At 47.7% G+C, this 144,179-nt stretch overlaps 1 long non-coding RNA gene across 2 annotated transcripts; it reads right to left on the bottom strand.

Moving 5' to 3' along the window:
- Nucleotides 1–54,663: 54,663 nt before the first annotated feature.
- Nucleotides 54,664–143,703, bottom strand: LOC149126349 (uncharacterized). 2 transcript variants are annotated; one of them, XR_016236022.1, is made up of 6 exons: nt 143,572–143,703; nt 143,226–143,375; nt 140,447–140,541; nt 137,484–137,634; nt 59,660–59,784; nt 54,664–56,990 (listed from the first exon to the last, which is right to left on the bottom strand). It is a non-coding gene; the product is annotated as an uncharacterized LOC149126349 (long non-coding RNA). The 2 variants fall into 2 exon arrangements; XR_016236023.1 differs by lacking the exons at nt 54,664–56,990; nt 59,660–59,784 and adding an exon at nt 124,933–125,067.
- Nucleotides 143,704–144,179: the final 476 nt, after the last annotated feature.

The raw sequence follows: 144,179 nt of genomic DNA, 5'->3' as shown, positions 1-144,179 counted from the left end.
TTATTGATTACTTATTTGAGAGGCTGAGACAGAGACAGAGTTTCCTTTCACTAATTCACCCTCCAAATGCCCACAAGAGCCAGGGCTTGGGCAGGCTGGAGCCAGGAGCCAGGAACTCATCCCAAGTCTCCCACATCGGTCGCAGGGACCCACGTACTTGAACCATCCCTGCTGCCTCTCAGCTGTGCATTAGCAGGAAGCTAGACTCGAAGCCTAGAGCTGGGACTTGGATTTGGCCATTCGGATATGGGATGTGCGCATCCCAACCAGCAGCTTAACCGCTAGGCTAGACACTTGCCCCTTTTGTTATTAAAAGTCAGAATGATGGCCGGCACCTCGGCTCACTAGTCTAATCCTCCGCCTTGAGGCGCCGGCACACTGGGTTCTAGTCCCGGTCGGGGCGCCGGATTCTGTCCCGGTTGCCCCTCTTCCAGGCCAGCTATCTGCTGTGGCCAGGGAGTGCAGTGGAGGATGGTCCTGGTACTTGGGCCCTGCACCCCATGGGAGACCAGGATAAGTACCTAGCTCCTGCCATCAGATCAGTGTGGTGTGCCAGCTGCAGCGCGCCAGCCGCGGTGGCCATTGGAGGGTGAACCAACAGCAAAGGAAGACCTTTCTCTCTGTCTCTCTCTCTCACTGTCCACTCTGTCTGTCAAAAAATATATAAAAAAAAAGAAAAGAAAAAAAGTCGGAATGACACTCTTCTTAGCGTCCCACATCTGCAACAGTGGGGAATTCACTGGCACAAGGATTAACTTGGGTATTTTTGCAATAGTTAAAGCTGTCCACATTTATTCATCTACTAAGAGCCATTTTATAAGTATAATTTGAGAGCCAAGTTTTATCAGTCTGTACCTGAAGAGATGAAACTGCTCCACAATGGTGAATCATGATGTCCTCCATGAGGGAGAGGGAAGGCCGTGCACCCTTCCCACAGTCACTGCCTGAAGCGCTCTAAACATGTCCACCAGGAAAGGAACACAACAGGAAATCGGGAGTCCTGCCATGCCGCTCGCTAGCTGTGTGACCTCAGGAAGGTCACTTCATTCTCTGTGGCTCAATTTCCTCATCTGGAAAATCCAGAGCCCCGGTGCAGAGGAGGGGATGGGAAGAGGGGGATGGAGAGAGGTTGGTCAACAGGGGCAGAGTTAGACAGGAGGAATGGGCTTTTATGTTGTATTGCATAGTAAGCTGATTCTACTTAATAATAACATTATGTATTTCAGAATAGCTAGAGGAGAGGATTTGAGTGCTCTCACCATAAAGAACCGATAAATGTTCTAGTGAAGAAAGTGCTAATTACCCTGACTTGGTCATTGCACAGGTATACAGGCATCGAAACATCACAAGCACAGCCTCTGTAAAGCTATGAATACACAGTTGCACAACTATCATACAAAGCAAAATTTTAAAAGATGGGAACTCGAGCATAACCCAGTCTCCACTGGACCACATAGATAGCCCCAAGGGACAATCAGAAGCAGACTGGGGCTGATGGTCAGGTCACCTGCAGGGCACTATTCTCCCAACAGGACTGGCAGCCCCTCTGCCTGAACCAAGCAGCTACCCTGGGCCACGCCTCTTCACACTGTTTCCTGAGAAGAGACCTTGAGAACACAGTCTTGCTGGATCTGCACCCAACTCAAGACGAACCTTGGATGTTGCCTCCTCTTTGGGGCACTTATTTTCTCCCCATTGGGTGAGTGAGTTTGACTAAATGAATGAAAAAGAAGTAATGGGCCATGAACACTTGTGAGCTGCTGTGGGCACAGCCCACCCAACTCTCTTCCTTGCTAATGGCCTGCCTCTGATCCAGGGTGGCTGTATGCCAGCCAAGGCTGACAACTCAGGATGACTCCCGGGGCCTTTGCCAGATGTCTGCTTTGAAAGAATTCCTAGCAGCTAGGGGCGCTGTGGAATCCAGTTCTGACCAAGGAAACGGGAGTGTCTGGGGAGGTTTTTGACTTCCTGGTGGCAGGGACAGACAGGAGAGAAAGTCTTGCTGGCTCTACTCCTTTACCCCACCTTGGCCACACTCCTGGTCTCTGGGGGGCAGCTACAGAAAACCAAAAGGCAACCAGCTTAAAGAGAAAGCTCAGGGTGGCAGGAGACAGAGAAGCAGTGGGTCCTTGGTGATAAACTCAGCTGAGCTTCCCCACAACCCTAAAAACGTCTCCCTGGGGTCTCTTTGTAAATAAACATTAAATGTCCTTTTGGCTGAAGAAACTATTAGTTAAAGATTCTGTAAAGCTACACAAACGCAAACATCTGCTCGCTTTGCTTGGGGCTGGGATTACATCCATTGATGCGGTCATGGTGATTATCTCCCGCTGATCGGAGCCTCTTATCAGTGGTTACCATGTGTCTTTGAGCAACGTGAAATGGTCAAATGCAGTTTGCTCAGTAGACAGAAATATTTCCCAATCTTGAGCTCCTGAGGGAACAGGAGAAATATTATAGAAGAATTGTCGGGGGTGAAGGAGAAAAAGGAGGCCACTATTCCCGTGCCAGGCAGTTTTTCGGTTGAACACATCCATCGTGGAGCATGAACTCTGTGCTAAGCACTTTGCAAAGCCATTGAGGCTGAGCAGGGCAGGCATGGAGTCCACAGAACGGTGCAGAAGGCTAGTGTTTTGGCACGGTGGGTTAAGCCACAGCTGGTGACGCTGGCATCCCCTACAGGCACTGACTCGGGTCCTGGCTGTTCCTCTTCTGATCCAGCTCCCTGACAATGCACCTGAGAAAGCAGCAGATGATGGCCCAAGTCCTTGTAAGCCTGCTACCCCTGTGGGAGACCTGGATGGAGCTCCAAGCTTCAACCTAGTTCCACCCTAGCTGTTGCTACCATTTAAGGAAATAAATCAGGAGATGGAAGATCTCTTTCTGTCTCTGTCTTTCAAAAAATAAATCTTTTTTAAAAAAGGAAGAAGAAATTCTGGACAAGAGAAAGTTGTGCAAGAGGAAGCATGAAAGCAGAATGCGCTAACACATGGGTAGGCAGCAGGAGCTTCTCTGAAGAAGGGACTTTCCAGCTGACACCTTGGGAGTGAGAGGAATTAGCCCAGAGTGGAAAGGAGATAGAAGGCGCCAGGAGGATGGAAGAATCACATTGGCTCTTTGGGCAATCCTATGCTCCATACATGAAGAGAGATGATCATTTCCGTTCATTGCATCAGGACTGCTTGCGCTGTGCTGTGGTAACAAACGACTCTGAATCTTTAGAGGTGGAAAGCAAAACCTGTTCCTTTCTCACTCATATTTACACATCCATCACAGGATGGCAGGAGTTCTGCCCGTTGTGATTCGGCAGGGCCTCAGGCTGATGGAAGCCTTGTCTGGACCCAGACTTCCACAACCAGAGACAGGGGACAAAATATGGCACATCATGTGCCAGTTCATTAAAGCTTTTATGTTTAAAGACTTTATGTATTTATTTGTCTGAGTTACAGACAGAGGGAGGGAGAGACAGAGAGAGAGGTCTTCATTCGCTGGTTCACTCCCCAAATGGCCACAACAGCCAGAGCTTGGCCCATACGAAGCCAGGAGCTTCTTCCAGGTCTCCCCAGAAGTGCAGGGGCCCAAGCACTTGGGCTATCTTCTGCTCCTTTCCCAGGCCATAGCAGAGAGCTGGATCAGAAGAGGGGTAGCCAGGACTAGAACCTGTACCCATATGGGATGTCAGTGCCGCAGGCAGAGGGTTAGCCTACTGCACCACAGCACAGGCTCCTCATTAAAACTTTGAAACATTTTATGAGTCAAAGCAAATCACAAGTTCACAAGCCTAGGAGGCAAGCATGAGAGATGAGGATGTGTGATCCGTGATGTCTTCTACCACCCCATTGTGCGGATGAAGAGGTAGAGGTTCAAAGAGGTTATATGACTTGTATGAGGTCACCCAGCCAGAAAGCAGCAGGGCAGAGGGTTGAAGTCAGGATTTCGAACCCTAAGGCTAGGGCACTTTTCACGCTCACCCAAGAAGAACCGAAGTGGCCCCTTGCCTTGGAAATGGATAGCACACACCCAAGAAGCCCTCACTTCCTGGGTGGGCTCACTGGCTCTGTGTGCTGGCGCTGGCCACCCAGGGCAACACAATGTCCACAGTACCCGTTCAGAGATATTTCCCTGGAGCAGCTTGGCTGCCTCTCCTGTCCTGCTCTGTGCTCTGAGCTGTGCAACCCTTCTCAAATCTGCTGCTATGAAACTTAAGGACATCTGTGGTCTGTACTGCCAGGACCACAGCCCCCACCTCCTCCAAAGAACCTTCTTAGAACAGCGGGTGCCTGGTGTTCCCACCACGGAGGCTGCTACCACCATGGAGGCTGCCCCCAGCACGGGTTCTGGCTTCTCCGCTCCCCAGACCTGAGCAGCCGCCTCAGCTCCTTGGACTGCAGCAGCATCTTCTTGGTCCCTGTAGCCGATCCACGTCCAAGACCGGCTAATAGCCACATTCATTTTAGACACTGGTGGGGATTAGCCAAGACCTCGGCTGGTCTCACAGTTGTAGCAAATTCGTTCTTCACTGCTGTAATTCCACTGTCCAAAGAACAGTGCCAGGCTCACGGTAGGGGCTCCACAGTACTTACAGAATGAAGGATTTCTACAGCATCTAAAGGCAGCTGCCCTCGCCATGAACCTCCCTGAAACAACAGGGAAGCACACACTTTGGGGGAAAACAGAGTTGGATTCCAATCCTGGCTCTGCCCCCTACTGGCTGCAACATTACAGGACGGTTCTTGACACCTCTGAGCTTGGTTTTTCCGCAAAATGACACCCTTAGCATTTCAGCTCCGGCCCAGTATGCTTGTTTAAGGACCAGCTGCAGCTGTCTGTAATTACTCCGTGAGACTGTGTGAATGCCACACAGCCCAGGGAAGCAGCGGCAGGGCTGCCTGAGGCCACCAGAGCTCAGTGCTCGCTCTGGTAAGGCAGGTTGCTCACACAGCCCTTGCAACTCCAGCTTTGCCTCGACCAACTTAGAAATTATCATAGGGCGTGGGTCTTCCAAGATGCCCTCAAACAGAATCACAAGGTTAAGCCTCCGACATCAAGGTTTCCAGATATATTCATTAACGCTGGAATGAGAAGTAACGCTGTGAGAAGTGGCGAGGAACACTTGGAGAAGACTCCTCGCATGTTGTACAGACGCCCGCAATAGCTTTCCACCGAGTGAGGTCCGCACGGGACACGACCCTCACCCAGAGCCCCTCCTCAAATTTGTAAGACAGTGCTTCAAAAAACTCAGGGAAAATGAAATTAAAGGATATGTTTATGTTGATGCAAAAATATTGTGAATCCCAAGTCTGACTTGTTCATAAAATGAATTTTTCATGAAGTGTGTGAAGACCCCTTGAGGGCGTGAATTGCAAAAACTTTTGCATCAAAAATAAACTTATCCTTTAGTTCTATTTTACATGAACTTTTTAAAGTGGTCTCATACACAGTGGACTCCTTCCTTGCTGCAGGCCCTGGCTTGCAGTGCAGAAGTGAAGACTCCCCTGTGGGAGAACAGAAGGCATGGGCACCCCTCTCATGAGCCCCTGTGTGACAGGTAAAGCAGAGGGGCTTTCTCGAACCTCTCTCTTCTCTTTCTTATGCTTAAGCCCACACTACTCTTTGAGCACAAGAACCCCAGATGCTACTCTGGCTCGTGGGGGCACATCTGAATTTGCAGTGGCCATTCTATTTGCCATTGTCCACTTTGCAAAACCTGCCCTGGACCAGGGCAGATGGCAAACCAAGACCTTCAGCCTGAGCGGCCACCTTGAACTGTATCCCTGCCCTGTCTCCCTCAACAGTAGCCACACGTGGCCATTGCAGCGTGCCCCAAGCCCTTCTTTGAGGTGGCCCAGCACCCTTACGGCCAAGCTGGTGCATTCTGTCTCCACCGCGTCAGGGGGTCTTCAGAGGTACTTGTGTGACCATCAGCTCTGTGTCTCGGGCAAGCGTGAATTCACAGAAGGTTCATGGACTTTGGGGCCAGACATCCTGGGTCAGTCCCTGGAAAGGCAAAGATTATTTTGCAGTCAAATTATTTTATTACGGAGTCAGTCTCGACAGACCTGCCTTATATATCTTCGTGTTTGGATGGTTGTCAAAGTTCATAAGGTATGCTTTAGCTTACTTTGGAAAGTTGTAAAATATGGCTAAGTTAAGAAATAAGGATAGTTCATAAATTCTACTTATTCTTGCTCATTTCGGGCACAGCTGAACTCAAACTTGCCAGTTTAAAATAAATTCTTATTCTTTCTCTCTAGGTGTTTGCTGTCCAACTACTGTAAAAGCCGTTAGTTTCTGAGATGAACAGCCCAATTCAATGTCTTCTTCCTGCAGAAGTTTGCAGCAAGCTTGAATCAAATCAAAATGCTTTTGACCATTTCTGAGCCCAAAGCCACAAGGAGCCCAGTATACATCTCAACATGTGGGAACTGTGAAGAGAGTTACACAGGTGCCCCTGCATGGAGAGGCAAACTGTGCCCCAGAGCGGAATTCGACAGGAATTTTTTGGGACCTAGGATTTTAGTAAAATCCCCAAGTTCCTCCCAGGCAACTGCACACAGATCACACGCTGGAACAGTGGAGAGGCTGGGGAGAGCAGTCCAGGCTGGGGTGTGCAGCATGAACAAAATCCAGGGGATGGGTTGCTCGTCAAAGAATTGCCAGCTGTTCGGAACAGGGTGATGATGGATCAGGGGAGTCCAGCCTTCAGGGCCTGGACCAGTCCACGTGTCTGCTATAAATGACCTCCCCGGGAAGGGCCAGACAGATACTTCTGAACTTGACACTGGCCGATGCTGGTTAAACAGCACGTGAAAACCATGCCCTCTGGTCTCCTACAGGCCCGTATTTAAAAGCCTAAGTATGTATTCATGTACTTATTTCACTGCCTCTGATCCTGATTCCTCACCCTCCATTGTTCGCCAGTAGTGAAGGCTGAGATTTCCCTTGTGTTTTGTGCCTTTTGTCCTAAGAAGAAAGCAATGCTCTTCCTGCTGTATCGCAGCTGCCCAGGGTGGTGCCCAGGGTGCCCTCCCCTGCAGCCCCCACCCCAGATTCAGAGCCGTGCCTGCTCGCTCCTCCATGGCCACATTGTGACAGAAATGCACTTGGCTTTCTCTGCCCCTTCCAGCCTTCCACATTCTCTTTCCCGGGATCGATGGCATTAGAGATGGCTGATTTAATTAGTCCAGTTGCAGCCTGGCTTTATTACTTTCCCATTTACAATGAAATAATGGGGAGCAAACCAAAGGGATTTGTCATTATCTAAGGACTCGATGAGGCTGGGGAGGATGCCAGTTTCTGCACTCAGTGGCAGCCCTTACCTCAAGGCAGAAAAGAGAAATCGCTGCCTTTCCAAGAAAATCAGGATCTGTAGCAGCTGAGTCCAGCAGGCAGCTTCACTGTGCAGAAAGGCTGGGCCAGCAGCCCTGGACCTCAGTGAGCCTAATAACCCCCCAGGGGACCTGGGTGGGCCACCTGCTTCTTCTGCTCGCTGTGTAGCCATGGAAGTCCAGGCCTGGGTCCACATTGAATCATCTCCAGAGGTGTACTTCCTAGTGGCACGCAGGTGCCTCGCAGGGCACTGTGGCTCCCCAGGTCCAGCCGGGGCCCTGGAGTCTGCCTGCTCACACGTGTCCAGCTGATTCTGATGCGTGCTGCCCCTGGGAAGCCCTGACCTGGACAGGCATAGCCCTTGATCACAACAAACCACACTGGTTTCCCCTCTTCCCACGCAGTCACACACAGCCTAAGAGAAAAATCCTACGAGGTCCAAATGCCGCTGTGTCCCTACCCCTCCAGACTGCACGCCTGCTCCTAAGCTGTCTCTTTCCACCCCCGCCTCACTACTCCTTTCTCCAACTGGCAAGCTCCTCCTCATCAGAAAGCTCCATGAATGGCACCCCTTCCATAGGCTCAACCTGATTCTTAGGGCAGAAGACGTCACTCTGCATGCTCTGACCACTTCTTACAACCCTGTCACAGAACACATTTGATTAGGTTTTTCTAGTCTCTCTCCCAAGGAACAAACAGGATCTTTGAACACGTATCCTGTTCATCTCGGTATCCCCAAAACCCAGAATAACGTCTGGCATATTAGTGAGCTTTCAAAATGTATATATTGAATGAGAGTGAACAAATCAATCATCAATCAATCAGTCGATTTTGAACCAATCTCATTGTCTTATGCCTCAGCTTTCAGCTTGGGAATGATAAAATGTATGGTTGTCTGAGTGATGTGATTTCAGAGAGATCAATAGCTTTCTCTACACCCCAAAATAGCTTCCCTCAAATCTCATTATAGTGCATGAAATTCTCACCAGTAGTTTACTCATTTAATTCAACAAATATTGATTGTGACAAGAACTCCACAAGATAAACTTGAAATTGTGGTTGGACCCAGTCTGCTATGGCTGTCTGAGCACAGCATGGGGAGGGGCTGTGCTTCTTAGGGAGGGAAACACTTAATCATGGGAGGTTTCCAAGAGCAGTTTCTGGTGCCTGGGGAATTGGTGGCCCATTCTCTGAGGAAGTGGGTTGGAGGAGATCATCGGTTCTTTCAGGGGTATGTTGGGTTGAGGGCCTATGGTGCATCCCACAGGGGTAGCCAGTGTCTGACCGGGACAAGCAGAGATGCTCAGAGAAGTGTCCTGGAAGATGATGGTAAGGAAGCCATCCAACCAGATCCCGACCATGCGACGGAGGAAAAGAAACCACAGGATGAAAGGGTGCAGCACACGATGGAGAAACAGCCAAGACCAAATCTGGAGACGTTAAGGCGCCTGACAAATAGGTGAGCCCTTCATCATAATCCTCCCAACACACCAAGCAATGTGCTCACCAACTCATCTTGTTTAATTAAAATTTCTCAAGTGAATTGAATAAATGCACTAAGTATTGAAATTACCATTACCATCATTACTTTTTTTTTTTTTTTGTAAGGTAGCCTGAGCTTAGAGAGCAAAATGGCTTAACCAAGATTACAATCAGAAGTAAAACCAAAATTCATACTTAGGGTCGTCTGAGTTAGGTCTTACTTTGCTATCCTTTTGCTTTTGTCGCTTGGGGCGAGAGTTGCTGGCATCCATACTAGCCCCTGGCCGCTCCAGGAAGAAACTGGATGTGCTGGTGGTCCTCCTATCAGCTCTAGAAGCGACTGTGCACAGCTCCTCCCAGGACTGCCATCAGGCGACTTCCGGCTGGGAGCCCGAACTGAGGTGCTGTTAGAAATAGTCATGTCCCGGAAACTGGCAAATGCCGCAAATTAGATTTTCTGCACTTTCTTCTTAGCTGGTTTTTATTTTTTACAGTGTTTTTTTTAAGATAGGTAATTTAATTAGTAATAATGCATCAATATTGGCACATTATTTGCAATTACCATAACATGGTAAAGTAAAATAACAGAGAAACTGGAGCAGCGTGTATGGACTGTCTCTACAATCTTTACAACTTTCTATAAACCTTATATTGTTCTCAAAAAGGAAGACCACAAACAACTCAAAGAAACTGAATTACACTCCTGCATCTCCTGAATCAAAGCTCCATTCCCCTCCCTAACTACCTCGTAGGTTCTGCAAGTTCTTCATTTGGAAACACATCCAGGTGTTTATCTCCTACAGCTTCCTTCGTTAGCTTTGGGTCCTTGGCCATTGAATTTTCTGCCTTCCACAGTGGGTCTTCTACCTTACTGTGGAAAATTGGTCCTGTTTTCCTGACATCTCTTTCTCACATACTGAGTTCAGCCTTCCCATAAGTACTTTAAAACTGACATTTTACTGACCTGAGCTGCTCATTATTCTTTAAGAAATTATTGATAAGTAGCTGAAGTTTCACTGCTTTCTTAACTTGGGATACAGAAAAAAACACTAGCCTATCACTTGTATTGATTCCTTACCATTCATCTTCCTCAATGCTCAGGCTTGAGGATTAACTTCTTCACTCTTGTACCTCATGCTCTCCTCTAAAAGCTACATAGCTCAATGACGAAACTCTTAGTTTGGTCATTTCACCATATTAAAATGAGCAAAACTGTAAAATATTGTATTTAAACAATATCAACCTAGAAAAATTATAACAGGACTTCTTTTAAAATTTAAAATTTGTTTAAAACTAAACAAATTTGCTTCCTATAATCATGTGATCTCCTATTTCCTTGTATTTGTTATCTTTCTTATGAGTCTTCCTACCAACTTTTTAATTAGTTTTAACAGATTCCACGTGCTCTGTGGATGCAATTCTAAGAACATAATGCTTCCTTCCTCCTTCCTTCCCTCCTCTTCTCCCTCCCATGCTCCTTCATCCTCCCTTTCTTTTTTTTCAAGTCTTTGAGATGACATACTTTAAATTCACATTACAGAAAAAAAAGGCTTAATACTTCACCAAATACTTAGCCGGCTTTTAAATATCTACTGGGACACCAGTGGAGGAAGCCAGGCCACATCAATCCCATGTTACAGAGACAGACTCAGATAGTTAAAAGGCTAACTTATGAAAGTGATTGCGATACCCATTTGTTCTTCATGTGAGGGGAATGAAGCTCCCAAACTTAAATGACTCAGACAAGATAAAACAGCTAGTGAGTGAGTGGCATGTTGCACATGGCTGGTGTTCATTTATTTTCCTTACCATGAAATACCAAGGTAGGAGAGACAGAGGGGGCGGGACTAGTCATCCTGTTGCAAGTGATAAGGGGTGCATTACATACAGAGAATTTAAAACCAACCGTAGAGTGTTCAGAAGGTTTGCCTACTGTTCTTCATCACCACGTGCTGGCTGTGCTGAGCAATGTCCACAGAAGAAGTCTTCTCCCCATGAAGTGGTTACATCCACGAACCTCTCTTTGCATACTCCTAAGCTGGGATTTTTAAAATCAATGTGTCTGTTTAACATAGTTTTCAGACATGTTAGCCTAAATTGTTCATAATAACTTTATTTTACCTTGTAATGTCAGCTATATATTTCTTGACTAATATGCATTTGTAAATCTCTTTTTCTTTCTTGGCCCACCTATGCCAAAAGTTTGTGAATTTTGTTCATCTTTGCCAAGAACCAGCTTTGGAATTTGCTGATACTTACTGGTTTTTCTTTATTGTCAGTGTCATCAATTTCTGTTTCTATTATTACTATCTTATGCTTTTGCTTCTCTGGTTTATTCTATTGCTCATTCTCTAACTTCTTAATTTAGAAGCTTTGCTAATTTCTGGCCTTTATCTTTTTCTAATACAATTAAAGCTAGAATTTACATATATGTACCCATTTGATGAATCCCACATGTTTTCAATGAACTATTTTTATTTCATTTCATACTAAATATTTCTTCTTTGACCCATGAGGTATAAAAAATCAGAGGCTTATTTTTAAACACACAAAGGATTTTGCTATTTTTTTGTTAATGATTTCTAGTTAATTCCATGGAAGTCAGAGAATATGGCCTCCTTGATATCCAGTCCCTGAATGCTTTGTGGTCCAGTTTCAGAAGTGTTTCTCGTCAGGTTGAAAATTGCTGTTTTCTACAATGGTTGGTTAAATTCTCTACACACCTCTTTTAGCTTGGTTTAATCTCTGAATTGTGAAAATCTTCCTTAGCTAATTATTTGGTCATTTACACTAAGAACTATTGAGAGACAGTGTTCAAAAAAACTCCAGTGGGGTTGGAATTATCCATTCCCCCTTCTAGCTCTGTCAATCTTTGCCTTGTATATATTGAGGTTATATAATTGGATGCTTTCCTAGACCATTAGCAGGGAGCTGGATCGGAAGTGGAGCAGCTGGGATTCCAACAGGTGCTGTAGGCAGAGGCTTAACCTAACATGCCTCAGTGCCAGCCTCTGTTATTTCTTTCTAACTCAATTCTGTTGTGGTCAGAAAACATATTTTGTATAATTTTAATTTCCTTAAATTTATTGAGAATCATTTTATAGCCTAGCATGTGGTAGTGGATAATACTCCAGAAAAACTTTTAAAAAATGGATAGTTTTCCTATACTTAGGTGGAGTGTTCCACAGAGTTCACTCAGGTCAACTTATATGATGGTGTTCTTCATATCTTATTTTTATTATAGTTTCTATTAGTGAGAGTCACTACTGAAGTCTTCAATGATTATTGATTTATCTATGTCCCCTTTCAATCCTTTCGGTATTGCCACTTTATTGTTAGATATATATATAAATATATATATATGTCTATAATTTTTTTTTATTTTATCTTTTATTTAATGAATATAAATTTCCAAAGTACGACTCATGGGTTACAATGGCTTTCCCCCCCATACCGTCCCTCCCACCCACAACCCTCACCTTTCCCACTCCCTCTCCCCTTCCATTCACATCAAGATTCATTTTCGATTATCTTAATATACAGAAGATCAGCTTAGTATACCTTAAGTAAGGATTTCAACAGTTTGTTCCCACACAGAAACATAAAGTGAAAAATAATAGATGATTTTTTTTTAAATCATGATGAAATCAGATCAGACCTACTGTCATGTTTAATCCCAGTGAGAGTCAAGTTGGGAATTGATAATTTCTTTTTTTTTTTTTTTTTTTTTTTTTACAGAAGATCAGTTTAGTGTACATTAAGTAAAGATTTCAATCGTTTGCACCCCCATAGAAACACAAAGTGAAATATACTGTTTGAGTACTCGTTATAGCATTAAGCCTCAGTGTACAGCACATTAAGGACAGAGATCCTACATGAGGAGTAAGTGCACAGTGACTCCTGTTGTTGACTTTACAAATTGACACTCCTGTTTATGGCATCAATAATCTCCCTATGCACCAGTCATGAGTTTCCAAGGCTATGGAAGCCCCTTGAGTTCTCCGACTCTTATCTTGTTTAGACAAGGTCATAGTCAAAGTGGAGGTTCTCTCCTCCCTTCAGAGAAAGGCACCTCCCTCTTTGAAGACCTGTTCTTTCCACTGGGATCTCACTCACAGAGATCTTTTTGCCAGAGTGCCTTGGCTTTCCATGCCTGAAATACTCTCATGGGCTTTTCAGCCAGATCCGAGTGCCTTTAGGGCTGATTCTGAGGCCAGAGTGCTATTTAGGACATCCGCCATTCTATGAGTCTGCTGAGTATCTCACTTCCCATGTTGGATCACTCTCCCCTTTATTTATTCTATCGGTTAGTGTTAGCAGATACTAGACTTGTTTATGTGCTCCCTTTGACTCTTAGTCCTTTCATTATGATCAATTGTGAACTGAAATTGATCACTTGGAATAGTGAGATGGCATTGGCACATGCCACCTTGATGGGATTGAATTGGAATCCCCTGGTATGTTTCCAACTCTACCAATTGGGGCAAGTCAGCCCGAGCATGCCCCAAATTATACATCTCTTCCCTCTCTTATTCCCACTCTTATGTTTAACAGGGATCACATTTCAGTTAATTTTCAACACTTAAGAATAACTGTGTGATAATTACAGAATTAAACCAGTCATATTAAGTAGAACAGACAAAAAAAAATACTATGAGAGATAATATATTAAGTTGTCCATTAGCAATCAGGGCTATGCTGATCAAGTCACCATTTCCCATAGTGTCCATTTCACTTCAGGAGGTTTCCTTTTTGGTGTTCAGTCAGTTGTCACCGATCAGGGAGAACATATGGTATTTGTCCCTTTGGGACTGGCTTACTTCACTCAGCATGATGTGTTCCAGATTCCTCCATTTTGTTGCAAATGACTGGATTTCGTTGTTTCTTACTGCGGTATAGTATTCTAAAGAGTACATATCCCATAATTTCTTTATCCAGTCTACTGTTGATGGGCATTTAGGTTGGTTCCAGGTCTTAGCTATTGTGAATTGAGCTGCAATAAACATTAGGGTGCAGACCGCTTGTTTGTTTGCCAATTTAAACTCCTTTGGGTAAATTCCAAGGAGTGGGATGGCTGGGTCGAATGGTAGGGTTATATTCAGGTTTCTGAGGAATCTCCAGACTGATTTCCATAGTGGCTTGACCAGTTTGCATTCCCACCAACAGTGGGTTAGTGTCCCTTTTTCCCCACATCCTCGCCAGCATCTGTTGTTGGTAGATTTCTGTATGTGAGCCATTCTAACCGGGGTGAGGTGAAACCTCATTGTGCTTTTGATTTGCATTTCCCTGATTGCTAGTGACCTTGAACATTTTTTCATGTGCCTGTTGGCCATTTGGATTTCCTCTTTTGAAAAATGTCTATTGAAGTCCTTGGCCCATCTCTTCAGTGGGTTGTTGGTTTTGTTTTTGTGGAGTTTCTTGATCTCTTTGTAGATTCTGGTTATTAACCCTTTATCTGTTGCATAGTTTGCAAATATTTTTTCCCATTCTGTTGGTTGTCTCTTCACTCTCCTGACTGTTTCTTTTGCAGTACAGAAACTTCTCAATTTGATGCAATCCCAATAGTTGATTTTGGTTTTGACTGTCTGTGCTTCCCGGGTCTTTTCCAGAAATTCTTTGCCTGTGCCAATATCTTGAAGGGTTTCTCCAATGTTCTCTAATAACTTAATGGTGTCAGGACGTAGATTTAGGTCTTTAATCCATGTTGAGTGGATTTTTGTGTAAGGTGTAAGGTAGGGGTCTTGCTTCATGCTTCTGCACGTGGAAATCCAGTTTTCCCAGCACCATTTATTGAATAGACTGTCCTTGCTCAAGGAATTAGTTTTAGATCCTTGATCAAATATAAGTTGGCTGTAGATGTTTGGATTGATTTCTGGTGTTTCAATTCTGTTCCATTGGTCTATCCATCTGTTTCTGTACCAGTACCATGCTGTTTTGATTACAACTGCCCTGTAGTATGTCCTGAAGTCTGGTATTGTGATGCCTCCGGCTTTGTTTTTGTTGTACAAGATTGCTTTAGCTATTCGAGGTCTCTTGTGCCTCCATATGAATTTCAGCATCATTTTTTCTAGATCTGCGAAGACTGTCTTTGGTATCTTGATTGGGATTGCATTGAATCTATAAATTGCTTTTGGGAGAATGGACATTTTGATGATGTTGATTCTTCCAATCCATGAGCATGGAAGATTTTTCCATTTTTTGGTATCCTCTTCTATTTCTTTCTTTAAGGTTTTGTAATTTTCATCGTAGAGATCTTTAATGTCCTTGGTTAAGTTTATTCCAAGGTATTTGATTGTTTTTGTAGCTGTTGTGAATGGGATTGATCTTAGCAGTTCTTTCTCAGTCATGGCATTGCTTGTGTATACAAAGGCTGTTGATTTTTGTGCATTGATTTTATATCCTGCCACTTTGCCAAACTCCTCTATGAGTTCCAATAGTCTCTTAGCAGAGTTCTTTGGATCCTCTAAGTACAGAATCATATCGTCTGCAAAGAGGGATAGTTTGACTTCTTCCTTCTTGATTTGTATTCCTTTGATTTCTTTTTCTTGTCTGATGGCTCTGGCTAAAACTTCCAGAACTATGTTAAATAGCAGTGGTGAGAGTGGGCATCCCTGCCTGGTGCCAGATTTCAGTGGAAATGCTTCCAACTTTTCCCCATTCAATAGGATGCTGGCTGTGGGTTTTTTATAAATTGCTTTGATTATATTGAGGAATGTTCCTTCTATACCCAATTTGCTTAGAGTTTTCATCATGAAAGGGTGTTGAATTTTATCAAATGCTTTCTCTGCATCAATTGAGATAACCATATGGTTTTTCTTCTGCAGTCTGTTAATGTGGTGAATCACATTGATTGATTTGCGAATGTTGAACCATCCCTGCATACCAGGGATGAATCCCACTTGGTCTGGGAGGATGATTTTCCTGATGTGTTGTTGTATTCTATTGGCCAGAATTTTATTGAGGATTTTTGCATCTATGTTCATCAGGGATATTGGTCTGTAATTTTCTTTCAGTGCTGCATCTTTCTCTGGCTTAGGGATTAAGGTGATGCTGGCTTCATAGAAAGAATTTGGGAGGATTCCCTCTTCTTCGATTGTTCTGAATAGTTTGAGAAGAAATGGGATTAGTTCTTCTTTAAATGTCTGGTAGAATTCAGCAGTGAATCCATCTGGTCCTGGGCTTTTCTTTGTTGGGAGGGCCTTTATTACTGTTTCAATTTCTGTTTCAGTTATGGGTCTATTTAGGTTTTCGATGTCTTCCTGGTTCAATTTAGGTAGGTTGCATGTGTCCAGGAATCTATCCATTTCTGATAGGTTTTCCTGTTTGCTGGCATACAGGTCCTTGTAGTAATTTCTGATGATTCTTTTTATTTCTGTGGTGTCTGTTGTTACGTTTCCTTTTTCATCTCTGATTTTATTGATTTGGGTCTTTTCTCTTCTTTTTTTAGTTAGTTGGGCCAATGGGGTGTCAATTTTGTTTATTTTTTCAAAAAACCAGCTTCTCGCTTGGCTGATTTTTTGTAATGTTTTTTTGGATTCAATCCTGTTAATTTCTTCTCTGGTTTTAATTATTTCTCTTCTCCTACTAGATTTGGGTTTGGTTTGCTGCAGTTTTTCTAGGTCCTTGAGGTGCGCTGAAAGCTCATTTATTTGGTACCTTTCCAATTTCTTGATATAGGCACCTATTGCTATAAATTTGCCTCTCAATACTGCTTTTGCTGTATCCCATAAGTTTTGATATGTTGTGTTGTTGTCTTCATTTACTTCCAGAAAGTTTTTGATTTCTCTTTTGATTTCTTGAATGACCCAGTGTTCATTCAGGAGCATGTTGTTCAGTCTCCATGTGTTTGCATACTTTCTGGGGTTTCCTGAGTTGCTAATTTCCAGCTTCATCCCGCTGTGGTCTGAGAAGCTGCATGGTATGATTCTAATTCTTTTAAATTTGCTGAGACTTGCTTTATGGCCTAGTATGTGATCAATCCTAGAGAAGGTTCCATGCGCTGCTGAGAAGAATGTGAAGTCTGTAGATGTAGGGTTGAAAGTTCTGTAGATATCTGTTAGATCCATTTGGGCAATAGTGTCAATTAAATCTGCTGTTTCCTTGTTGATCTTCTGTCCGGATGATCTGTCTATTTCTGAGAGTGGAGTATTGAAGTCCCCCAGTACTATTGTATTGGAATCTAAATCTCCCTTTAAGTCCCTTAACATATCTTTTAAATAGACCGGTGCCCTGTAATTAGGTGCATATACATTTATAATAGTTACATCTTCCTGTTGAATTGAACCCTTAATCATTATATAGTGTCCCTCTTTGTCTCTCTTAACAGTTTTTGTATTAAAGTTTATTTTGTCTGATATTAATATGGCTATACCTGCTTTTTTTTTGGTTTCTGTTGGCATGGAATATCTTTTTCCAACCTTTCACTTTCAGTCTGCATGCCTCTTTGTTAGAGAGATGTGTTTCTTGTAGGCAACAAATAGTTGGGTTGTGTTCTGTGAGCCAGTCAGCCAAACGGTGTCTTTTAACTGAAGAATTCAGACCATTAATGTTCAATGTGACAATTGATACGTAGTGTCTTTGCCCTGCCATTTTCCCGGAAATATTTTCTAGTATATGCTTTGAGCTTCCCATGCTCTTTTACTGGTAGGTGTTCTTCCTTTCCCTTCTTTCATATTGATGGCCATGTTTCTGTGTTTCTGAGTGTAGCACATCTTTAAGTATCTTTTGCAGGGCCGGACGAGTGGCCACAAAGTCCTTCAATTTCTGTTTGCTATGAAAGGTCTTTATTTCACCTTCATTCACAAATGAGAGCTTGGCAGGATATAATATTCTGGGCTGGCAATTTTTCTCTCTTAGCACCTGTGCTATGTCTCGCCATTCCCTCCTGGCTTGTAGGGTTTCTGATGAGAAGTCAGCTGATTGGAGATCCTCTGAGAGTAATCTGACGTTTCTCTCTTGCACATTTTAGGATCTTTTCTTTATGTTTCACTGTGGTAAGTTTAATTACCACGTGTCGTGGTGAGGATCTCTTTTGGTCATGTTTATTGGGGGTTCTATGAGCTTCCTGTACTAGGATATCTCTGTCCTTCTCCAAACCTGGAAAGTTCTCTGCTAGTATCTCACTAAAAAGGCCTTCCAATCCTTTCTCTCTCTCCATGCCTTCAGGAACTCCTAGAACTCGAATGTTGGTTTTTTTAATAGTATCCTGTAGATTCCCAACAATATTTTTTAGGTTTCTAATTTCCTCTTCTTTTCTTTGGTTTGACTGTATGTTTTCCTGTGCTCTATCTTCTAAGTCCGATATTCTCTCTTCTGCTTCACCCATTCTGTTTTTAAGGCTTTCTAATGTGTTTGTCATTTGATCTATTGAGCTCTTCATTTCATTTTGATTTCTCTTGACTATTACACTTTCCTGTTCTACTAGTTTCTGAGTTTCATTTTGACTCTTCCTTAAAATTTCATTTTCACGAGAGAGATTTTCAATCTTGTCCATTAAGGATTTCTGTAGTTCAAGGATTTGCTTTTGAAAACTTCTAAATGTTCTTATCATAAATTTTTTGAAATCCGTATCTTGCATTTCTTCTATCTCATCATCTTCATACTCTTGGCTTGGGGTGTTTTGCTTATTTGGAGGCATCATAGTGTCATCGTTGATCTTGCTCCCTCTATTTCTGTGTTTGTTACTCGGCATAGTTAATTCTTCTTGCGTCACTGTGCGGTTTTTTTTTTTTTCTTTTTTTTTTTTTTTATACTGTGTCCATGTTAAGTGGACTGCCTGCTGTTGGAGGAGCCTTGGAGGCTTGAGATGGGTGCGGCCTGAGAGCTCTGCCTGGTTCTTCCTGGTTAAGGGTGTGCAAAGGTGACACCCTCAGGTTATGCGTGGTAAATCTCTCTCTTTTTATTTATTTATTTATTTTATTTATTCAGGGGGTAAGTAACACCGCAGGGCAGGGCTGTGCAGCATTGATGGTATTTAGCTTCCAGTCTTTGGCTCCTCTGGACTCCCACTGGGTTGCCTAGGCTACTGAATTGTGGTGACTCAGTTCCTTAACTCTCCCCCATTGATATGTAAATCCAAAGAGGAGGCCTGCTCTTTGTCTCTTGGGAATTCTTCAAGTGTTACAGCCTTTGCAAGGTTAGGGGGAAGAGAAACCCTGAAGCTTTTTTTTTTCCTTCTTTCCGGTAGTGAGTTTGCTGCACTTTCCGGCCCCCCTCTAGATTCTGACCCCCGTTTCCCCACCAATGTCTCGGGTTATTGAGCTCACCTCCCCTTCCAGCGCCGATGTGTGGACTCGGAGCCCTGAGCGTCCCAAGTCTCCCCGCTGTTGTCTGTGTGGCATGCACTCCCCTTGGAGCACTGTCGCGTAGACCCTGGGGCTTCTGCGGCTGGGTCCCGCAACTTGGCTTCTGCGCGGTGGGCGACCTTGTTCTCCCAGTAGGTCCTCCAATTCACGCCTGCTCCATCCAGAAGGGTTTCCCCTGCAATTTTTTGGTTCTATTTTCTGCGGCTACCGTAACTCCCCTTTTATTAAACTAAATTTTCCCGGACTATCGGTGCGCGCCCTCACTATTCCGCCATCTTGGCTCCTATATATGTCTATAATTTTTAAAGGTTCTTGATAAATTGACTCGTTATAGTACCAACCATCTCTCTTTGTTTCTAATAACATTTTTTTCCACCTATTTCATCTGATATCAGTGGAACTATTCTAGCTCTCTTAAGGTTTCTGCTTGATAGTATATTTCTCCATTTTTACTTTCAATCTATCCCTGTTTTTAATCTAGAGTGGTTCTTTCAGAGACCAGACAGTTGGATCCTTTTTTTATTTTAATCCAGCCTTATAAACTCTGCCTTCTAATTCCAGTGTTTAAGGTAATAATTGATGTGTTTGGATTTGTGCCTGTCATTCTGGTCTTTATTTACTATATCCCTGGTCATTTTTGTTCCTCTGTTTCTCCTTTACTGCCTTCAATAATTCCTAACCTAATATTCTTTAAAACTCAGTTGCAGTTACCTCCGCCTGGAAGCGTTCCCTGACACCACCCTCCATCAAGCACATGCCTATGATTAGACTGGCATCCTTTCTGGTTTCTGTGGTTAAAGCAGAAAGACCACTAAGCCATGAGCTCCTCCAGGGCAGTAGCCATTCTTTGCCATCACTACATCTGCAGGAGGGGCCTGAGACATGGATGCATTCAGGAAACACTTGCTTAGGAGCTCCAACAATAAGTAAGTGGGTAATAACAACTTCGTGTGCTGAGTCTGAGAAGAAAACAGCACAAGGTGCTCTAAAGACCCCAAGGAAGGCAATATCTAACACAGCCTTATGGTCAGGACAGCCTTCCTGGCACTTAAAAGATGACTAAAGTTAGATTATCAGAAAAGAGGGGATAACACACAAGGAAGATGGGACAAGTACAGTGTTTCCCAAAAGGGAGAGTATGTGTCACCATGGAAGACAATTTTAGGTAGTGTAAGGAAAGCCTCTATTTTTATTTCAATTATTATGTTTATTTTTGTGTGAATTTCAAAGATTATGAAAATATACATCATCATATACACATACGTCCATTCTACAAACCCATGCTCTCATAGTCATTGCTACAAAGTTAAAATCTACTTTTTAAGTAACAACTAATCATAAAAACATATTAACTGCCGGCGCCGTGGCTCAATAGGCTAATCCTCTGCCTTGCAGCACCTGCACCCCGGGTTCTAGTCCCGGTCGGGGCGCCGGATTCTGTCCCGGTTGCTCCTCTTCCAGTCCAGCTCTCTGCTGTGGCCCAGGAGGCAGTGGAGGATGGCCCAAGTTCTTGGGCCCTGCACCCGCATGGGAGATCAGGAGAAGCACCTGGCTCCTGGCTTTGGATCAACGAAGTGCTCCGGCCACAGCACGCCGGCCGCAGCGGCCATTGAGGGATGAACCAACGGAAAAGGAAGACCTTTCTCTCTTTCTCTTTCTCTCTCACTGTCCACTCCGCCTGTTAAAAATATATATATATATATATATATATATATATATATAAAAACAAACTGTGGGCCGGCGCAGCACAGAGACACTGTGGCACATAGGATTAATGCCCTGTCCTGAAGCGCCAGCATCCCATAAGGGCGCCTGTTCGAGACCCGGCTGCTCCACTTCCGATCCAGCTCTGTGCTATGGCCTGGGAAGGCAGTGGAAGATGGCACAAGTCCTTGGGCCCTTGCACCCACATGGGGGACCCAGAGGAAGCTCCTGGCTCCTGGCTTTGGATCAGCACAGCTTTGGCCATTGCAGTCATCTGGGGAGTGAACCATTGGATGGAAGATCTCTCTCTTTCTCTCTCTCTCTCTCTCTCTCTTTCCTCTCTCTCCCTCTCTCTCTCTCCTCTCTCTGTGTAATTCCAACTTTCAAATAAATAAATAAATCTTTAAAAAACATATTAACTGAATAATCATAAGGTCATTCATGAAAGCAGAAAAACTGTGAAGGCAAATTTGAGTATCTGGAGCTTTGCAAACACAAAGGTAAGTCAGGGAGGATGGAGCAAATTGATTGCCAGAGGCGTTTTAAACTGGTGGGACTGTAAATGAGGGGTGGGGGCCCTTCAGGGAAGAATCCATAAGACTTAGGAGGACCACCATGCAAAGCTGTCAACCCTCCCCAAGTCGCATGGAGCTTCTGCCCAGGGCAAGAGCATAAGGGGTGAAAACAGAGGAGTTGTCAGGGCGTGGGTTTGAGCAAGTGAGACGCTTAGCCCCGTATTTCAGCATCTTGAGAAACGCCTGCCAACCCAAAGAGAGATGTGAGTCCAGACAAATGTACATGAATATTGCTGGTAGCAGGAAAAGCTACAAGCAAGCTAAACGTGGAACGGAAGACGAGAGCATTGCCACAGCTCCGTGCATGAAGGATGCAGTCCTCAAAGTCGTCTGTAAGATATAAAGGAGATGGAAGAAACGCTCACACAGGGATTTCAGTAAAAAACCTGAATGCAAATCTGTGTATTCAGCAGAATACGTAGATTCATTATGTAAAAGATAAACTGGATGGGACTGTGCACGTACGCATATTTATATACTAAGTAGATCCAGCAATATGATATAAGTATATTTATATACTAAGTAGATCCAGCAATATGATAACAATTCTTCTTCAAAAACTTCCAGTACTCTCGAAATTTCTACCACAAATAATACTCTTTTTATTTCTTTCCATAGGAGAAAAGGTTATTCTTTAAAAGAAAATGATATTTTCATGCAGATCAAAGACAACAGGTTCATGTTGACTGTGGGCGTCACAACCAGTAAGAACCAGATCAAACAAGCTGCTCTGGAGCTCTGTGACCTTGACCGGCCAAGGTCAACACCTTGATCAGGGCTGATGGAGTGAAGAATAGATTTGATTGGCCCCACTAAGATGCTTTGGATATTGTCACCAAAATTGGGATCATCCAAACTGAGTCCAATTGGCTAATGCTAAAAATAATAAATTTTTTCACCACCAAAACAAAGAAAAGGAAGTCACTGAGGACCCTTCATTGCTGCAATAATCTCCCCAGGAAAGAGAAGAAAGAACGGATCTTGTGACTAATGTTAAAAATCAGAGATGTTCAAATTCCTTTTATACTCACTGCCCTTTTGTCTCCTGCCAGCTGAGTGCTCAGACAAGTAGCTGGGCCTTTGTTCCTGCAACCCAGGCTGATCTTCATCAATGATGGTTTGTCGGATCTATTTTCTGAATCCAAACTGAGGCCATGGAACAGGAAGAGGATTTTTGATCAGACCCCAGCATTTGCCCCTGAACAAGTGAACTCTCAAAGGGGAACAGAGAGAGAAAACAAAAATTAAATGTAAGAAAAAAATGATTTTCTTTATACTCATGCTCATTAGTTTAATTATCTGATCTTTTTTAAAGTAATGCAGATAAATTTTAAGCTTGGAATGTTTCAATATTATTCTTTTCCTCTTTGTTCATTGGTTAAATCATAGATTCTCAGGGTTGGGAGAGGCCTACAAGCTCATCTGTTCCAAAACCTTCCTTTCACAGAAGGGAAACTGAGGGTCCATTCTGATTGCATTCTAAATTTTGTAAAGGAAACAACACAGAGATGAAAATTTAGAGGGACAAGTGGGGCGTGGTTTAAAATTATATGGTTTGACTCTGGCCTCAGAATCAGCCCTTAAGGCATTCGGATCCAGCTGAAAAGCCCATGAGAGTATTTCAGGCATGGAAAGCCCAGACATTCTGGCAAAAAAAAAATCTCTGCTAGTGAGATCCCAGTAGAAAGAATGGGCCATCAAAGAAGGAGGTACCTTTCTCTGAAGGGAGGAGAGAACTTCCACTTTGACTATGACCTTGTCAGAATAAGATCGAAGTTGGCAAACTCAAAAGGCTTCCATAGCCTTGGCAACTCATGACAAGAGCCTAGGGAGATTACTGATGCCATGAACAAGAGTGTCAATTTGTTAAGTCAACAACAGGAGTCACTGTGCACTTACTCCTCACATGTAGGATCTCTGTCCTTAATATGCTGTACATCGTGATTTAATGCTATAACTAGAACTCAAACAGTATTTTACACTTTATGTTCTGTGTGGGTGCAAACTGTTGAAATCTTTACTTAATATATACTAAATTGATCTTCTGTATATAAATATAATTGAAAATGAATCTTGATATGAATGGAAGGGGAGAGGGAGCAGGAGTTGGGAGGGTTGAGGGTGGGAGGGAAGTTATGGGGGGGAGCCATTGTAATACATAAGCTGTACTTTGGAAATTTATATTTACTAAATAAAAGTTAATAAAAATTGCATGGCTTGAAATGATACTATTTCTTATACCCATAATCTTAAATAAATGTCTTATTAGCTTGGAGGTTCAACCATACAAAAGTAAATGGAAAGAATACTACACACTGAGCACATGTCTAGACAAACAGTGAGTGAGCACTGTGCACACAGTCAGGTCTCTGCACCAGCTAGATGCTTGCCGACCTGTGACACACACGTAGGACATGATGGCACGTTGGGGGCTCACACCAAACCCAGGAGACAAAGCCAACATTCACACACAATCCAGAAACCCCAGAACTGGAGCTGTTAAACGCTGGCCCCCTCAGCAAGTCTGACCTCTTGTTCTTTTAAAACCAGCAGTAAAAGCACCACGAAAATCATCAAGTGCTCCACATTTAAGGGTTTATCATTTTTTCTAAGAATCCGAAGCAGCTGGATTTCTTCCTTGGATTCGACCCCGATCTGAATCATCCATCCCAGCTCCACAATGCTTTGCTAAGTGATAACTTGGGCTCGTTCCAAGAGGGTTATAAAGGTCATTTGATTTAGATCTGCACAGTCAGATCTGATTGCCTTGGTGTGGGCACACAGGACTAATGAGGTCTGTGTATAAAGAGAAAGTAAAACTCTTAGCAGGGAAGCCTGCCTGGGAGACGGGAGCCCCACAGCCCTATCTCCGGCTCTGCCTCTTAACAACCCTCACAACCACTGACACGGACACTGAGCTTGCTGAATCTCTCTGCATCCATAAAGAGGGAACCAATAGCAAATCAGGACAAAAAAAATAAAAATAAAAATAAATTAAAAAAAGAAAAAGAAAAAAGAAAAAATAGGCCGGCGCTGTAGCTCAATAGGCTAATCCTCCGCCTTGTGGCACCGACACACCGGGTTCTAGTCCCGGTCGGGGCGCTGGATTCTGTCCCGGTTGCCCCTCTTCCAGGCCAGCTCTCTGCTGTGGCCCGAGAGTGCAGTGGAGACGGCCCAAGTGCTTGGGCCCTGCACCCCATGGGAGACCAGGAGAAGCACCTGGCTCCTGCCTTCGGATCAGCGCGATGTGCCGGCTGCAACGCGCAAGCCACGGCGACCACTGGAGGGTGAACCAACGGAAAAGGAAGACCTTTCTCTCTGTCTCTCTCTCTCTCACTGTCCACTCTGCCTGTCAAAAAAAAAAAAAAAAAAAAAAAAGAAAGAAAGAGAGAGAAAGAAAATCAGGACAAAATAGTATCACCTCTGAGTGTCTCCATCAGATACTGACAAATGTACAAGGGAACTTCAAGATCCCTCCGTCCTGGGATCACAAATTGAACGCTGAATGTCTGTAGGGACAAGGGAGTTGACATGGATGAGGGAAACAAATTCCGTGTACAGCAATAGGGATTGGTGGAGATTATGGCAGACAAGGGAGACTCCACAAAAAAGCACTAAGTTCCATCTCTGTGCAGAAACGTAAGCTCAGGACTTCCGTATTTCTGCCATTCCCAACAGAAAGCAGACACGCGATGTTTTATTAAACCTGTTCTGAATTTTAAATGTGGACAACTCAATTAGGAGTGGGAGACTCTGTTGGCCAGACAAGTCTGAGGGCTTAGTTAGGCCCTTGGGCCAAGGTTTCCACCCTCTGATTCTGAGGGTGGAATCTCTTCACTGAGATTCAGTGAAGGGACTGGGGTGGCCTCTCTGCCAGGCCTGGAACCCTGAGTCCCATCCCCTGGGCATTTCCATGGCATGTTGCCACCTGTTCTTTGAGACTCTGGACAGGACTGGAAATAGGGAGATTATGAATTCAACACAGCAAGCAGCAAAGCTCAGCCTGGCAGTGTCATTTGGCCAGGGGCAAGGCACGGAGGAAACCACCGGCTTCCTCACCGCATGGCATACCCAGAGGTAACCAGTGGGCGGGAAGAGGCACCGGGCTCTCAGTGTCACCATGGCAGGGAACTGTCTTTCCGTTCCAGACACTGGTGCTTCTGCGTATCCATGCAAGTCTCCATCACTGTTCCCTTAATGCCCACAAGTTCCTGTCTGTTTTCTCAGCGGTCACCTCCTTTCTTTCCGCTGCGCAAACAATACCCCAGCGGCTGCACTCCTTTTTCCCCCTGAGACACAGGCTGTGGCCAACAGAACCTGCATCAGAAGCCAGGAACGGTGGCGATGAAAAGACATCAGGTTATGCAGGGACAATTATGCCCAAGACCCTTGTTGGATTATCAGGCCCCCAATCCAGCTTTAGGCAATTATCTATTCTAAGCCCATGAAAACATAGAGCACAAGTTGTCCTTCCCAGCAAAGGGGAGGGAAAGGCTTCTCTTGCGATGTGTGGGAGAGTTTGTATTAATGAGGCAGAAAACAAATTCTGGAAGGAAACAAGTCTATACAGCCACACAATCCCGCTGGTGGGTTTTCTTCCATTGTTAAAAGGTTTTTTTAAAAACTGAAGAAAGCCAGTAATTTAAATCTCTATTCATAGCTCAGTTATATTTCTGGACTGAAGCCTGCAACAGACAGGTAATTCTTTTCAAACTTTAAGCATTATTTCTTGTCTCCTGTGACTCATCAGATTTCCAGTTCAAGGCAGCATGGAGTGTAGACCTCCTGGGTGTTAACCCCTGTGCTGGGTACGGAGTTGAGTGGGATTAACATGAGACCCCCAAGAGCCCAAAGTCTTCTGAGTCTGCAGCCAACTGGATGGAGAAGCCAGCACCATACAGATCATTACGGAACAACACAACTCATGTGAGCCTGGGTGTCTACACCAGAGGACAGAACAAGCAGTAGTGCCAGGGGAAGTCAGGGAAGGCTACACGGTGGAAGTGATACTAATGGACAGTGAAGGATGAGTAGGAGCTTGCTGGGCCAGCAATGTAGTAGATTGTCACTACATTGAAGTGACTGTGAGAAGACAAGGTGGAAAATCCCAGCTGATCCAGGGACGCTGTGTATTTGAGAAGTGGATCCTTCGATGCTCAGGGTGACAGGCAGCTCCTTTGGTTTTGGGTCAGCTTTTCCCACCCTCATTATCTCGTGAGCCCTCGAGGCTCAAACTGAGCTCCCGCCATTTGTCTGGGAAGGGGGCAGGTGCTTTGCATTCATCACTGCAGGTACTCTTCCCATCAGGCCTTGCAGGAGATTTCCTTCCTGTCCCCACCTTGCAAACCAGGAGCCTAAAGCAGCCTGGTCCTGGCTCACTTGGCTAATCCTCCACCTGCGGCGCCGGCACCCCGGGTTCTAGTCCCAGTTGGGGCACCAGGTACTAGTCCCAGTTACTCTTCTTCAGTCCAGCGCTCTGCTGTGGCCCAGGAAGGCAGCGGAGGATGGCCCAAGTGCTTGGGTCCCTGTACCCGCATGGGAGACCAGGAGGAAGTACCCGACTCCTGGCTTTGGATCGGCACAGCGCCGGCCATAGCGGCCATTAGGGGAGTGAACCAATGGAAGGAAGACCTTTCTCTCTGTCTCTCGCTCTCACTGTCTAACTCTGTCTGTCAAAAAAGAAGAAGAAGAAGAAGAAGAAGAAGAAGAAGAAGAAGAAGAAGAAGAAGAAGAAGAAGAAGCCGCCCCTGGGAAGACCAGCCGGCTCCAGGGACCATCCCTGACACAAAGCAAAGCATGCGGTGAATTCCCACTGTGAGGAAGACTGAACCTCCGGGAGGCAAGGAGAGCCTGAGGCCCCAGCTAGCACACAGACTGTCCCGACCCCCGCCTCTCAGGAAAAGCTTGCTAACCCACACATCTTCTGTGCATCCTGGGCAGGACCAGCACCAGAGGCTGCAGCCAGGATGTCCTGGGAAGAGTTCCTGTCTAGAGAGCTCAAGTGTCCTGGCTGTGAGGCCCCGAGCGTGTGGCTTCCAGAGAGACCCAGGCAGCTGGAAACCTCTGCAGAGAGCAGCAGTTTAAGCAAATGGGTCTCAGACAGCACCAGACCCCGTGACGCGTCAGACCAGAGGCCGCCTCCTCCAGACACACCAGCACCAAGCGCCATCACAGGCTCTCCCTGTCAGCTCTCAGAGCCACCCACAGAGGCCTCCCCAGGACACTCACGTCTGTCTAATTCTCCCCATCTGTGCCTCTTCCTTCCTCTCTACAAACTCTGCCACCACCATCCCACCAGTCCCCAAGCCTTGTAGAGCGGGAACTGGGCCGCTGTGAGGCCGAGAGTAACTCTGAATCCTGGCTCCATGTTTTATTAACGTCTCGGGATTAGTGGTCCCTCAGCTCTGAAATGGGATTTATTCGGGCAGCACATATTTCTGGAGCACCCGTAATGTGCCAGAAACATAAAATTCATGGCCAGCAACACAAACCGCGTCTCTGCCTCACAGAACCTGCAGCGTAGCAGGAAAGGAAAGCAAGGGCACCCACCATGACAGTCCACTCGACAGGGTCTGGCAGGGGAAGCCCAGTTCCCAGCCAGGAGGGCGGTATTGCCAGTCTTATCCAGGCTGTTGGAGGCACATCTTCTCCATCCAATGCCTGGGAACATTTGGAAGGAAGCATGGGTGGAATCAAGAGGCCATGCATGGGCAGAGGAGGGGCTCAGGATTCAGACAACCCCAGATACCACCACTTCCCAGACACTGAGCCTCCTCTGCAAAATGGGTACAATAGCAAAACCCATCTTCAGGATTAGTTGGTTGCTTTCTGAGCAAAAAATGGAGCAACATCGGTTCTGTACCTGGCACTTAGCACATCTTCAATCCTCTGTGCCCACAAATGCACATGACAGCCCACTGCAACCACCGAGCTTCCCTTCACCCGGCTGGATGCCAGAGGTCCCACGAGCGCCCACAGCCAAGCCTTTCCTGGCCTGGATATCCCTAAAGCTCTGCCCATCCCTGCCTCCCACAGCAGCACCAGCAGGCTCCCTCCTCTCTCCGTCCACATGCCCTGTTGTCTTTGTGGGGAGCAACTGGGAGCAACTCGGACTAGACTAAGTTACTGGAATTAAGACTTATTCTATGCATCTGCTCTCCCACAATATGGCGCTGGGAGAGGAGCGTACAGCTTCTACTCAGCTGCCTCTTGCCAACTTGAGTGATGACCTCCAGGAGCTGATCCTGCTCCTGATTGGAGGAGAGCAGCGTACTCGGCGTGTGGGTAGCAGAGTTGGGATTGGAGGAGGAGGACTATAAAGGAGGAGAGAGACAACATGCACCAGGAACATCTAAGGGGAACATCTACCTGAAGGAACACCTGTGCAGCCCCCGAGAGAGCCGGCCGGCGGTATGCCGCTCCCCCGCAGAAGTGGGGAATGTGGCAGGGGGAACCGCCCTTCCACGGAGGTGGAAGTGTCGGTAGCCAATCCGGGAAGAACCAGCAGCAAACCCGGGAAGGGCCGAGCAGACAAAAGAACAGCGCAGGGTCCTGTGTCGTTCCTCCACGAAGATGGGGAGCGACAGTCTTCAGCTCCCTTTCCCATCTCATACAGGAGCGTCGGTCCCACTGCTGTCTGAGACCAGCCCCTGGGCCCACACCTGCTGTCCTCTCTGGCCCCCTCCTCAATATCCCCGTGAGGCTGCAAGCACCCTCTCGGTGCCCCTCCTCCACTAACAAGCCTCAGATGCTCTCCTTCCCCACCCCCTTCCCACACTCCCCATCAAAGCTGAAGACAGAAAGAACCCACTTCCTGCCTCTCCACTAATTCCTTTGGATGCATAACTCCAGGTTCTTCTACATCTCGATCCTTCACCCTGACCTTGACGTTCAAGTTCCCTTGCTCCAGGAAGCAGTGGTCCTGGCGACTGACCAGTGTACAACCAGCAGAGCTGTCCCCCAGTATCCCTAGCAGGACAGTTCCCACTCTGCTGCCTCACGGTGTCTCCAAGAGTGTTGAACATGGTACTGCTGATTCCTTGTCATCTGGTAAGTGAGCCGGAAGTCACCCAAACTGCCCTCCTGGGGGTCATCGGTGATGTCCATGGGAAGCCTGGAGCAAGCTGCTGTCCTGACCTTGGAAGACCCCAGAAGCTGGAAGGCTGGCAGAGAAGCAGGGACTCTGGCCAGAGCTGCAGGCAGCACTGAGTCAAGGAGGAAATTCAGAGCCAAACAGGAGGGAGTAGCTGAGGGCTGGGAGCCCAAGGAGACACCGATGGCCTGTCCAGCTGAGGGGAGGGCTGGTAAAAACATAAGGATCAGGTGAGGCAAGGGAGTCCTGGAGCCCAGTAGTCACCTACAGAGTGTGTTAGACCAAGCTGCTGAGTGTCGGGTGGACCCAATTGGTCTTGCTGCCCATATGCCTTCCCTGGCATGGTGCTGGAGAACAGAGATGGATATGGCCCACCTCCTCCCGCTCAAGCCCAGTGGTCACTTCTCAGGGTTCTTCCTCCTCACTGACCACCCTGCTGGATCCTCTAGACAACCCTTCCTACCTGAAACTCTCCACTCTCACATCCTCCCAGTTCTCTTCTCTGGATCCAACCTTCCCTCCATTCTCTCCTCTTCTCCCTCCACGATGCCCCATGGCCAATAAGCTCATCATGCTAGTAGACGTAAGGACTGGGACTGGATACTCCTAATTCCCATTTCTCTTGGAGAACATACAGTAAACAGTCAGTGGATGAAGGCATTCAGTGTTGCATGTGGTGGGCTTTTGTCATCAAACACTTTGTATTACACAGGAACTGCAGCAGGTGCAGTGGAGAGTTCTGACATGAGTGGCTTCCAAGGAGCTTTAGATTAGAGGGTGGGCATTTTCACTGCCAGAGACCAGGCCTCCTTTGCATGCAACCCAGAGTCTTTTTTTAGGAACAGAAGAGGGCCCTTCTCTAGGGTTCTGATGAGCGTGTGCACCCACAGTCATTCCCACATGCATTTGTACTCAAATTGGACTCCACTACAGCGGCTGCTGCATGCTGTATTTGCAAAACTATCAGCTTCACCATCAATCCCCAAGCTTGTATGGTCTCTGAATTATTTAATGCTACATTCCAAGAGGCTGTGAATAATGGAATGGGCTGTAAATAATCTTATCTCTGTCTCTACATGCGGAGATGGCAAAGGGGCACCTAAAGTGCCTCAGAGCTGCCAGAGTCTTACAGCACCTGTGCATGATTAAAAGCCAAGCCGAATGCCCCCTAGATAACTGCTATTCCCTAGCGGGTGAAAGAAACGAGCAAGTGCCTCATCATATTCCCCACGGGGAGAGAAGCAATTAGATATCAGGTTTCAGGTTCAAATGCCTCCTGGATAATTACAGTGCTTTAGAGTCCTACAGAGCCGGAGACTCCAGATCTTTCTCTGGCCTCTGAGGAGGGTAGGCTGCCTCTCCTAACTGACAGGCAAGGATGCAGAGCCCCAGAGAGATTACCTGGCTTAAACAAACACTAGAGTGGGCAAGAGTCGGGGCTGGGGCCCAGGCCTTCTGACCACTCTGGCAGTGTGCTTTCCTCCCCTGCCAGGGCTGCTCCGCCATCATGGCCGCCCAGTCATCATGCACAGTGGACATGAACTTGTGCAGACTACACGGCACAGTGGGTCCATCCTGGTTTCAGGCAGATGGTTGTGTGGACGTGGGGAAGGGAATCCTGCGTTCTTTGATTCCCATACCCAGAGTGTCAAATGCTTGGCCTCTATGGTAAAGAGAGGCCATTAGCAAAGGAAAGAAAGAAATGGGATCAAAATGGCATTGAGTGCTTTATAAAGGGCAGACTTTGGTGCACTCTGGTGTGGCATAAGCAAGTGGCGGGCAAGAGCCAAGAAACCTCAGAACAAGTTCAGATGCTGCCAGTGTCTGCTGTGTGACCTTGGAGAAGCCTCGCATGGCTCTGAGTGTGCAGTTGCTCAATCAATAAAGCAAGGCAAATTCCAGTTTGCCCCACAGCGTTACTGTGTCACTGAGGTAAGAACCACAAGTATCTGTAGACGCATCATCGCCTGCTTGTTATCTTATGGCCCTAGGCTTGCAGGATGATGCACAGACAAATGCTCACCAGCCTGTAGTTATTTGAGAGACTTCTCAATCCTCACAGAGGCAAGGGGACACGCAGCAGCAGAAACATGTCATCTCCAGCATGAGCCATGTGTTCCCAGCTTAGCTGTTACGAGTCCCTTCCTAACGTCAAAATCCCCTTCCTGATGAAGAGGGAGGAGAACATAGTCAGAAACGATGGGAAGAACAAAGTCCACCTGTGGGGAGCAACTGGGAGCAACTCGGACTAGACTAAGTTACTGGAATTAAGACTTATTCTATGCATCTGCTCTCCCACAATATGGCGCTGGGAGAGGAGGAAACAGCTACTACACAGCTGCCTCCAGTTCAACCAATAAACAGCAGGACCTGCTCCTGATTGGAGGAGAGCAGCGTACTCGGCGTGTGGGTAGCAGAGTTGGGATTGGCGGAAGAGGACTATAAAGGAGGAGAGAGACAACATGCACCAGGAACATCTAAGGGGAACATCTGAGGGAACACCTGTGCAGCCCCCGAGAGAGCCGGCCGGCGGTGTGCCACTCCCCCACGGAAGTGGGGAAAGTGGCCAGGGGGAACTGCCCTTCCACGGAGGTGGAAGGGACGGTAGCCAACCCGGGAAGAACCAGCAGCAAACCCGGGGAGGGCCGAGCAGACGAAAGAACAGCGCAGGGTCCTGTGTCGTTCCTCCACGAAGAGGGGGAGCGACATCCACCCACTGCCATCCTCAACCTCCTTGCTGAAGCATTTATCCTCAAAGGTCTTCTTTTTTGGGATGACTGCTGCTACCCATGTGCCCTTCAAGGGATCCATTTGGGTCTGTAGTTCAGTGGGCACCCTGACTCCTCGCTCACATCCACCTCAACTGGACAGTGGATCAGTATACTCACTTAGACTTCACCTGGCAGGTGTGGGGGCAGCATTGTAAGCTAATTAAGAAAAGCAGGCTATGATTGGAAGGCTCTATTTTTTAAAAATGAAACCCAGTATGAGGAAGAGATGAGATGTCTTCTGACTGGGAGAACACTTGGGAAGAACTGCTCGCCAGAACAGATTCCATGCCAAACACCTCCACCGTTTAAGTGTCCAGGCCTGAGTCTCTCCTCCAAGTCTGATCAAGGGTCCTGCTTCCTCATAAGCCCTGCGAAACAGCCTCAGTCTGGGTGAGGAAGCATTGCATGCACAGGAGGCTCCTGCCTCTCAGGCTTGCCTTTTCTCCTCTTCTCTTCCCAGGTTTATTGCACCACTGAATTGTGGTCGCATCCCTGAGACTCCCATGCGCATCCTGAAGAGAGAAAACGCACCTCATTCTTCTTTATTAGCTCAGTCATGTGCTGACCACCTCTAGGCCATACCAGTGGTCCACAGACATCTTGAAAACAAAATCTCTAAAAGTGAGTTCCTTCCCTGCCTCTCAGATCTGCCCTCCCTCCCAACAACCCCATCTCTGCACCACAGAAATCCTAGCCACCAAGAAAGGAGGCAAAGGGTTCCTTTGACCCCTCCATCTCCCGTACACCCTGTGTCCTTCAGCCCTAAAGCTTATCAGTGTTTGTCCTAGTATTCAATTAATCCCTTGATACATGTTGAGTTTTTTGCTATGTGACATATGCATCTTTCCAGTTTCAGGGAAATCTTGATGAACATAACACCTGGTCATGGGTTCAAATCCTGCTTTGTCCCTTACTAACACAGGCAAATTACTTATCCCCTGTGTGGCTCTTAGTTACCATCTGAAAAGTGGGCATAAAAATAGTACCTACCTCATAGGATTGCTATGAAGATTAAATATGTGAACTCATACGTATAAAGCACTTAGAATGCAGTAAGTGCCCATGTAAATGCTCTATGTTTCTCTATGATAATATTAATCCCAATGGTAATAAGAGGTAATGAAGAAGGTTGACTTCCCCATGGTGCCCTGGTGACCTTACACACAGCCACTTAAACCAAGCAGATAAAGCCTCAAATCACAGCTTGGCAGACGCTTTACAGCTCTCTACTGAGTCCTGGCAGAACCCTTTACGATTCTTCTGCAACATAAAGGAATGGGTGGCTCACAAGGAACTACTTCACATCCATCTCCGCTCACCTCCATCTCTGCCCCGAGAGGCTGTTGTGAAACTGTGTTCATGACCACTCAGGTTCGGAGAGGAACATGGCTTTGCACCCCTCCCCTGAGCATGGAGCAGACGGTGAAGCCACACAGCTGCATTCAGCAGTGGGTGTCGCACAGTTTGTGTCATGTTGTTGTCCAGTTCCTACGAATGGGAGTTCTCCTTATCAGTGTGAACGAGGACCAAGGAACTGGTGCCTTTGGCTGCTCTCCCTTTCACTGTCCATGAAAGTAGTAAACTACTTCATCTAAACACAGCTTGCTGACCTTTACCAGATAAATCTGTCTGGCCTTGGCCTTGTGCATAACGAAGTGTTTTGTGCAATTAAGAGAATAAAAGAAGGACTAGAAAGGCTCTCCATCGACCAGCCCCACATTTAATTCATTGACAAATACTGTCATTTCTCCTCTAAAACACACCATCCGGTCTCTCTGTCTCCCTCTTGTTTACATCCTGTCTAGCTTCCACAGACAAAACAGGACCATATTTTGAAAACACAAAGAAAATCAGGCCATTGCCCTGCTTCTCCAGGTCTTCTTCGAAGATTTCCACTGACCCCAAATAAATGCAATTTGTAACTATGGCCTACAGGGCTTCACGGCTAGCTTCTGCAAGAAGGACTCAGCAGTGAGATCAGAGCTCACAGAAGATGAGGTCTCCCAAGTAGTCAACCGTCCCCCGTGGTGTGAGGTCAAGGTGGCCTCATGAAGACCACATGAGGTGTCTCTCCTCCATCTGGGGGCCAGTGACAGGGCACAGCAGGTTAAGTGGCTCCTCCGCATGCCAGCATCCCATATGAAAGCGCTGATTCAAGTCCCAGCTGTCACACTTCTAATCCAGCTCCCCACTAATGCTGCTGGGGAAACAGCAGAAGACGCCCCAAATAGTTGGGTCCAGCCACCCACATGGGAGACTCAGAAGGAAATATGGGTTCCTGGCTTAGGCCTGGGTGAGCCCTCATCATTGTGGCCATTTGGGCGGTGAACCAGTGAATCTCAATCTCTCTCTCTCTCTCTCTCTCTCTCTCTCATCCCTCCCTCCTCTCTTTGTTACTCTGCCTTTAAAACAAATATTTTTTAAAAAAAGACTAGTTCTGACAAAATGAGGAGCGCGAGGAGTAGGAAATGTGAAAGCCAGCCCAAGATGGGTCAAAGTGAATCCAAAAAACTTAGTGTGAGAGGCAGGCTGAAGATGCAGGAGATAAAGGGGAAACCAAGAGCGGGATCGAGAGAGGGCAGGAGAGGGTAGATTTGGGAACACAAAGAAGTGACCTTCAAGATCTCCAGAAACCAGGGTGAAAGAGAGAAGACAAAGTGTTTTAGACGCCTTACTGGCCATTTATCTTTGTCTTGGTGCTAGATTGCTCGAACACATCACTGGCAGTCTCTCCTGCAGCCTTTTGCCCTGGTTCTCTGTGAGGAATAGCTTTTCTACCCACCTTTGCCTGCCAACTCCTGGTGGCTCTCAGCACACACCTGGAAGACAGCCCTTCACCACCTGAGTGCTGTGTTTCTCCATTACCAAAGCCTACTCTGCATAATTTTGTCACTGCACTTGCCAGTCAGTTTTACAGTCTCAGTCTCAGCTGTCTATTTCCATCACGAGGGCATGAACTCCAAGTGGATGAGAAGCAATCCTATGTGGGTCTGTATCCCCCGGGATTTCTACCATAGCATTGGAACTCTGCAGACATTTTGTGAATGATTGGAGTCAGAAGCACTGGGCTGAGTCATAACTTCCCGACTTTTTTCCTCTGGGCAGTTTTAAGCACATAATTTCTTTTATCTGAGCATCAGCTGCTTAAACGATGCATAAGGAGACCAAACCCATTTGAGAGACTTAGATGGGTACTAAATATAATAGGGCTTTAGGAAATAGAAAACACAGTAATTAAAATGTTACACATTATCATCATTGCCATTTTGTCTTCTGTGGAGCTGATCACTTAAATCTAATTGGTTCCAGCAAGAGTATCCACAATGGGGACTGGAGTTGTGGCGTAGCTGGTGAAGCCACCACCTGCAGTACAGGTACCCGATATGGGCCCTGGTTTGAGTCCTGGTTGCTTCACTTCCAATGCACCTCCCTGATGGGCCTGGGAAAGCAGCAGAAGATGGCCCAAGTCCCTGGGCCCCTGCGACCCATGTGGGAGACCCAGAAGAGGCTCCTGGCTCCTGGCTTCAGACCAGCCCAGCCCTGGTAATTGAGGCCATCTGTGGAGTGAAACAGAGGATGGATGATCTCTCTGTCTCCCTCTGTAACTCTGCCTTTCAAATAAATAATAAATCTTTAAAAAAAAAAAAAAGGGGAGTATCCACAAGGATAGTGGGTTTTGAGCTTTTGAGAAGTTGGAGAGGTGGCAGTAGGGTAGAATAAGGCCTAGAATTGAGATCAGGTTTCTAATTCGACTTGGGACTTGAGCGGATCATTTAATTCATCAATTTCATCAGCCATAAATATTTACTGAGCACCTGCCATGCTTCAGGCAGTGAGAGTCTGCCATCCTGGGAGGGGAAGGGGGAGAAAGACACACACATGGGTGTTAACAGTCCAAGGGCTCATGGCCACCGCAGCTTTGAAGGTAGGGGAGGGAAAGAAAGACCTCAGCCCTACAAACAAGTGGCTGTTGAGGAGGCTTCTGAAGCCGGGCACAGCTGAGAAGAAGTGTGGAGGAGGGTGGGAGCTGGCTACAGAAAAGCAGGGAGAGAGCAGCATGGGAAGGGGGTAGGAGGGGGTGGCAATTTCAGGTGGCCCCCTGACCCTCACCCACTGGGAAGCAGGCTTCTGTGTCTCTCCTGTCCTGAGTGTAGACAGGGCTTCCTCCCCCCAGGGGAACACGGCCAGGGGGATGAGCTGTCACGCCTGGAGTTGCATTACATCACACACGACCCTTTCTTACAGTCTGCCCTCTCCAGGGTCTTGCTCTGCAGCTGCCTTCGAAGGAGAAAGCCACCACGATTCCTGCAGCTGTGAGAGACTGAACTCTGCCAACAGCTGAGGCAGCTTGGAAGGAGCTCCTTCTCCACTTGAACCTTTTGAAGAGAATGCAGCCAGGAAAACCCCTGACTGTATCCAGGCAACACACTGAAGCACACCCCCCAGCTAGGCTGGACTCCTGCTCCTGACTCTCAGAAACCGGGAGACAAGTGTGTGTGGCCGACAGCACTGTGCTGTGTTCATCTGTTATGCAGCAACAGAGAACCAGTAGAGAGTAGGGGTCCCATGGGACCCAGAAGGGGCACAGCTGTCTCCTCTGCCTTGGTTTTCCCAAGAAGCCAGGAGCTTCTTCCGGGTCTCCCACATGGGTGCAGGGGCCCAAATACTCGGGCCATCCCCTCTGCTGCTTTCCCAGATGCATTAACAGGAGGCTGAATCAGAACAGCTGGGAATTGAACCAGCGCCCATATGGGATGCCAGCACTGCAGGTGGTGGCTTAATCCACTATGGCCCCTGAAGAGGTCTTTTTTAAAGTTCTGAAAATACATACTCTGGAAGAAAACTCTGCATGCAATTCAAAGGGTTTTTTGCACCATGATAAACTTGTTAAATTCCATTTGTTCAGGAACATTTGAAGTTTCCTCGTGTGTGTGTGTGTGTGTGTGTGTGTGTGCATAGTGCAGGTAGAATTCCCGGCCATACAGCCCCTGTGTGAGCAGGGGAGCAGGCACTCCTGAAATCTTCCCCCAGGGAACTGCATCCACTTAGAAGAGGATGCAGGGACCAGGGACTTGCTGAAGCCTTTTCCTTAACAAAACCGAGTGAAGAGCAACTGGCTTTCTTACAGGTGCAGTCAGCTCTACTGCTCCAGGCCCCCTCGGGCAGCTGCCTAAGTGGCTTTCCCTTCTGAGTTGGCAGCTCAGCCGCAAGTCTTAGGCAGTCCTCCTGAGAAGTGGGAGGAAATGGGGGTGGCTGTGCTGGTGTTTAGATCTAGAAAAGGAAGCCTTAATTAGGCTGAGACTAGGGCCATTCCCACCAGCTCATGGGAGGCATGAGAGAGACACAGGTGCAGGCAAGGGAGGAAGGTGCAAATTAGTTTAGAAAAGAAGCACAGGCCCTGTGGGCCCAAAGGGGCCCAGTGGGGCTAAAGACAGACAGGGAGGGGGTCATACTTCTGCTTCACTCCTCTCCAAAGAGCCCTGGGCTGTCCTTGGACGGATCCATAAACGGAGCCAGCGCCTTCCAGTTCTCACTCCACTTGCGGGCAGGGCTCCGGGACCATTCCAGCTGGATTTTAACCCCACCCTTTGCCAGACATTGGACCCAAGGTGAGCCAACCAACCAGGCAGAAAACCATTTCCTGTCTAAAAATAGAAATAGTAGTCTTAGCCCCGTGGAGTCATCCAGACAAACGAGATCAAGCGTGCATGCAGCCTGGAGTGTACTAGACAAGGTACAAATATGAGCCCCACGTCTCTCCAGACCCTTGCTCTGGGGACAGCAGCTGCTTGAACCCAAAGGGAAATGCATTCTTGAAAGAAAATGAGATTCCACGTGGGGAGAACTTTGAGTAAAACTCCAATGTGCAAAGTGCGGTCTCTACTGAAGAAAGCAGTATGGAAAGCAACAGCAGCACAGGGAGGGAGGCTACAGGCCTGAGAGCTTGCTGTGCGAGGGCCTCGGGTGTCCCCCAGCACCCAGGGGCACCTGCTGCTGACCTGCGCACAATGTCAATATGCCCTTTATTCCTCCCTCAAATGAGAAAACTGGGGCTCGGGTCCTGCAATGGCTTTCTCAGAGGGCCAAGTTGGAACTCAGGATTGGACTGGAAATCAGTGCATATCCCCAGAATTCTGTGCCCTTTCCACTCCCCATGACCATTCTTCTTGTTTCCAAAAGGGGGGACTCAGCTGCAGAGTGCCCCTCTGTCGCTCCCCCTCTGCGCGGAGGAACGACACAAGACCCTGCGCTGTTCTTTTGTCTGCTCGGCCCTTCCCGGGTTTGCTGCTGGTTCTTCCCGGGTTGGCTGCCGTCCTTCCACCTCCGTGGAAGGGCAGTGCCCCCTGCCACTTTCCCCACTTCCGCGGGGGAGCGGCACACCACCGGCCGGCTCTCTCGGGGGCTGCTCAGATGTTCCTCAGGTGTTCCTGGTGCATGTTGTCTGTCTCCTCCTTTATAGTCCTCTTCCACCAATCCCAACTCTGCTACCCACGTGCCGAGCACGCTGCTCTCCTCCAATCAGGAGCAGCTCCTGCAGCTTGTCAAGTTGGTGAGAGGCAGCTGTGTAGGAGCTGTTTACTCCTCTCCCAGCACCATATTGTGGGAGAGCAGATGCATAGAATAAGTCTTAATTCCAGTAACTTAGTCTAGTCCCAGTTGCTCCCCACACCCCTCCCTCACCCTGCGTTGCCCCCACTATGGAGCTGTCACACACAGTCCCCTGGTCTCTCCTATAATTTCTAGATTATTAGAACAGTCTCTTACAATATAACAAGCTGAACAGAAAGAGAATTCATTGACTCCTACTCCTGAGATGTGCAGAGATTTGGGCTTCAAGCACAATGGGATCCAGGTGCTCCATGGATGGTGTGAGCTGGTTCAAAAGGCAAGTCCCACCTGCTTCTACGAGTGTCTTCTTTCTCAGTCCCAAGCCTTCCCCCAAAGAGCCTTTCAGGGCAACTCGGTCTACAGAGCACCCCCCAACACAGTGGAGCAAATACACCTCTGAGAATTGCCTTAGGAGGTAGGGCCTCTGAGAATCTCTCACTCCCTTCTTCACCTTTCTAAGCCCCTGGTACCACACACACCGGCAGCTCTTCCCTCCCCATCACGCCTCCTCCAGCCCACCTGGCCCTGAGCAGCCCTTCCTGCTGTCTTAGGGGCTTGGTATGTTATGTGGCTCTGATGAGGCAGACCTGCCTGGAGTTGCTGTTTTTAAGTAAGACACTATTACTGTTTGAAAGTTTCTCACTGCCTTTTTCTACGTTTCTAAATGATACAACATACTCTTAGATCAGGGGTGAGGAGCATCCAGCCCAGGATAATACCCATGAAATCATCTGGGTATGGCTCTGCTAAGGAAACCACAGGCAGAACTCAAAATTCAATAAACCTATAACAGCTAATTTTTAAGTTGAGGATTTTGTATAGCCCTCAAATGATGTTATAGATAACCAGATGGCCCTTGACACAAAGAAGGCTTCTCACCGCCTGAATTAGATAAACCACTTTAGTGGTGCTTTTCATTGGATGCACAGGGTTTTATGCAAGTAGGAATGGTATAGTATGGATTTCATTTGACAAAAACAGTCATTCTCCTCTAAGAAGCACCCAGGAATCTTGGCCTAGAGACCCAACAGCTCTCAGGAACAAAGCAATGTTAACCTGACTCCCAAATCCTTTGGTGTTCAGTGTTTATAGAACTTGTCGGAATGCTGAGGGGTCTTACATACTGGTAACCAGCAGGGGCCCCTTACGAAGAAGGCCTCACATGCCAGGCTCCATCTTGCACCCACCACCCACCCAGAGCCTTCTTTGGGCTCTGTTCTAGCCCTGGAGTGGGTGGGTGGGTAATTCAGGCCTCTGCCGCTCAGCAGATCTGGTCTGTTCACTCTAATGAGGAGGGGTAGAAAGATTCACCTTGGTCTCAGGCAGAAGCCATGGTCTCCAGCTCAGTCTAATAGAAGCCCTGTATTCTAGAACTAATAGAATTAATTAGCCATGGCCCCATATTTTAGAAATACAAAGCATTTGCCCAGAGTCATAAAGATGTAGTTTCTCATTTGCCATCTGGCTTTTGTGGCTCTCCTCAGTTTGGACGCCACACACAGAGAACAGCAGAGACACTTGGTACCTTAGAGCTTCAGTCCAGGCCTCTGTTTTGCTTTGCTTCATTTTTCCTCCTGGGCTGGTAACAGCAAGGACAAAACCCAGAGGAGGATGGAACTTCTCCCTGGACCCAGGGCTGGTGGAGCCGCCCACGCCTGCAGGGTCTGTGTCCTCTCGGCCTAATGCACCCAACTCTCATAGGCACACAAACTCTTCTTTCCTCAGCCGCACTCTGGCGTGTTTATTTGTGATACTCAGTGTTTAGGATATGGAAAGTGGATTAAAGAAACCTAAGCAGCTAGCCCAAGGTCACATCACCCATCAACCGCAGCACCAAGCTTCCAGCCAGATCTCCACACCTGGGGCTAGTACCCCAGGTGCCTCTTTATCCAGGTGACAAGGTGGCACATGACACCTGCTTCTAACTTGTCAGGCACTGCCCCTGTGCTGTTGATCACCTAGCGCATAATAAAGAATAAGATGTGCCTTAAAAATAATTTTCAAATACCATTTGTCACGTTATTCAAGAAATTAAACATACAAATCAACTTTTTATTATGAAGTTCATCTTGTCCGCATTCTCCTTGATTCTTCTAGAACCCTGCCTCCAAAGTAAATCAAAAGAAGTTCTGGGCCAGCGCTGCAGCTCACTAGGCTAATCCTCCGCCTAGTGGCGCCAGCACACCAGGTTCTAGTCCCAGTTGGGGCGCCAGATTCTGTCTCGGTTGCCCCTCTTCCAGGCCAGCTCTCTGCTATGGCTCGGGGGTGTAGTGGAGGATGGCCCAAGTGCTTGGGCCCTGCACCCCATGGGAGACCAGGAGAAGCACCTGGCTCCTGCCATCAGATCAGCGCGGTGCGCCAGCCGCAGCGCGCCAGCCGTGGTGGCCATTGGAGGGTGAACCAACGGCAAAAGGAAGACCTTTCTCTCTGTCTCTCTCTCTCTCACTATCCACTCTGCCTGTCAAAAAAAGAGAAAAAAAAACCTAAAAAAAAAAAAAAAAGTTCTGAAGAGCAGTGAGTTCGCCCTGGGCTGCACCTGTCTGTCTGGAGGACTTCGTCCCCTGGCAGGGTCATACCCCACCGACCCCCGCTCACACTCCAGCCTGCACTCTGCCCCCAGCACTCCTGGCTCCCATGCCTTCTGTGTTGCTGTCCCTCTGCTCATTTTATATCTCTGTCACCATCTCTTTCCTCCTTTCCCTGTCTTATTATACATACATATTATATTATATTATACATACATATTATCATACACACACACATAGACTTCTTTCATGTTTTCTACATAAAAGCTAGATTTCCTCAGTACAGCAGCGTGTCAGGAAGCATCCTGGAAACATAAGTACAACATGCCAATATCACCAGGCGGTGGCAGTTTTCCCTGAAGTCCTAAACTTCCCCTCTGTGTCACGGGATTCTTCTGGGAAGGACAAAGGTGTCTATAGAGGTTGCTGCACTGAGCCCATAACGCTGCTCCCTGCAGCTTTGCTGGCCTGCCTGGCCTGCTCCTGTGGGCCCACAACTTCCCCAGACCATGAAGAGAGGCTTCCCCACAGTCCCACAGCCTCTCCTCGCCCCTCCCTGGGCTCCAGGAGAGCTCGGGGCTGCACAGGCTCTGCCTGGGGCACAGCTCAGCTGCAGGAGGCTCAGCGGAGTGGGGAGGTGAGCTGGGAGGGTCAGCGGTGGGGTGTGGCAGACTGTCCAGCACTGATGGTGTCCTGCACTGATGGGAAGCCTGACCCTGCCAAGGTCAGCTCAGCTGTGCAGGGCCCTTCATCTGTTACAGCTGAAGATGCCCACAGCTGGCCAACACTGGGGTGGACCCCCAGGGACTCCCATCTCAGAACTCTGCAGCTGCAGTGTCAGACATGACACATGCAAGCCCTGAGTGGCAGGCCCTCTGTCACATGCATTGCCTCCCATTCAAGTTTACTCCCATTGCCCCGCAATGCTGAATTGTGTTCCTTGCTCTTAGTGGACCTGAGGACATGTCAGACATGCATGACAAAGAGAAAATGGCTCTTCTTTTAAGATTTATTTATTTATTGGAAAGGCAGAGTTACAGAGAGGAAGAGACAGACAGAGAAATCTTCCATCCACTGTTTCACTCCCTAGATGGTCACGACAGCTGGAGCTGGGCCAATCCGAAGCCAGGGGCCAGGAGCTTCTGGGTCTCCCACGCAGATGCAGAGGCCCAAACATGTGGGCCATCTTCCACTGCTTTCTCAGGCCATAGCAGAGAGCTGGATCAGAAATGGAGCAGCTGGGACTTGAACCAGTGCCCATATGGGCACTGAAGGCAATGGCTTTACCCACTATGCCACAGTGCTGGCCCCAAAACTGGCTCTTTAAGCTGTCAATGGTCATCCAGGCACAACCCCAATACAGGTCCCATGACATCACAGAAAAGGGACGGGCTTAAAGTGAGGATTTGATTCCCATCCCGGCTCCGTCACTTCCAGTTGTGTGTCTTGGGTCAATTTGTCTCTGGGTCCTGGCAGAAGGCTGAATAATGTGAGGAGGTTTGACAAAGGACTGTTTAGAAGGTCAGGAAGACTAAGGAACCAACGACAGGCAGGGCACTTAGCAGCCTAAGACTTCAAGGGCAGAGGGAAGTGGCTGCCACAGGGGGACTGCTGTCTGACAGGAGCAGTGGCCTCCAGCACCGGGACGCAGCCAACCCAGCGTAGACACACATACTTGCTCTCCTCCGATGACAAGGCAGACCAGAGCCAGAGGGCAAGGGGCCGGTGGAAGCTGTCCCAGGGGGTCAGCTCCACAGCCAAGGACTTGGAGAGGGGACAGGAGATGTCCATCAGGGGAAGTCGAAGCTGTACTCCCCGTATCTGCAAAACAAAGTGACCATCACTACAGGATGATGGAGAAGGGTCAACAAAAGAGCATGTGCAAATCTCAGCTGCCCAGGATCTCTCTCCCCCAGGGCCCTGCGCTGAACTGGATCTGCCCTAAACCCAAAAATCAGTACACTTCCTTCAACCAGGAGCACTCCAGAAATGGTGTGGTTTACGATGAGAGCCGATTCTCCCCATCACGGCTTCTGCTAGCATCTCAGGGCATCTCTGTTTAGAGAGCATTGATACCTAAGGTGTTTTTTTTTTTTTTTTGACAGGCAGAGTTACACAGTGAGAGAGAGACAGAGAGAAAGGTCTTCCTTTTTCCGTTGGTTCACCCCCCAAGTGGCCGCTACAGCCAGCGCACTGCGGCTGGCGCACCGCGCCGATCCGAAGCCAGGAGCCAGGTGCTTCTCCTGGTCTCCCATGCAGGTGCAGGGCCCAGGGACTTGGGCCATCCTCCACTGCCCTCCTGGGCCACAGCAGAGAGCTGGACTGGAAGAGGAGCAACCAGGACAGAATCCGGCGCCCCAACCGGGACTAGAACCTGGGGTGCCGGCACCACAGGCGGAGGATTAGCCTAGTGAGCCGTGGCGCCAGCCGATACCTAAGGTTTAAACAGTGGCTTACACAGTGCTTGGTCTGATTCAGCACTCAGAGCAGCCCTGCTAGTTGAGTGTGTCAGTGTCCCCATTTTACAGATCAGGAACTGAAGCTCAGGTTAATCCCGTTGTCCCAGACACGTGTGGCTTGAATATGAGAGCCAAGACTCACATGTCAATCTTTGCCTTCCAGGTCTGCATCTCTGTTTCTATTCTACACTCACACCTGCAAGGGAAGGCATTGTCTCCCTTGGGTTTCTGACCCACCCAGAGGTATGGGATCTTCCCCTATGGCAAACACTGGTGTATCCCACCCAAATCCCTGCAGAATTTTGTCATGGCCTGTCGCTCCCCCATTCGTGGAGGAATGACACAGGACCCTGCGCTGTTCTTTTGTCTGCTCGGCCCTTCCCGGGTTAGCTGCTGGTTCTTCCCAGGTTGGCTGCCGTCCCTTCCACCTCCGTGGAAGGGCGGTTCCCCCTGCCACTTTCCCCACTTCCGCGGGGGAGCGGCACACCGCCAGCCGGCTCTCTCGAGGGCTGCTCAGGTGTTCCTTCAGATAGATGTTCCCCTTAGATGTTCCTGGTGCATGTTGTCTCTCTCCTCCTTTATAGTCCTCTTCCGCCAATCCCAACTCTGCTACCCACACGCCGAGTACGCTGCTCTCCTCCAGTCAGGAGCAGGTCCTGCTGTTTATTGGTTGAACTGGAGGCAGCTGCGTAGAAGCTGTTTACTCCTCTCCCAGCGCCATATTGTGGGAGAGCAGATGCATAGAATAAGTCTTAATTCCAGTAACTTAGTCTAGTCCGAGTTGCTCCCCACAATGGCCAACTGTGCCCACGCTCCCATGGGCTTTGGGCTCACAATCCCCAGCCTGAAAGTTGTCAAAGCAAGACCCCCGCAGGGTCCGCCCCGAGGTCACTTCATCCTTGCTCAGGGAAAGAGGGTCATGCCTGGGGTTCTTACATCCTGCCATGGTGTTCTTCAGTTTATGATCATGACCGGGTGCTGGAGAACGGGTTATTCCTCTGAGGCTGAGGCAGCTCAGGGCTCCCTATGCGATGAGGCAGAGGGATCCCCGTCAGGACATCCCTGAAATCACGCTATTGCTTGGCTTCTTGGGGTAGCACTTTCCAACAAATCATCGGCATGCAAGCCTACTCTCAAGACCTGCAACTGGAGAGCCTGCCCCAAGATGTGCCAGTGCTCCCAAGCTCTTCCTTGGCACTGACTATATCCTCCTGGTATGGTGATGGTCAGACTGGACCACATCTCCCAAACCAGGAGTGACCTCGTTTCTGCTCCAGATCCTCAGCCCTTCTGTGAAGCAACACACTATTCTAAAGTTGCACCAAAAAAAAATTGTTCTCTACAAGCACCTTAAGTATGCAGGAAAAATCTCCACAATTTGTGGCAGCAGGTCTACTTATGTAAGCATAACACAAAAAGTTCCACCTTGCTCTTCCTCAGGGATACACAGATAGTCCTAATTCCCCTCAAATCCCAGATCCCCTGTAGGCTCATACCTGAAATTTCACGATCAGCGATTTGCTTGCTGTTCCAACTACACAGCCTACTTGGAGTCACACTTGAATCTGTTATCTCAAAGCTGTTATACTTTAACATGAATGGAATATCTGGTTCTTCATCTACAGGACAAAGAAGCCCCGTGACCTTGGGGACCTGGAGTGAAGAGATAAAGGAAGGCTACAGAAAGCTATCAACACATCCACCGGGACACTTTCACCAGCCTAGACATTCTAGGCTGAAGGTCATTACTGCTTTCACCGCTTCCAGCGTGAGGCTGGGTAAACCTAGCCAACTAATTGCAATGTTTCTCTCCTGCAAGGAATGGTGCACTGACTCAGAATGGCTTTCACAATGAGGAAGACTGATCAGTGCATGACCCAATCTCAGCATAGGCTTTCCAGGGCTGGTAAAGACACAGCTCAGTGACTTCATCAAGGATGCAGGGTCATCGAGGATGCCCAGGCTTCCAGTGTGCCAACTTCAGTCTGATGGTGTGTCCCTCATACTGAGTACCCTCATGGCCACAGGGCAGCCTCAACATTGCTAGTCATTACCATAATGCAAATGTATACCTCAAGGAGACACCCTCACACACCTATTCAAATGAGAAAGAGGGTTTCAACTGATTCTACCCAAGGTTGCTGAATATGTGGGGAGCTGGAACTTGTATACTCTGCATGTAAGAATGTAAAATAACATAACCATTTTGGACAACAGATGGCAATTCTGTAAAGAGTTAAACATATACCCACCATACGATCCAGCCATTCCACACCTAGGTATTTATCTAAGAGAAATGAAGGAATGCATATACCTGTATGTTCATAAAAAGATTTGTTCATGAATGTTCATGGCAACCCAAACTGGAAACAACCCAAATGCTCATCAATGGATAGCAAATTGTGGTGCACTCATTCGGCTGAATAGCACTTAGCAAGGAATAGGAAAGGACTGTCATTACACTCAACACCGCAGATGAGTCTCAAAGTATCTATGCTGTGAAAGAAGTCAGGCAAGAAAGAACACAAAAATGACTCGCTTATATAAAATCTAGGAAACGTAAACTAGAAGGTTATGGCGGAAGCAAATCAGTAGTTTCCAGGAGAAGGGGTTACAGGAAGGGAAGAAGAGAAAGCTGACAGGCCGGCGCCATGGCTCAATAGATTAATCCTCCACCTGTGGCACTGGCACACCAGGTTCTAGTCCCGGTCGGGGTGCCGGATTCTGTCCCGGTTGCCCCTCTTCCAGGCCAGCTCTCTGCTGTGGCCCGGGAGTGCAGTGGAGGATGGCCCAAGTGCTTGGGCCCTGTACCTGCATGGGAGACCAGGAGAAGCACCTGGCTCCTGCCTTCGGATCAGCGCAATGCGCCGGCCACAGTGCACCGGCCGCGGCAGCCATTGGAGGGTGAACCAATAGAAAAAGGAAGACCTTTCTCTCTGTCTCTCTCTCTCACTGTCCACTCTGCCTGCCAAAAAAGGAAGGAAGGAAGGAAGGAAGGAAGGAAGGAAGGAAGGAAGGAAGGAAGGAAAGAGAAAGCTGACAACGGGACATGTGGAGACATTGGGGTGATTCACCTGTTTGTTGTCTTGATTGTGCTGATAGTTTCACAGTATATACGTGACTTAGTCTGTCCCTGTGACTGTGACAAAACACCTGAGACTGGGTAACTTATGAAGAACAGACGTCCACGTCTCACTGTTCTGGGTGCTGGGAAGTGGGCAGTCAAGATGCCAGCAGAGTTGACGTCTGGTGAGGGCTGCTCCCCACTTCTAAGAGGGCACCTTGATGCTGCATCCCCCAGTGGAGAGGAACACTGTGCCCTCACGTGGCAGAAGGGGCAGAGGGTGGAAAGGGACCCTAACACAGCATTAATCCATCCATGTGGGTGGAGCACCCCAAGGGTAACACCTCCCAAAAGGCCCTACCTTCCAACACTGTTGCAGGGGGATTACATTTCCAAATTTGAGTTTGGGCAGACATATTCAGACCATAGCAGTAATAGGCCAAAGTGTATCTCACCATAGGCTTTAAACACATGACATTTACTGTATATCAATTTTGTCTCAATAAATCTCTTCTTAAAAAATTACTTGAGGGGCTGGTGCAGTGGCATAGTAGGCTAAGCCTCCACCTGTAGTGCTGGCATCCCAAAAGGGCACCAGTTCATGTACTGGCTGCTACTCTTCTGATCCAGCTCTCTGTTATGGCCTAAGCAATGGAAGAGGGCCCAAGAGCTTGGGCCACCCAAGTGGGAGACCCAGAAGAAGCTCCTGGCTCCTGGCTTTGGATCAGCACAGGCCCACTATTGCAGCCATTTGGGGAGTGAACCAGCATATGGAAGACCTTTATCTCCTCCCTCTCTCTGTAAATAAATAATAAAAATATTTTTTTTTATTTTTTGACAGGCAGAATGGACAGTGAGAGAGAGAGACAGAGAGAAAGGTCTTCCTTTGCCGTTGGTTCACCCTCCAATGGCCGCCGCGGCTGGCGCGCTGCGGCCGGCGCACCGCGCTGATCCGATGGCAGGAGCCAGGAGCCAGGTGCTTTTCCTGGTCTCCCATGGGGTGCAGGGCCCAAGCACCTGGGCAATCCTCCACTGCACTCCCTGGCCACAGCAGAGAGCTGGCCTGGAAGAGGGGCAACCGGGACAGAATCCGGCGCCCCAGCCGGGACTAGAACCTGGTGTGCCGGCGCCGCAAGGCGGAGGATTAGCCTAGTGAGCCACGGCGCCGGCCTAATAAAAATATTTTTTAAGAAATTACTTGAGGCCGGCGCCGTGGCTCACTAGGCTAATCCTCTGCCTGTGGTGCAGGCACACTGGGTTCTAGTCCCGGTCACTCCTCTTACTGTCCAGCTCTCTGCTGTGGCCCGGGAAGGCAGTGGAGGATGGCTCAAGTCCTTGGGCCCTACACCCGCATGGGAGACCAGGAGAAGCACCTGGCTCATGCCTTCGGATCAGCGCGGTGCACCGGCTGCAGCAGCCATTGTGGGGTGAACCACTGGAAAAGGAAGACCTTTCTCTCTGTCTCTCTCTCTCTCACTGTCCACTCTGCCTGTCAAAAAAAAAGGAAAGAAAGAAAGAAGGAGAAATTACTTGAACAGAAGGGAGAACACAAAAACAACAAGGTAGAATGACCAAAAATCAAAATTAGTCCACCTCCACTTGGGAAAACTCAAAGAAATCTTTGAACACAGATCAGAAACCTTCGTTCTGGTGACCACAGGCATGGCATTCACCTGTGCACCCAGTGATATTTCTATTTTGTTAGCAGCAAATAGAAGCTGGGGATGCAACAACGAAGTAGCCTGAGCTCCAGCAGAGAAGGTCGGGGAGGAGCAGCCACAACAAAAAGGTGCCCACACTCACTTCCCAAAGTATCTGCACGCCAGGGTCTGCACACTGACCACTTTAGCCCCTCTGCATCTCAATCTCTTTGCTGACCAACCATTTCCACACAGAGGAACTGGAAACCCACCATTCCTTTTAATAATCTTCTATGACTGATGAAGCTACCTATCTTGCCTTCCATTATTAGATTGGAAGGAAGCACCTGCAGCAAAAGCAGCATGGGTTGGGTGTCAGACTGCTGAATGCCACGTTATCTCACCACCACACTATCTGTGTAGCTATGGAAAGACAGGAAACCTCCGTGGAGTTTTCAGTCTGTACAAGGGATGATATGTAAGGTCCAGGGTTGGTGAGAAGACAAGAGATAATGCATGTGAGCATCAAGTACAGTGCCTACATCTCCACACATGCTCAGTAAACTGAAGCTATCACTATGGCAATAATGATTCCTTTTCAAACTCCAGGATTCATTAGCACGGATTATATCCGCTGGCAATGATGTCACTGCTGTCATGTCCTTTCTTCATTTAAAATGTGAGGATCACAGTGCTTATTTCCCAGGTTATATATGAGGCGCACCATGAGAGTCACATTAGACATTAATTGCATTAGCATACACTGATCACATGATAATTGCCAGCAATGTGCTTAGTGTTCATGCAGGAGAGATTTTTAGAGAAGACATAGTCTCCAACCTCTAGCAGCCTGAAAACTGTCAACTGAAAACTAGAGTGAGAAAGAAGGAAGCTGTGGAACTTAGATCCACTTTCCCTAGTCTGGGGAAGAGGAGAGATCAGAAGAGGAGAGATCAGATTATTTCAGAGCAAGGCTGAGATAATCTATGCCATCTATCCAAGGAACAGAGGAGAAGAAGTGTTTTCCAGGCAGATGGTCAGCAGGAGCTAAAACACATGAGACAATCATGGCCTGCTTGGCATGACTGGAGCTGGGGGGTGACCATGAAAGGCACCTGCCACCCTTCCACTCTCTTCCCCACACAGCAGCTAGCACAGAGCTGTGCTCAGGGTATAAGTTGGTCTGTGACTATCATTAGACTGATCTGTGCGCAGGCATCCCCTAGGGATGAGACAACCCTTCTCTGGCAGGCACTGTGATGTGACTCTATGCTAGCAGCACTTACACAGCCTCTGACAATGACGAGAGGGAGAGGGGGAGAGAAAGAGAGAGAGAAGGGAAGAGAAGGGAAGGGGAGGAGAGGGGAGGGGAGAGGAGAGGAAAGGAGAGGAGAGGAAAGGGGAGGAGAGGAAAGGAGGAGAGGGGAGGGGAGAGGAGAGGAAAGGAGAGGAGAGGAAAGGGGAGGAGAGGAAAGGAGGAGAGGGGAGGGGAGGGGAAGGGAGGAGAGAGGGGAGGAGAGGAGAGGAGAGGAGAGGAGAGGAGAGGAAAGGGGAGGAGAGGAGAGGAGAGGAGAGGAGAGGAGGAGAAGGGAGGGGAGGGGAAGGGAGGGGAGAGGGGAGGGGAGGAGAGGAGAGGAGAGGAAAGGAGAGGAAAGGAGGAGGGGAGGGGAGGGGAGGGGAGGGAGGAGAGGAGAGGAAAGGAGAGGAAAGGAGAGGAAAGGAGGAGGGGAGGGGAGGGGAGGGGAGGGGAGGAGAGGAGAGGAGAGGAGAGGAGAGGAAAGGAGAGGAAAGGAGAGGAAAGGAGGAGGGGAGGGGAGGGGAGGGGAGGAGAGGAGAGGAGAGGAAAGGAGAGGAAAGGAGGAGGGGAGGGGAGGGGAGGGGAGGGGAGGAGAGGAGAGGAGAGGAGAGGAGAGGAGAGGAGAGGAGAGGAAAGGAGAGGAAAGGAGAGGAAAGGAGGAGGGGAGGGGAGGGGAGGAGAGGAGAGGAGAGGAAAGGAGAGGAAAGGAGGAGGGGAGGGGAGGGGAGGGGAGGAGAGGAGAGGAGAGGAGGAGAAGGGAGGGGAGGGGAAGGGAGGGGAGAGGGAAGGGGAGGAGAGGAGAGGAGAGGAAAGGAGAGGAAAGGAGAGGAAAGGAGAGGAAAGGAGGAGGGGAGGGGAGGAGAGGAGAGGGGAGGGGAGGGGAGGGCAGGGGGAGAGACTGACTCCTTAGCATGGAATTTTCAGGTGGGTGCTATTATCCTCACAGCACATTTTCCTCCCGTTTGTCCTCCACAGCCTGCAACTCCAGGCTCATGAGTAGTCAGAGTGCTGTTTCTCCAGAAGAGGCCGGGACAGAGAAAGCTCAGAATGACTTTATCCTCCAAGCTCCTTGTCCAGCTGCCGTTTGCTCCCCATCCTACACCCCCAGCCTTACTGACCCACTGAAACAAATTGGGAGCCAGGAACGAAGCGGCCCCCAACTGGACACACACTCAGCACTACAGAGCACCCTACCCTGTACCCATGGTCATACTGCAAAATACATCAGCATGCCCACTTTACAGATGGGGAAACTGAGGTCTACTGAGAAAAGGTGTTTATCTGAATCACAGAGACGGTAGGCAACAGAGCTGGGATTTTAGCTTTACTGTGCTTGGCTCCAAAGTGCTTCCTACTTCATTCATACCAAAATATGTTCTGGACCCAAAAGTCAAGTGGAGATGGAAAGTATGAATTTGGTTCTGGTGGAAAAGAAACCCTCCTACAGCCCATCAGCGACCCCTGTGCCTCCTCCTGAGGCTGACGAAGCCAGTGGTGAGGATGTACACAGAGCCTCAGCAGCCAACTCCAAAGTTTCCTAAGTTGGTGAGTGATGAGCTCTGCTTGACATTTTTAACTTTATTTTTTATTTAAAAGTCAGAGAAAGACAGAGGCAGAGAGACAGAGAAAGAAAGATCCCCCATTCACTGCTTCATTCCCAAATACCTGCATTGGCCAGGACAGAGCTGAGGACAAAGCCAGAATCTGGGAACTCAATAAAGGTGTCCTACTTGGGTGGCAGAGACCCAAGTACTTGAGCCACCACCTGCTGCCTCCCAGAGTGAGCATTAACAGAAAGCTAGAATCGAGAGCACAACTGGAAACCAAACTTATCTCCTCTGTGTAGGATGCAAGTGTCTTAACCACGAGGCCAAAAGCCCACTCCTGTCACATTTTTAAAAGCACACTCAGGGGGCTGGTGCCATGGTGCAGTAGGTTATTCCTCCACCTGCGGTGTCGGCATCCCATATGGGCTCCGGTTCTAGTCCCAGCAGCTCTTCTTCCATTCCAGCTCTCTGCTGTGGCCTTGGAAAGCAGTGGAGGATGGCCCAGGTCCTTGGGCCCTGCACCCACATGGGAGACTCGGAAGAAGCTCCTGGCTCCTGGCTTCGGATTGGCACAACTCCAGCCATTGCAGCCATTTGGGGAATGAACCAATGGATGGAAGACCTTTCTGTTCCTCTCACTGTCTGTAACTCTACCTCTCAAATAAATAAATAATATCTTTTTAAACAATTTTTAAAGAAAAGCACACTCACTGGCCGGTGCCGCAGCTCAATAGGCTAATCCTCCACCTTGTGGCACCGGCACACCGGGTTCTAGTCCCTGTCGGGGCACTGGATTCTGTCCCATTAGCCCCTCTTCCAGGCCAGCTCTCTGCTATAGCCCGGGAGTGCAGTGGAAGATGGCCCAAGTCCTTGGGCCCTGCACCCGCATGGGAGACCAGGAGAAGCACCTGGCTCCTGGCTTCGGATCAGCGCGGTGCGCCGGCCGCAGCACGCCAGCTGCAGCAGCCATTGGAGGGTGAACCACCGGCAAAAGGAAGACCTTTCTCTCTGTCTCTCTCTCACTGTCCACTCTGCCTGTCAAAAAAGAGAGAGAGAGAGAGAGAGAGAGAGAGAGAAACTCAGGTAGCCAGAGACCAGTTGTGAGACTTTTATAAAAGCTGGAGGCTGCAATGGTAGCAGCAGGGTGGGTGGAGAGAAGAGGATAGACTGAGTATCCTAAGTGTAACACCCACAGACTTTACCTGCAGGCTGGATGTGGAGGTGAAGTGGTGACATGAATTAAACAGATTTCTGGGACTGGGGCTCGAGTGACTTGGGAGATGGTGGTGACATTTACGAAGATGGTGAACACCAAGGGAAGAGCAGCTTCGGAGGTGAGGTGGAAATTAAGACTCCTTGATGTATTAAGTTGAGGTGCCCATTAGTCATCCAAGTGGAGATGTCAAGTGGCAGGATGTATGAGTCTGCAGCGATGTGAGTGCTGGAGATATAAATTTGGAAGTCATTATCACGAATGTGGTATTTAAAGCCATGCAGATGGATGGGGTCACTTAAGGAGAAGCTGTAGGTAAAGGAGGAACAGGGACCCTGAACAGAGCCCTGGAGCTGTCCAACACCCAGGCCCACGGCCATAGAGAGGGATCCAGAAAAGACCAGAGGGAGGCAACCCGGGAGGGAAGAGCAAGAGCTGGAGAGGGCTGTGTGAGTGAGGCCAAGGGTGTCGTCTGTGCTGATGATGCTGGGAGATACAGGTGATGGCAGAGAAGGGACCCTGGACTTGCCGGTCTGCCGCTGACCGTGACTGACGAGGAAGTTTCTGCAGAGCGGTGCGTCAGACTCAGCCCAGCTGGAGCAGGTGGAAGAGAAGGGAGATGGGGGAGGAGAAGCGTCGAGTCATGAAGGAGAGCAAAGGACCACATCAGGAGCTTCTAGAGGGTACACTGACCATGGGCGACGTCAGCACCTGCGATTACCCTGCAAGGATCATCCCAGAACAGGAGCAAAGTCCTCTCATCTGAAGGGAGCTGGGGCAGTGCATCCACTGGAGTGGGCACAAGGGAAACAGCGCAGAAGCACACACTGCAGGGAGGTGGGTCTGGCAGCAGACAGGGAGGGTTCCCAATCTGATGGCTTCTCATCAAAGACAGGAGCAAGCCAGCAGTGGGGAGTGAAGGTGGTGAAGGAGGGGGAATGCACGTGGTGGAGCACGAGAAAGAATATGCAAGTGTGCAGGGTTCTCAACCACAGCAGGGCATCTGTCCCAGGGGACCAGCTTGCCACGCTGTGTGCATCTCTCCCCAGGTTCAGTCCAGACTGAGATCTTCACCGGGTGAGGGAAGCAGATGAGGGGCACACAGACAGGAGTATCTGAAAAGGGTGGCCGTATTGATAGCCTTTGAGCCCTGTGTGCCACAGAGGACATGAGTGGGTGAGAAATTCAAGCGAAGCAGGTCGCTGGGGGCCAGTGGGATGGGGCCATTTGGGAGCTGGGACACTGCATGCATCTTCTAGAAGGGTGGGCAGTGGTGACCAGAGAACCGCATATTCTGAACAGAGGTTGCAAATGCAAGGGTGCAGCTCTGCGGTGGAGTGGCTGGAAATGGCTGGGGAGGAGGTCAAGAAACCAAGAGGCCAGTGTGGCACATGGACGGTGCTAGACTCCACCTGGAGGCCTCTGGCCAGGATGCCTGTCACCATCTTCAAATCGCCTGGCTTGTTACCATCAAGCTCCAACTCAAGTGTCCCCTTCTCTGAAGCCCCCATCCCACATCTAGCCCCCCACACTGCTCCATCACCATGCCGTGTTACTCATGCATGCATGATTCTTTTATGTGTGTATTCAGTTATTCGCTTCCTCTCCATTTTCCCAAGGGAATACAAACTCTCAAAGATAGGGATCCACATCTCCTCTTTCCCCCAACACAAAAAATGCAACCGGCAAACCTTTGCTAGATAAATGAGAGGAAGCAAGTTCTTACCAGTGCCTGGCATGTGGGTGTTGCCTCCCCTAGGAGGCTCTGTCCCCATCGCTCTTCCTCACTGCAGTCGTTGAGTTGACACAGGGGGTGGGTGCTTCCACATTAGTCAAAGTATGCAACAGGCAGACATAGACATGGGATGTGGAATCCAAAAATTAACACACAAAGAGGCAAGCATTGCCAGTACAATCGGGAGGCCTGTGCTCATGACCCAGGTCTGAACCAGATTCTCCGTTTGATCTTGCAGCACGTCGCTCCTCCCCACTTCACCCTCCACCACCCGGGCTGTGTGTATCATCTGTTAAAGGAAAGAATTGAGCCGGATCTGTGGTTTGCAAGCCTTTCTTTTTTAATTAGCACAACTGCTTTGACAAAACCTTTAGAGCTCCTCTAAGATACAAAACAGATCAACAGGGACTGGTCTGATTAAGGGGCTAATAGAGTCCAGTACCCATAGCTCAGCCATCCCAGGACCCCCAGGCTGGTTGCTCAGGCCTCTCCCAAGGCCCGAGGGCTCCCAGATGCATAATTTGAAAGCTGCTGGTCCTGACCCCTTGGACTTCTGCAGAGGAGATATCCTGCAGGTGCCTCCCCTGGCGGGTCCCCAGCCTCTCACAGAGACAGTCTCCCGGTGACAGAGCTCGGCCCCACGTCCCTCTCCTGGGCCGTTGCTGTCTCACTGATCCTGATGGATGCTGGCAACCATTAGCAGAGAGAGAAATTTCCCCATAGAAAGGTGGGAACGTGTATTAGGCACTCCACACCAGGAGCCAGAACACAGCACAAAATTCATTAGCAGTTAGCAAGCAGTGCCGCTCTCACCCAAGGGTTAAAGGGAAACCCAAACTCTATAAATAAGGGCTACTAAGGCCTTTTAAATCTTGGCTTGCCCCAGAGTGGAGTTTCCATCTCTTTAATTTGCAGTCTTATTCCCTGGGCCTGTCAGAGCTGATATGTGTTTGGGGTTTTTTATTAAATCAAGCACCTGTCAGGGGGCAGTGTGTTTCATTGTCAATGACTTGGCCAATCCAGCCATCAGCAGATGTCCAACAGGAGCCTGGACTGTGGAGCTTCCAAATGAGCTGCCTCCTCTGGTTTCCTAACGGCTCAGCTTTTTAGCAGATCTCTTTGAGGGGCCTTGGACTTTCCAAGTCCTGGCATCTTAGGTCTCTTTCATCTCCTGTCCCTTGCTTACATGGGTGTGGGTGAGTCATTCCATAGAGCGCCTGCTGTGTAGCAGAGACTCTGCCAGAGCCTGGGAGGTCTAGAGCTGCTTTATTCCTGCCTAAATGGTCCCTGCCCTCTGGAATACAGTAGTCTTAGGGGTAAGGAGGAAAGGACGAAGAAGAAACCGAACTCTGCCATGGAGCGTGATGCTGGCGTAGTGCGTGTCCGTGATGTCACCGTGAGGACTGCCTGGTCCTGTCTCAGAAACGCTCAAGAGAACACCTCCAAGTGACAGCCCCTGAGGAAGCGGCCACCCAGTGGGGGAGAGCATTCTCAGGAGTGGGAAGAGAGAGTGGGCGGGCCTAGGGCATGACAAGTTTACAAAGGCTGGAGCACAGAGGACAGGGGACACAGGAGATGAGGCCAGGTCATGAACGCCTGAGGCCTGGTGAGGGAATTTGAGCTTTTGCCTGAAAAGATAGAGGAATCATAGAAACGTCTAATGTGGTGGTTATACTAGCCTTTTGATGTGGAAATCATACTTGCAATGGTTAAGATCCTTTTAGCCACAAGTTACAGGAACTCAACTCCTGCCGGCTCAAATGGAACATTCTGGAGATTTTGTTGGTTTCATGCATGGATGAATCCAGGTGCTTAAGTGATAACATCAGGACTCGGTATCCCCAAGTCTTAGCTTCGATGTCAAATGACTTCTTCTCTCAGTACCTGCAGGCAATTCCAGGCAAACCTAACAGCTGGCATTGGCTAACACTACTGCCCTGACACTATTTTAGTGTCCCCTGAACATCCAATCATTTAAAACTCAGGACAACTCCACTAAGTGGAGTCCTTTTTTTGTAGATGACGTTGCTGAGTGGTGAAGTCAGTTGTGCAAAGTCTCACAGCTGGTGAGTGGCAGAGCTGGAAGGGCAGGGTTCTCACATGGACAGGGTCATTAAACCACAACCCAGAAGGGGGCCTGCAGTTTATAATCACAGCACAAAGTCCCTCTTCCTGACAGTTCCTGCACAGGGTTTCATGTCATCAGACAGACTGGGGACCCATGACCATCCTGAAATCATTTGCTAAATCTTGAGAAATATAATTTGATGATTAGAATTTGACAGTAGAAGGGGCCTGGGTCCCTCCTGAATCCAGGAAAGGGGGCTAGCATCACATCAATCTGATGAACTTAGAGCAAAGGAAAGCCACAGTCATGTCGCTGATAAGAAAGAGAAGGAGGGTCGGCACCATGCTCACTAGGCTAATCCTCCACCTGTGGCGCTGGCACCCCAGGTTCTAGTCCCGGTCAGGGTGCCAGATTCTGTCCCAGTTGCTCCTCTTCCAGTCCAGGTCTCTGCTGTGACCCGGGAGTGCAGTGGAGGATGGCCCAAGTCCCTGGGCCCTGCAGTGGCCATTGTGGGGTGAACCAACGGCAAAGGAAGACCTTTCTTTCTCTCTCTCTGTCTCTCACTGTCCACTCTGCCTGTCAAAAAGAAAAAGAAAGAGAAGGAGTTGCCGGACAAAACAGATCGACAGCAACAGTGACAACAATAACCTCACACATGCACCTCTTCCTACATGTTACAAAGCATTTTCTCATTCATTAGGTCTGATCCCCATAACCAACAAGGAAACAGCAGATCCAAGTTTCAGATCTAGAAGTGCATTCAGAGCAGGAAGACAACTCTCCCAAGACCACAGGGAGGAGTTGAGGTCCCAGGTGAAGTCTTCTCAAATGCCACTTGCCTCCTCTGGTCCTGTGTCCCCACCCCAGAATGAGAGGTAAGTGGCAGAAACTGGACTTGAGACCTGGCTTTGCTGGGATCACTTAATTCTCCCATCAACCCCAGGCCCTGGGTACAACTGGTCAACCTCTCTTCAGATTCAAGTCTCAGGGAGATGGATAAACCGCTCAAGTCACACAGCTGGACAAGGCTAAGCAGCATCACCCCCACAACAAAGCAAACTTCCTCTTTGCATTCCCTGAGCCTCCTTCTGCATCTCGGGCTCCCTCCCCACCTCCTCGTGCAGTGCTATTGCATGGAACATGATGCCCAGGCAGACAGCACCCAAGGCTGAGCTGCCAGGCAGAATGTCCATGAACCTGACATGGTCGAGGCCAGGTGAGACAGGGAGGGTACTGGGAGACAGTGAGAGAAGAGGAAGGCTGTGAAACTGCATGCATTAGGAAACCAAGGTCAGGTCTCAGAGACAGAGAGGAGCATTTGTAAAATTATAAAAATAAAATAAAATTCCATCTACAGTGTCTTCCAGGTGCTGAGGACTGCAAAAAATGCTTTAAACCCTTGCATCCCTCATCTCACGTCACCTCTGCCACTGCACTGTGAAGGAGCCATCAGGATCCTGGTCCAGCCACAGTTACAGCAAACCTGTGGACAGCCCCACGTCAAGCCCCCACCCCGTGTTCGCTCAGTTAATCCCCACCACGCACCATGAGGTGAGAGCTATCCTTCCCCCAGCGAGGTGAAGTCACCTCTCTAAGGTCTTTCACCCAGAAGTGCACAGCCAGACTTCCCCCACGCCTGGAGTCCCCCCAGCCCCGACTCTGGCCCCAACATCAAGTCTCTCCTCCCCAAGTCAGAAGAGCACAGTGAGGCTGGGAAGGAACTGGGGCTGGGCCGGAAGCCGGGGGAATTGGAGCAGGCACAGGAGGGAGAGCAGCTAGGAGCAATGCCGGCCAGTGCTGTCCAGTACAGGCTCCATCAGCAGCAGCAGGCTGGAGCCCTTCCCTTAGTGAGGGGCGGAGCCCAGCCAGCTCAGGTTTGTCCTGGACGCCCTGTTCTCTCTGCCTCTCTGTGGATGCATGGGCGGGCTCCTGCTCGCCACACCCCTCCCGCCCTCTGGAAACCCCAGCCATCCTTCACTCCAGGCCCAGCTCTCACCTCCACACAAGGCCTCCTGCCCAACCCCACAAAGCCCTCCCAGCCTGTCTCTGCCCCTTTCCCAGGCAGCACCTCAGTCTGCCCTGACTTGGGAGTCAGAGAAGTAGGCAGGTCAGAGGTCACTCCTTCCACACAAATGCATGGGGATACGGAGGTGAGTGAGACTCAGTCCCTGCCCACCCCCACCCCCCACACACACACACTGCTCATTCCTGCCGTGGTCTGCCAGTTTGCCCAGAAGGTCCCTGCTGGCCATTCCCATGCCCAGCAGCAGACATCTGTCTGCCTGATGATGCTCTCAGACCATGAGAGCCAGAATGTTCCAGAAACCACTGAAACAGGAGCAAGCATGGACCAGTGGGGGCTGGGAGTTGGTGGATTCAGACAGCAGCCTCCTTGGTGTGCAGATGAAGGTTCTGAGATGTGCTACAGGGAGGCTCCCAGAGGTGGCCAGTGAGAACCATGTCCCACTAAGCAATGACCCCAATACTCTTTCTGGGGCTTTCTTCCCCTTCCTATTTCCCTGCCCACAGACTGCACCCAAGGCTTGTCTAAGGGCCTGTTTTGCGAGTGACTGCACTCATGTAGAGCTTATAGTCTAGCCAGAAGATGGCATCTAGTAAAATCCTAACTCCTCATTTTACCCTTGAAGAAACTGAGATGCCAGGAAAGGAGAAAGTTCCCTTGGTATGCTCAAGTATTCCCCATGGCAGGCACTGGGCGAGCCACGGGCGACATGACCATGAGTAAGGTCCTAAGATCAGCACTCCCTGGGCACTTATATCCCAGCAAGGGAGACAAAACAAACCGGAGAGTGGGCATGTGGCACAGTGGCTGAGTCATGGCTTAGGACACCTGCTCCCACATTGGAGTACCTGGTTCCCATCCCAGCTACTCCGTTTCTGATCCAGCTTCCTGTTAAAACACACTCGGGGAGACAGTTCAAGTGCATCAGATGATGGCCCAAGTATGTGGCTCCCTGCCATTGAAGCTTCAGCCTGGCCCAGACTGGCTGTTATGGGCATTTGGGAAGTGAAACAGCAGATGGAAGATACCTCTCCATCTCTCTCACTCTCTTGCTGTATAGCTCTTTCTCTCTCTCTCTCTCTCTCTCTCTCTCTCTCTCTCTCTTTCTCTCTCTTACTCTCTTGCTCTCACTCTCTCTGCCTTTCAGATAAAATGAAAATTAATGAGTGAAAAATTTTAAAACACTGCAGGAAATAAAGGTGACCATTTTCAGTCTCCTCACCTGTGACATGGGAAGGTGGACCCTTCCTCTTGGCACCGCAGAGAGGTGTCTCGTGTCCAGCATACAGAAGGGACTTGGTCAGTTCAGTGCCTTTCTCTTCCCTCCTCCAGGTCTGATGTGAAGGGCTTCCAAGGAAGGGAGCAAGGCAGGGGCAGGGATTAGAAACAGCATCTTCTACTCCAGGTCCCCCTCAGCTCTTACCCTGTCCACCTCTCTCCAAGAGGAAAGAAAAGGCCAATCTGCCTGGCAGCTTCCAGGACTGCAGGACAGCCTGGCAAGGGATGAAGCTTTCAACAAGAACAGTTAAAAGATCAACATGGAAATTAGCTTTCATTTCTCTTCCTTATCAGAGTCCAAAGTGTAATTGGTAGGATTAGCCCTAAGCTCAGGTCTCTCTCTCTCTCTCTCTCTCTCTCTCTCTCTCTCTCCTCCCTCTCCCTGGTTGTTTCCTCTCTGATGGAAAGCTCGAGGCAGCTGAAGCCTTCAGCACACTTCCTGCATCCTTCTCCCCTGTCTCTCCCTGGCTCCTCTGGCTCCTCATCCTCTGGGTTCTGGAGTAACTCTCTCTTCCAGGGCTTGCTCGCTGAGATAATAAAGGAAACAGGTCATGGAGATGAAGGCTGGGCCAAACTGCCAGGTTCACTCACTGACTACTGTGTGACCTCAACCAAGTGACTTAGCCACTTCACAGCCCTATTTTCCTCACCTATCAAGTGGATGAAATAGCAAGGACTTTCATGTCAATGGATAACGGAAAGGCAGCTCAAGGGCTGTGTGTGAGCACACAGAAGGGGCTCTGTAATTGCCGGCTTCTTCTAGTTCTAATAAAACGGGGTGAGGAGGCTTCTCAGGCTATGAGCAAGGCCAAGACACCCCCCACACACACCAACCTGCATTCTGCACTGGAGTTTGTGTCTTGGCCGGGCAACACCATGGACAGCACCCCAGTCCCTAGTCCCACACAGATGCCTGATGTGACGCCTTCTCTCTGTGACTGGCATGGCTGAGTTGCGGCTCAGGCACTGATGAAAGCATCCTCCGGCTACCCTGGTTCTGACAAGGCCACAAGCCACAGAAACAATCGCTTCACTCTGTTTTGCTAAGGCCACCAAAGCCATTAGGAATTGCCTTCCCCAGACTACAGGGCTAGGGGGAATGGGCTCCAACTCCTAACCTCCTTGAACTGTAGCATTGATTGAACTAATCGGAGCTTCAGATGGTGACCGTTCAACCCAGAGGCCACTGGTGCTCCAAATTTGAAAACCCATTCACTGAGGAAAAGCAGAGTCCCACAGGGAGTCCATGGATTTGAGTTCACTGAGCATTGCTTTGGGCAAATAGCAATTTTATTTCCTCTTCCTCACCCCCTTCAAAACATCAATGAAGTATTTTGTGGTGTTGCTGACAGCACATGTCACTTCGAAGCTGGAAATAAAGTCTTCTTTGAGCTATTTATAACCGACTGTTAAACAGAAGACAGTGGGAAGGGAGCTCAGAGGAAGCTAGGAACCACAGGGTAAGCTTTGAGAGCCGGCCCCTCTAACACAGTCCTGCGGAGCTTCTGGACCCCAACCCTCACCTGCCAAGGAGGGTGGAAGACCTCTGCCCCTCACTCAAAATGAAGGTAGAAGGTATGAGGTAGAAATGTGAAGAAGGAAGAGTTGGCAAGGGAAAGGACAGGTGCTCACTTGGCAAGGAAAAGGGGTGTGCTTAGTAAACTGTCACAAGCCCATGCAGGCAGCATTTCAAAGATACTCTTATGAAAGCAGGTGTTTTTAACCTGGGGTCTGGGACCTAAAAAGCTTCAGGGACTCTAGGTATCACCAGTAACTTTATGCAAATGTTTGAAGTGCAGGATCATCTCTCCGGAGAGAGGGTCTTTAACTTACATTCAAATCTTTAAAGAATAATGTATTCCTTTATTTGAAAGACAGAGTGTCAGAGAGAGAAAGAGAGGTGTTTCATCTACTGTTTCACCCACCATTGTTAAAACAGCCAGGACTGGGCCAAGCCAAAGCCAGGAGCCAGGAACACCATATGGGTCTCCCACATGGGTAGCAGGTGCCCAAGTATTGGGTCACCTGTTGCTGCTTTCCCGGGTGCATTAACAAGGAGATGGATCAGAAATGGAGCAGCCAGGACTAGAATCAGCACTCCCCCAGTTTTGAAAGTGGCAGATTAACCTACTGCACCATAGTACTAGCCCCTTACATGCTAACCTCTAATGAAATGGAGAGAGGATGGCTAAAAGATACAAACTTCCAGTTATGGATAAGTTCTGGGGGATGTAATGCCTGAGCACTACAGTTAACAACACTGTACTAGACACCTGAAATGGGCTAGGGCAGCAGACCTTCGGTGCCCTTACCACACGCACACACAACAACTATAGGAAGTGAAGGAAGTGTTAATTTTAATATGATTGTGAGTACCAATACACAATGAATCTCAAACCATCAGGCTGTGTATCTGAACACACACCATTTATGGTTTTCAATAAGACCTCAATAAAGCTGCAGAGTAGGAGAATCTCAGAACCATCCAGAGATTAAACCCAACATTCCTGGCAAGGCAGGAAACTGCAAATCTAAATGCCCACTGGATCCAGGCAGGCCACCTGGGATGGAAGATGGACAAATCTGAAAAACAGACTCCTGGTGGACAGAAGCAAAGTGGGAGCTCGTGGCCCAACCAAGAGATGACTTTCAACCAGGAATGCAAGCCCAGAGGTTCCTGATTCTCTTGTGTTTCTAAGGAGAAAAATGAAAATCTAGATTTTTATGTATAATTCCCCTCTCTTTGCCTGTGGCTAATTCAAAGCTTTAGAAATTATTTGGGTTCAACAAAGAGCATTAGCAGGCTGCATTCATCCTAAAGATCACTGTTCTGGAGTCACTCCATGAGATGTTCTCAAAGCTGATCAAGAAGAATCCAAAACCAGTGTCAGGATTCCTCTGATTCCAAAACTGAGTCACTCCAATCTCCCCCTTGAAGATACCGATGCACTGCTTCCTCACACACCCAACTGTGCCGAGAACCTGCACACACTGGCCCTTCTTTCCTCCTGATTCCCATTGGATCTACTTCCATATTCCTTTCCACTGGTGCTCAGGGCCTTCCCAAGACCCAACCCTTCAGCTCATCTCCAAAACCGCCTGGTCTATATGCCTCTCTGGGCTACCACTGGGCTTGCTTCTACCCTCTACTGATCTAGCTTGACCTGAGATCCCCCACGGAGCTTCTGTCCCTTCAGCCTCAGACCCTGAACCCAACCTGTAGGCTGGAGCCAGGCTTAGCAGGACCCACAGCCTGACCAGCTCAGATCAGCCTATGCACAGCCAACCAGAGACCCAGGAACAGGAGGGGTGAGAGCCCTTTGCTTTATACCACTGGGACCTGGGGCTGGTAGTTCCCTGCAGAAGAGACGGAAATACTGATGCAATGAGGGCAGCCCCAATTTTGCTGAATTCTTTGCATCACACTCTGAATCAGATGTCATGATAGTAGTGGAAGTTTCAGTACACTGCAACATATGCCAGACGTGGGCTGTTTATATTGTTATTGGGTAAATAACCCAAATGTGTCTCAAGTGGAGTGAAAAGAGGGATATGATTAAATGTACACACAAAAGCAAAGTAAATGTTATTATCTCACTCCCCACTTCAGTCTTTTGGCAAGATCTGATCATGTCACTTCTCCTCTTAAAACTCCGTGTAACTTGCAAGATGTCAGAAGTGCAGAGAAGCGCTGGCGGGTTCACCTTGCATTTCCGGCCCTGGCTTGGCCTCTCTCCTCTGTCTCACCCCACTGATGACTCATGCTTATGAGTCAAAACTGGGCTAAAAGTGATCCCCTAGACACCCCAAAACCTCTCACCTTCTATGTATTTGAACAAGTCACTCAGGTCTCCCGAGCTCATCTAATCTACAAAGCTGTTCCCGTCTTCCTTAGAGCCAGCCCTTCCCTCTTCCAGCTCTCACCCCGTTGGTAACCCTTTGAGCCTGGGCCACCTGCCAGGGTAGACTTTGTAACCCCTCAACAAACCATTCCTCCCAGGAGTCACACGCCCACGTGTCCTTTTCCAATAACAGATTTTAACAAAATCATCCCTGTGCCAGTTCTGAGACTAAACCCCAATTTTGCCCAGAAGCTTCCCTCTCTTCCCAACCGTGGATGCTCCTTCTGGAACCCAGCCTCCAGCGTCATGAGGCAGCCCAAGAAGCCACGTGGAGAGCCTTTTGTGGAGGATTACGGAGGCCCTGCCTTGCAAACCAGCTTAGTTTTGGGCATGTCTCCCAATGACTCCAGCCTTATTCAGTCACCCTGAAACTCCAGCCCCATCTGAGATCCCAGTTGAGTTTCCAGGTGATGCCAACCACCCTATCACCCCAGCAAGGCAGCATGGGGAAGAAACACTGCCCAGGAAACCTACAAATCATGAAAAGTAATAGCTTGGTTGAAGTCACTGAGTGGGAGGGTGGTTTGTTATGTACAAAAGGCAACCAAAACACCGCTATCTGTCAGGTTTCTCACTTAAAACACAGAACCCATTCAGTCTTTTATTAAAGGAAATTTGGAAAAGTAAAGAAGATCAGAGAAGGCCATGATGGTCATGTATCTAGGAACAAAACCCTAATGATGGACTGCTCTGATGGCAACCCCATTGCTGCTGCTGCTAGGCATGGTACCTTGACTCCCACAGCAGTTGGGCCTGCTAAGATATCTCCACCTCTGCTTTGCTGGGAGGCTGGACGTCTCTCCATCACCATCCTCCAAGCTCCTCCTTGGAATCCATTTTTTAATCCCTTTTCAATCCAAGTTTGGAACATTACTTCTAATGTAAACACTGGGTTGTAAGCTATCCCTTAGTCATAGAGGAAACTTGAAAAGTGAGTGTAATCTTTATGTTTCTGTGTGGGAGCAAACTGTTGAAATCCTTACTTAAGGTATACTAAGCTGATCTTCTGTATATTAAGATAATCGAAAATGAATCTGGATATGAATGGAAGGGGAGAGGGAGTGGGAAAGGGGAGGGTTGTGGGTGGGAGGGACGGTATGGGGGGGGAAGCCATTGTAACCCATGAGTCGTACTTTGGAAATTTATATTCATTAAATAAAAGATAAAAAAAAATTAATGAAGAATGGGATGGGAGAGGGAGTAGGAGGTGGGAGGGTGTGTATGGGGGGAAGAACTGCTATAATCTGGAAATTGTACCTATGAAATTTATATTTATTAAATAAAATCTTATTATAAAAAAAAAAGAAAAGTGAGTGTAATGATTTCCTTTGACTACCATAACAAACGATTGCATACGTGGAGACTTATATGATAGAAATGTATTATCTCACAGTGTGGAGGTCAAGAGTCACCCTGGGCTAACGTTAAGGGATTGGCAGCTCTGCTTTCCTTCGGAAGGCCTAGAGGAGAATCTATTACTTTCCTCTTCTACCTTCAAGAGGCTGCCTGCATTCCTTGGCCCATGGTTCTCTTCACAACACTCTTACGTCTGTTTCCAGCCTCACATGTCCTCCTCCGAATCTGCCTCTCCCTTTTCCCTTATAAGGAACCCTGTGTTTACTCTGGGTTTACCCAGATAATCCAAGATAATCTCCTATCTCAAGATCATTGATGTAATCAATTCTGCGACATCCCATCTGCCATGGGAAGCTAATGGTTCCAGGGACTAGGACTTTGGGTGACCATTATTCTGCCCGTGGTAAATTTCTGGCTTCAGTCTGAGACAGACACAATTTACAAAGTAGAACATTCTCCAGAAACAGGAAAGGATCGGTGACTATTCTTAGAGCTGCTCACACATATTTCATCATTCTGTCTCCCCTTGGTCACATAGTAGTAGTCTTCCCCTTGTGCCTACTGAAAACAGTCACGCCCGTGTGCCTTGTTTTGGTCATTGGAATAAGAGTAGATGTGATTGTGGCACTTCAGGGAAGTAGTCTACCGTGTGAGATTCTCATGTTCTTCCTCTTCCTTGACCACAGTCACAAATAGTGGACATGCAACATCAATGAGAAGTGAAGATTTTGTTTAAGCCAATAAGACTTAGTGCCCTAAATTAGCTCATTCTGGTATTCAAAAGGTTCAGTGTAGCCAAAACCATGCCCATACCAACACCATTTTATACTTTCACACTTTCAAATTTGTCCCCAAGAACTCCTAGTCATTGGTCCTGAATGGGATAAGTTGGCCAAGATCCAGCAACCATTAGAGAATCCACAAATCAGTGATCATGCTAAAACTTTCCAAATCTGGCTTGGTATATCCTCCCAGAACTCCAGAATGCATGTTGCCTAGCAAGCACACACACACACATTCACATACATGTGCATGCATGTACAGAACACACATACACACATGCACATACACCACAAATCTCACACAGAAGCTGCCCTGTCTTCGCCTTCTTCTAGGCCCCCAGTTTCTTGCACAACCCTAGGCCAGCAAAGCCACTGGACTGCACGAGGGAAATGGCAATACTGATGCTCACTCACTGAGTAGCCCAGAAGCCTAAATGGGGGGTGAAGAGCTAAGTTAGCTGACAGGGAAAAGAGCTGCCTCGCCGAACAAATAGACTCTACAAGCTGGCTATAATTGTGTCTGCCACAGCTCAGCAGCTCCAGGAAATGTAAGAGGACAGATATCCAGACAGCCCAGCCCTGGTGAGCAAACTAGTTAAGGACCAGAACCATCCTTCCCCTAACACGTACTTGCTAGAAACGTGGTCATTGGGTATGGCTCTTTGCCAGGGAACCAGGCCTGGAAGACAGCTTGAAGGAAAAGGAGAAAACTATTGGGTATAGTGGTGTGAGATGGGGGCCTGTGTGTGTCCGTGTCAGGGTCAGGATGGGCAGGGAAACTAGAATAGAATTTGTCATAGAATAAGCCCAAAACCTTCCCTCGAATGGTATATTTAGCACTGGGCAGTTCTCAGTGAGCAGATAGATGTGTATTAGTTAGTTTCTTGTTACTTTAACTAAAATGCCATAAAGGAGCTTCTTCGGCAGAAATGAAGTTTATTTTGGCTTGCAGTTTTGGAGATGCACAGTCCAGGAATGGGTGGCCCATTAGTCTGGCATCTGATGAGGGCAGAACACTACATGCAAGTCAGGAAGCAGAGAGACTTGGGAAGCACATGCTTATTCTACCCTGTATGGGGTCTCTTGTAACATCATCATGATGTGATCATGAGGCTGCACACTAACAATCTAATCCAGTCAATCACTTCCCAAAGATCCCACCTTCAGACAGAATAATTAGATCAAGACATCATCCTCATTTATCAACTATTAATTCCTTAAACATTAACATAGACTTTGGGGTTTGACTGCATGAATTCTGGGAGCCAAATCCTGTGCAGGGGGATTCTTTAATTTGGCAGGACAAAACAGTGAATGTGACTTTTAGTAGACCAGACACATCCTGGTTTAAATCCTATCCTCTGAGAATATCCAGGGAGGAAAAAAGACCCAATTTAAGCTTTGCATATGTCACACATCTTGATAATTTTCAGTGTTTTGGATGTGCACCATGTTGAAACATAGATATAATTCCTTCAGTCATTCATGTATTCATTTATTCAATCATTTTAAGAAACATGAGTGGGGCATCTACCCTCCAATCTTGAAAGAAATCAATAAGGCACAATCTCTGCCCTTCAAGCAGGTACAGACAATACAAGAATACAAAAAGATAAGCACAGACTTGTGGCCTCTAATTACCAGCAATGCCTACAAAAACCATTTGAATAGAAAAAGAACATATTGGAGTTTTCAAGATGGCAGAATAAGGAGGGAACTTACTGCTCTAGTCTAGGGGAAGATAGTTTTTAAAAAGTGGAAAGAGTGCAGTCTCAGGGAAGAGTTATGGGGAAAACTACAGAGGAAACTCCATGCAAACTAGAGGGGCATTTTGGATCTATGTGGAGGATGTGGACATGTGCAGCTCAGGATCCCAGCAGCTGAGAACCTCAGCACCAGCTTTGGAGTGAGGTGAAACTAGACTGCAGCAGCCCAAGCCACTGGCGATAAAGTAGTGGGGAGAGCTGGCATAACTCCCGCCTGGAGCCCTGTGGGAGACAGTGTACCTGCCAACCTTGAGGGTAAAAAAGGGGGCATGTTTCTCTCTCCCCAACCACCAAGCACCAGCACCCTGTAACTAGCTGAGAGGGCGGGCACCATTTTGAACGTACATAACAGCTGTGCCAGCTCGTGTCTATGAGCCGAGCCACCTGCCAAGCAGAGATGGCTGAGTCTGTCCGGGAGTGTTGACAGGGGTCTGGCAGCTGTGACTGTGGGAGCCTTGTGTGCCAGGACTGTGAAAACACTGTGGCTGTGTGGGAGGGAGCAAGTTGTAGCTGAGGCTTTGGGCAATGTGGGAGCTCCACTTCCTCGGGGGTCCCTGATTCCTTCGTGAGGTTCATTGCTGCAGGATCAGTGTTAACACTGAGGACTGCATGCATCCTTTGTGTGGTTCCTTTGGCAGTGCAAGTAAAAATTATGCCCACTGGGGCTAGCGCCCAGGCATTAATCTCCATCGAAGAGAGGAGGTGTTAGACTACACCCATAGAGCAGAACAAACGTCCCCTGTGACAAAAAAAAAAAAAAAAGAGGACATTTACCACACCAAACATGGGTGTCACCTTAGACACTCCCCTCACCCTAGTGAATTGAACAGAGCTCCCTGACCACACCTCACACACACCTCTGGGTATTCACTGAAACAGTGGACACTCCACTAAACCACAGATGTACAGTTTAAGGATAAAAACCATCACATGGAAGTAAAAACAGAAAATATCACTACAAATGCCTAATAATAGACACAGAAATTCAAGAATCAAAAATAAGGAAAACAACATGACACCCCCAGAAGAACACAACACTTCAATACTAGAATGTGAAGATGAAGAAGTTGACAAAATGCCAGAAATGGAATCCAAAAAATGATCATAGGGTTACTTAGAGGTAATCAAAAGCAAATTCATAAAATAAAGAAATCCACATATGATATGAACGAAAACATTTCCCAAGAAACTGAGATTTTAAAAGGAAATCAAAATGAAATAGTAGAAATGAAGAATTCAATAAACAAAAAACATGGAGGAAAGCCTTAAAAATAGACTTGATGAGGCAGAAGAAAGAATATCTGTGTTAGAAGACAAATCTCCGGAAATTTTAGTCAGGCCAAAGAAAAAGAAGAAATTAGAAAACTAAAAGAAAGTGCCAGAGATTTATGGGATACTATCAAAAAAACGAACATACCAGGCCGGCGCCGTGGCTCACTAGGCTAATCCTCCGCCTTGCGGCGCTGGCACACCGGGTTCTAGTCCTGGTTGGGGCGCTGGATTCTGTCCTGGTTGCCCCTCTTCCAGGCAAGCTCTCTGCTGTGGCCAGGGAGTGCAGTGGAGGATGGCCCAGGTGCTTGGGCCCTGTACCCACATGGGAGACCAGGAAAAGCACCTGGCTCCTGGCTCCTGCCATCGGATCAGTGCGGTGCGCCGGCCGCAGCACGCTGGCCGCGGCGGCCATTGGAGGGTGAACCAACGGCAAAGGAAGACCTTTCTCTCTGTCTCTCTCTCTCACTGTCCACTCTGCCTGTCAAAAAAAAAAAAAAAAAAAAAAAACACGAACATACCCGTCTTAGGAGTTCCTGAAGATGTGGAAATAAAGAATGGATTATAAGGCCTTTATAGGGAAATAATTACAGAAAACTTCCCTAATTTGGAGAAAAAACAGGATGTCAAAGTACAGGAAGGACATAGAGCTGCTAATAAACATGACTAGAAAAGATCTTCACCATGACACATTGTAGTCAAACTCTCCGCAGTAAAACATAAAGAAAAGATTAGTATGCACATGAAAAATTACTTTCAGAGGATCTCCAATTAGACTCTCAGCTGACTGCTCATCAGAAACCCTACAGGCCAGGAGAGAATAAAGAGATATTCCAAGTCCTAAGAGAAAAAAACTATCAACCCAGAATACTGGGCAAACCTCTCTTTTAAGAATGAAGGAGAAAAAAAGACCCTCCAAAACAAACAGAAATTGAAAGAATTTGTGAAGGTAGAAAACATCCCAATAAAAGTATAAAAAATTTCCAAGTAACAATAGGAATACTTATGAAAAAATGGCAGGGCCAAGTTGATAATTATCAGTAGTCACCTTGAATGTAAATGGCCTCAACTCTCCAGTTTAAGATATACACTGGCTGAATGGATTACAAAGCAAAACCCATCTATTTACTGCCTACAAGAAACACATCTCACCAGCAAAGATACACATAGACTGAAAGTGAAAGGATAGAAAAAGATATTCGATGCTAGTAGAAGCCAAAAAAGAGCTGGTGTAGCCACCCTAATATCAGACAAAATAGACTTTAACACAAAAACTGTTAAAATAAACAAAGAATTCCACTTTGTAATGATTAAGGGATCAATTCAACAGGAAGATGTGACCACTGTAAATGTATATGCATCTAATTACAGGTGATATTTAAAAGAAATGTTAAAGGGTATAAAGCAAAACATAGACTCCAATACAATAGTAATGGAGAACTCCAATACTCTACTTTGAGCAATGGACAAATCAACCAGACAGAAAATCAGCAAGGAAACAACAAAGTTAATCGACACTGTAGACTAAATGGACCTAATGGATACCTACAGAACGTTTCATCCTATTATGCAGAATACACAATCCTCTCAGCAGTGCATGGAACTTTCTCTAGGATGGACCACGTGGTATGCCATAAAGGAAGTCTCAGCAAATTCAAAAAAAATCGAAATTATAATATGCATCTTCTCGGACCACAATGGAATGAAGCTGGAATCAACAACTCAAGAATCTCTAGAAGATATGTAAACACACGGGGACTGAAAAACATGCTCCTGGTTGAACAGTAGGCCATTGAAGAAATCAAAAGAGAAATAAAAATATTTCTGGGAGTAAATGAAGATGACAGTACAACATATCAAACCTTATGGAATACAGCAAAAGTAGTACTAGGAGGAAAGTTTATAGAAGTTTGTGTCTACATCAAGAAATTGGAAAGGCCCCAAATAAATGAGCTCTCAATGCATCTCAAGGACCTAGATAAATAACAGCAAACCAAACCCAAAACTAGTAGGAGAAAAGAAATAATTACAATTAGAGAAGAAATAAAGAAAATTGAAACCAAAAAATAATACAAAGGATCAGCAATGAAAAAATATGAAAAGCTGGTTTTTTGAAAAAAAAAAAAAACATGAATGTCAATTGTTAAATCAACAATGGGAGTCACTGTGCACTTACTCCCCATGTAGAATCACTGTGCTTAATGTGTTGTACTATGTGAATTAATGGTAAAACTAGTACTCAAACAGTACTTTATACTTTGTGTACTGTGTGGATGAAACTATTGAAATATTTACTTAGTGTATACTAAGTTGATCTTCTGTATATAAAGATAATTAAAAATGAATCTTGATGAAGAATGGGATGAGAGAGGGAGTAGGAGATGTGATGGTGGAGGTGGAAGGGAGGTTATGGGGGGAAAAGCTCCTATAATCCAAAAGTTGTACTTTTGAAATTTATATTTATTAAATAAATAAAAGTTTAAAAATAAATAAATAAATAAAATTTACACACCACTGGTCCAAATAATTAAAAAAAGAGTTAGAAGACCCAAAAATCAATAAAATTAGAGCTGAAAAAGGAAATGTAACAATAGACACCACAGAAATAAAAAGAATCATCAGAAATTATTACAAAGAGCTGTATGCCAACAAATCGGGAGACCTGGAAGAATTGAAAAGATTTGTGAACAAAAACAACCTAACAAAATGGAGCCATGGAGGCATAAAATACCTAAACAAATAATGAATACAGAATTTGAATCGGTAATAAAGACCCTCCCAGGAAAAAAAACTCAGGACTGGATGGTTTCACTGCTGAATTCTATCAGACATTTAAAGAAGAATTAACTCCAAATCTTGTCAAGCTATTCAAAACAATTAAAAGGGACAAAATGCTCCCAAACCCCTTCTATGAAGCCAGTGTCAACTTTATTCCTAGGTCTGAAAATATATAACAGAGAAAAAGAACTACAGACCAATTTCCCTGATGAACATAGACACAAAAATCCTCAACAAAATACTAGCCAATAAAACCCAACAGCACATCAGAAAGATCATTCACACAGATGAAGTGGGATTTATCCCTGGTAAGCAGGGATGGTTCAACATTCAAAAATCAAGCAATGTGATACATCACATCAACAAACAAAAACCATATGATTATTTCAATAGATGCAGAGAAAGCATTTGATAAAACACAACACCCTTTCATGATGAAAACTTTAAGCAAATTGGGTAGAGAAAGAACATTCCTCAACACAGTAAAGGCAATTTATGGTAAACCCATAGTCAGTGTCCTATTGAATGGGGAAAAGTTGGAAGCATTCCCATTGAGATCTGGAACAAGATAAAGATGTCCACTCTCACCATTGATATTCAACATAGAACTGGAAGTTTCAGCCAGACCCATCAAGCAATAAAAGGAAATTGAAGGAACACAAATTGGGAAGGAGAAAGTCAAACTATCCCTGTTTGAACATGATATGATTCTTATATATAGGGGATCCAATGAACTCTACTAAGAGACTATTGGAACACATAGAAGAGTTTGATAAAGTAGCATGATATAAAATCAACACACAAAAATCTATAGCATTTGTATACACAGACAATGCCACAGCTGAGAAAGAACTTCTAAGATCAATCCCATTCAAATAGCTAAAAAAAAAATTAAATACTTTGAACTAAATTTAATCAGGGATGGCAAAGATCTCTACAGCCAGAATTACAAAACATTAAAAGAAAGAAATAGAAGACACAAAAAAATGGGAAGATCTTCCTTGTTCATGGGTTGGAAGCAGCAATATCATCAAAACGCCCATACTACTGAAAGCAATTTATAAGATCCAATGTGGCTGGCGCAGCAGCTCACTAGGCTAATCCTCCACCATCGGCACCGGTACTGGGGGTTCTAGTCCTGGTTGGGGTGCCAGTTCTGTCCCTGTTGCTCCTCTTCCAGTCCAGCTCTCTACTGTGGCCTGGGAAGGCAGTGTAGGATGGTCCAAGTGCTTGGGCCCTGCACCCACATGGGAGACCAGGAGAAGCACCTGGCTCCTGGCTTCGAATCGGCCCATCACGCCAGCCATGACAGCCATTTGGGGGGTGAACCATTGGAAAAGGAAGACCTATCTCTCTGTCTCTCTCTCTCACTATCTAACTCTGCTGTCAAAAAAAAAAGATTCAATGCAATACCAATCAAAATACCAAGGTTATTCTTCTCAGACATAGGAAAAATGATGCTGAAATTCATATGGAAACCCAGGAGATTCCGAATTGCTAAAGCAACCTTATATAACAAAAAGAAAGATAGAGGCATCACAATATCAGATTTCAAGACATACTACAGGGCAGTTATAATCAAAACAGCCTGGTACTGGTACAAAAACAGATGGATATAGCAATAGAACAGAGTAGAAACACCAGAAATCAAGTCACACATTTACAACCAACTTATCTTTGACAAAGGAGCTAAAACAAATTTTTAGCAAGGACAGTCAGAGAAAACTGGATCTCCACATGCAAAAATATGAAAAAAGACCCCTACCTTACACCTTACACAAAAATACACTCAAAATGGATTAAAGACCTAAATCTATGACTCAATAAAATCACATTATTAGAGAACATTGGGGAAACCCAGCATGACATTAGCATAGGCAAATAGTTCTTGGAAAAAGACACCCGAAGCACAGGGAATCAAAGCCAAAATTGACAAATGGGATTATATCAAATTGAGAAGCTTCTGCACTGCAAAAGAAACACTCAGCAAAGTAAATAGGCAACCAACAGAATGGGAGAAATTACTTGCAAACTACGCAGCTGATAAAGGATTAATAACCAGAATCTACAAAGAGATCAAGAAACTCAACAACAACAAAACAAACAACACAGTTAAGAAATGGGTAAGGGACTTAAACAGGCATTTTTCAAAAGAGGAAATCCATGTGGCCAACAGACACATGAAAAAGTGCTCAGGATCATTAGCTGCCATGGAAATGCAAATCAAAACCACAATGAGGTTTCATCTCACCACAGTTAGAATGGCTTTCATACAGAAGTCAACAAACAACAAATGCTGGTAAGGATGTGTGGGAAGGATACCCTAATCCACTGTTGGTGGGAATGTAAACTAGTACAGCCACTGTGGAAGAGTATGGAGATACCTCAGAAATCTGAATATATACCTACCTTATGACCTAGTCATCTCACTCCTGGGAATTTACCCAAGGGAAATGAAATCAACATATGAAAGAGTTATCTGTACCCCCATGTTTATTGCAGCTCAGTTTGCAATAGCTAAGACATAGGATCATCCCAAATGCCTGTCAACTGAAGACTGGATAAAGAAACTGTGGGATATATACACCAGGGAATACTATACAGAGATTTAAAAAAACTGAAATCATCATTTGCAACAAAATGGATAAAACTGGAAAACATTATACTTGGTGAAATAAGCCAGTCCCAGAAAGGACAATACCATATGTTCTCCCTGACCTGTGATAACTAATAGAGTGGGAAGGATCACTATATTCCTAAAGTTTTATCTATGAAATGCATGAAGTTTGCATTCCTTAAATAAAAGATTTCTAAGGAGAAAATAAAAAAATTCAGGAAATTTTAAAAAAAGAAAAAGAAAACACTAGAACTTCTGTTTCTATTTACTTTCTCTTGTATGTCCTAAATTTGTAATTTATGTATGTTTATATCATATGATAAAAGAATACAGTGGGACTTGTAAATAATCAATACATAAGGAACAAGCAAGAAAATATTTTTAGATATGTGCTCAAAAATGTATGCTTCTGGAATATATAATTAAAAACCCAGACATAGCTATATATGTTAGATTTCCTGGTTAAGAAAACTAAGGTTTTCTTGATTCATCCTTATCCACCTTCCAATTGAAATACTTATGAAAATAGACCCAAGAGAATTAAAGGTGTAATAACACTGAAAACCAGAAATAATGTTCAGTTATCTACCAGAGCCCAGGAGGAATTTCTACTAAGTGAACAATGACTGGGGCGATGAAGCAGAAAAATAACACCAGCAGGAAGGGGTAGGAGATGCTGTATGCCCCTACCTGCAAGAACACAGCTTCTTTTCCAAAAGGAAGGAGGACCAGGCTTGGAGTCGTGGTTAAGATGCCCGTCTCCCATATCCAGGCAGACCCTCAGAGATGGTGGTGATGACATGGGAGACCTGGGTAGCATTCTGTCTCCTGGGTACAGCCCATGTTTTTGTTAAGTAATAGGGGGGCTGAAATAGCAAATGGAATATTCTCTCTCTCTCTCTCTCTCTCTCTCTCTCTCCCCTTCTCTCTAAGAAAAACAAACAAAATGAAGCAGAGAGAGAGTGTTAATATCTATCGCTGTGTAACACCCTACTGTTTAATGGCCTAAAATAGTAATAATCATTTCTTTGGGCAGGTGTTGTGGCACAGAGTGTTAAACATGGGTTGGGATGCCCACATTCAATGTCAGGGTGCCTGGGATAGAGTCTCACTCCTGTGTCCAGCCAAGCTTTCTGCTCATGTGCACCCTGGGAAGCAGCAGAACACAGATCAAGTATTTGGGTGTGTGGGAGACCTGAAAGGAGTTCCTAGTCCTGGCTTCAGACGTGTCCAGGTATTTGAGGAGTGAAACAGCACATGGTAGCGCTCTCTCTCTCTCTCTCTCTCTCAAAAGTAAACAATAAATAAACTTTTATAATAATCATCATCATTTGTTATCTGTCCCAGACTGGCCAATCAGAAAAAGAGCAGCAGCTTCATTGGTTAGTCAGGGCTCATGGTCTCCCAAGTGCCTACTGTCAGATATCAGCTGGAGTTCCAGTCATCTAAGGATGGACTAAGGCTCACTCACAGGACCAGCAAGTTGGTTTCTCTTCATGTGGGCTCACCACAGAGTCTCCTCCCAACATGGCAGCTGGCTTCTTTCAGAGGAAATTATCTCAGAGGTCATGGTGGAAGCTGTAGTACATTTATGACCTCCCCTTGGGAACCACACACTCTTTCCACAATATTCTGTTGGTCACACAGGACAGCCCTGACTGAACGTGAGAAAGGGCTGCACAGGGCATGAATACTGAGAAGAGATCGCTGAGGCCACCGTGGAAGCCGATTCACTGAGACCACTCCTGAGGGGTCAGGGCTTTGTCTCTGTCCCTGGTAAGTATATAAATGTCACTGGGGTAGAAGGAAAGATCCTGAGGGAATGAATATCAACACAAGCTAAGGCAACAAAGGAGATGCCTGAGCCACTGGCTGCAATAAAGAGGGAACTTGATTTTATATTTTGAAAAAAAAAAATATTTCTACCATTTCCATTAACCCTACAGCCTCCGTTGGTGGAAGTTATTGTCCTATGGGTCAGCAGACAAAGGATTTACTAACAGAGGACAGTTCCACAGATTTGCCAACACAAAAGAGAGGATGTCCTCCTTCCAACAAGCAGTGGGTGGATTCTTGCCTCCTGATGCTTGGCCACCTCTAAGCCCTCCCATCAGTACAAAGCTCTGTAACTTTCAGGTCCTACTCCAGCAGCAATTCCCACACCAGGGAGACAAAGGCCCTGTGCCATGGAGCTGTCTTAGCTGCAAACAACATAATTCGTTCTGCCTAACATATGCACAAAAGGAGCATATTAAAGGCTACCAGATATCTCAGAATATCTCTGACTGCCTTCACAACTACTAAATCCAAGGGCTGGCACGGTGGCATAGTGAGTGAAGCTGCTGCCTCTAGTGTCGGCATCCCATATGGGCACCAGTTCAAGTCCAGGCTGCTCCATTTCCCATCCAGCTCTCTGCTATGCCCTAGGAAAGCAGCAGAAGATGGCCCAAGTCCTTGGGCCCCTGCACCCACATGGAAGACCCAGAAGAAGCTCCTGGCTCCTGGCTTCAGATTGACCCAGCTCTGGCCATTGTGGCCATCTGGGGAGTGAACCTACAGATGGAGGACCTCTCTCCACCCCCACCACCTCTGCCTCTCTGTAACTCTGCCTTTCTAATAAATAAATAAATCATTTTTTAAAAACTACCAAATCCAAACACACTTGTGGGGCCTCTATCAAAAGTGTGAAAACCACTGCTATGTAGCAGCTGGGATGGTCCTGACTGAATGATGAAAATCCTACCCTTGCTGAAGTCACGGCAACAAGGAGCTCCACCACTCTCACTACCAGAAACCTCCCTTTCCTGAATTGATTCTTACTCCAAATCTCACACACAGTCATCAGACTGGCCTTTATCCCAGCTAAAAGCAAGCCTTGAAAGGCGAATTTTCTGGATTCTACTTTGAAAAGGCAGGAGTCACAATGCAGAAAGTAATTAAGAGGTAGTGAGGCTCTTCAAAAGATACCAGACAGCTGAGAGTGACATATGTCAACTGCAGAGACAAGATGAGTACAATGAATATAAATCAGTGGGAAGGAGAGGGAAAGTGTTGCCTCACCAGGAAAACACCCTGATGTCCAGAAAATACTATGATGGATTTAAGAATCATTAGCATGGTTGTTGACCGTTATTGGAAACATGAGCATATACTTTGTTTTATAACTGATGTTCTCATCCATTATGGCATTGAATTTCACAAGATTCACAAGATCCCGGGGAAATAAACCAGCTCAGGACTGTGAAACTCAGAGGGATGGAGAGAACAGATGAGACAACCATCACAGGCGCTCACATCAGCAGGAGGTACAGAAAAGCTGAGACTGCCCAGCACCTGTATCCACAACCCCAGAGGGGATTCTTTCTTTGACCCAGAAATTGAAAACTTCAGTGTTGCAGACCAGAAATGGGCCCATCTTCATCCACAACAACCTTTCTGGTGGCCTCCAGGAACACAGGTGTGTTTAAGTATCAAAACACACGTGCAAATGTGTTTGCCTATTTCTTTTCACCAAAGCCACGCATTAACCACCAAGCAGAGCTCCAGACCAACAAATAGGGCCAGAGTTAGTGTTGTCATTATTTGGCTACCTAGAATCCAAATTTATTCCCTGTTTGACAGAAATCCCCAAACCGTGTTATAATCTTAGCTTTGAGCAGAGTCCATGGAAACCTGAGGGGACCAGATCTCCCACTCAACAGTTGAGTAGTCACACGACCTTGGCTTATCCAACTCAAGGCTCCTATCTTGGACACTGAAATGCACTTGTGTGCTCAGCTACCTTGCTACATGTGGTGTCCATCTTTTGGCTGAGTCTGGTTTCAGTCTTTTCAACAGTCCTCTATATACCAGCACACTTCCCAAGATTGTTTTCCCATTTAAGTTACACGAAGTCAAAAATCTCTTGGGGAGTATAGTGTTAATGTGATACTAATCATTGCGGAAGACGAGGTTCTTTTTAGCCCAGCCAGCTTTACCTGGGCCAAAGAACAGTTTCCGTTGGAATTTCTGAAAGACGTTCCTGTTTCAACATACATCGTTGTTTGCACTTTCTATACCAAAACTGTCCTAGACAATGGAGACACAAAGGTAAATAAGCAACAGCCATTCCTTGCAAGGAGTTTGCAGCTGTGGGGAGCTCAAAACTGTGTCAAAGCACCCTATGCTGTCACTACCTTGCCACACACTTAAGAATCATTGACCTCATCAAAATCTCTACTTTCATATAAGAGAAAAGGCTGACAACTAAAGAGAGGTTTCCAAAGCCTTACAGCAATTTCTAAGCAAATCTGGGACCCGAGCTTCCCGAATCCCCAGGCAAAGCCCTTTCCACTTCATCACCCACCTGCATGGGATTTAAGCAGCAGATGTCATCTGCCCTTCTGTTGATTTTTGCCAACTGGTTGACACTGAAATGCTGGCAGGGTTGCCAACTGGCTGACTTGTAAATGCCCACTTAAGCCCGGCTGGGGTCATCTGTGAAAAGGAAACGCTACATGAGGAGGAGACTAGTTCTGCGGAGGCCCTGGGAGGTGCTGAGAAGGACAGGTGTGGAGCTAGCAAGTGCACAGGAGAAATGAGACGGAGTCTGCCTGCCTGCCCTCCCTCCAGCCTCGGGAGCATATGGTTCCTAATTAGCCACCTGGGAGCCGGTTATTGAGTCACCTATGGAGAATTACGGCTTCAGGTGAGAAGCGCAGCAGGAAGCAGAGCCCTGGTAGACGAAGCAAAGCTGCCTTTATGCAGATGCCTTCAGGAACCATAAACAAGAGGGGACAGACAGGGCCAAGCGTTGACAGCTGAGAGACCATTGCTCTATCAGATGAATCCGCAAGGTCTCTGAGGCCGTACCCTCCCCACTGGCCATCACCATTGCCCAGGCATTCCTCACCTGTCCCACTTGAACTCTCGCACAGCTGTGAGCAGGCAATGCTTGGGGACACGGCGGAGCCTGTGGCTCCAAAGACTCATGATTTTATTGGTTGGGAAAATCCACTTTACACATGAGACATGGTCAAAGTTTCTCTAAACAGGTCCCCTTCCATTCTGCAGCAAGCACAGGGAGTAGGGCCGCCTCGGGAACCAGACTGTCCAGCTGTGACTCCTGAAGCCACCACTGCCCGGTTGTGCCACCCTAGGTGTCAATCCACTTCTCTGTTTCCAATTCCCTACCTGTAAAACGGGGACAATGTCACATGGGAAACCTGAATGTCTATTTTGCAAGCTCTTGGAAGGGAGCCTGGTACATAGGACACACACAGTAAGGGCTGGTGTCTCTAGCTCTGCTCCTGCCTCACGGCTGCCTTCTCTCACTCACATCATTCAGTTCCAGGTCTCACCACCGAGTTCCTTCTCAGTCATCCTCTGACAGCACACATCCTCCTGCCTTCACAGGCACATGGATCTCACTGCAGTGCACTTGACTCCTCCGCGTTGTGGTCTTTTTTCTCCCATCTCTGCAGATCTGGCTCTACCTATTCCTCCTTCCAGACTCAGATCTGAAGAGGTTCTTCAGGAGGCATCGCTCGCAGCCATACACAGAAATAACGATTCTCATAAGTGTGCCTGCTTTATGGTTTCTAGCGCCCCCTAGCTTGTGTTATAATTATTCACGCCTGCTCTCTCCCCTACTCCCCAATCCTCCACTGCGTAGAGCAGCAGGTGCTCACTGAGTATGCATGCAACAAGTGAGCAAATGGCTAGACATGTTGGATCTGCCTAGCTTCCAGTTTCCTCTGAACAGCTCCCACCTTACCCACACCTTCTCACCCAGTACGCAAGCATCTACAGACCTCTGCTTAAAAAAATCATGTGGCAGGCCCTTGTCCCAGCTAGCCAGGGCAGAGCAAGCAACATGGGAAGACAGGAGCACCAGAGTTGAAATGACAGTATGAGGAAGTGCACTGTGGTCATTCAGGGAACCATCAGCATAGGCAAAGATTATGGAGTTGGAGTAATGGAAGGGAAGCCAGAATAGATTGCCCAGGATCAGACTCCAAAGCTCTGGCTAAAGAAAGCAGATTTTGTCCTGTAAATGGTGGAGCTCTCTGCAAAGTCATATGAGGCTGTTGAAAGAAGGTGCTTAGCATGATAACTGACCTCTAGTGAATGTGCAACAAATGTTAACTATCATCATCATTATTCATTGCATTGAAGTCTGAGGTCTAGGGAAGTAGCCACTGGATGTTTCTAAATGAAAATATGCTGGTAATAATTATACCCAAGTTCTACTGGTATGACCAACTCATTGTGTGACCCTGTGCAAGTCTTTGGACTTCTGTGAACCTCTGTGGGCCTCAGTTTCCTCACTTATAAAGGGGGAAGCCACGTGTGGTGATCCCTCGCTGCTGCTTCTAGCTTCAGCAGTCGCCAATTCTGAGATAGACTGGCAGCATCTGCCCTGACCCTCACTGCCCTGTTCCTTCTGTAAGCACCACTTCTCAGGCCATGCCACACTGACCTAGGCCCATTGCTCCAGTTCCCACAGCTTCTGGTCTACCCTGAGGCCATGTCTTTATTCAGATCTCCTGGCAGGACTGATCAAAGTACTGGACACCTAGACAATTCTCAAGAATAACGAGTTGAGTGAAATCACAACCTTAGGAAGACTGGGCATCAAAACTCTGCTTTGCCTTCATAAGGATGATGGTAAAATGAGGAGGAAGGCGGGGGGAGAAGGAGGAGGAAGATCAGGAGGACAAGGAGAACAAGTAGGATGAGGAAGGAGAGGAGGAGAAGAGAGAACTAACACTGAACACCTAGCATGTGCTGGGGCCATGCTAAATGTCTAACTCACAAAGTGGACATTTCTGCCATCTATTCACGTACTCACATTATGGTCAGTCTAAAGATTCAGATTTTTTTTAAAACTTTTATTTAATGAATATAAATTTCCAAAGTACGACATATGGATTACAATGGCTTCCCCCCATACCATCCCTCCCACCCACAACCCTCCCCTTTCCCACTCCCTCTCCCCTTCCATTCACATCAAGATTCATTTTCGATTAAAAGATTCAGATTTTAAGTATAGCTCTTTCATTCCTAGAACTCAACTTACCCCAATGTTGTGCCCCGTCCCACGTGGGCTGTCAGGAAATCCCTTTAGGGCCCCTTCACTTCTGAAAATACGCCCAACACAAGGAATTCCACGTGGCTCCCAGAGAGGCAGCTTCATCTCCCGCCTGCTGATGTCATCCCTGTCCTCCTACCCATCAGGGTCCTTTGGGGGCTGGGAGCTGCATCCATACAACCTGACTTCAGGAGAACTTTTAACACCACCACACACCAACGCCTAGGGCCCCAGCTTCCTACTCATCTTTATCAATCTCCTCCTCCTCTCCAGGCTCTGCAAGGCACCAGGACCAGCATGCAAAGCTTTATGGCCTCTTCTTGAGTGGGGAGACTCATCTGAGTCTGGCAGTCATGCCCTCCACAGCTCCTCCCACCACAGAACCATCTCCTCCCTCATGACCTAGCCTCCCTCTCGCTCTTCTCATGGTAGATTTCCATCACCCACTATACCTAGAGCCTAACTCCGCCATAGGAAAGAAAAGGTCCTCCTTCCTAGAGGGCAAAAACACCTCCTAAGCTGTCCCAGAGATGCGGAAATGCATGCTCTTTCATGCAAGCCTTTCGAAGCAAGGTGGAGGAGTCGTGTGGCCCGTGTCCTCGGGAAGACCATCTGAGAGCAGAGCCTGTGCAAGCATCCCTGCCCTCCAATGTCCACTGTCCACCTGGCTCCTTCAGAGGCGGAGGCAGAGCTCAGACACCATGGCTTGAAGATCAAGTGCAACATCTCCAGGTGTGGCCACAGCTTTCCAACAATTTAAACCTGGGCTTGAAGTCTGAATCTACAGCCTTCCCTCCTGCTTCCCCCTGAACAGCAATGCGATGCCTGCTCCCTGGCACCAGCACCCACCCAAATCCCACCCTCACACCTGGCATGGTCTAGTTCTGTCTTTCACGGCCCGATGTACTCACCCTTAACTCTGGATAACATATCCACATCCGCATGTCTGTTCCCACTGACGTCCTGTGTCCTCTCACTGCCTCCCTGCCCCTGCCTCACCTGGAGTCGGCTCCTGCATCCCCAGGCTCTTGGTTCCCTGCCTTTCCCATGCACTGGGCCTTGCTGGCAACTTCCAAGCCAGCCCACCTGGCCACTCCCATGCAGCTTCTCTGGGTAACCACCTGAGGGTCCACCATGCAGCACTAACCAAAAAGGCCAATGCCCCTGCAGCTGAGCTCCTGACCCAGCTCCCACCCCCAAGACTCCTGGGCCCTGGACACCCTGCTTCAGCCTGTGGTGTGCTTGCCTGCTTTCTGCACCCTGCCGAGGATGCTGGCCCCCAGTCATCCTGCAAAAAGGCCACACAGGAAATATTTCAGATTTTGCAGGCCATGTGGCATCTGACACAAGAACTCAGCTTTGTCACTTGGTGCAGAAGCAGCCGTAGACAAAAAGGAAACAAATAAATATGGCCCTGTTCCAATAAACTGAATTTATAGACTGGGATTTTAATTTCATATAATCATCACATGCCACAAACTATTGTCTTTTTTTACTGTTTTCATCCATTTAAAATGTAAAAACAATCCTTAAAATGTAAAAGAAGAATGGAGAAGGAGGAGTCAAAGGAGAAAGAGGAGTAGGAGGGGGAAGAAGAGGAGGAGGAAGAGAGAAATGCACTTGGCCATGGGCCATGGTTTGCCAACCCTTGGTATCAAGGGACAAGCCCTTCGTTCCAAGCCTGGTAACCACACTTTTTTTTTCTTTGACAGACAGAGTGGACAGTGAGAGAGAGAGAGACAGTGAGAAAGGTCTTCCTTTGCCGTTGGTTCACCCTCCAATGGCCGGCGCAGCTGGCGCGCTGCAGCCGGCACACCACGCTGATCCGAAGGCAGGAGCCAGGTGCTTCTCCTGGTCTCCCATGTGGGTGCAGGGCCCAAGCACTTGGGCCATCCTCCATTGCACTCCCTGGCCACAGCAGAGAGCTGGCCTGGAAGAGGGGCAACCGGGACAGAATCAGCGTCCCGACCGGGACTAGAACCCAGTGTGCCGGCGCCACTAGGTGGAGGATTAGCCTGTTGAGCCATGGCGCCTGCCAGTAACCACATTCTATTTCTGCCTCTACCTCCTCCAGGTCCAAAGATCCAAAGATCCTAGACAAGTTACTTAAGGTTTCCAGGCTTGCTTTCTCATCAAATAAAATAAAAACGTGGAATAAAACAGCATCTTCTTCCTGGGATTGCTGCAAGTCTTAGGACACGACATCAAGTGGCATTGGGCACAAATATACCGCGTGACAAAGTCTGCATCAGGACAGTCATGACTCTTTATCATGAAGGAAAACCTGGAATCTATAATGTGGTAAATAGAAGGAGAGAAATCAGCTTTGGAATCAGGAAAGACCAGTGTTGTACCTGGCTCCACCCTTTCGAGCTGTCTGATAGTTATTCAAACGCTGAGCTTCCGCCCCCTCATCTATAAATCATGGTCAATACACACCTGTCACGGGCTCTCCAGGTGTTATTTCCACAGCATAAAAAGTAAGGTACCGTGCATAGAGTACACACACACACACACACACACACGTGCCCACGGCGGCTATTATTAATTCCAGGTCTGTCTTGATCTTTTTTCTCTTCCGAATCTCTTTTTTCAGAGAAGAAGCCAGGGTTCTTTATCAAAGCTCGCCTCCTCGCTGTCTCCACAACATCTCTTTTGATGGCTCCCTTGCGCCCCATCAACACCGCACGCTCCCCTCCCTTCTCCAGGAAAGCATTGCTGAAATCTGGGGCAGCCCTTTGAACTGGCATTCTTCCTCCACGCCCAGAAACAGCAGCGGGCGGCCTGCGGGGAGCTTTTGTTTCCTCCTCCTCAATCTTGGAGTTGCCCTTTCTGGGCCTGAAGCTTGCCCAGGGACTGGCCTGGGGAGAAGCTGCCCCCTTGTGTGTTCTGGAGAGGGGTATTGTGTGCCCCACCCTCTCTGCAGCTGCAGGGGCTCCCCCGGCTCCTGGCGGCTTTGTGGGTCAGGCCAATTAGCTGTCCCTAGCCCAGTGTGTCTCTGATCTGGCATCCACAGTCCTGGGAAGGGCCAGGCTTTTTTTCTTGCTGAGAAAGTTTCTGGATGTGGCATTTTGGTGGAGGCCTGTTTGGGGCAGAGGCATAGCTGAAGGCTCCATGCTGCTCTCGTGGAGGGAAGGTCAGTGGGAGAAGTGCCTTGTGGTTACCTGGTTGTGCTGCCTCCCAGGGGAGGTGGCAGGGCCCCAGGGGGATGAGTCTTACAGCTGCCAGGGCTTGAGTGACCTCCAATGGAAACTGTGAGGTTCTTAAGGACAAGGACCTTCTGCTTCTCCAGTGTCCAGGAGAACGCAATGTGCAAACAGATGCACGTCTCTCCAGAGCTGCCCAGGCCAGGGGCCATCACCTTGCACTGCTCTCCACATCCTTCCAATCACCCTGACCTGTCCATCTATGCTTGGAAACATTGCAAAGTGGCAAAGAGTTTCCTGCACCCCTGTGCACATGCTCCTTTGTAATGGGCCCTGGCCATTCTTATTATCCCACACTGGGATTTATTCCTTCACCCTTTGCATCTGCGTCTGGCCATGTGCATGTTTTAGCCGACAGGGTATCAGCAAATATACTGAAAACGGGACTTGGTCAGTCCCTGTACAAGGAGGCAGCTACCACCCTGCAGTCTCATGTCTGCTCCTCCATGCTCCCCAGAAGCCTTCTAGCACCCTGAGAGCAAGCCCGGGTGGGCCAACTGGCAGAGGAGACCCCACGTGGAGGGAGTCGCTGTCATGGTTGGAGGCCCCTGTGAAGTAAGGGAAGCCGTGGTAGATCATGATAACGGCTGGCCCAGAGCAGAACACGAAATCACAGCTAGTTCAGAGTGCTCGCTCGCTCTCTCTCTCTCTCTTTTTTTTTTTTTTTTTTTTTTTTTTTTTTTTTGACAGGCAGAGTGGACAGTGAGAGAGAGAGACAGAGAGAAAGGTCTTCCTTTGCTGTTGGTTCACCCTCCAATGGCCACCACGGCTGGCGCGCTGTGGCCGGTGCAGCGCGCTGATCCGATGGCAAGAGCCAGGTACTTATCCTGGTCTCCCATGGGGTGCAGGGCCCAAGCACTTGAGCCATCCTCCACTGCACTCCCGGGCCACAGCAGAGAGCTGGCCTGGAAGAGGGGCAACCGGGACAGAATCTGGCACCCTGACCGGGACTAAAACCCGGTGTGCCAGTGCTGCAAGGCGGAGGATTAGCCTAGTGAGCCGCGGCGCCAGCCATGCTCGCTCTCTTACACAACCACATGTGGCATGGCTGCTCACGCCTCAAACGTTAACTGACACACACGTGTCCAAACACCCATGAGAATTAGGACACCTAAAGCTGTCATCAACGAAACACAGCCAGTCCTCCCCTGCTCCCTCATCTCCAAAATACCAGCCTTGCCACCTGCAACACTGGGAAAACAAAAATGAACACAGAGATGGTTCCCTCTTTTTCCTCCATGCACGATAGACTGCAGGGGAAGCATTGGCCTGAGGGATTCAATGCCTCTCACAGGGCCAGGCCCCACCACAGAATCGTCAGCCCTAGTAAGGAAAAGAAGATGTGAAACAGGTGGGCTTCCACATGCCCGTGCACACACACACACACACACACACACCTCCCGGCATGTACACACAGCACACCCAAAACGGCTGTGGCAGAACAACTCCAGCAGACCCAGGAACTGGGGGATCTGAGGTGGGAATCATACAGGAAAGTGAAAGCAGAAACAAATGAGGCAATGAACACGCTCTCCAAGTTTTCCTTCCAGGCAAGAGTGGTGGTGAACCTGCAAATGCGTATTTGGTGCTGCATGAATCTTAGAATTGGCTTAATTACTTCGTGTGTCAGGGCTGTGCTGGGACCTGGAGATAGACAAATCAAACAGAAATAGTCCCTGCCCAGAACAGGTGATCAGTGGCTCTGTAAAATAGCTCTTCGATGAATGAGTCTTCCCGTAAGTGACCACTGCTTATTGAGCATCTGTAATGTGCTACTCTTTGGTGACACATTAGAGAATAACACAGAGTCTCTGTCTTTATTGGATTTATGATTCTTGAGGATCCACTGGGCTTGGATGCCGATGAGAAGAGGAGGTCAGAGCAGCACAGTGACTCATTGTGGCTCGCAAAGCCCCTGCCTACTGCTCATCTCAGAGGGAGGGCTGGTTAGTGCTGCCCTTGGAGGAGCTCCTCCCTCTTCTGCTTAACCTCTGGTTGGTGAGAGACCAGAGGCTTCCAGGAGTGGATGGAACGTTTGCTTGATTGAGTCTTCTTACATGAGGTTGCCCACACAGAGGTCTGAGTAGGTGCTGTCCCTTTGCCTTTCAGAAAATCTTGCTTTTCTTCTCACCTCTATCCTAGTTGTATTCTTATATATGGGAAGACAAGAGCCTGGAATAGGTGTAACTGGTGGTCTCCCTGAGCCCAGCCGAGGCTCTCAGTCCCTACAACATAATTCAGGGGTCCCCATCCCCAGAACAGATTCAAGTCCTGACTCAGCTCCGATTCCAGCTTCTGCCTGGTATGTCTTTGGGAGGCAGCAGAGCTGTCTGGAGTTCTGGACTGCCGGCTTCTGCCCAGCTCAGTCCTGGCATCCCAGGAAGTGAACCAGCAGATGGAAGATCTTGTCTCGGTCTCTGACTTTCAAAAAAACAAAAAACAAAATAAATGTTTAAAAATAGAAAATTTACATTAGCTTTTAATTCCATTTTCCACAAACTTTGAGAAGCCTCTCCATGCAGTGTTCATGGCACTTAACAGGTTTTTTCCCAAAGAAACCGTTTACTTAGTGAGTACAAATTTCATAAGTACAACTTTAGGAACATAGTGATTCTTCACTAAGTATGATGTTTTCCAGATTCATCCATTTTGTTGCAAATGACCATATTTCATTTTTTACCACTATGTAGTATTCCGTAGTGTAATATCCCAAAGTTTCTTTATCCAGTCTTCAGTTCACAGGCATTTAGGTTGATTCCATGTCTTAGCTATCATGAATTGAGCTGCAATAAACACGGGGTGCATATAACTCTTTTATGTGCTGATTTCATTTCCCTTGGGTAAATTCCCAGAAGTGGGATGGCTGGGTCATATGGTAGAGTTAACACAATTTTAACAGTGATAGTTCATTTGCATTTTAAACTTTGAGCTTAAAATAATGATGCCAGTTACTTGGTGGCAAGCAACAGGAAGTAACTCTGGATAACATAAACCAAAAAGAGATGGGTGGAGGGATATGGGGTAAACCCAAGATTTGAAGGTAAAGCTGACCAGCCAGACTTCAACAAGGATGCGAAGAGAGCTTTCCAGGCCTAGGAGGAGTTGTCTCCAGCCACTTCCTGTTTCCCCTTCTGTTCTCTCGATTTCATTTTTGCATTTTCCGCTTCCCATAACTCCACTTAGGGGAAGAGAACAATCTGACTAGGCAAGCCTTAGGTTTGGTCTGTCTGTGTTATAACACATGTGGACGTGAACAATGGTTCACTGACTCTGCTTGGCTCAGTAAACAGGACAGACAAGGCCTCTGCACGTCCACACTGACATGCTAGTGGAAGAGGTAACAAATAAGAGTGTGGCCCAATAAATCAACAGGGGCAGCTTGTGCAAAGCACTACAGAGGAAACACAGGTCACTCCAAATGGTTCACGGAAAAATAGACTGAAAAGGTAAATTTATTTTGGTGCAAAAAAGTGTGAAATCCATAGTGTTTTCATGATACACATTTTTCATGAACTTTTGCAAGATCCCTGATTCAGAAGAACAAGATGGAGCCTCCTTTCGGGGGGTAAAGAAGGCCTCTCAAGGAAATAACGTTTGGGACTTGTATAGTGCCACAGCAAGTTAAGCCACCACCTGCAGCCCCTGTGAGTTCTGGTCCTAGTCCTGGCTGGTCCACTTCCAATCCAGCTCCCTGCTGATATGCCTAGGAAGGAAACAGAAGATAGCCCAAGCAGTTGGGCTGCTGCTATCCATGCGGGAGACTAAGCTGAAGCTGCTGTCTCCTGGATCCCAGCTTTAGCCTGGCCCAGCCCTGGCCATTGCAGCCATTTGGGGAGTGAGCCAGCAGATGGAAGATCTTGCTCTTTCTGTCTGTCTGTCTCTCCTTCTATCTCTGTAACCCTGCCTTTCAACAAGAGAACACATTTTTTTAAAAAAGAGGAAATAATAATTAAATTGAGTCTCAAAAGGCGGGCCCAGCCATGGGAAGGGCTGGGACAAAAGCATTCCAGACTAAGAGACCAGCAAATGCAAAGCCACAGAGCTCTAAGTGTGGACGAGATCACTGGGGAATCTGTCAGGGTTAAGAGAGAAAAGGTCAGTGAGGGTCTCTGGTGGCCATGAAGAGAGCAACGTTTCAGAAGGACCAGAGAAAGAGGAACCCAAAACAGATGGAACCGAGCAGCCAGCACGGCTGGATGAAAACCAGAAGCGTGTGAAGTCACAGGAGCCAGAGGAAGAGAGCATGATGAGAAGATGAATAGCTCACAAGGGTCAAATGTCGCATGCCAAGAGCCAGGGAAATGCAGGCTGCCATAGCTCTCAGACTTGGCCACAGCAAGGTCCTGGGGGACTTTGTTCCAGCTGTCTCAGTGCAGTGACAGAAAAGCAGGAACCATGTGGATGGACCAGAAGATCGACACTTGGTTCTGATCCTGGCTCTGCTCCTAAGGGGTCCCTTTTCTGCTCCTAGATCTGGGCTCCCATGGCGGAGGCCCCTCAGAACTGAGTAGTCTGTGATCTTCAGCAATTTGACTCAAGCCCTTTCACTTGCGTGAGCAAGTCCTCATACAACCACTGGGTTCATGTTCTCAGACATCACAGGTGCGTGATAGATGATCTCAGATATGAGTTCAATGCTCACAACACCTGGAGGGCAGGTGACATTATTCCCTTCCTACAGGAGAGGAACACAACCCTGAGAGATGATGGGATTTGCCAGGCCACATCCAGTTCCTTCCCCACTCCAGAGCTCCGAAGCCCTAACTGCACCAGTACTTCTATCATTCCGATTTTCTGAAGATTCTTTTCTGTTTTCTAAAAACAGCCCAGTTAGGTTGCCTAAGTAGAACTAGCTCTATGCTGACCTTGAAGGCCAGAGATCAGCATCCTGATGTTTCCTGAAAGCACTGTGTGACCCTGACCCCTTCTGAGGCCATTTAATCATTAAGAGTATGAACAAGCCTGGTCTGAGACCTTGCCAGGGTGCAGTGGGGATCAGATATGTTTCCAGATATAAAAATGCTTTACAAAGGAAAAACATGCAGCCAATATAATGTGGTGCTTACCCTGCGTGCAGCAGAGCCCACTGAGAGAGAAATCTAAAACCATCTGAACTCTCCAAGCGTTCAGAACTTGTGGAGAGGAAGAACAAGGTATGTAATTTTTTGTTGTCGTTACTTTAGAAGCTCAAAGAAGGACTGGGAAATCGTGACTTCCAAGCTCACAGCTTTGAGTTTCTGTGGACAGCTGGGCCTGGAGATGATGTCATCTGGCATGAGCGAGAAAGCCTCCCTTTAGCAAGAAGTGGTTTGCAGGAAGGGAATTTCTGTACTCTGCGTGTGGGCAAGAGACGAGCAAATGTTCCCTGGCACTCGTGCCTGACTCCCCATAAAATGGGGTCCCATCCTCAGCTGTCCACGGGAAGGGAGAATTATCAAACCACCTGAGACCCTGACAACCCAGACCCCACCGATGAGATCCTGTGTGTGAACACTCCTTGAAAACCAGCATTGAAGGAAATAATTTGAGATACACCCAGATTTGCAGCTATGCTTATCACATCACTGTGCCAAGTATAAGAAAGAGACACAGCCTGAAACTCCAGAGCGGTGGGTGATTGAGCCAGCTTTATGGCCTCTGCATAGATTAGGACACTGTGGTGCTACTGAAAGAATTTTTTCAAAGATTTTGTAATGAGTTGAAGAAATGTTAAAAGTGTTAAACATAACCTCAGGATCCAAAGCTGATGAACGTAACAGCCACTCCCCAGAACTCACGTGGTAAGGAAGAAAAAGTGTGTGACAACAGACAGGGCAGGAAGGAAGTGGACTTTTCATTGCTGATATTTTTGGTCCTTTATGAATCTTCAGATGGAGAAGAGTCATAAATGCCTACCACAGTAATGGCAATAAGATCCCATAATGACAAGCTGTTACAACACCCTATGAACGTTTGGATAGAAAAAAATCACACACAAAAACTGGAATCAGGACCATCAAACCATTTTCAGCTAATGATTAAAATAAGACATTTCCAGTCAAAAAGTTCTCTCCACTTAGCTCCTGGAGGTGATGCTTTGGAATCACGAGAAAGCAAGCCAAGAGGAAGGAGGGAAATAACGGGTGAAGGGAAGGGCCAGCGGGCAGCATCCAGGCCCCAGGACCCGCTCCCTGCTGGGGAACAGCACTCCTGGAGGGAAGTCTGCAGGGCAGTTAATTGAGGAGGTTTGTGACATTAGGACACTTGGAAAAAGGAAACAATAGGTCTTTAGAAAACCATATTTTTTTTTGAGAGAGAGAGAGAGAGAGAGCGAGAGAGAGAGAAAGGTCTTCCTTCCGTTGGTTCACCCTCCATATGGCTGCCACGGCTGGAGCTACACTGATCCAAAGCCAGGAGCCAGGTGCTTCTTCCTGGTCTCTGACACGGGTGCAGGTGCCCAAGCACTTGGGCCATCCTCCACTGCCTTTCCAGGCCACAGCAGAGAGCTGGACTGGAAGAGGAGCAACTGGGACTAGAACCCAGCATTCATAAGGGATGCTGGCGCTGCAGGCAGAGGATTAACCAAGTGAGCCACGGCGCTGACCCCTAGAAAACTATATTAATTTTAAAAAATGCAATAATTTTTAAAAATTTGTTCTACTTATTTGAAAAGCAATTACAGACATAAAGAGAGAGATAGAGAAGGAGAGATCTTCCATCTGCTGATTCACTCCCCAAAGTGCAGGCAGTAATTTTTAATTCAAGAAAATACAGTGTTCCACTTAACTCAGAGTAGGAAAACATCTACAGATTTTTGTGATGTCTGTGTAAGTTTAGGTTCTCTGAGAAACAACTGCTATAGATGGTGCAAGAGATTTATGGGTTAAGAAAATTTTGACCAGACTGAGGGGAGTCTTCCAGTCAGTGTTCCCAGTAGGGGATACACAGCAGCAGAGCGTGGCCTGGGTTGGTAGCTGTCCTGGTCCAAGTCATTGCCTGGGGGCAGTCAGAACAAGCCTCATGGGGGAGTAGTGCCCACGTGCAGCAGCCAAGGTCACAGCATGAGATCCCAACGGTGCATTTTCAGGGACCCCACTGTGTAAACACTGACTGCGGATATAAACGCCTAACCCTGAAGGCCGAGGAGAGGGGGAATGGGAGGATTGGTGTGGCGTTGCAGACATGGGGAGCAATCCCAGACTCCTCCAGGCATCCCCTACATTCCTCAGCCTCACATGAAGTTAGGTCAAGGGCATTGACCAATAGAAGATGATGATGGGCAATGAACAGAAGTGAGAATACAAGTGCTTCATCTACCACTCTTCCGCCAGGTGGTGACTTTTCAAGCTACATGGTAAGCAGGAGGGTAGTGTGTGATGGAGTTAGCTTAGATCCTTGAGTCATTAGAGAGAGGGCAGCGCCCCACCCAGACCCACAGCAACTCCACCTCCCCCAGGAACCAACCTGACCACTTCCTTGAGGACGTGCCCTGGCTGTTGCCCCTACTGCTAACAGCTGTCCTCAGCAGCCTCCTCCACACCCCCTGTAGCAGGAGCCAAAGCAGCTCTGGTACTCAACCCAACCAGAGCAGACCCAGCCTCTGGCCCCCCAGTCACTTTTGGACTCAGTGGAGAGTTGTGCTGTGAGACTCCAGATCCAGATTCTCCATCAGTACAGAGCATAACAAAGCATAAACCCTTCCAAAGCAAACTTCTACCAAAGAGAGGCAGGAGACGAGCAGGAACCAGCAGGTGCATCCTGCCCCTTCCTCCCCACGAGAGACTGCCAGGATGTGTTACACTAAAGATGTCTCAAGTGACCAAGCAACCAAATGTGTTTCCTTTTCATGCTGAGGCGGACTTGCTGGTACACCCCTTGTCCTTGTTTTCACTCCCTGTCTATCTGCGTCTCTCCACCCTCACTCTTGCCACCCTCACACACACAAGCTTGGCCTTGGGCTCTGGGTTCTGCAGTTAAAACACTTCTGGAGGAGCCTTCTTGGGCCTGCAGGAAGTAGGGAAGTTGACAGGGAAGAAGTAACTGGATAGAATGAGGCAGCTTGCCTGAACCCATGTGCAAGGGTGAGAAAGAGAAGCAGGAAGCTGGCAGGATTTCTAAAGCACTCAGAAGTCAAAAACCACAGGCCAAAAAAAGGGCAGGGGTAATTTTGTGAGGTTGGGGGACTTTTTCATTTACCCACTTTTGTGATTTTTCTTCTCCCTGAAGTTTTCCCACAAAGACTTATAGGAAAACCAGTAACATGAGAAGAACTCACAGACTCACATTCCAAGGGGGCCAGGATAGGAGAAAGAAAGGCTAAAGGGACTGTATCCCAACCACCTGCCGGGATGGGAGGGCAGGGGAGAACACACAGTTGTAGGGGACTCCAGGACAGTGACTGAGGAGGTCCTGAGCCTGCAGAAATGTCACACACACCACAAACAACGACAAGAGCTGCAGCACTTACTCATTGCTTCCCTAAAACCCTGGTGCAAGAAATGCCACATTTCTGTGTATTTTTTGATGAAATGAAACCCATCTCACCCTCATCAGACAAGACTGGCAAAAAACACATAAAGTGAAGAAAAGTGGGGGGGGGGGCTCTCTTTTCCCTAGAGACTCTAAACCGACACAAATACTTAACACGTCATTGAGCACTTAACTATATGAGGGGACTTCAAAAAGTTCACAGGAGACTTATTTTGGTTCAAAAAAACATGAAATAGATGCATAGTTTTTTTCATAATATGCATTTTCTTGGGCCAGCATTGTAGTACAATTGGTTAAGCTACTGTCTACAATGGAGGCATCCCATTTAAGCACCAGTGTGAGTGCCAGCTTCTGCACTTCCCACCCATATCCCAGCTAATAGCCTGGGAAAGCAGTGAAAACGGCCCAAGTGCTTGGGCTCCTGCACCCACGTGGGAGACCCAAATGGACTTCCAAGCTCCTGGCTTCAGCCTGGCCCAGCCCTGGCCATTGTGGCCAATTGGGGAGTGAACCAACAGAAAGATTCTCTCTCTGACTCTCCCTCTCTCTCTCTCCTTCTGTAACTATGATTTTTAGATAAATAAATCTTAAAACAAAAAAAAGATATGCACTTTCCATGTACTTTTTGAAGATCCTTTGTATGTCAGATGCCGTTCTAAATGCTTTATATGTCAATGCATAATCTTCATGACAACATTTTGGGTTGCATCCTGTTAGCCTCTCTGTGTGGTTGACAAGAAAACTGGTTAACTTGGCCGAGATCAAAGCAGTGATGGAGACAAATTTCATGTCAGCTGTTGCACCCATATATCTCAAGTCATTGACTGATACTCTCAAACACCTGTGATGAGAGGCCTTTATAGTCAAAAACACAGGCAAAGGTCTCTAGTCTTCCAGTTTCCGTGGTTGTAGCTCCCAGTCCTCCTAGTTGAATACTGTCAGGTTCATTTGAAGGAAGAGACCCTGTCTGCACGCTGGAGACCGTGATCCTGCAGATACCAGCCAGAGCCACAGCACAATAGATGGAGTCTCAGCCCACGTAGCACCTCTGCTGCCCCCCACCTCAAGGTCTTGTGCCTGGGCATCTCCCCACAAGCCTTCTCTTAGTGCATCAGGATTTCAATTCTCCTTTTCCAGGACTGGACCCCTGTTCTTTTCCCCTCTTGAGAATCGGCTTCTACCTCCATCAGAGTAGCAAAGGACTGAACCATCATCCATTGGTCGCTTCCACCCTGTGACACAGGAGACTGGTCCCTCAAAGATGTGGCGTCTTCTCCCTCAAAGGAGGGAAGCCTTCCCCTTCCTCTTGGAGAAGGAAAATTTTCTTGGTGTTTCCCTGGAGAGATTCCAGAGTTGGGAAGGGGAGGTGTTGGAGAGGTCTCACATTCTGTTACCCCAGGAGGTGCCATTCTCACTCATGGCCCTCACAGACTTAAATAAAGAGACTGAAACAAGAGGATGAATTGAGGAAGGGAGGGTTGTTGAAATTCATAGCAGGGCATCTTTGGGGCTTAAGGTGGAACTAGTGACCAAGTTAACATTTACTGGGCAACCTAGTCCTGGAGATCTTATTTTCACTATGTTGGTTCATCTTCGAAACAATTCTACAAAATGAGTAACATGAGAATTCCCATTTTGCAGATTTAAAAATAGTTATTCATCAATAGCTATCCAGCTAGTAAGTAGAGGAGCTGGTGTTTGAATCCAGTGTCTACCTGACTTGCCAGCACTCATGCTTAAACCCCATGGATGATGGTGACGTCACTTCCAGACTCAACCTTGGGCAAGCAGTGATCAAAAGAAGGCATCCGTCACAGGACACACACAATTTTTGCAGGAAGCTACAGTCCTGCATGTGTACCTTTCCACAGAGTTCATGGAGGAGTTGAACGTACAAAACCTAACGTGGGAGCCGCATTGTAGCGCCCTAGGTTAAGCCAGCATCCCACTTTGGAGCATCACTTTGAGTTCCAGTCGTTCCACTTCCAATCCAGCTCCCAGCTAATGCATCTGGGAAGACAGTGGAAGATGAGCTAAGTGCTTGATCTCCTGTCACACACATGAAGACCCATGAAACTCCAGGTTCCTGGCTTTGACCTCACCCAGCCTCATCCATTGTAGCCATTCGAGGAGTGAATCAGAGGATAGATCTTTCTCTATGTCTCTCCCTCTCTCTCTGTCACTCTGCCTTTCAAATAAATACATCTTTAAAAAAAAACTTGGGGCCACAGCTGTAGTGTAACAGATTAATATTCTTGAGACACCAGCATCCTATATCAGAGCACCAGTTCAAGTCCCAACTGCTCCACTTCCAATCCTGCTGGCTACTAATGCACCTGGGAAAGCAGCAGCAGATGGCCCAAGTACCTGGGCCCCTTCCAGCCTTGTGGGAGACCTATATAGATTTCCTGGCTCCTGACTCCTGGCTCCTGGCTTTGGCCTGACCCAGATATGGCTTTGCAGCCATTTAAGAAGTGAGCCAGCAGATGGAAGATCTCTCCCTCTCTCTCTCTCTCTCTCTCTCTCTAAATGCCTTTCAAATAAACTTTTTTAAAAAATAAATGTAGGCCGGCACTGCAGCTTACTTGGCTAATCCTCTGCCTGCGGCACCGGCATCCCGGCTTCTAGTCCCGGTTGGGGCGCTGGGTTCTGTCCCGGTTGTTCCCCTTCCAGTCCAGCTCTCTGCTGGGGCCCAGGAGGGCAGTGGAGGATGGCCCAAGTGCTTGGGCCCTGCACCCGCATGGGAGACCAGGAGGAGCACCTGGCTCCTGGCTTCAGATCAGCACAGTGCGTCAGCCGTAGCGGCCATTGAGGGGTGAACCGGTGGAAGGAAGACCTTTTTCTCTGTCTCTCTCACTGTCTAGCTCTGCCTGTCAAAATAAATAAATAAATAAATGTAAAAAATTTAAAAAACTCTAATTGGAAGCCAGTGCCACCACTCAACATGCGTGACCTTGGGCATGTTGCATAACACATCAGAGCCTCAAATTCCCTCTCCTGAAAAACTAGGGCTGATGTCAATTGCCTTGCGGTGTAAGGAGGATTAAAGGATACCTTGTATATAAAGTGCTGGGACCATTAAAAAAAGTGACTTTCTCTTCCCACCACCAACTCTCCCCATTCTTAAATTCTCTACCATCCAGTCTCTAAGATATTTGCCTTTCAGTTAAATTCCTGGAACGAGCTTTTTAAAAAGAGACTCAGCTGGGTTTTATTATCCAATGCAGATGTATATCAATCATTTTCATTTGTAAGGTGGGTGGATTTTATATATCTGTTTCTAGCTGCTGGGAGAAAAAAAAATCTTTAACGCTTTAAGATGGGATTTTTAAAACATCTTTATAGAGGGAAAAAAGCAAAAGTTTAACCTTCAAGGAAAATAAAAGAGAACATGAAGTCTATACTTGAACACACAGAAAACCAAAAAAAAAAAAAAAAAAAAAGACTGATCCTGAGATTGCAAACGTATGACCTTGACATCAATTGTTCGGACAGTGTAAAAAGAACTCTTATTTACCTGCTCTGATAGAAGGGGCCCCAGTGCAACCTGGGAGTCCTCAGACTCCACCCTCAGCCCGACGCTGCCATGGAGGTTAAAGTCTGACTAACAGACATCATACTCTCTCTTCACCCATTCATCCCCCTGAAAATCTCCAGTGACTGCCATGCACAGGCACTGTGTTATGCCCTAAGAATATGGAGGGGTTTTTTTTTAAGATTTATTGTTATTTGTTCAAACAGCAGAGTGACAGAGAAAGAAAAACAGACAAAGAGAGAGAGAGAGAGCTTCCATCTTCTGGTTCATTCCCCAGATGGTCACAATGGCCAAAGCTCAGCCAAGCCAAAGCTGGAAACTTCATCCACGTCTCCCACACGTGTGACAGAGGCCAAGTACTTTTCTAGGCACATTGCAGGGAGCTGGATCAGAAGTAGAGCAGCTGGGACTCACACCAGAGCTCCGATATGGGATGCCAGCGGTGCAAATGGCAGCTTACCATACCACGTCACAACGCCATTTCCTATAGGGATTACGCACAGGCCCTCTACAGATTCCTGCTTTACGGAGAGACAGACGTGCAGATAATCACATCTATAACATGCTACAGAACATGTTATCTTACATGCAATAAGGCCAAGGGAAACATACGCTCCATTTCAAAGAATAATATGTCAACAATGTGATTGTTGGGTTTTGAGGGTGCAATGAACAAGCATGGAATCAAATGAACCCGACATGGCCTTGACCTGGGAGTTCAGAGAAGGCAGGGGTGAGGAGTGGTCTCTGAGCTGCCACAGTATCTCATCAGGAGACCAGAAAAAGCAGATCTCATGGGGAAAGGATGAATTTTGCTTCAGGGATAATCCAGGTCCTACTGATTGCCCATTCATGTATTTGCTTCCACTGTCTTTAATGACCTCATGACTTTCTGGGTCAAGCCTGGAAAGGTGTAGAACACAGGTGAGGCTGAAGTGCAGAACAGAGAAGAACGTACGGATGCCCATGGCCTCTATGTTTGTGTCCCTCCAAAACTGACGTGTTAAACCTAATTGCCACTGGGGACAGTGTTAAAAGGTGGGGCCTGCAGGAGGTGAGTGAGTCATGAGGGCAGGGACACCCTGACCCGGTTCGGGGACCTTACAAAGAGGCATGGGGGAGCTGTTTGCTTTCTGCTGTGTGAGTTTGCATGGGGGATGCCATCTGCAAAGCAGAGGGCAAATCTGCTGTCCCTGATCTTGTACGCCCCAGCCTCCAGACGGGTGGGAAATAAATCTCTATTATTTATAAATTATTTGGTCAGAGGCATTTTGTTCCAGCATCCCAAACAGCCTAAGATAAGCATCTTCTGCTCCAACTTTGTCTTTCACAAATCAGCGATCTCAGGCTGGGAAAGGTGAAGAGATTTTCCCCAAATCACAAGGCAGTTGAAGACCGAGAACCCAGATGTCCCTCATCCACAGCTCCACCCGGGGTGTCCTACCCGCTGCTCAGAGCCTGAGGCAGTACACGGACGGCCTCCACACACCCGCTTAGAGCACCTGCTAGCATCCCATTTTACAGAAAACGGAGGTCACGGGGCAGCGAGCGGCTTGCCGAAGGCCACGCAGCAGAGGCTGCAGGCAGAACCAGCACCAGCCAGAACCCCATGCCCTGACTCGGGCTCCCAAGTGCATTCCCTTATGCCGTGCTGCCGCCTAGAGGCAGTCCCGGGAGGGAGGGCCCGAGACAGGCTTCGCCGGGACGGGACAGCAGGTCCGCGCTGGACACGCGCGCGGGGACAGGGAGGCTGGGAGCCGCCTAGGAGGCGACTTTCATCTGCTTCCCGCCCAGCCAGGGGCGGGCTCGGTGCTGCTCCCACTGCCGCTCACGCACTGAACACTTCCGGTCCTCCCTGTGAGTTCTACAACCCCAAGTTGCCAAACTGAAATGGGGGCGGGAAATAGGTGCAGCGCGCGTCGCGTTGGAGCCCCTGGGGCGAGGACTCAGCCCACTGAGACGGTAGGCAGCAACCTGCGGCTTTTCACAAGAGATCTGGGACTCTGGCGCTCAGTCCACGCAGAAACAGGTTCGAGGGAGTAGGGCTGCAGCTAATGATCTGCCGCATCCGTTCATCATTGATCATCGCTGCATGACATTATACACAGTCAAGTCTGTGGGTAGCAACCACCCCGACTGCAGACCAATAGCGCGGCCTAGTGGCAGACAAGGAGACGACAACTTCATCTCCCCATCATCACAGGCTCATAGAATGCACAAAAGACAGATCCTTATGTTAGATAGGAAATCGAATCCCAGAGAAAGGCTCACTGCTGCCCAAATCTAACAGTGTCAGACATCGCTTCAGACATACATCATTTCTTTGTGTTGGGAACATTCGAAATCCTAATAGCTATCCTGAAATAGTCAATTCATTGTTAACCATAGTTCTCCTTCTGTGCCATCCAACCTTAGAGGTACGCTTCCTGTCCATCTGTATCCATTCACCATCTTCTCTCCACCTCTCCTTACCTCAAGCTCTCCCCAGAATCTGGCAACCACTAGTCTATACTTCTTTGAGATCAACTTTCTAGTTTCCTCAAATAAGTGAGAACATGGTGTTGTTTGTCTTTCTGAGACTGACTTGTGTCACAAAACACGATGTCCTCCACGTCCATCCATGTTGCTGCAAATGGAAGAAGTTCACTCGTTTTGCTGAATATGATTCCATTGGCTATATATTTTCCACCTTTTCTTTATCCATTCATCCATTCATGGGCATCCAGGTTGATTCCACAGCTTGGCGATTGTGAATAGTCCTGCAGCAAACGTGTGAATTCAGGTATCCCTTCAACATTTTGTTTCCTTTGTATGCATACTTAACAGGGGGATAGCTGGATCATAGAGCTGATCTATTTCTGGTTTTCTGAGGAATCAGCATACTGTTTTCCATCATGGCTGTACTAATTTACATTCCCACCAACAAGGTGCAAGGCTTCCCCTCCACACCCCCCACTACTGTTTCTTATTTTTTGTCTCATTGCTAACAGCCATATGTTGTAAATCTTGAAGAAAGTGAGCTGCTTTTAGAAAGGTGCCTTGTGGGGTGGGCATTTAGCCTAGTGGCTGAGATACCAGCTAAGATGCTCACAACCCGTGTGAGAGTTCCTGGGTCTGAAACCTGACTCCACTTCTGACTCTGCTTCTTGCTACTACAGACTGTAGGAGGCAGTAGTGATGGCTCAAGTGGTTGAAAGACCTGAATTGAGTTCCTTGGGAGCCAGTGCAGGCATTTGGAGAGCGAACCAGAGGATGGGAGCTCTCTCACTCACTCCCTGAGAAGGCCAAAGACTCGCCTCTGGCTGGGGGGTGAGGGCATGCCTTTAAGAGCAATGAGAGAACATGCAAAGCTTAGGAAGAGCACGCTTGAGGAGTTGGGGGAGCAGGGTTGTCAAAATTAGAGGGGTGGATCACCGATTCAGTGGTACTCTGTGTCCCTACAGGGCCTCAGACCCACAAAGAGGTCATTATGAATGTGGAAAAGAGTGCAGGACTATGGAGGCACAACAGTGCAGCCAAGTGCCGTGGCCCCGTAATAGCCCAGTCCAAGTCTCCAGTTCCCTTTTTTTAAGATTTATTTTATTTATTTGAAAGACTGAGTTACAGAGAGAGGTAGAGACAGAGATAGAGAGGTCTTCCATCCGCTGGTTCACTCCCCCAAATGGCTACAATGGCTGGAGCTGAGCCAACTGGGAGATAGGAGCCAGGAGATTCTTCTGGGTCTCTCATGTGGGTACAGGGGCCCAAGGACTCGGGTCATCCTCCACTGCCTTCCCAGGTGCATTAGCAGGGAGCTGGATTGGAAGTGGAGCAGCCAGGACTTCAACCAGCACCCATATGGGATGCCAGCACTGCAGGTGGGAGCTTTAACCTTCTGGGCCACAGCACTGGCCCCTCCAGTTCCTTTTCTACCCAGAATTTATTCTCAGAACAAGTTCTGCATGGACAAATGAGCCTCTGGGGTTTAACAACAGCCAGTCTCTGCCCTGTAGAGCCCATGGTTTCATGCAGGTGGGGGTAGGGGGTGGGCTAGGCATGTAAACAGAGAAATGAATTCGCAGGAGCCAGGGTTGTGCTTCAATGGGTTAAGCTGCCACCTGCGATGCCAGCATCCCATATGGGCTCCAGCTTGTATTTCAGCTGCTGCACTTCTGATCTAGCTCCCTGCTAATGCACCTGGAAAAGCAGGGGAAGATTGCCCAAGTACTTGGGCCCTTGCCACCACCATGGGAGACCAGGATGGAGTTCTAGGCTCCTGGCTTCAGCCTGGCCCAGTCCTTGCCATAAAGGCCATTGGAGGATTAAACCAGTGTAAGGAGGCTCTCTATCTCTCCGTTTCTAACTCTGCCTCTCAAATAAGTAAACATTTAAAGGGAAAAAATGCAATTAATTCTTAGAGTTGGATCTTTACCCCTGCTTTCCCGTAGGGACCCTGCAGCCCAGAAGGGGTTAAGTCCTTGAGGAAAGTCCCAGAGAATGTAGGTAGCAAAGGCAAGTGTCACATCAGAATCTAACCCTCTGTCCTCATGGTCCCTCTGGTGAAGAGAAAAATCACATAAGCAGGTTTGCTTCTTAAATTCAAATTCAGTATTGAGAAAGACAATCAACATCCTCCAGGAACACACACACGAGGAAACCTAATTAGAAGTTGAGACATTGCAAGGGTGAAGAGCGTTTATTCTGCCACGTGTCATTTGGATAATTATAACATCATTCATAGAACATACAAAATTATTAACTTAAAAATAACCCTGTTATAGATTTATTGAATTTCTGGTCCTGCCTGTGTTGCCTCAACAGGGCCGGTCCAAATGATTTCACAGCCTTTCTATGGCCCACGAGCCCAGTATTCCCCACCCCTGCTCCTGGAAACAGCCCCACTTTTCAAATCAGGCCTTGAAGCATGCAGAGGCCAGGGAAGGCGGGGTAGACAATACACAGAATGAGCCTAGGCACAGGGCCACTTGCTCTGGCTGAGGTTTGAGAGTGAAGTGGGTCATGAAGCTATAAAAGCAGACGAAGGCCAGATCTCAGGGCCTGGAGGACTGTTCTGTGAACTTGAGCTTAGCTGAACAATTGGAAGCAACAGCAGTGTTGGAAAGAAGTCACACTTATGCCTTTGCTTAGGAATGTCTCCCTCAGCCAGAGGTATGGTCTAGTAGGTTTAGCCCATGCCTGCTCGCCAGCATCCCACGTGGGCTGGCTGCTCTACTTCCAATCCACCTACCAGCTGATGGCCTGGGAGAGCAGCAAAACATGGCCCAAGTGCTTGGGCCCCTGCACTCATAAAGGAGACCAGAAGAAGCTCCTGGCTCCCATCTTTGGATCGGCCCAGCTCTGGCTGTTGTGGCCATTTGGGGAGTGAACCAGCGGATAGAAGACCTCTCTGTGTGTCTCTTTCTCTGCCTCTCAAACAAAAGGAATGTCTCCCTGAGTATCACAGGACATATGGTTTGAGAGGAGAGAGAGATTGGGGGTGAGAGACACAGTTAGAAGATATCTCCAGGCCTGACCCAGGCAATCAAGAAGAGGAGGAGCATTGCACAGGTTTATTGGAGGGAAAATGCAGACTCACCAGAGAAGGTGAGGAAATGAACATGTGTCCAGCATCCAAACCTTAAGCTTGAAGTCAGGAGAAGAAGAGAAGCAGCTGGTAGAGAAGGAAGATGCTCTGTGGGCTGGCAGCCCCTGGAGCACTCTGCCTGGTGGCTTTTCACTGACAGTGTGGCTTTCCCTGTGTCTTTTCTTACGGTGCACTCACACAGCAGCCAACCAAGGAAGCACTCGAAAACCTAAACAGTGCTCAGGAGAGTCTGAGAGAAGGCAAAGCCCCATCCACAGGTGCATTCCATCAGCCTGGGACACAAGGTCCCTCTGGTCCAGGTCCACAGGAGACCCCAGGATAAACCCCACATCTCCAGTGTCATCTCCATATGTTTTCATTATACCTTTACTGGATATGAAGTCAGCTCTAGTACTTTGAGTGTGTCCAGGTACTGAGCTGAATGTGTAGACGAATGAACAGTAACCTTTCTCTGAAGGAGCTCCACATTGAAGGAGATAAACAAATGAAGAAACAATGTAATGGACTACAGCAGAAGATGATGTGGGTACAAGCATGTATGCTATGAGAGTTTAGGGGGAACAAGACCATCTATTTTAGCCTCAGGATGGGTGACAGGGATAGAGAAGCCGTCTGAAAGGTATACAAGGAGGTGGTGATGCCTGGGCTGGGTATTGGAGGTTCAAAAAGCATTGACAAGTAGAGAAATCTCACAAAGGCCACTGCACTCCCTGACAGACACAAAGGGGAAGCACTACAGTCTAGGATAATGAAAACCCAAAGTGAAAGTAACTTACAAATAAGAATTTCTCTCATGTATTCTAGAAGTCCGGAGGATGCTGCTCTGTGAGTTCAGGGACCTACTCCTTCCATGCTGATGTCCTGTCCCCTTCGGCTTCATTACAAAGTTTGGCAAATGCAATGAAGACAGTGACTGCAGAAAACCATTATTCTGGCCGGCGCCGCGGTTCAATAGGCTAATCCTCCTCCTGCGGCCCCAGCACACCAGGTTCTAGTCCCGGTCGGGCGCCGGATTCTGTCCCTGTTGCCCCTCTTCCAGCCCTGCTCTCTGCTGTGGCCCGGGAGTGTAGTGGAGGATGGCCCAAGTCCTTAGGCCCTGCACCCCATGGGAGACCAGGAGAAGCACCCGGCTCCTGGCTTCAGATCAGCGCAGTGCGCCCGCTGCAGCGGCCATTGGAGGGTGAACAAACGGAAGGAAGACCTTTCTCTCTGTCTCTCTCTCTCACTGTCCACTCTGCCTGTCCAAAAAAAAAAATTATTCTTGTACTCAGCCAATGGGAAGGTAGAAATAAGTCCTAAAAGGTAAACCTCCCATTTGAAGTTTGCTTTCCAGCAGTCTCACACAATGCCACTCAAAATTTCACTGCCCAAAACTTAGTCACAGGATCCAATGAACTTTTGTCTCCCCAGAATCCTGAAATTCTAACCCCCAAAGTGTTGGAATTAGGAAGTGGGGCCTTTGGAAGGTGCTTGGACAATGAACCAGGAAGCAGTCCCAAACTAGACAGCAGATCAGCTGGCACCTTGACCTTAGACCTCCTGGCCTCCACAACAGAAAAGTGTATTTCTTTCGTGTGCAGTCCATTTTGTCTGTAGTGTTCTGTTACAGCAGCACAAGCAGACTAGACATGGTGATACCAAGCTGCAAAGAAGACCTTGAAACTATTGCCAACCCTCAGTACTTAGATGCCCAGATAAAACTTGGGAATCTATAGGCAAGGACAGAGGAGAATGGACCTCTCCCCATAGGAGCAAATACCCAAGCCTAAGTTTTTTAACAACCAGTTTGGGATTGTGATGGATATGATGACCAGTTTGGTTGTCATAGATGTTTTCCCATTCCACTTCCCAGTCCCGTAGAAAACTTAAATCCTCTTGGTTGTCATGAGACCTTCTCAGCTCCCCAACTTTTCTCAGCTCCCCAACTTTCTCAGCTCCCCAGATTGAATAGTTAATGGCCATTCTTTTAACCACAGTGGTCAATTAAGGGATGGGCCTGTGACACAGGAACTCAAGTCAGGGACTTTAGTGGGATCAATATCTGGATATATTTGAAGGAAGAAACTTCACATGTCCTTGGGCTGTGAAGTTGGAAGGCTGTGAATCAAAGCTTGCCAAGTGAAGTTGGATGAGTAACATGTCCCCAGAATCCATGCCCGTCTGGAAGTGCAGAATGTAGCTTAACTGAAACCACATTCTTTGCAGATGTCGTGAGTTAATCGAGTTAATGTAATAACACTCATGAATGCATGAGTCATCAGCGAATGCTAAAACCAGTGGACAAAGTTAAAGTGTAACAGGCTTTCCACAGAAGTTTCAATTTCCCCAGAATGGTAACCCTGGAATGGACAACTTTGGCCAAGTGGTCAAGGTTCACCAATTAATCTTGGAGAAAATCAACTTCACATGCCACCCAATGGAAAGCACAGCGAAGAAAAAGATGGTTATTTTGTGGTCTTTCCTATGAAAGAAAGAAAGGAAGGTAGAAGAGGGGGGGAAGAACAGGGAGGGATGGAGTGTGGGTAGGAGGGAAGAAGAAAGAAACTTGTATCTAACCTCAAAGAAATTCAGACAAAGTGAAGAAAACCCACAAAATAACTCACTTGCACTCTTCAAAAACCTCAGTGTCATAGAAGATTTCAGGACTGTCTGAGATTAAAGGAAGCTGGAAAGATGTGACAACTGCGCACCAGGCATGAACTAGGGTGGCATTGTGCTATAAAGGATGGGGCTGAGCCAGAGTAGATAGAAGAGGACAATGATACTATTGTTTCAATAGTGATTTCCTGACTCTGATATTTACACTGGGGGTTATGTGAAAGGATGTCCTTGATTCTAGGAAGTACACACTGAAGTATTCAGGGCTAAATGGGCACTGTATCTACAATTTACCCTCTAATGAGTCAGGAGAAGTTACGATGGGAGAGAGTCACAGACTAAGAATGAGCCAGCAAGAGGGAGTGATGGAAACAAATGCGATAATATGTTAGTATTTGGAGGATTTCCATGAAAGGTAATCGGCAATTCTCTGCATTAGTTTTGCAACTTTTCTGTAAAGTCTAAAATTATGTCAAAATAGAAACCACTAAGAAGGCATAATTTTGACTTTACCTATCAGAAGTGTTCCCCCGTGGACCCTCTGTATTCCCCTAACATTTTGACATGTTTCCATGGCAGCCTTCTGTCATATTGTCTCCTTGTCTGTTTTCATCATCCTACTTGTGGGTTCTTTGATGGCCGAAATGTGTCATCTTTCCTTCTTGTTCCAAATCCCCTTCAAAGGATCTTGACGTCACTTAGACCCCTCCCTCTCTGGACATCTACTCCAGACCTTTCCTGCCCGCAGTGCCTCTGCCAAACCACTATCCAGGGCTTACTGAATGCTGATGTGCCAAACATGGCATTCCAGTAGGTCCAAGGGATCTATTTTTATGTGAAAACTAGGCAATGATAGGCATTAGTCCCAATGTAAGCAACCAGACTGGTAGAGATATGAAGGCCCTGCCCAAGGCTGATGTAACTGTGGCTTAGGGCTCTGTTGTGGATGCTATATGGTGTTACCTGGACTCCTACCCCTCCTTAAGAACCCTAGGCTAATCCTCCGCCTGCAGCCCCGGCACCCCAGGTTCTAGTCCCTGTCGGGGCGCCGGATTCTGTCCCGGTTGCCCCTCTTCCAGTCCAGCTCTCTGTTGTGGCCCAGGAGTGCAGTGAAGGATGGCCCAAGTGCTTGGGCCCTGCACCCGCATGGGAGATCAGGAGAAGCACCTGGCTCCTGGCTTCGGATCAGCGCGGTGCGCCAGCCACAGAGCACTGGCTGCAGTGGCCATCGCGGCGGGGGGGGGGGGGGGTGAACCAACAGAAAAGGAAGACCTTTCTCTCTGTCTCTCTCACTGTCCACTCTGCCTGTCAAAGAAAAAAAAAAAAGAATCAGGGCTTCATTTACTCAGCTGCCAGCTGCCAACTCCCAGCTGAGTTTCCCCTAACAGGTGCCCCATGCTGGAAGAGAAGCACTGACCCAGGGTCATCCTTTATTCCCTCCACAGGGGCAGCCTATATCCAATGACTGGTCCAAACAGCATATAAAGACCTTGACCTCGTGCCCCAGTATGTGTTACTCCTCAGGGATATCTGGCCCCAGCATTCCCTGCAGGATTGGCCGAAGCTTTTGTTCCTAAATCACAGCTCAACTTCTCCCTCTGTTCTGTGCTTTTTCCCATGCTCTTTCACTGGCACTGCTCTTGAGAACCCTCTTCAGCAAGCTTCCTACCTGCATGTTCCGTCTCAGGCTTTGACACCTGGATAGCCCATACCTGTCAATGTGAGGAGCGGTCTGAAAAAGTAGACTGGAAAAAGGAGTGTTGCTACCTGCTGGCCAGCTAGCAAAGAGGATCCACCAGTGGGGAACTGACAGCCTTCTGCAACATGGCAACTGTGCATATAGTGACTGGGGCTCCACTAGGACTGTGGGGGTCTGCACAGTCCAATGTGGCAGCCACAGGCACGTGTGATTTTAAATGTGGCAGCTAGTAGAAGATACAGAGGTGCTCATATAAATGAGCATTCCAATGTGTGTATACCCTTTAAGACTAGAAAACCCACCAGATGATTATGTGCCCTATTGGAAGAAAATGCTGTGAAACATCTTGTATTCTTGGGAAAAATGGAAAGAATAGGTTCTTGGAATGATAGGAGCCAGGTGGTTTCTCCATCAGAAGTAAGGCGGATGCAAGGAGGCCTGACCCATACACAGCATTCATTACAGGAGAGGCAATAAACAAGTAGACAGAACAATTCAGCTGTTGACATCACCCAGCCTGCATCACCAGCCATTTGTCAACAGAACAATGGATGCATCAGTTGAACAGTGATGGTGAAAGGGATCGTGGTTATGAATGGGTTCAATTTGCATCTGATAAACTCACCAATTTGATAAATTACTGCAACAGAGGCGCAATAGTGAACTCCTGATATGGCATCATCTCTCAAGGAAACCAACTAGCCACTTGGTGGTAAGCTGACTATGTTGGAGCCCTTCCACCTAGAAGGAACAGCAATTCATGTTTATTAGAATCAACATGTACTCCAAATATGAGTTTACTTTCCCTGACTGCAGGGCTTCAGTCAATGATGCTGCGTGAGGACTTACGAAGTGTTTGATCTACCAACATGGGACACTGCATAATGTCATACTGGACCTAATTCACCACAAAGCAAGTACATCAACAGGCACTCACCACCTGACCCTCTGGTCTGATCTTTGTCGGCATCATCCTGAAGATGCTGGACTGAGTAGTGGGAAGGCCTCCAGCTGTGACACTGCATTGAGAGAATATCCCCCAAGAATGAGGCACCATTGCCCAGAACACAGTCCACATTCTGAATCAACCATCTTGCATGAGTCCAGGAACCACAAGGTGGAAATATGAGTGACCTCACTTGGAAGCACTCCCAGTACCCCTGTGGGCGATCATGTGCTTCCTGTCCCTACCCTCCCAGGGTCTGTGCATAGGAACTCTTGACTTTAAGGGAAATGCTTCCACCACACAGAGTCTTACTAATGTATGATTTGTATGCTACCATGTCACTTCGGAATCTTCATTTTGAGAGAATAGCAGGTCAAGAAAGAGTTACCATCCTGACAGGGGTAGCTGACCAGCATCATTAGAAGGGGTAAACTACTGTTATGCAATGAGAAAATGAAGTAAATTAGCACCCAGATGATCCAGGATGGTTTCTCTTGATCTTTGCTAAGTCCTATTTGGTGGCACATGGGCAAGTGCAGGAGTGACAGTGTGAGAAGGGCTTAGTAATGTGGAACTGAAGCTCGGATTCCTCACTGGTGAAGCTCTGGGCCATATTACCAAGAAAGTCAGTAAGTCCATCTGGGGCGCCAGCCAAGAGAGGGGGATCTGAACGTCGTCAATAAGCATGGAACATCAACCACAGACTTGACACAAGCCGAAGCATCAGGGGTTGTAGTCCCTGTCACCTCCCTTGTACAAGCTTTCCCCAGGAAAGAATCCCAGCAGAATCCCAGAGGAATTGCTCTCAGAACTCACATCGAGCACATGGGTCTTAACAATGCAAGGGGTGGACGGTAGTGAATCTATAACACACACTCTACCCCTCTGAGGCTTGAAGACTCATTTCCCAGCTTCTGGGAGTGTGGTGGCTGAGGGTTTCCAGTTTGAATCCTCTCCTAAGATAACCAGGAAAAAAACCCGAAGTTGCATTCCATTCCTGGGAGCAGCCTACCTCACCTGACTGGTTAGTACAAGGCTATAACAGCCTGGCCTCCTTGCCCTAATTTGTTACAGCTCTGAAGAGCATCTCCATTTTAAGGATGCCTACAAGATCAGCGTAGGATTTTGTGACAACTTCATTACAGTTCAGTTTTTCCCTCTGCTTAATCTTACTATCGCCACTCTCTTCACGTACTTATCCTGAGGTTACTCCACCTGTAATTTTCTGCAGAAAAAATATCCATTTCAGAATCTCATTCCTTGGAACCCCAACCACATAGGCACTATTCTCAAACATGTACGACATATAGTGAAACAACAGCTAATGTGTAATCCCCATAGGCTAGATCATATGAGCCTAGGAGCCAAGAGGTGAGAAAAAGAGTTGGCCTCTCTTATTGCTTCCAGTGACCCATTGCAGAATAACTGCTTTCTGTTCCCACAACCTTGGCCTTTCTAGATCCAGGGATGAAGCCACAGGTGTCCCACTGAACCTAAAGCCATTGTTACCTCTGATTATATTGAACTACTCTGACCAGCAGGTAAGAAAAGGATTCTGATTTGTGTGAGCAGCTGGGTTTGCAGTACAACAGGGACTAGTGCTTTGAAGAATTTACATGAGGAGGTGGGAGATGGATGGAGTAAATGGAGCTCTTGGTGCTTCCAAGACCCACCATAACTGTAGAAATTGCAATAACTGAGCTCTGACAAAGACAAAGCAATGGAGGACCCCAGTGTCATGGAGATGCAAGTCTGAATCCACCCCTACTCCCTACACACACACACACACACACACACACACACACACCAGGCCGACCCATGTGTACTTGTCTCACTGAGCCTTGTGTGTTAAGTCTTTCTTAGGCTTACCTGGAAGCCAAGGCTTATGAGCTTCCCTGGATGGCAACAGTTCGCACGGGGCTATCATCCAGCATTGCTGGCATTACACACTGCCCATGTGACTCTACTTGGGAGGCAAAAGCCAGAGGCTCGTGCCTGGCTTCCCCTGGACTGCTCACTAGGTGTCTTTTTCTTTGGCTGGTTTTAATCTGTATCTTTTCACTGCAACAACCCATCACTGTGACTACACCCACTTTTCTGAGTTCAGTGAGGATGACCTTGAGGATCCAACACACCTGCCAAATTCTCTACTGTTACATTCCTAATTCTCTTCTCTCAAGCTCCTCTCTCAGGCTCTGCATTTAGAAGCAGCTCAGACGAAGGCCAAGAAAAACATACAAATGATGTAGCCGCATGCTCCTGAGTCTGGGTGGTAACTTTGATTTGATCTGCAAGGTTTCCAGGACAAGTGTCAACATGCAAAGGCCTGAGTATTGCTGGAAGTGTGTAGTCGTGGTTGTAAGCTGCCTCTGTTTCCCCAGTGCAATCAGTCTGCAGGAGACCATGAGCAGAGAGTGCAATGAGAAGACACAGACTACAGAAATGCTAGTTCACCCTACCCCTCTGCACAGGCAGGCCTACAGACATTACACTGTCCCTGTATTACTAGCTGGCTGTAGTCCTTAGCCCCACTCTGGAAAACCACAATCATAATAAACACAAATGTAGCAGCATCTACTCAATTAGCACCCTCTTTTGTTCCCTAACCTTACCCGTGTAGTGTTATATGCTGTGTAAAACTTTAATTGGTAGAAATGGAAATACAATGCCATTTTATCTTGTCAAAATATGAAAAGCAAATCTGATCAAACCTCTAGATCTAATTACCACTTTACAGGCAATAGGAAATAGAGGACTATGTCAAAATAAAATCTGTCAAATCTAGACTATTGAAAAAATCTAGAAGATAAATGATGTCTGATTTTAATAAGAAATTGAGAGAGAGTAAAGGAGTGAGAGATAGAGAAGAATTATCAGATTAAATGAAGCTTTAAAAACACATCAAGGGGAACCAGCGCTGTGACGTAGCAGGTAAAGCTTCTGCTTGCAGTGCCAGCATCCCACATAGGCGTTGGTTCGAATCCTGGCTGCTCCACTTCTGATCCAAGTCTCTGCTATGGCCTGGGAAAGCAGTAGAGGATGTGAGAATCTCTGGCCCCTGAATGATGAGTGACAACTGGACATTTCTCCTTGTCAATGGGCAGTCTGGTCTGGGAAGGAGATGCCCAGTTGTGGGTGGGCTCACTCGGGCTTTTGTCTTCCCAGGACACATTCTCCTTCACCTAATTTCAGTCCATTCATTCCTTCACCAGACGTTGCCTGGATGGGTGTCTTAGTCCACCTTGTGTTGCTGTGACAAACTATTCGAGGCTGAGTAAGTTATCAGAGAAATGAGGCTGATTTAGCTCCACGCCCTAGAGGCAGAGGCGTCCAAACTCGGGTGGCTGCCTCTGGGGAGGGCCTCCTGCTGCATCAAACATGGCGGATGGAACCGCATACTAGGGAGTGCATGCCAGAGACAGGGTCACACAGCAAGAAAGAGAGCAAGAAAACACGTTGAGAGAGCCAAGTGCTTTAACAGCCCACTCACAGTAACCAATCCAGTCCTGCAAGACCTGGCCTGCTCCCAAGAGAGGGGCATTGAGCCCCACTGACCATGGTGGCCCGCAACCTAGCTACTGCCCACCCCCTAAAAGTCTCACCACTTCTCAATGCTGTTACCATAGGGACAAAGCCTCCAGAACAGGAGCCTTTGGGGAACAAGCCACACCCAAACCACAGCAGTGGGTACCATGTGTCTGGTACTATCCTAGATTCTGGACGTGGAGATGAGCAAAGAACACAATAGACAAAACTCCCTGTGCTGTGGGGCTCAAATCTAATCCAGACAGACAATGCACACAAAACGTACTCTGTAAAGGAGTTATTTGAAAGTAGGGGTCTCCGAGAGCAGAGGAAGGGAGGATGGGGCTCCGGGGAGGGATGGCTTCCCTGAACAGTGGTGCCTGGGGAAGGCCTGGGGGAAGACAGTGCTGACAGCTGTGAAGACCCTGTAGAGTTGGAGGGCAGAGTGGCTGGAGCAGGCAATGATGGAGCTGATGTCAGATCAGCAGGACCCGGCCACCAGTGTGATGACTCTGGTGCTCACTCCAAGAGGAATGGAGGAAGCTTTCCAGTGTTCCCAGCTGAACAGTGACACGGCCTGACTTCCACTTTGCAGGACATTTGCACCAACTTATAAATTTACAGAAACTAACTACTACATTGAGAATAGACAAGGAAGGGCACTAGCTGGTTGGGGGTGGCCTTGAGTATCTAGGCAGGAGATGGAGTAGACAGCAGGAGGGCAGCAGTGGACACAGGGCCAGCAGGGTTTCCTGCTGGATCACACGTGCAGCACAAAGACAAGAGACGTGATGATGACCCCACAGTCTGGGCCCGAGCAACAGGGAAGATGGTGGTGCCCATGACTGGATGGGAGTCCCCCTAGGTGAGCCGGTTTGAAGAGGGTAAGCATTACCACGTGGGCTTGCTAGGTGGTATGACTGGTGCCTTGGGAGCCTTCTCTGCTCCATGCAGTCCTGGTGGGCACCAACTCAGACTGCAAAGCCTTCAGTGTTGGCTCAGGGATGGGATCCAGCCCAAGCAGGGCCACCCAGATCCCTCCACAGGACTGAGACACAAGCAGAAAGGTCCTCTCCTGAGGAAGTGGCTGAGCTTGGCAACCACAAGCCTGGGGCTGACTCACGGCAAGAACCTGCTTGCAAAAGGAATGCACAAAAACCTGTGTATCGCGTCTTCAACTGTGCTGGCGGTCGCTCCTTGCTGTATCCTTGCTGTACCACCATTTACGTAACAAGCCCCCTCTTTGCCTAAGCTACTTTATTCCTGTTGCCTCCATCTGACCCATCTAGACTGACATGCAAATAAAGAACTCATTTAAATTACTGAAATTTAAAAAAAAAAATACTGGAATTTTGCTGAGCCCTGGCTGCCATCAGCACTCAGGGGAGTATTCTTTTTTTTTTTTTTTTTAAGATTTACTTTATTTGAAAGGCAGAGTAACATAGAGAGGAAGAGAGAGAGAGAGAGAGAGAGAGAGAGAGAGAGAGAGGTCTTCCATCTGCTGATTCACTCCCCAGATGGTCGCCAAGGCTGGGGCTCAGTTAGGCTGCAGCTGAAACCAAGAGCCTAGAACTCTATCTGGGTCTCCCACAGGGTTGGCAGGGACTCAAGTACTTGGACCATTCTCTGCTGCTCTCCCTGGCACATTAGCAGGGAGCTAGATCGGAAGGGGAGCAACCAAGGCTTGAATCCGTGCTCCAGTGTGGGATGTCGGTGTCAAGCAGAACCAGAGCCCAATGCACCACAATGCCGGCCCCTCCAGGAGGCGATGCCTGAGCTGAATGTTGGAGGACACAAAGCCCCATGCACAGCCTACACCCTGGGCCACTGAGGCCTGGCCACGAGGACGGTTGATCCAGAAACATTTCCCAGAGCACCCCACTCAGGACCTCCCAGAACCTTGCCCACAATCTCCCCTGGGACAGTTGGCTCCCCCAAGTCTCCTCCTCGGCCACGTATGCACCTGACTTATGTGGCGTAGACTACCATGAGGCACCAGAACACAGGCTCTCCTCATCTTCATGGCCCAAAATCAATTGCACCTCCAACGTCTTTTGCAGTTAATGTGTCAGCATGGCTGAATTCAGCCTGGAGAATGTGGACCTACTGTGACCTCCCACACACGATCCCAACGCCCTTTCCCATCCACCAAGCCTCATGCAGAGAACACCGAGGACCAGGAGTAGGGAGCCACAGGTGCAAGGATGTGGGGGTTTGGGTGTCTATAAGGAAAATGACTGCCACAGGCAGCATCAGAAAGTGATGTGGGTGAAAAACAAGCACACTTACCGAGACTTCAGCAAGCCTTCAATCACCTAATCATATCCCTGCGTTGCTCCGCTGAACTACAGATGCGCAAGAGGACACCCTGTATCATGGGCCTCTCTCGATGCCCGGCCTCTGGCTGCAGTGCATGCTTAGAAAACACACTTCGGGTATTTGCTCAGACACCTGCCTCATTCTCCGTGTTTTGAAATTAGTTTGAGCCTCACCTCCACTGCAAACTCCTCAGGACTCACGAGAACAGACAGGCAGGGAAGTGAAAGAGCTTTTATTTTCTGTGTTGCTTCTGTCTCTGGCTCTAAGTTGTACTCTCCCATCTCTTGTCCCTGTTTTATGCTCTCTGAACTCAGAAGGGACCCTTGCTGCTTTCTGTTGTTTTACACAGTAGAAGTTACTTGCATAGGGCACATGGGTTTCTAGCAGAATTGACTGACATTTTGAGGAGAGAAGAACAGTTATTGTACCAGCACAATGCAAATAACATTAATTATTTGTGCTTAAAAATTCTTTATGGGGGTGTCATCAATGGGAATGGTGGGATGGGAATCTTCAAGAATCCAATACTCGGTAAAAGCAATGAGAACACTGTCCATTGTCAAAATCAACTTTTTCAGGACAGTGAAAATTTGTCGCAGGCTTGCAACAATTTAGGAAGCATTTATTCAAGGAAAATTGCTATTTTTTAGTGAGATATTTGGTATTTCAACATGCCCCTTACTTACCCATCCTTCCCAACTCCACAGTAGACTTGAAAATCAACAGCCATAAATCACAACAAAAACCAGAAGAGCATAAGCCCCTCAAAGGGAACAGAATGAAGCTCTTCCAAACCCTCAGTCGCTAACGACTGCCGCCATTTGGCCTTTCTGTAGGTCCCCTCTTACAGACTCCATTTGTGGGACTTATCTTTGTTTAATCTGACTCAGAGCTTGCCTAAGGGAAAATATTCAATGGCAATTGTTAAACACAATAGCTTCCTGAGGCAATGGCAATGGGGGGGGGGCAAATAATAAGCTGACTAAATAGAAGAAAAAAAGGGAGGTGAGATGTTCACAGGGAGGCTTTGAAAAGTTCTTGGGAATATAAAAATTCACATGCTTTCCAGGGTCTATGCCTGGGAAAGGCCTAAGTAGGTCCTAAGCTCTCACCTGTGCTCACGTTGAGGTTTTTGTATAAGCAGAAAGTGAAAGCTAAGGCAGAGATGTGAACTACATGAATGAACATTTAATGTGTGTCCCAAAGACAGAACAAGCCCTTTGGCAGATCTAGGGGAATTATTGGTCCCAGGATTTAAGGAAATAACTATCCAATTATCAACTGATCACCAAGTCAACCAAGCAGAGACAGCAGTGGTAATAAACAACAAAAAATAGAGATTTTACAGAATCCATTTAGGAAAGTCACTGAACAAGCAAACAGTAGCAGTAGGAACCCTGGAAAAGTGAGACACTCTGATTTCTAGAATTTATACTTCATATATTTTAAATGTTCTGTTTTCAACAACAACAAAAATAACTTGAAGCATGACATGAAACCTTAAACTATGGCCACATACAAAGGATAAAGCAGTCACTGGAAACTATTCCTGGGGAAGCCAATAAGTGGGAATAACTAGACAAAGATTTTAAGTCAGATATGTTAAATGTGTTGAAGGAATTAAAGGAACCCATACTAAAGAACTGTAAAGAAAACATGAAACAACATCTCACAAAATTAATAATATCAATGAAGAGATACAAATTACTTTTTAAATAACCAAATAGAAGTTCTGGAGTTGAAAAGTACAATAATTGAAATGAAATAATCACTAGACAGACTCAGCAGCAGATCTGACCCAGAAGACGAAAGAATCTGCAAACTTGAAGATGGATCAATTGAGATTTCCCAGTCTGAGGAACGACCACCCCCCAAAAAATGATGAAAAAGACAGAGTTTCAGAGACCTGTGAAACATTACCAACCATATAAATACGGGTGTGACGGGAATCCCAGAAACGGAAGAAAGATAGGCAAGGGCGTAAAAGCTTCACGAAGGAATAACTGCCAAAAACTCTTCAAATCTGATTTTAAAACATTAACTTGTACCTCTAAGAAGTTCAACAAACTCCAAGCAGGATAAACTGAGAAGAATTCACACCTAGAAATATCTTAATCCAACAGTTGGAAGCCAAAGAACCTGGAAAGTAGCAATAAGGAAGTAATGGATCACATACACAGCATAACTGCTATCAATTAGTTTTAGTAATAATCTTAGTTTTAATAAGCTTTATCAGGAAGGAGGATGAAATGACATGAGGACAAGAAGGAAATAGGATGACATTCTCTGCTACAGAGGAAAAAACTCAAGAATTCTATAACAAGCAAAATATTTTCATGATTAAAAAAAAGAAGCATCCAACAAAGTAGGACTAGCAGGAAAGTTTCTCAGTCTTATAATGGACATCTACAGAAAGGCACCAGTTAGCATCGTTGTCAATAATGAAAGACTTTTAAGATCTTGAATAAGAAAAGAACGTCCACTCTCACCATGTCTACTCAGCACTGTATGGAGGTTCCAAACAAGACAGTTATGCTACAACAAAATGAATAAACAATATCATAACAGAAGAAAGTACATCTATCTCTCTACAGATGCTATCATCTTGTATTTAGAGCTAAAAAGTAAGTTCAGTGAGGTTGCAGGGTATAAAATCAATTTACAAAAACCTCTTGTATTGCTTTTTTCCCAAAGAAACCTTTTATTTAATGAGTACAAATTTCATAAGTACAACTTTAAGAATATAGTGATTCTTCCCACTATATTCACCCTCCCACCCCTACTCCCACCCCACCTCCTCCTCCCTCTCCCATTCCCAGTCCCACTCTCCATTTCCTCGACAGTCAAGATAAGGGCTGTTCAGTTGTTGCTTCTCATAGCATCAATTTCAGTTCTACAGATTTCCTTTTAGGTGCTCTATTAGTTATCACAGATCAGCAAGAACATATGGTATTTGTCCCCTTGGAACTGGCTTATTTCATGAAGTATGATGTTTTCCAGATTCATCCATTTTGTTGAAAATGACTGGATTTCTTTTTTTTTTTTAACCACTCTGTTGTATTCTATAGAGTACATATCCCATAATTTCTTTATCCAGTCTTCAGTTGTCTAGCATTTAGGTTGATTCCATGTCTTAGCTATTGTGAATTGAATGGCAATAAACACAGGGGTGCAGATAACTCTTTCATTTGCTGATTTAATTTCCCTTGGATAAATTCCAAGGAGTGGGATGGCTGGGTTGTATGGTGGGGTTATATTCAGGTTTCTGAGGAATCTCCAGACTGACTTCCATAGTGGCTTTACCAGTTTGCATTCCCACCAACAGTGGGTTAGTGTCCCTTTTTCCCCACATGCTCGCCAGCATCTGTTGTTGGTAGATTTCTGCATGTGAGCCATTCTAACCGGGGTGAGGTGAAACCTCATTGTGGTTTGATTGGCATTTCCCTGATGACTAGTGATCCTGAACATTTTTTCATGTGTCTGTTGGCCATTTGTATTTCCTCTTTTGAAAAATGTCTGTTTAGGCCGGCGCCGCGGCTCACTAGGCTAATCCTCCGCCTAGCGGTGCCGGCACACCGGGTTCTAGTCCCGGTAGGGGCGCCGGATTCTGTCCCGGTTGCCCCTCTTCCAGGCCAGCTCTCTGCTGTGGCCCGGGAAGGCAGTGGAGGATGGCCCAGGTGCTTGGGCCCTGCACCCTATGGGAGACCAGGAAAAGCACCTGGCTCCTGGCTCCTGCCATCGGATCAGCGCGGTGCGCCGGCCGCAGCGCGCCAACCGCGGCGGCCATTGGAGGGTGAACCAACGGCAAAGGAAGACCTTTCTCTCTGTCTCTCTCTCTCACTGTCCACTCTGCCTGTCAAAAAAAAAAAAAAAATGTCTGTTTAAGTCCTTTGCCCATTTCTTAACTGGGTTGTTTGTTTTGTTGTGCAGTTTCTTGATCTCTTTAAATATTCTGATTACTAATACTTTATCTGTTGCATTGTTTGCAAATAATCTGTCCCATTCTGTCAGCTGCCTCGTCACTATGCTGAGAGTGTCTTTTGCAGTGCAGAAGCTTCCCAATTTGATATAATCCCATTTGTCAATTTTGGCTTTGATTCCCTGTGCCTGCGGTCTTTTCCAAGAATTCTTTGCCTGTGCCAACGTCCTGCAAGGTTTCCCCATTGTTCTCTAATAATTTATCTGATAATGTTCTCTAATAATCAGGTTGCAGATTTAGGTCTTCAATCCATTATGAATGGATTTTGTGCAAAACTATTGTGCTGCTATACGCTGACAATGGATATTCTGAAAATAAAATTAAGAAAATAATTGCTTTTATAATGTCATAAAATGAATTAAATACTTGGGAACAAATTTTTTAATGAAGTTCAAGACTTGTCACTGAAAACTACAAAACATTGTTGAAAGAAACTAAAGGCCTCAATAAATAGAAACACATTTTATGTTCTTGGATTGGAAGACTCCATATCATTAGGATGGCAGTACTCTCCAGAGAAACCCACAGATTCAAAGTAGTCCCTAATACAATCCCAGCTAGTTTTTTTATGGAAATTAAAAAGCCAATCCTTGGCCGGCGCCGTGGCTCACTAGGCTAATCCTCCACCTTGCGGCGCCGGCACACCGGGTTCTAGTCCCGGTAGGGGCGCCGGATTCTGTCCCGGTTGCCCCTCTTCCAGGCCAGCTCTCTGCTATGGCCAGGGAGTGCAGTGGAGGATGGCCCAGGTGCTTGGGCCCTGCACCCCATGGGAGACCAGGAAAAAGCACCTGGATCCTGGCTCCTGCCATCGGATCAGCGCGGTGCGCCGGCTGCAGCGGCGGCCATTGGAGGGTGATCCAACGGCAAAAGGAAGACCTTTCTCTCTGTCTCTCTCTCTCACTGTCCACTCTGCCTGTAAAAAAAAAAAAAAAAAAAAAAAAAAAAAAAAAAAAAAGCCAATCCTAAAATCCCTGTGGAAATTCCAGGAATGCAGAATTACCAATACAATCTTGAAAAGAAGAACAAATTGGACAGCTCATACTTTAAATTTCTGAACTTCCTATTCAGAGACTCCCAATTCAGAACTTACCATAGAGCTATAGTGATAGGAGAATATGGCATTCGTATAAGGATGGACCTACAGACTGATGGATTAGCACTCAGAGACCAGAAATACATGCTTATATTTGTCGTCCTAAATTAATGAATGTGTACCTAAAATGTGTCATCTCCATACAACAAACTATTATTCCACCATAAAGGAGATGAAGTGCTGCTGCCTGGCACCACATGGACGAATCCTGAGAATGCCATGCTAAGTGGAAGAAGCCAGGTACAGTGGATCACAGCCTATATGATGCTAGGCATGTCCAGAATAGGCAATTGTATAAAGACAAAAGGTAGATGAGTGGTTGCCAGAGTAGGGGAATGGAGAGTAACTGCTAACATGATGTTCCACTTGGGGGAGATGAAATTCGCTCTGTGAATATACCAACAACATCTGACTTGTACAATTTAAAAGGATGAACGTCCGGCATGTGGATTATATCTTGATTTTTAATGTAAGAATATGTTTTATAGTATTTATGTTCCCAAATACTAGCCTCCTGCTATGTTGACTGATGCCTTCTCCATCTTTTTCCTTTTTCCCATTTCTGCCTCTCTTCCATCCACCACCAGCAGCCACAAACCCATGTAACTGTTTTGTTGATCTGGATGCTTCATCTCTCTCCAGCCATATCCCACAGATTAGCTCTGTATGGTACACTCACATCCCAAGGACTCCCAGATGTGCTCCAGCATCATGACCCATGACTTTCAGACATGTCAGCCAGAAAAGAGTGATGACCAATGTCATCAGACACTGTTCACCTGGGCAAACCCTTGACCTCTGTGGATCTAATAACAGTATTCATCCCAGGGTTTCATTGGGAGGAGTCAATGAGAAGGTTAAAATAATACCTAATTTTTCTAAAAATAAAATCTACCTTTTCTTTTTCATGCAAGTACTGTTATACTGAGCTATTTCTATATTTCAGGCATTATCATAATCAGCCATCGCAAAAAACTATCAGGTAGATATTATTATTTTTTTTTGACAGGCAGAGTTAGACAGTGAGAGAGAGAGACAGAGAGAAAGGTCTTCCTTCCACTGGTTCACCCCCCAAATGGCTGCCACAGCCGGCGCACTGCGCCAATCCAAAGCCAGGAGCCAGGTGCCTCCTCCTGGTCTCCCACACAGGTGCAGGGCCCAAGCACTTGGGCCATCCTCCACTGCCTTCCCGGGCCACAGCAGAGAGCTGGCCTGGAAGAGGAACAACCGGGACAGAATCCAGCGCCCCGACTGGGACTAGAACCCGGGGTGCTGGCGCCACAGGTGGAGGATTAGCCTAGTGAGCCGCGGTGCCAGCCATGTAGATATTATTATTTTCAAATTCCATAAGCTATTGTTACATTCTAGGGAGTAGCAGAGCATGATTCAGACCCAGGATCCTCTTAATAACAACACAGCATTGCTGTGTTGTGTCCTGTAATGCTCTATCCATTAAGAGCTATGACCTTCATTTGACAGATGAACAAACAGGGGTGCAGAAAAGCTAAGCAGTCAGGCCTATTAAACGTTCTGTAAATGTTAGCAGCAGCAGCAACTTTGTCCTCACAATGTCTTATTCTTCTGTTGTGAGAATTGTCACACTCACTCACCTTGGGAAGGCACAAGTGGCTGGCCACCTGTGCGTTGGTTCTAACAAATGTTCTTCTCCTCTGTTAAACACAGAAGGGAGTAAACCGGACTCTCTGCCCTCTGGAAGCTCAGAGCCTGCCTGGGCAGACAGACATGCTCTCACAGTTACAGCAAATGCATGGCAGGTGCTGGAGAGTCCAGCACAGTTGCTCAGTAGCTAAGTGCAAGACAGATGGATGGAAAATGACAACTGGGGAAGAGGAAGTTCTTTGTGCATAGAAATATAGCAGATATCATAGAAGAGATGACGCTTTCCTAGTGTGCAAATGGTAGGCACACAGAGGGAAGCACAACAAATGTGTTTATTATTGAGGAAACAGAATAGAGAACAATGGAGCTTTCGGTGTGAGACCTGTGGGCTTGTCGTTTCACATTCGGCCACTAGAGGGGAGTCTAACACACTTTGGCATTTAGAAGAAAGTTGGCTTTTGTTTGGTTTCCTTGTTTTTTCCCCTTACCAGGCCCAGTCTTCAACAAGATCTCTTAAGTTCCTAGTTCTTGGGGACTTGAGCAGTTCTGAGTGTTGCTAACCCCCCCCCCCCCCGCACATAAGAGGTCGTGGCTGAGACATTAGGCTGTGACATTGTATGAAGGGGTGATGGAGATTTTTTCCCCAAACTGACCTGACCATCATCACCAACCATATTCCCAGCAGAATGGTCCCAAGATAACCCTTTCTTCCCCAACCACATTCCCTGTGCGGCTCCCTGAGCAAACTTAATTGTTCCATTAACATTTATTACGTTGAGTCATTGCTTGCGTTACTCTTATTAAGACGCCTTAACAGAAAGCTGCTCTTGGTTTCTAACTTGACTCAGGTTCATTCCACAAAAGGCCAGAGGACTTGCATTTGCCGTGACCTTCACAGATGAGGGAAGCTGACCACCACATCTCTGCTGGCTGCCACTACCCCATGGAATGGGAACTCTGTGAGGCCTGGGATGTAGCCCAGACCACTGGGAATCTTCAGTGCCTAGCAAAGTGCCCGTCCCATGGTCATTACCCACACGCTGTTTGTTGGAGGAGGAGGACTGGCCTCACCACCTTGCCTTTGAGGTCACTCCTGCTGGAAAGCCTAGCTCCTCAGTACAGGGACTGGTGGTGATGAAATGGCAGCCTCTCATCAGATCTTCCAGGATCCATGGCTTCCCTAAAATAAATCTCTAAGTCCTCACCGTGACCCCAGGTCCTACGTGATCTTCCTGGCCTCATCTCTCCTCCCAACCTGACTCCCACCCAGCACGCCCCAACTACACAGCCTCTGTCTTCAAACAAACTCCTCTTGACTCTAACCCTACTGCCTTGGTACATGTGAGTTCCTCTTCCTGGAAAACCCTACCTTCCCAGCGCCCCATGGCTGGCTCTGTTTTGAAACTGAGATCTTACCTTGTCTGAGGTCTTACCTTGTCTGAGGTCTTACCTTGTCTTCCAACACAAAATAGACACGCCCCTCCCTCTTGATCACATTGTCGAGTTTCAATGCTCTGTACAGCATTCACGGGATTTCTATTTGTTGGGAGTTTTTATTTGAAAGGCAGGGGGACAGAGACAGAGAAAGATCTTCTATCTGCTCAGTTCATTCCCAAATGCCTGCTATAGGCAGGGCTGGAGCAGACACAAGCCAGGAGCCTGGAACTCCGTCTGGGTGTCTGACATGGGTGGTAGGGATCTAAGTACTTGAGTCATCACCTGCTGTTTCCCAGGGTGTGCATTAGCAGGAAGCTGGGTTGGAAGTGGGGTGAGGACTTTAATCCAGGGACAAGGATATCGGATGTGGGCATCTGGAGTGGCAACTTAACCACCGTGCCAAACTTTCGCTGCTGTTGGCTTGCTTATTGCCAGATGCCCCAAGTCAGCAGGATTCAGGAGAGCAGGGATCCTGTCACTGCTATTCACCATTCCCAGCAGCACCTGGGCCAGAACAGCCCATAATCTCTGAACAAATGCCCCTGGGATGAAGAAGTAGCACCCTACCCCCGCCAGTGTCCACTCACACCTGGCTAACTCCAGGCCTTTCGGCCGCAATGAGCCAACCTTCGCAGAAGGCAGGCCGGGGTTCCGAGAAGAAGGGAGGCTGTGCCAGGCTGACCGGACTGGCTGAGACCTCAGGGCCAGCAAACGCAGCCCTTGGAGCTCCCACAGAGGCCAGCAAGAGGCAGTGACAAAGAGCACTTCCAGAGCCTCCTCTGCTTCCTCGGGGTGACCTGGTCAATCCCTACACCGCCCCTCCCTCTGTGTCCTCACCAGCAAAGCGGCGGTGTGACAGTCCTAACATCTACCTCACAATGCCCAGGTGAACTTCACTCACTCAATGCTTCTAAAGTACTGGCCTGCAGTAAGCACCCGACCAGTGTTTCCGTACCAAGAGGGCTGACTCTGTGTGTGCACCTAGCAGAGCTGTCAGTTCTGAGGGGACGGGACGGTCTCATTCTCCCCAGCTCACGGCTTCCACGTGCACAGCTTGTCCTCTGATGATCCATGAGCTCTCTCTGATCACAGCTAAAAACCAAGAGTTCTTGGATTCAGGGGCCACTGGGCCCCCTTCTACCTGGCGGATGCTGTTTCGAGTTAGACAGGCTTCTGCTTTCTGTCTCTTTCCTTTACGTTCCTTTCACAGGCCCCTTGCTCTCACAGTGGAGCCCTTCTCAAGGGTGGGCTGGAGCTGTACAGCAGGACATGCAACTCTGCAAGATCTGAAATGGATGTCTTTCCTTCCAGGGTGTCTCAGCCCCCCGCCCCCTCCTGAGCAGCCTCCCTCCAACCCAAGAGCCATGGAAAAGTGCTCTCTGGGAGGAATGTAATGTATGGCCCAGGGAGCTGCCAACATTGCCGCCGATTTCCAAGGAAAATTGCCTCTATCCATCACCGCAGCCCTGAGCCAACGTGCATTAGTGAGGAAGACCCGAGCCAGGCTCTCCCGAGGGTCTTCTCAAAGGCAGCAGGAAGGAAGCCCATTGCCTGAACAAAACAAAATGAGAGAAAACAAGGAAGGAAGGGAGCCACTCCTAATCAATAAATATCTTCCTGCCAGCAACAAAAGCGGGACAGGACTGTGTCTTGGAGCCCAGGCAAGCGTGTTCCCGCCACCTCCCCCAGGGTGAGAGATGGAGCTTTGGAGGTTGCATCTGGCTGTTCCCAGAGCCACAGTCGCAGGGGCTCCTGCAGGGAGACCCCCGGAGCCGTTCTCTCCCTTCTCACCCATCAACCCCACACCCTCCAGAGAGGGGCAGAGCAGGCATCCCCGCAGGGAGAGGGACAAAGCACAAACCCTCTCCTGCACAAGCCACCAGCCATTTCCTCTGGGCCAGAGGAGAATGCATGATTATTCCTGAAACGCCAAGGCACAGCTCCGACAGCCTCCTGGGCGGGCCCCTGTCACTTGGGATTTTCTGGCCTGGCTGGGAATGACTGTGCCAGCACTGTGCAAAAAGCTCGGCAACTCACCTCTCCCCGTTGGACTCACGGCCACTTACAAATGACGAAGGGGGCCTCAGAGGGACAGAGAAAAGTGTCCCAAGCCCTGGAATTGGAGGCCAGGACTTGAACCCAAGTTCTCCAGTAGCTGCCCACTCGAGCACCCGGCTGCCCTCTCTGAGCCCCAGTTTCTGTGTCTGGAAGAACACTGGCTCTGTCACAGAGTGCTCCCAAGGTGATCCAGGTAATAGAAGGAAAGCATCTGGCAGGTGGGCGAGGTCAGAGAAGGGACCGTCTCCCCTGCTGCCGCCCAACTCCTGAGCCACGTCTCGCACGGGCAGCACCCTCATGTTGCTCCTGCCCCTGCCCGGGCCACACACCCTGTCTCGGCTGGCGGGAGACACTCACTCGTGTTCTATGTCCCTGCTGCCCGACACAGGCTGAGGACACGGTGGGTATACGACTGGTGTTTCTGGGACTGAACCGAATTCACGGAACCTGCCATGAAAGAGGAAGAGGGTGCAGCTGCGATGTCCCCTAATGAGGCTTATAAGAAGAATACACCCTGAGTCTCCTTTAGTCCAGCAGAAAAATGAGACGACGAACCCAAAATGGTCCTGGTCCTCAGAGCAATCGGCGTGTGCCAGCACTTGATCTGTTCAGCTTGTCCTGTCACGGTGCAGGACATGGTTCCTATCTTTTCTTTGGGAAAGAGAACAGCAATTTGGGGTTTGGCTGGGAGCAGGAGCCTCTCCATTTACATGGTTGTTCAGATGGAAAAGTTGGATGAAAGCTGCAAGGCCCTTGCAGGCCACCTCTTGGACAAGTTGAGAGCTTAAGTGAGCAGAGGACTTGCAGGGGTGAATATTCCCAACTGGCAGACGATGAAGGCCAGCGCTTCCTGTGGTCACCCAGAAAAATGGCTGGGAGACAAGGAGTGGTATCCACAGTTCTCACGTGCACAACCTCAACTCCATTTGGGAAGCACATCTGGGGTTCCTAACACCTTCAAGGCACTTGGGTGAGCACAGGGGGGAAACAAAGAGCTGGGACTGGTCTGAATGGGTGTGCACTTGGAATCTGGAGTCTGGGTTTGAATTCAGCCCCGTCTCCTTGCACTTGTATGACATCAAGCAAGTCACCCCAGCATTCAGGCTCAGTTCTCTCTGTGGCAAAGTGAGTTGGGAGGATTCGGAGAGGGACGGTCACATATCACATATCACACGTCATGTGGTTTCCCTGGGATGGACCATGGTCAAAGGACATCTGTTCTCAACTCCTCTGCAGATCAGATTCCAAGAGGCAGCAGGAGGAGCCACGTGGGTTTGCTGTTGATAATTTTATATATTTGCATCCCACCAGAAGTTCTGTGTACAAAAAAGAACCTTTGCTTCTACAGGCTGTTGGTTTCCTAGTCTGCTTCCCCTGACCATTTGATGCTTTCTTCCTCCTCTTTTCAGGTTAATCCTACCTGGGTCAGGCTATGTGTACCTGGCACAGGTTAACTAAGAAAGCTCTTTCATTCAGAAACCATTAAGACAATAAAGAAATCATTGACAGTGGCTGAACACGCCCTGGAATAAACCACATACAGTTTGTAAAACAGTTAAAAATCTAGAGTTTGTAGAAGTATATTGCCAACATTTTGCTGATAGTTGGGAATGTGTGTGGGACTCACTTCAATACCTGGGAGTGGTGAAAGCTCAGCTGAACAGGTAGGCGGGAGCCCTCGCTGCGGCACTCCATGCACCATGATCTCTGAGAGAGGGAGTCTTCGAGGCCACTCAGTGGTGCTGCAGGTGGGAGAATGCAAGCGGGCACATGTGCTGAGACTCACACAGACCACAGTTAGATCCACCTCCCATCACATGCAGTTGTGTGGCTCAGGTCGCATCATGATTATCTCATCTATAAGACGGATACAACCTTATCGGGATTGTAGAGAGAATTCTAGACATTCCACCTAACGCACTGAATCCATGGGAGTTCTCAAGGTAATTATCCTCACAGTCTATGAGCAGCACCATAGCCTGCGTGCCTTATTTTTTCACAGTAGGGAACGCTGATGGATCTGAGATCAAGGTGCTGTAGGTCTGGTGTCCGGTGAAGGCCTGCTTCCTGTGCCGTCTTCTCCCTGCATCCTCACAGGGCAGAAAGAAGGTGAGAGAGAGCTCCCTAGAGTCCCTTTTAGAAGAACACTCCATCGCTCATGAGGGAGCTACTCTCATTCCCTAACCACTGCCTCACTTCCTAACACCATCACCTTAGGCATTACGATGTCAACATATCAGTTTGGTGCAGGAGGACACAAACTTTCAGTTCATGGCAAGGGGCAAGGCCTGGTCACCCTTGCAGAGTTAGAACTCTGATTTTATCAGCCCATGGAGAGTTGAAACCAAGACATAAATCAAAATGCCAGTTTATTAATTTGCACTGAAAAATCACTGCCATGGTGTATTAGTCTCCTAATGTTGCCGTAATGAATTACTGCAAACTTAGTGGCTCACAACACAAATTTCCTGCTTTGCAGTACAGATCAGAAGCCTGGCATGAGTCTCTCTGGGCTGCAATCATTCCTTGTAGAGGCTCCAGGGGACCACCTGTTTCTTTACTTCTAGGGGCTGCACTTCTTGGCTCACGGCCCCTACCTCCATCTTCAGAGCAGTGATAGTGGTTAGATCCTGCTCACATGACATCACATCATTCTAACCTCTCTCTCCTTCTGCCTCCCTCTTCCATTGCTAAGAACCCCCATTATATCCGGATATCCCAGGATAATCATACTAATTTAATTAGGTCAGCTGCATAGAAGCCTTAATACAAGTTGCAACCTTAATCACCTTTACCACATAGCATACACATGTGGGGGATCCAGAGATTGGAGCACAGGCACCTTTGATTCTGCCCACTACAGATGATTCTGCCTATCACCCATGAGAACAGGAATATTTGCGTCCATACAACCAAAACTATGTCCCTGTAGGCAGGCATTCCCAACAGAGCTTGACAAGCATGGAACTGGAGCCACATGGCATCAGGCTTACCCATCAATGGCGTCTACAACTCCCAAAGGCCTGACTTGGCCAATGGACCCAGATACCAGCATGAGTCCTATCTCCACGGCAGCTGGGCTGGATCCTAGCAGTGGTGGTCTTGGTGACTTCCTTTGTCATCCCCCCGTGGGAACCACTACCACCACCAGGGCTGCCTCAAGAATGGGCACAATTTTCTTTAGAGGTTAATGCTAAGTAAGGTCTTAGGTGGTGCTGTGGGCTGACTGCACCCTCGCCACTGATGTGTTGAATGCGATGATGTGCAGAGATGGGGTCTTCTGCTGGTAGATAGGTCGTGACGGTGAAGCCTTCCTGATGGAATCAGAGCTCTCTTCCTTTCTCTCTGCTACGGACAGCAGAGCAAGAAAACAGACATCCGCAGACCAGAAAGGGAGCCCTCACTGGCACCCGACCTTTGCCATCCCATGTTCCAGAACTGTGGAAAATAATCTCAGTGTATGGTAATGTGTTGTAGCAACCTGAGCCACCTGAATAGGACAGGAGGCCTGGGTGTCTTCACGCTTATGTGCTCACAGTTTGCGTCTCTCTTTTCTGATCCATTAGGAGTAGAACTTAAAGGTGAATTATCAAAGTGCTGATTTTTTCCAAGTTCTTGGGAACCACTAATGTGTCCTGGAAGTCCCATCCTGTGCATACTCACGTGAGCTCACAATCCCCTGGGTGTCAGGCACAGGGATTTAGCGGGAGGTGAGTTGGGTCTGGGCCCAACTCTAAAAGAACTCCCCTGTTTTGTGCTATACAAGCTTGCATGGCACGGGCAGTAGAAGGCATCACACCCCAAGACCTGGGCATGGCGGGGGAGATGCCCATCCGCCACGGGAGTAAAGGAGAGGAGCTGATTCTGTGACGCTGACTGAGTCATTTGACTGTGGAAGGCTTTGTATTGTGACCCACTTTTTATCATCCCAGACTTTGATGGTGAGCAATTTTCCTTTAATTTTGAATACTAACCAAAAGGGAAAGAACAAATAGTTTGTTCTTACCATCACACAATAGGTATGACACCATATGCTATGTTTCTTGCTTGCCAAGATTCTTAATTATGTTCTTTATATTCTGCATAATTATGAGTATCTATTGTGTGTTTTTTAGGATCCCTAGGTGGGTGTTATCTTTTATCAGGTACCAACAACAGCTGACAGTTAGAGTGCTTACTTCTTGCCAGGCACCGCGCCTGGCATTTTACATGTCTCCTGTCACTCAGTCCTCACAAGGTAGAGACTTTGATTACGTTGATTTTGCTTATGAGGCAAATGAGGTTCAGAGAGATTAAATAACTTCCCCAAGACCACAAAACTGGTCAGTGGTAGAGTCCAGATATGTGCTCAGGTGTTCTAACCTCAGAGCCAATGAGCTCACAGGACATACCAGCCTACTAACCCCCATGCCCCCGTTACCCATAAATAAAGGCTCCTGCTAATAAAAAATAAACTACAATATAAGAAGGACTCGTTAGCCAGGTTGATCACTTGGAGCAAGTGTCTTAAAGAACAACAGGTTTTTGACAGGGAGATTTAGTTGTAAGCAGAGGAAATAGTAATCGTCATTTTTTAAATTGTGATTAAAATGCATACGACATAAAAGTTTCCCTCTTAACCATTTTGAAGTGTGAATCGGTCATATAAAGTAAACACATGTTGTGGCACCACCATTACCACTGTCCATCTTCAGAACTCTTTTCATCTTGCAAAACTGAAGCTGCACTGTTCAAATAATTCCCCATCCCAGTCCCCACCCAGCCTCTGACAATGCCCATTCTACTCTATTTCTATGAATTCAACTACTCTAGGCCCCTCATGTAAGTAGAATCCTTTAGTATATATCTTTTTGTGACTGGCTTATTTCACTTTGCACAATGTCCTCCAAGTTCATCTGTGTTGTAACAGGTGTCAGACTTTTCTAAGGCTAGCTAACATTTTATTGAATGTGTATACCAGTTTTTGTTTACCTATTTCTCTGTTGACGGATGCTTGGGTTGCTTCTAGCTTTTGGGTATTGTGAATAATGCTGCTGTGAAGATGGGGCCGTGATGACCTCTTCTAGACTCCACTTTCAGTTCTTCGTGGCATATACCCAAAAGTGGAGTTGCTGGGTCACATGGAAATTCTATTTTTAACTTGTCTAGTAACCCCTACATTGTTTACCACATCAGCTGCACCATTTTACAATGCCACCAACAATGGGTTTCCATTTCTCCACACCCTTGCCAACTCCTGTGATTATATTTCTTTGTATTTTTTTACATTGATCATCTTAATGGGTGTGAAGTAGTATCTCACAGTGATTTTGCTTAGATTTCCTTAATGATTAATGAGGCTGAGCATCTTTTCATGTGCTGTTGACTATTAATAATCAAAATCTTGAAATCAACCATGAAAATACTGACCAGACATAAGCCCTCCTGGAAGGCTGTTTTGAGGAATAAACATGGAAAAACTAACACGGTACCTTGCAAAGAATGGGTATGCAATAAATGGTAATTCTACTGTCACAGCAGAGCTGCATTTAAAACAAAAAACATGAACTCAACAACTTAAAATAATAATCACTCATATTGCTCACAAACTCATGGGCCAGCTGACGATCTGGTCTTGCCTGGGTTCACATAAATGGTCAGCTGTGACTTAGACAGGCAGCTCCACTGATTTTCACCAGATTCTATCTTATTTTTGAAGTTCACTGGCTGTGAGCTGGTCTAAGCTTCCCCTGGGCTGACTCAATGCTCTGTCCCATGTCTCTCACTTTCCTCCAGCACATTAGCCTACGGCAATGCTAGGGCCTAACAGAAACATGCATAGCCTGTGTTCAGTTTGATACCATCACACTGGATGAAGAAAAAAAGTGGTAGGCAGGATCCTAAGCTGAGCTCCCAGTGTCTTCCACCCTTGTATAATCCCCCTACTCTTGGGGACAGGTGGAAGCTAGGACTTGCTTCTGGCCAGTTGGATGTGGTGTCATTGGTGAGATAGGCAGTCTCCTGATTTCAGTGTTATATGAGACTCCCTCTTGGCAGACAGGAGTGACAGGTCCTGTTACTGGTATGGAGGATAAGCTGTCACGTTGCAAAAAGACAGTGGCAAGGATCTGCCACGGACCTCCAGGAGCTGAGAGTGGTCCCTGGCTAATGACTATCAAGAACATAGGGATCCCAGTGCTACAACAGCAAGGATCTAAATTCTGTCAGCAACATGTGAGATTGGAAGAGGAACCTGAGCTATAGAAAGGAAGACAGCATGGCTGATACCTTGAATTGCAGACTTTTGAGAGCCTAAAGGGCTCATTTAAGCCCAGGGTCCTGACCCAAAGAAGCTCGTGAGATAATAAATGCAAGTGGTTTGAGGCTGCTAAGGTTGTAGTAATTTGTTACACAGCATAGAAATATAATATAATTCACAGGCCCTATCCAAGAGTCAGCATGAAAGAGCATTACCAAAGGGTGTAATACAGAGAGATTTGAATAATTGGAGCTATTAATGCAACCAATCCATCACTCTTGCCAAGCGTCTGGGGGCAGTAATGGCACCCCTCTGTCCAAGCATCATCATTGCACCACTATGTTTGCATGCTCTGCCAGCTTGGACTTGCTGTTCTCTTTCTTATTTTTCAGAGCTCATAATAGCCTGCTTATGCTGACAACAGCGGATCCAGAAGAGAAGTAAGCAGAGAGTCCGTGTACTGGATCCCAGCAAGGACCCTGCAGCTGGATACCATAGGTTCAGTCCCAAGCCTGACACTTGTCAGTTGTGTGACCTGGGCAAGTTACTTATCTTCCACATGCTGAAGAATGGCAATGAAAAAGAGCTAATAATAGTATCCACTCTTGGGGCTGGAAATTATATAAGTTAATAAATGTAAAACACTTAGAACAGTGCCTAGTACAATGCAAATACTACACACATTCCTGCCACATGGTTCTAAATTTTTTCAAATAGTTAATCCATGGAAGCCTTCTAGTCTGTACAACAGAACACTCAAGTAAAAAAAAAAAAAAAAAAAAAAAAAAAAAAAAAAACTCCTTTTCCCCAATACCATAAACATATTTTCTTTATGTACTTCAAAACTCTTGTAAATACAAAATATATGGAAAAATATACAACCAAACTACTTGCTCTAAAACATACAACTAATAAAATGGCATAGAGAGAAGAATAAAAAAGGAACAAGAAACTACACCAGTAAATTTTTGTAGTACTGTAAGCCTCATAGAATAGTCCTATTTTATTGAGATGTCTTCTTCCTCTTGCAACTAATCATGGAGACTTATTATCAAATTCTCGTTCTTGCTTTCTTATTTCCAAGGAATGCATTCTTTGAAGCACAGGTTTTATAACGCTTGTAACAGAGTACGTTACAAGTTCAAACAACTCAAGAGCTAACTCTGGGATTTTTTCCTCTTGCAACGGGTTCAAGTAATCAAGCTACAGAAAGTCAAACTATGCCCCTGGGAGTCAGGAGACCTGGAAGGCCATTTGTGACTTGAGGAATCGTGGAAACATGGTGTGTGATCCTCAGTTCCCCTGATAAGATCATAAAACCCTGCTTCACAAAGGAGAAATGAGGATGTGAAGAGCTTTTAGACTATTTGAAAGAAAGGAGCACAGTGTCAGTCAGGGTCCCATCAGGAGACAGAATGCCACCAGTTATCTTGAAAAAGAGAAGTTGACATAGGAGTGGGCATTTGGCCTAGTGGCTAAGACACCCACATCCCACACCTGAGTACTTGGGTTGGATTCCTGACTCCAGCTCTTGACTCCAGCTTCTTGTTAACGCAGGCCTTGAGAGGCAGCGGTTATGGCTCAAGTAATGTCTGCACTGGGTTCCTGCCACCCACATAAGGCAGACTTGGATTGAGTTACTGGCTCTCAGCTTCAGCCTGGCCCAGAAAGAAAATCTATTTTTCTATCTCTGTGTGTGTAATCATTAACCAGATCCTAGACAGGATAAAAAGGGGGCACTGGGCAGTACAGAGTATGAACTCTAGAAGCAGCTACCAACCTGAGAGCTAGGAAACAGGGAAAGGTTGGGATTATTAGAACTTAGCCTTTCTAGGACTGGCGTTTGTGGTACAACGGGTTAAGCTGCCACCTGCAACACCACCATCCCATATGAGTGCCAGTTCGATCCCCAGCTGCTACACTTCTGATCCAGCTCCTGGCTAATGCACATTGGAAAGCAGCAGATGACCCAAGTGCTTGGGATCCTGCATCCACATGGAAAACCCGAATGGAGTGCCTGGCTCCTGGCTTCGGATTGGCACAGCTCCGGCTGTTGCAGCCAATTGGGGAGTGAACCAGCAGATGGAAGACCTAGCTCGCTCGCTCTCGCTCTCTTGCTCTCTCTCTCTCTCTCTTGCTAATAAATAAATAAATCTTTTTTTAAAAGATTTATTTATTTATTTGAAAGTCAGAGTTACACAGAGAGAGGAGAGAGAGAGAGAGGTCTTCTATCCACTAGTTCACTCCCAAGTTGGCTGCAACAGCCGGAGCTACACCAATCCAAAGCCAGGAGCCAGGAACTTCTTCCGGGTCTCCCACGCAGGTGCAGGGACCCAAGGACTTGGGACATCTTCTACTGCTTTCCCAGTCCATAGCTGAGAGCTGGATCGGAAGAGAAGCAGCCGGGTCTCGAACTGGCACCCATACGGGATGCCGGCACTTCAGGCCAGGGTGTTAACCTGATGTACCACAGCACTGCCCCTAAATAAATCTTTTTAAAAAGGACTCAGCCGTTCTGAGGAAAGGGCCCTGTGAAGCTAAAATGCAGACATCTGAGGAAGGGGCTCCAGCCAGCGCAGGCATCACTAATGAGGCTGGTCTTGGGGGTCTGGCACGCCTGGAATCTGGAACATGGGACTCCTGAGTCCACCATTACTGCTGGGTCAAGGTACCAAGTGGGAGGCAGGGATGCAATATGAGAAGCAGAGAGGGAGAGAGGAAGTGTCAGAGGGAGGAAGAGCTTGGACTGAAGGAGTCCATGGGCTCCATCCATCGCAGGAACCCGGGATGGATCCCATGACTTCGGGTGCTAGGACCACAGGGAGGGGCCCAGCCAGCCCAGGAGAGTTTCTCATTCCTGTGGGTACCTGACAGCCTTTGTCAGACACTGGCTTCTGAACTCCTCCACTTCTCACAGCTGGGCCACCCGAGCCCACCTGCAGAGCTGGCTCGCTCTGATTTTTGACCATGTCTCCTACCACTTTCTCCCTCAGTCACCATAGTCCAGCTCCACTGACTTCCTGCCCCTTCCGTGTGCTCACCAAGCTCTCACCTACCCCAGTGCCTTTGCACAAACCCCCTTCCCTCTGTGTGGACTTTTCTCCAATCTGTAATTGTTTATCTTGTATCTCACTTCTATTTCTGAGAGATACCCAGCACTGCCTCCCACTCCTTGCTCTAGCCCCTGACCCTGCAGCATCTCCTTCCTAGTACACCAGTTTTGTTTTGTTCTGTTTTGTTTTTTGACAGGCAGAGTGGACAGTGAGAGAGAGAGTACACCAGTTTTTAACTTGTTTGTTCATTTTCTCTCTGCCCCACCTACAATTAAGATGCTGAGGGCAGTCTTGTCCACAGCTTACCATGTCCAGCACAGATGCTGACCCGTGAGAGGTGCTGAAGAAATGCTTACTTACTAAATGATGGATAAATAAACAAAATACTTAACACTCCTGGGAGGTGAGTTCTGAGACTGGCCCTTCAAATGCCTGAGAACATTGAGCAAAGTACTAAGTACACACATCGCACTTGGTAAATTTCTGATGGAAGTGTTCCTTGCAGCAAAGCTCTCCTGGAACCCCGGAACTCCCAATGTGTTCACAGAATCAGATCTGACACTCAAGGTGGAAGTAAGGCTGAACCAAGCAGACCTAACCTCCAGGTAAGAGAAGATGCCTGGCCTCAGATCCAGTGAGTCTTGGGTGTGAGCTCACCTCAGAGTCACCTGAAGGGTGTGCCCACATGGAAATGGCTGGTCCCACCATCAGGGTTTCAGTAGGTCTGGGGGTGCTGGAGAGTCTCCGTCTTAAACAAGCTCCCGGCTGGCGCCGCGGCTCACTAGGCTAATCCTCCGCCTTGCGGCGCCGGCACACCGGGTTCTAGTCCTGGTCAGGGCGCCGGATTCTGTCCCGCTTGCCCTTCTTCCAGGCCAGCTCTCTGCTGTGGCCAGGGAGTGCAGTGGAGGATGGCCCAAGTGCTTGGGCCCTGCACCCCATGGGAGACCAGGATAAGTACCTGGCTCCTGCCTTCGGATCAGCGCGGTGCGCCAGCCGCAGCGCGCCGGCTGCAACGGCCATTGGAGGGTGAACCAACAGCAAAGGAAGACCTTTCTCTCTGTCTCTCTCTCTCTCACTGTCCACTCTGCCTGTCAAAAAAAAACAAAAACAAAAAACTCCCAGGGAGTCAGAGGCCATACCTGGAGAACCACTGTTGTAAAGCTCCCAGAGGTAACTGTAAGGACAGTCAGAACTGAGAAACACTGCTGCAACCCCCATCTCACAAAACCATTGTGCAGATCCAGTGCAACCACTGGGCAAGTGCCACTGGGCAAGTGCTTAGCACCATCCCTGGTGCATGGTTAGAGTTGGAGGTGCTGTTTGCTTCCCTTGCTCCCACACCTAGAAAACCTAGACAGCCTCTCCCAGCGGTGTCACAGCTGCCTCATCCGTTCACCCACGCCCCTCCAGAAGCACACTCCTTAAATCCTCGTCCCATACAACTGCTCACTTCAGACTCCACAGTACTCCCCCTAATGCGTGTAGAACTGAATCCCAATGGAACCCATGAAACACAAGGCCTGTCAACATAACCCCGGTTATTTATCTGTTATTCCAGGTTCACTTCCTTCTCCTCCAACCACCCTAACCTATTGGGAGAAACCTGCTGGGTATGCTGGACGCAGAGGTGGGTGGCACACAGAGAGGAGTGTAGGCCATGGAGCAGGTGGCTGTGATCCAAATTCTGGCCCTGCCCCTTTCCAATCATGTGACCTGGGGCAGGTTACTTCACTGCTCTGTCCTCACCTTCTTCAGGGGAGGCTAAGAGCAGTCCCTTCCTCAACGGGCTGTCAAGTAAAATAATTCATGGAGAGCGCTTGGTACATGTACTCTGTCTGTCTCTCTGTCTGTCTGTCTCTCTCTCTCTCTCTCTCTGTCTCTCCCTCTCTCTGTGTGTAACTCTGCCTTTCAAATAAAATAAATAAAGCCTTTTAAAATTTTTTTTCTTTCCTCCAGGTACCCTCCATCGCACTGTTTGCTTATACATCTTCCTTCCTAGATTGCAGGCTCTATAAAGAGCTGTTAATATAAAGTTATATATATTCGCAACTCTGTCAAAAATGAAAATGAAGCAAAACTCAGGACCAGAAAACACAAGAGACCTTGATACATAATTCAGCATAAGGACCAACTTGCAAACTGCAGCCTTCCAGAGAAGAAAGGGACCTGTGGGAGGTAATGAGTCCCCTGCCTTGGAGGTGTGCATACAGAAGCTGCAACCGCCTATCAGGAAAAGTCTGCAGCATTTCTTGCAACAAAATCAGCTTAGTTAGGCTAAGCCCTGGACAATTTCTCTGGGCTCTTCCCAGCACAGCAGTCCATGTACCAGGGTGACTGAGTCCCCATCTGGATTCCTGTGTTTATCCAGGAGGGCAAAGCAGCTGGGAAGCAGCAATTCCAAGTTGGACGGCCCCAGCCTTGACAGCTCCTTTGTCCCTGGCCATGGCCAGCAATGGCCTCCTCGGGCCTGGCTGACCCACACTCAGGACACACTCCCAGCGCCGGCTCCGGGGCAATCTCTTTATTGGGTACTTGGCAGAGAACGTAGGTGATTCATTGGCTCCGCTGCCCAGGCCTCCATGCAGGCAGGCGAGGGAGAAAAGAGTCCCCAGGCAGAGCAGAGGAGGCCAGTTCCCACTTGGCAAGGTGGCAGGCATTTCAGAGAGGACTCCGGGGCAGTTCTAACCAGCTGTCACAAAGGCTGGTGTTGTTCTAACCCTTTGCCCCCATGTGAACCCTCCTTTGCAGCCAGGCCAGCCCACCCCGTCCCCTGAACACGCCGTGCTTGCTCCTGCCTCATCTGTGGTGCTCCCAGCCCACGGTCCCCCGACTCCATCCCCCAAAACCCAGCTAAAGCCCAGCTCCTTTCTGAAACTGCCCAGACCCAGCAGACCAGAAGGGGCTCCGCAACTGCAGGACCACTATTGGCTAGGCAATGACAATGACCACAGCCACCAGTGATGTATCTTTACTGAGTGCCAGGCGATACAGTAAGCACCTCAAATCCACCGTGCTCACTGTCAAAACAAGCAAGGAAGAAAGGATGGGGGGTCTCCACTTAGACGACAAGGAGACGGAGACTTTCCATTATTTGCTGACCTAGCCCATGACAACACCAGGGCATCTGGCTCAGATCCCATGCCCTTTGAATGCAAAACTCAAGTGCAGTTTTTGTTTTTTCTTATGGGTTCCTCTTGCCACTGGGGAAGTGCATGAGCTCCTTAGGATCTAGGATAATATCTGACTATCCTGTCCCCCCAGGTGCCTAAGGCATGAGTAAGACTTCATTCTATGAATGATCTTTGTGCCTATTCATATTGGGTTTCCATCCTTTGCCACAAGAAGAGTTCTAGAACATGCAGTTTGGAGACTTCTTGCTGCACAATTACAGACCCCTGAGCAAGAGGAGGACTCTCGCTGGAGCAGGTAATCAGCCTCACGCGAGGGAATGGCTATGTCTGTGTAGGTGCAAATGCCCAGCCCAGGTATTTAAACAATTAGGAAAATAAATGTAATTTCTCCCTACTCTTTCTGGTAAAGTGTCAAGGTGTGTGTTTAGCATCCAGGTTATAAAAGAAAACCCAGGGGCAGCCAGACCTCTAGACAACATAGTTTGAGTGCTGTTCCAACTGTGGGTCCATCCAATTAGCCAGAGGATGTTGTTCCTCTCTTTGCTCCCTCCTGTTCTGGGTCAACCCCACTCCTGTGCTTGCTCCATACTCTGCCTGTTCAGCATTTTAATTAAGAATCTTGGGATGTTGCCTCTGAAATGCACACAAACCACCAGCACCATGCCTGGCCCACAATGGGGCCGGCGAGAGGGCCACATTGGCATTAGGATAAAGAGGCCTTGGGGAGCACCTAGAGCAAGGTCTGTAAGCTCCACCGTCTCCAGAGGATTGGCGGGTGTGCAGAAGAATGAACCACAGCCATGCCAGCTTACGCTGCCTGGTAGCTGCCTGCAGCCTCAGAGCCAGGGAGACCACAGTGGACAGCGAACAGCTTTGCTCACCGAGGACACAGCCGCTCCCCCGTCTGCTGAGATGTCACAAAGTCAGGCCCAGAGTTGTGAGCCCTTCCACAGTTTTCAGAGAAGCCATAGATCCTTATTTCTTTATGTTTTGTTTTTGGGTTTTTTTGTTTTTTTTTTGTTTGTTTGTTTGTTTGTTTGTTTTTACAGGCAGAGTGGACAGTGAGAGAGAGAGACAGAGAGAAAGGTCTTCCTTTGCCGTTGGTTCACCCTCCAATGGCCGCTGCGGCCGGCCGCGCTGATCCGATGGCAGGAGCCAGGTACTTCTCCTGGTCTCCCATGGGGTGCAGGGCCCAAGCACTTGGGCCATCCTCCACTGCACTCCCTGGCCACAGCAGAGAGCTGGCCTGGAAGAGGGGCAACCGGGACAGAATCTGGCGCCCCGACTGGGACTAGAACCCGGTGTGCGGTGTGCCGGCGCCACAAGGCGGAGGATTAGCCTATTGAGCCGCGGCGCCGGCCTCTTTATGTTTAAATATTGGCAAATTATTTAAGCTGTTTTCAAAAATGGTGCCTGGGTCAAGTAACCTGGTTGTGGGTTAGAGCTACCTACAGGTGGTTGGTTTATGGCCATCCCACAGAAGCAGGACCAGAGTCCAGAGAGAGGAGGCAACTCCAAGGACACAGAGAGCCTGGGGAGGGGGCCTCCAGACAACCAGGCCAAGCACAGTTCACTCCAGCCCTGGTTCTGTGACATCTCTGCTGGTGCAGAGCCCACCAGCATGCTCCAATGGGACCCATCCCCACTGTCACTGCCAACATCGCTGTCTATCACTGCCATAGTCACCTCTCTAATCCAGCACTCTTTCACAATGCCCAGTTGTTTTGCAGACTCACCTTCCCTCTCCTGGAATGAGCACAATGTTCCTTGTCTTGCACCACACTTCCCGCAAGGTCATTCTGGAAGCTGTAGGATTTGACTCATTCATACATTTACCACCTTGTGGGAAGAGGCAGCCATGCGATCTGGCAGGTGCTGCGGCCAGGCCTGGGGACACAGAGTGAATCAGCATTGAGGAGCTGAGAGGGTTAATTAATGCATCAACTTGGCTGGACTGTGGTGCCCCAATGTTTGATCACACGCCAGCCTAGATGAGATTAACATTTAAATCAGCCGATTTTGAGTAAACCAGGGACCTACATGAGGTGGGCAGCCCCTGTTCCAACAGCTGGAAGCTGTAAGAGAAAGACTCAGGTTCCAGGCGGGACAGAGAAATTCTGCCTCCGGACGTCTTCATATTGAAATGGCAACAACTCTTCTCAGGACTTCAAGCTGCAGATCTCTGCCAAGCCAGCTCCCAGGACCGCACAAGCCCCCTCCCGGGCTCGCTCTCTCTCTCTCTCTCTCTCCCTCTCTCTCTCTCTTTCTCCCCCCCCCCCCCCGCCTAATTCTGAGTCATGCAAAAGCTCATAATCTAGTGAGAAATATGCTGGCTACTACCTCTTTCATCCCCCTAAATCCTTGTTTGATATGAAGGCAAAGAAAAAATAAGTAAAAGATGATTCCCACCCCACCCCCCGCCCCGGAAGGCTGTGTGGGTGTTTCTGAGAAAAGTGTCAAGGGACAACAGACACTGGGACCCCTAAAAACAAAAAGACCACTCCATGCGCCGGCCTTGAACAACCCTTCCCATCCTGGTAGTCTGTAAGTCATGGGGACGTAGAGCGTTCCTGGGGTTTGTCTTGCTCTCATCAACCAGCAGCCTGGAAGTTGTTGGCATTCATTTCAAATGAAACCGCTGAGGGAGGGTAGAAGGACCCTCAAATCCAGACTCTCCATACTCTAACTCTGCCTTTCACCAGCTCAGTGACCCAGGCTTATTCCCTCTCAGCCTCAGTTCCCTCGTTTGTAAATGGAAATCACACCACCCACAGAGTTGCTGTGCATCTTAAAAGAGGGGGCAAAGGGGCCTAATGAGCAGATGAGCCCAGCGATGTCCACGGTCCATGGCACCCACGTCCTGGGGAGCCATCATCCTTGGCTGCAGGACTTCAGCCCAAGCCCCAGCCGTGGTCAAGCTCCAACACAGACACCCCGGCACCCAGGCACCCAGGCACCCTGGCACCCTGGCACCCTGGCACCCTGGCACCCTGGCTGGATTTGCTCCCAGAACCATAAGGAGGAGAACATAATCCATCGGCTCCTTTGAAGCCAAAACAAATACTTTGTTCTCGTGCAGAGGCAGCCTCGCTTTTCTTGTCTGTCAACTGAAGATAATCACACCAGGCCAGGAGGCAAGACTCTTAAAGCTGCCTCTTTCCTCCCTTCCCACTTGGGCCTGACAGCTTCCTGGTCTTCTAGACCTGTTTGTCACCCAATACAGCAAGGTTAATAAAACCAGGCACCTCATCATCTGCAAGGACTTAATCAGATAAATCACTCAAGGCTTGAAGCCCTATCTAGCAGGGTTCTGAGCAACTTGGGTGGGGAAAGGTGGTCCCCAGCCTGCTGACAGACAGCTCCTGTTGTCAACTTCCTTGTTGCCACATCTCATGAAGCAGCATCCCATCACCTACCGCCAAGAGAGCCCTGGCAAAAAGCCTTTGGAAATGTACTTCTCACTTTGCAGCCTGAATCACGGAGCTGGGAAGGCAATTAGCTCTCACCTTCCATTCCAGAGGGGACATTTGGGGTCATAGAGGTGAAGCCACTTAGACAGTGGGCACGGCTAGGAAAGAGCAGAAGGGTCAACCACCCCCCGGTGGTGTCTGCATCATGTCGCTGACTCCAGGAAGGTCAGAAGGCTTAGACAGAAGCCAAGAAACTTGGCAAGGGTTTCTTGGCCAGGGGGTCACAGAGCAGCAGAGAGCATGGGAATTCCGTCCCTGATTATGTCCTGTTCACTTGGCCCTCCCTCGGCCGGCAAAGCCACACTGCCAGCAGATTTCTTGCCCTCGGGTTGTCATTAGGAATCTGACTTCTAATTCTGGCTGATTACTTTGGACAAGTTGCACGGCCTCTCTTCTTCCAATCTTCCCATTTATAATCTGGGATAATAATAGCTTCCTCTCTTTGGGGAAAATTTCAATGGTGGTTTTTTTTTTAAACAAGGTGACATCATCTGTTCCCCTTAATTTGCTTTGTTTGGGTAGGCAGGGAGTGATCTGCAGCCAGCAGCCAGCAATCACTAACCGCACAGACAATGTGTAAAAAAATGAGCTGCCAAACACATTTCCTAATGAAAAAAAATCCCCGGGGAGCGGGCTTGAGTGTATGTTCAGGCATCATGAGGCTACGATTGGGCTTGAATAGAAGCAGCCCCTTGGGTTGAGAGGTAGGGAGCTCTCAGTAAGGCACAAGGCCTCAGTGAGCTCATTTCACCCGAGCCTCCTTTATCTATCTATCTATCTATCTATCTATCTATCTATCTATCTATCTATTTATTTTGACAGGCAGAGTGGACAGTGAGAGAAAGAGAGACAGAGAGAAAGGTTTTCCTTTGCCATTGGTTCACCCTCCAATGGACGCCGCGGCCGGTGCGCTGCGCTGATCCGATACAGGAGCCAGGTGCTTCTCCTGGTCTCCCATGGGGTGCAGGGCCCAAGCACTTGGGCCATCCTCCACTGCACTCCCGGGCCACAGCAGAGAGCTGGCCTGGAAGAGGGGCAACCGGGACAGAATCCGGTGCCCCAACCGGGACTAGAACCCGGTGTGCCGGCGCCACAAGGCAGAGAATTAGCCTATTCAGCCGCGGTGCCGGCTCTCCTTTTTTTTTTTTTTTTTTTTTTTTAATCCATAAAACCAACAAACCTAAGAGACCTGAGGGCCCTCTGCAACAGTTCTGCTCAGACGCACTTACCGTAACCAGTTAATGAAGGAGTTCTCAGAACCCTCTCCCTGGCTATTCAGTCACCAGCACAGGTCTGATCACGTCACTCCCCAGTTGAAACTTCTCTGACAGTGGAGGAAGGGACACAAGAGTCGTAATGTAGCCACGCAGCAGTATAACATGCAGCCATTTATAATGCTGTACAAACAGCAGCTTCAATAGCATGGGAAATGAAGAGCTGGTGTTCGGTGAGAAAGGCAGGACATAAAAGTATGCAGTAGTAGCTCAATAATTTAAAATGCTTAAGACAAAGCCCTAAGCAGTGGTTAACTGACTGAGACTACAAAGTGCCAGAGCTGGGACTTGAACCTGGATCTCCACGTGGAGAGACTGTAGAAGAGCTGTCCAAGCAAGTGCATGTGATAATAGTGTCAACGGTAAAGGGGTAGCCGGCGCAGCGGCTCACTAGGCTAATCCTCTGCCTTGCGGCGCCGGCACACCGGGTTCTAGTCCCGGTTGGGGCACCGGATTCTGTCCCGGTTGCCCCTCTTCCAGGCCAGCTCTCTGCTGTGGCCCGGGAGTGCAGTGGAGGATGGCCCAAGTGCTTGGGCCCTGCACCCCATGGGAGACCAGGATAAGTACCTGGCTCCTGCCATCGGATCAGCGCGGTGCACTGGCCGCAGCGCACTGGCCGCGGCATCCATTGGAGGGTGAACCAATGGCAAAGGAAGACCTTTCTCTCTGTCTCTCTCTCTCACTGTCCACTCTGCCTGTCAAAAAAAAAAAAAAAAAAAAAAGGTAAAGGGGTATTGGGACTGTGCCACAGGCTGAGAAAACCTGGTTGGAGCACTCAGGGTTAGTAGGGCTCTGGGCTCTTTATCATGAATCATAGTCAAATAAATCATTGCATTTTTTCCAGGACACTCACTTGATTCTTCAACAATATTCCTGCACACATTAAGAAGGCATATTTTATTTATTCTTCAAACTCATCCTGCAAATATCTGTGGGAGTTAAGCAATAAATCTTTGCAACTGTAAGCAGTGAATCTGTTCCTTCATTTCATTAGTTCACCACCAGAGGTCCTATAGTAAATAGCTAAGTTCCTGGAGCATTCAGACAAAAATCATGTCCATTTTCCCTGGGCTGGACCACTGCTTTTGAAATTACACTCTTAAAAAGACAAGTCATTTATCCTAGTCTTAGCATTTCAGGAAACCCGAGATATGCCAAGGCACCAAATCAAACACATTCCCCTCCCACTTGTCACTCTGGGTCTTCTGGACAGGGCTCTGATTGTCACGCTCATGAATCCTCGACATCTCTCCCTGGGCTGAGGTTGACTTCCTGGAGAACAGGAGGCAATTTGAGCTAGATAAGAATAGACCCTAAAGCAGGCCAAAATCATTGCATTTATTATTTTCTTCAAATAAAAATTTCAACTCTAAATAGACAAAACTACCCTTTTTCATCAGATGATGAGTTACAAGGCCCTTGACACTGGAAAAACAATTCTTCCAAACCATCAAGGAGGAACTATTCATTCCAGCTGCACAGTACTCCATGAGGTGAATCTCTCAAAACAGATAAATATACATGAGACAGGAAACCACGCAGTATTTTCATGGAAACCTCTGCGCGTGGAATTGGGAGCCCACATTTGAATCTCAGCTCTTAGATTTCCCCTTTGGGTTTTTTGGAAATATCCAAGTCTCCATTATTGCCATCAGCACAAATGAAGCTTACAGATCTAGCACATGAAGGACACTCCCAATGAGTGAGACATAAAATCAAGCAAAGAAGGAAAATCACTCTCCTTGCATACAAATCATAAAATATCATGTATTAGAACTTTAAAAATAGGACTGGGGACAGGTGTTTGGCCTAGTGGTTAAGATGCTTCTCAAGGCATCTGCAGCCTATATCTGAGAGGGGTTTGAGTCTCACTCTGCTCCTGATTCCAGCTTCCTGCCAATGCATACCCTCGTGTCGCTCCCCCTCTTCGTGGAGGAACGACACAGGACCCTGCGCTGTTCTTTCGTCTGCTCGGCCCTCCCCGGGTTTGCTGCTGGTTCTTCCCGGGTTGGCTACTATCCCTTCCACCTCCGTGGAAGGGCAGTTCCCCCTGGCCACATTCCCCACTTCCGCAGGGGAGCGGCACACCGCCGGCCGGCTCTCTCGGGGGCTGCACGGGTTCCCTTAGATGTTCCCCATAGATGTTCCTGGTGCATGCCGTCTCTCTCCTCCTTTATAGTCCTCCTCCGCCAATCCCAACTCGGCTGCCCACACGCCGAGTACGCTGCTCTCCTCCAATCAATAGCAAGTCCTACAGTTTATTGGCTGAACTGGAGGCAGCTGTGCGGAAGCTGTTTCCTCCTCTCCCAGCGCCATATTGTGGGAGAGCAGATGCATAGAATAAGTCTTAATTCGAGTAACTTAGTCTAGTCCGGATTGCTCCCCACACCCTCGGAAGTGGCAGCTGATGACTCAAGTACTTGGGTCCCTGCCACCCAAGTGAGAGATCCGATGGAGCTCCTTGCTCCTGGCTCCTGGCTTTAGCTTGGTCTAGCCATAGCTGTGTGGGCATTTGGAGAGTAAAGCAGCAGATAGATGACCTCTCCTAGTCTCTATTCCTCTCTTTCTCTCTCTCTCTCGAAGACTTTTTTTTTTCCAAAAACCAATTGCCTATTCTAATCCAATGCCCTTGTTTTATAGATGAGAAGCCCGAGACCCAGGGGAAAAAGAGTAACTTTCGCTAGGTCACACAGCAAGTGGGGACAGAACCCTGATCAGAATGCAGTTCTGTTACCTCTGATCCTGCCATTGGATCCCAGCATCTGACCACCCTGTGGACTCTCCAGGAAGCTGCTGACCATCACACGCTCAGGCCCCCCTCAGGACTGAGTGTGCGTGTAAGAATATCTGCAGATGCAGATTTGAGCCCTGGATTTTTCAGAAGCTCCCTGGAAGAACCAAATGTACAGTTAGGATGAACACTCCTTCCTTACAATATGAAAACAAAGACAAGACACACACACAGCCCAATTTGTCCAATATTCATTAATAAGCATGGCATGAACACCATACAATTAAACCCTACTCTGCCCAGGCAATGCACTAAGTATAGGGGTGCAAAGTTTAGAAAGATACGGTACTTGCCTTAAAAATCTCTTCATCACTTCTGCGAAAGGTGCGTCCACCCATCAAAGGAAGTGCTACATTTCATTTCATCAGCAGCGCAGTGGAATGCTTGGCAGCCCTGTCTTAAAACCCTCAGCCACCCAGCCTTCTCCTCATCTCTCAGATTAAGTAAACAGCCCTTTCAGAAGACACAGCTAAGTGTTTTCATGTGCTTCAAACAGTCTGCTTTTGGGAATGCAAGGCATTTAAGTATATTTACAAAAAGTCCCCTTAGGAATGCAGTGCACAGATAAGTTCACACCTATGTTTTTCTAAAGAAACCTACTGTCATTCTGGTCTTGTTTTTTTAAGATTTATTTATTTATTGAGAGGCAGAGTTACAGAGAGAGAGGGAGAAACAGAGAGAGAGTTCATCCACCCACTGGTTCACTCCCCAAATGGCCACAAAAGCCAGCGCTGGGCCAAAGCCAGTAGCCAGGAGCTTCATGCAGGTCTCAATGTAGGCACAAGGGCCCACATTCTTGGGCCATAGTCCACTGCTTTTCCAGGTGCATTACCAGGGAGCTGATCAGAAGCAGAGCAGCCAGGACTTGAACCAGTGCCCATGTGGGATGCTGGCATC

This window comes from Oryctolagus cuniculus, chromosome 6 (genome assembly GCF_051225735.1).
Source record: "Oryctolagus cuniculus isolate XC-2025 breed Fujian yellow rabbit chromosome 6, ASM5122573v1, whole genome shotgun sequence".
In the NCBI taxonomy this organism is placed as follows: Eukaryota; Metazoa; Chordata; class Mammalia; order Lagomorpha; family Leporidae; genus Oryctolagus; species Oryctolagus cuniculus.
The sequence above is the reverse complement of the archived record's forward strand: the minus strand, read 5'-3'. Positions and strand labels throughout refer to the sequence as shown.